The 144,179-nt window shown below is 39.7% G+C and overlaps 2 protein-coding genes across 2 annotated transcripts; both read right to left on the reverse strand.

The window, feature by feature from the left end:
* Positions 1–10,979: 10,979 nt before the first annotated feature.
* ERCC3 (ERCC excision repair 3, TFIIH core complex helicase subunit) lies at positions 10,980–47,496 on the reverse strand. Its single transcript, XM_082658787.1, has 15 exons — positions 47,407–47,496; positions 46,824–47,029; positions 45,913–46,149; positions 44,143–44,192; positions 43,578–43,713; positions 43,237–43,401; positions 42,567–42,771; positions 40,973–41,287; positions 35,713–35,897; positions 32,510–32,712; positions 21,444–21,540; positions 19,982–20,099; positions 15,350–15,468; positions 13,017–13,169; positions 10,980–11,446 (listed from the first exon to the last, which is right to left on the reverse strand). The coding sequence occupies exons 1-15, from the start codon at positions 47,432–47,434 to the stop codon at positions 11,315–11,317; spliced, it is 2,349 nt and encodes a 782-aa protein (XP_082514913.1). The 5' UTR covers positions 47,435–47,496; the 3' UTR covers positions 10,980–11,314.
* An 18,284-nt stretch (positions 47,497–65,780) lies between these two features.
* MAP3K2 (mitogen-activated protein kinase kinase kinase 2) lies at positions 65,781–100,034 on the reverse strand (the record flags this gene model as incomplete). Its single annotated transcript, XM_082659015.1, has 16 exons — positions 99,995–100,034; positions 95,661–95,779; positions 94,946–94,986; positions 93,329–93,428; positions 87,942–88,055; positions 87,682–87,769; positions 84,285–84,415; positions 83,271–83,350; positions 81,918–81,985; positions 81,649–81,741; positions 80,734–80,940; positions 79,153–79,301; positions 78,640–78,771; positions 73,948–74,077; positions 69,304–69,481; positions 65,781–66,006 (listed from the first exon to the last, which is right to left on the reverse strand). The coding sequence occupies exons 1-16, from the start codon at positions 99,999–100,001 to the stop codon at positions 65,781–65,783; spliced, it is 1,863 nt and encodes a 620-aa protein (XP_082515141.1). The 5' UTR covers positions 100,002–100,034.
* Between the last annotated feature and the right edge of the window lie 44,145 nt (positions 100,035–144,179).

Below are 144,179 nucleotides of genomic sequence, written 5' to 3' on the forward strand. Positions count from 1 at the left end.
ATTTCAAGTTTCTTAAATTTACCAAGGCTTGATTTTTGACCCAAGATATGATCTATTCTGAAGAATGTTCCATGAGTACTTGAGAAGAAAGTGTATTCTGTTGTTTTTGGATGGAATGTCCTATAAATACTAATTAAGTTCATCTTGTTTAATTGTCATTTAAAGCTTGTGTTTCCTTATTTGCTTCATGTTGGGTGATAAATATTTACAATTGTTATATCTTCTTCTTGCATTGATCCTTTGGTCATTATGTAGTGTCCTCCTTTGTCCCTTGTAATAGTCTTTATTTTAAAGTCTGTTTTCTGATATGAGAATTGCTACTCCAGCTTTCTTTTGATTTCCATTTGAATGGGATATTTTTCCATCCCCCACTTTCAATCTGTATTTGTCCCTAGGTCTGAAGTGGGTCTCTGTAGACAGCATATATATGGGTCTTGTTTTTGTATCCATTCAGCCAGTCTATGTCTTTTTGGTGGGAGCATTTAATCCATTTACATTTAAGGTAATTATTGATATGTATGTTACTATTACCTTTTTCTTAAATGTTTTGGGGTTGTTTATGTAGGTCTTTTCCTTCTCTTGTGTTTCCTGCCTAGAGAAGTTCCTTTAGCATTTTTTTGTAAAGCTGGTTTGGTGGTGCTGAATTCTCTTAACTTTTGCTTGTCTGTAAAGGTTTTAATTTCTCCTTCAAATCTGAATGAGATCCTTGCTGGGTAGAGAAATCTTAGTTGTAGGTTTTTCCCTTTCATCACTTTAAATATGTCCTGCCACTCCCTTCTGGTTTGCAGAGTTTCTGCTGAAAGATCAGCTGTTAACCTTATGGGGATTCCTTTCTATGTTATTTTTTGTTTTTCCCTTGCTGCTTTTAATATTGTTTCTTTGTATTTAATTTTTGATAGTTTGATTAATATGTGTCTTGGTATGTTTCTCCTTGGATTTATCCTGAGTGGGACTCTCTGCACTTCCTGGACTTGACTATTTCCTTTCCCATGTTAGGGAAGTTTTCAACTATAATCTCTTCAAATATTTTCTCAGTCCCTTTCTTTATCTCTTCTTCTTCTGGGACCCCTATAATTCGAATGTTGGTGCATTTAATGTTGTCCCAGAGGTCTGTGAGACTGGCCTAAATTCTTTTCATTCTTTTTTCTTTATTCTGCTCTGTGATAGTTATTTCCACTATTTTATCTTCCAGGTCACTTCTCCTTTCTTCTAACTCAGTTATTCTAATATTGATTCCGTCTAGAGAATTTTTATTTTGTTGTTCATCATTGTTTGTTTGCTCTTTAGTTCTTCTAGGTCCTTGTTAATTGTTTTATTATTTTCTCCATTCTATTATTTCCAAGATATTTGATCATCTTTACTATCATTACTCTGAATTCTTTTTCAGAAGGACTGCCTATTTCCTCTTCATTTGTTTGGTCTGGTAGGTTTTCACCTTGCTCCTTCATCTGCAGCATACTTTTCTGTCTTCTCATTTTCTTTAACTTACTGTTTTTGGGGGTCTCCTTTTTGCAGGCTGCAGGTTCGTAGTTCCCATTGTTTTGGGTGTCTGCCCCCAGTTGGTGATGTTGGTTCAGTGGCTTGTGTAGGCTTCCTAGTGGAGGGGACTGGTGCCTCTGTTCTGGTGGGTGGGGCAGGATCTTGTCTTTCTGGTGGGCAGGGTCACCTCCTGTGTTGTGTTTTGGGGTGTCTGTGAACTTAGTATGATTTTAGGCAGCCTCTGCTAATGGCTGGGGTTGTGTTCCTGTCTTGCTAGTTTTTTGGCATGGGGCATCCAGCACTGGAGCTTGCTGGCCATTGGGTGGAGCTGGGTCTTAGCACTGAGACAGAGATCTCTGGGAGAGCTCTCACCAATTGATATTATGTGGGGCTGGGAGGTCTCTGGCAGTCCAATGTCCTGAACTCGGCTCTCCCACCTAAGAGACTCAAGTCTGACACCAGGCGGGAGCACCAAGACCCTGTCAGCCACATGGCTCAGAAGAAAAGGGAGGAAAAAATAATAATAATAAATTATTAACATTAAAAAATAATAATTTTTTTAAAAAATGAAGAGAGTAACCAAACCAATAAACAAATCCACCAATGATGACAAGCGCTAAAAACTAAACTAAGGTAAACATATATATCAGAAACAAATCAGTTACAGACAGCAAACTCCAAGTCTACAGTTGCTCCTAAAGTCCACCGCCCCAATTTTGGGATGATATTTTGTCTATTCAGGTATTCCACAGATGCAGGGTACATCAAGTTGACTGTGGGGATTTAATCCGCTACTCCTGTGGCTGCATGGAGAAATTTCCCTTTCTCTTCTTTGTTCGCACAGCTCCCAGGGTTCAGCTTTGGATTTGGACCCGCCTCTGCGTATAGGTCACCCTCAGGCATCTGTTCCCACCCAGATAGAAGGGAGTGGAAGCAGCGGCTGATTAGGGGGCTCTCACTCACTCAGGCTGGGGGGAGGGAGGGGTACGGTAGTCATAATTAGAATGAGGGGCAAGCTTGCAGTGGCAGAAGCCAGCATGATGTTGCAACAGTCTGAGGCGTGCCATGTGTTCTCCCGGTGAAGTTGTCCCTGGATCATGGGACCCTGGCAGTGGCGGGCTGCACAGGCTCCCGTGAGGGGAGGTGTGGATGTGACCTGTGCTTGTACACAGGCTTCTTGGTGGCTGCAGCAGCAGCCTTAGCGTTTCATGCCCGTCTCTGGGGTCCAAGCCAATAGCCGCGGCTCGCACTCGTCTCTGGAGCTCATTTAGGTGGTGCTCTGAATCCCCTCTCCTCGCGCACCGTGAAACGATGGTCTCTTGTCTCTTCGGCAGGTCCAGACTTTTCCCCAGACTCCCTGCCGGCTAGCTGTGCCACACTAGCCCCTTCAGGCTGTATTCACGCCGCCAACCCCAGTCCTGTCCCTGCGCTCTGACCGAAGCCCAAGCCTCAGCTCCCAGCCCCGCCCGCCCCGGCGGGGGAGAAGACAAGCCTCTGAGGCTGGTGAGTGCTGGTTGGCACCGTTCCTCTGTGCAGGAATCTCTCCGCTTTGCCCCCTGCACCCCTATTGCTGCGCTCTACTCCATGGCTCCAAAGCTTCCCCTCTCCGCCACCCACAGTCTCCGCCGCAAAGGGGCTTCTTAGTGTGTGGAAACCTTTCCTCCTTCACAGCTCCCTCCCAGAGGTGCAGGTCCCGTCCCTATTCTTTTGTCTGTTTTTTCTTGTTTCTTTTGCCCTACCCAGGTACGTGGGGAGTTTCTTGCCTTTTGGGAAGTCTGAGGTCTTCTGCCAGCGTTTGGTAGGTGTTCTGTAGGAGTTGTTCCACTTGTAGATATATTTTTGATGTACTTGTGAGGAGGAAGGTGATCTCCACGTCTTACTCCTCCTCCATCTTGAAGGTCCCCCTCCAGTATGTTGTTTTTTGTTCTGTGTTCTTTTATGTGATTGACAGGTGTAGCCACAAGAGGTGACACATGAGAGGCTCAGGAAAACAAATTTATTATGCTCCCAGGTCCTAAAATTGGATGCACAGCATACCGTTCCACGTAGGGCCACATGGGAAAGCCTCAGAGTGGTCAGCACGCAGAAAGCAGGAGCAAGGGAAAAGCCGAAGCTAGAATCTTTATTGGAGTTTCTGTGGGACAGGCAAGGCAGGGCAGAATGAACAGTTTAGAACTCTCTAGTTTGAATAATTTCAGCTGGCTCTACACTGTAAGGGTGGTCCCTAGTTGCCTGGTACCTGGCCCTGGGATGATTAACACGGAGTATATTGCCTCCTGGGGTGTATGGGCCAGATAGAGGAGATATGGCTCTGGACTGTTTAGTCTGTAAATCAAAGACATGCTCCTGGCTGTGCCCTTTGCTGTCTCAAGAATTGGCTAGGCTCACTATTTACAGTAGCCAAGACATGGAAGCAACCTAAATGTCCATCAACAGATGAATGGATAAGGAAGATGTGGTACATACACACACACACACACACACGCACACACACACAGTGGAATACTACTCAGCCACAAAAAAGAATGAAATAATGCCATATGGATGGACCTAGAGATTATCATACTAAGTGAAGTAAGCCAGAAGGAGAAAGACAAATACCATATGACATCAGTTATATGTAGAATCTAAACTATGACACAAATGAACTTACCTATGAAACAGAAACACTCATAGACATAGAGAACAGACTTGTGGTTACCAACAGGGAAAGGGGAGGGATGGATTGGGAGTTTGGGGTTAGCAGATGCAAACTAGTATATATAGAATGGATAAACACAGGTCCTATTATATAGCACAGGGAACTATATTCAACATCCTGTAATAAACCATAATGGAAAAGAATATGGAAAAATGTATATGTAACTGAATCACTTTGCTGTATACCAGAAACTAACAGAGCATTGTAAATTAGCTATACTTCAATTTAAAAAAAACAAAAAACAGAATAGGCTAGTCTCAGCAAGGGGTATCTCTCCCCAACCAGAACAGTTTTTAAGATGTCAAAACATAATATACAGAAAATTATAAACAAAATCAATAGTTTTCAGACTTCCCTGGTGGCACAGAGGTTAAGAATCCACCTGCCAATGCAGGGGTCACGGGTTCGATCCCTGGTCCGGGAAGATCCCACATGCCGTACAGCAACTAAGCCCATGCGCCACAACTACTGAGCTTGCACTCTAGAGCCCACAAGCCACAACTATGGAGCCCGTGTGCTACAACTACTGAAGCCCGTGTGCCTAGAGCCTGTGCTCCGCAACAAGAGAAGCCACCGTAATGAGAAGCACACACACCACAACGAAGAGTAGCCCCTGCTCACAGCAACTAGAGAAGGCCCATGTGCAGCAACGAATACCCAACACAGCCAGAAATAAATAATTTATATATATATATATATATATAAAATGTAGTTTTCATTTTCACTCAATTCAAAAATAGTAATTTCTCTTTGATTTTTTTTTAAAATTTAGAATTGTGTTACTTAGTTTTCAAATATTTGGGTGTTTCCCACAGATCTTTTTTTTTTTTTTTTTTTTGCATTACGCGGGCCTCTCACTGCTGTGGCCTCTCCCGTTGAGGAGCACAGGCTCCGGACGCGCAGGCTCAGCGACCATGGCTCACGGGCCCAGCCACTCCGCAGCACGCGGGATCTTCCCAGACTGGGGCACGAACCCGTGTCCCCTGCATCGGCAGGCGGACTCTCAACCACTGCGCCACCAGGGAAGCCCTCCCACAGATCTTTTACCGATTTTTAATTTACTTCCACTGTGGTCAAAGAACAGAGCTTGTGTGACTTGATTCCTTTTAAATTTATTGGGACTGGTTGTACGGCCCAGAATTGAATCTTAGTAAATGATCTGTACGAACTTGAAAGGAATGTGTATTCTGCGGTTACTGGGTAGTGTTTTATAAATGTCAGTCAGGTGAAGTTGGTTAACAGTGTTGTTTAAGTCTTCTGTATCTTTACTGATTTTTGGTCTATTTATTCTATCAATTATTGAGAAAAAGGCATTAAAATCTCTGAAATGTGAAATTTTCTGTTTCTTCTTTCAGGTGTATCAGTTTTTGCTTCAAGTATTTTAAAGCTGTAATTAGGGACATAAATGTTTAGAATTATTAGCTCCTCTTTATAAAATGATCCTGGTAATATTCTTTGCTCTGAAATCCACTTGGCCCAATATTAATATAGCTACTCCAGCTTTCGTTTGCTTCATGTTAGCATAGTATATATTGTTCCATTCTTTAAACCTATTTGCATCCTAATATTAAATCTTGTAGGCAGCATAATTTTGTTCTTCTTTAAAAAATCTGACAATTTCTGATTTTTAATTGAGGGCGTTTAGACCATTTCCTATTTATTCTCTACTTATCCCATCTGCTCCTTATTTCCTTCTTCCTCTTTTTCTGACTTCTTTAGAATTGAGTATTTTTTATGACTTCATTTTATCTCCTACATTGGTTTATTAACCATAATTCTTATGTTATTTTAGTGGTTGCTTCAGTACTACAGGCGACTTTGAAGTAATGTTATACCACTTTATGTATAACACAAGAACCTTACAACAGTACACATCAACTTCTACCCTCTTGGCTTTTGTACTATTGTTGTTATACATTTTACTTTTACATGTTATAAACTCCACAATGCATTTCCTTTGTTCTAAACAGTTATCTTTATTTTTTTATTGTGGTAAAATATACATAAACATAAAATTTACCATTTTAACCACTTCTAAGTGCACAATTTAGTGGCATTAAGTACATTCACACTGTTGTGCAACTATGACCACTATCTATCTCCAGAAGTTAGAGATCAGTTCTCCTTTAAAAAAATGTAAATAATAGAAAACCTTTTATATTTATCAAGGTAGTTTGTAGTGGTCTTCAATCCTTTGTGTAGATACAAATGTCTAACTAGCATTATATTCCTTTCCTCAAAGGACTTCCTTTAACATGACCTTTAGTGCCCGTCTGCTAGTAATGAATTCTTTCAGCACTCCTATATCTGAAGAATTTCACTTTTACTTTTGAAAGATCTTTTCGCTGGGTATAGAATTCTAAGTTGTTGGTTTTTTTCTTTCAATACTTAAAGATATTTCTCGATAAGTTTTTTTTTGAAATAAGTTTTTTTTTTTTTTTTTGGCTGTGTTGGATCTTCATTTCTGTGCGAGGGCTTTCTCTAGTTGCAGTGAGCGGGGGCCACTCTTCATCGTGGTGCGTGGGCCTCTCACTGTAGCGGCCTCTCTTGTTGCGGACCACAGGCTCCAGACGCACAGGCTCAGTAGCTGTGGCTCACGGGCCCAGTTGCTCCGCGGCATGTGGGATCTTCCCAGACCGGGGCTCGAACCTGTGTCCCCTGCATTGGCAGGCAGATTCTCAATCACTGTGCCACCAGGGAAGCCCTCAATAGTCTTATTGATTGCATAGTTTTTAATAAGAAATCTCATCAAATATTTGGGGGTTTCTGACAGATCTTTCTTTTACTGATTTTAAATCTAATTCCACTGTGGTCACAGAGCATAGTCTGCCGTCTTTATCTGTGTTTCCCTGCACAGAAAGTGTCCTCTCTGGCTCCTTTTTAAAAACAGTTCTGCCCTCACTTTTTCTCTCTCCTTTCACATTTTACTATTTAAGCAGCAAGAAGAAATTCTGCTTGCAACATTCTGCTTGCAAATCTTAGCAAATCTTGCAAATCTAGACCACAAAGTTCATTGGACACATTCTGCTTTCCATATAACTGCAGATGACAGTGCCACTCAATTTTTGGCCACTGTGTAATAGAGATCCCCCTTCCTCCAGTTTCCAATAGCAGCTTCTTCACCTCCTTTTAAGCACTCACTGGCAGTGTTCTCAAAGTCCAGATTTCCACTAATAGTCTGTTGAAGGTAATTTAGGCATTCTCTAACATGTTCCTCAAAATCCAGCCTCTCCCCACTTCTTAGCTCCAAAGCCACTGTCACATTTTTGAGTATTTGTTACAACAGCATCCCACGCTTGGCACCAAAATCTATACTAGTTATCTATTGCTTTGTAATCATGGGCAACCGTGACCACGATCCATCTCCAGAACTTAGCAATCAATTTTCTTTCTTAAAAAAGAGATGTAGGGGCTTCCCTGGTGGCGCAGTGGTTGAGAGTCCGCTTGCCGATGCAGGGGACACGGGTTCGTGCCCTGGTCCGGGAAGATCCCACATGCCGTGGAGCGGCTGGGCCTGTGAGCCATGGCCACTGAGCCTGTGCATCTGGAGCCTGTGCTCCGCAATGGGAGAGGCCACAACAGTGAGAGGCCCGCATACTGCAAAAAAAAAAAGAGATGTAGATAATAAGACATTTTTTAATTTAAAATTTTTTTAAATTTAAAATTTTGTGGCTTAAAATGACAACATTTATTATCTCACAGTTTCTGCGCATCAGGAATCCAGGACCTTAGCTGTGTCCTCTGGTTCACGTCTCTCACAGGATACAATCAAGAGGTAGGTTAGTGCTGTAGTCATCTAACCAATGTAGTCATTGGTTGTAGGCTCAACCAAGAGAGGAACAGTTTCCAAGCTCACTCCTGTGAGTACTGGCAGGATTCAGTCCACCATGGGCCATTGGACTGAGGCTCCCTCCATTCCTCGCCATGTGGGCCTCGCCACTGGTCAGCTTACTTTGTCAGAGCAAGCAAATAAGAAATGTCAGAGAGTATGGAAACAAGCCTTTTCATCATGAGTTGTATTTTCCTGGCTCTTTGCTTGCCTGGTAATTTCTGATTGGATGTCAGACAGTGCAAGTTTTACCTTATTCGTTGCTAGATATTTTTGTGCTGTAATAATTAGCTTTGTCCTGGATTGTAGTAAGTTACTTGGAAATAATTGGATCCTTTCGGGTCTTGCCTTCAAACTTTTGTTAGGACTTATGCAGCATTAGTTTAGGTCTAACTTTCCACAATAGTGAAGCAAAACCTTGCTAAACACTCTACCAGATGCCCCATGAGTTGAGGATTTTCAGTCTGGCTGGTGGGAACAGGAATAGTCCAGGCCCTGGATAAGCTCCCCCTGACCCTTTCATGTGGTTCCTTCCCCAGCCTTGGGATATCTTCTTTACATGCCCTACCAGATGCCCCGTGAGTTGAGGATTTTCAGTCTCGCTGGTGGGAACAGGAATAGTCCAGGCCCTGGATAAGCTCCCCCTGACCCTTTCATGTGGTTCCTTCCCCAGCCTTGGGATATCTTCTTTACATGCATGTGCAGAACAGTGAGTGCTCAGTGGAAGACTCAGGGCCCCTCAGCAAATCTTTGTGCAGCTCTCCTATTTGGTACTTTGTCCTATAAATTCCACCTGCTATGGGGTATAAGGGCTGGTTCAGGGAAAAGGCAGCAGGAAGGGATAACAGGATAGATGGTTACCAGTGAGAGGTTCCCTCACAACTTCCCTCAAGGTGTAAGCAGGCAGGGTTATTGTGTTCCTTTTATTTTAAGTCCATAAACTTTGAAAAGAGTCCAATTCAATAGTCACTGGATACCTACTATATGCCAGGTATTGGGGTACAGATAGAACTCAAACCAACAGGATACAAAAATGTAAACACCAAAAGTGAAAAAAAAAAAAAAAAAAGGACAGCATAAAGGACATAGCACAGTATAGGAAACACTTTTAGGGGTAGGCGCAGGAGTTAGGTTTCCTGGAGATGATACATCTCAACTTACTTTTAGAGAATAAACAGGAATTTGTTACATGGTGTCAAATAAAAAACTTAATCCCGACTTGGCAAGGAGAGACTTTATTTGAAAGGATTGCTTTAGAAAAAAGGGGAGGGCAGCTATTACAACAGGGAGAACACACTGACCATATGATCAGCAAGCATCTCAAGAGTTAAGCAAAAAAGTTTTTCTTTTATAGGGAGGAGGAAACACAGGAGGGGCTAAGGAAGTGGGTCGAATGGGAGTGGCAATGGCAGATGGCAGATCAGACAGTGTTTTACCCTGAGTCCCACCGGACTCAGGAGGGGCTGTAGGCTGAGCGTGGGCCAAAAGTCAGGGGCCTGCAGAAAGGAGAGAATCTTAACCAAGGTTTGGTTAACAAGCATTTTGTTCCAATTTGATCAGCGGGGACAAGCGCTTCAGCTAATCATTCGAAGCAAAGAGTGGGAATCTGGAAGGTCTGTGTCTGGCCTTGTCACTGGTAGACAAGGAGGGCACCCATGAGCCTTATCTCAGACATGGGGAAAGGTGGTTCTTTGTGGTAAGCTGTTTTCCGGAACACAAAAGATGGCGGGGGGTGGGGGCACGGGCGGGTGTGTGGTTCTTTGAAAGTCCCAGTTTTCCAGGATCACAGGGCCTGGGTAAAATTCAACGTTATCTGTAGACATGTTAGAGAACAAGGAAACAGTGAGCAACAAGGAGATACACTAAGTGCCTGGCATTGCTTGAGTATCCCAAGCATGACAGGATGTGAGAACCTGGAAATAATACTGGTTATAATCCAGTCTGTGACATCTGGGTGCCACCCACTGGGGCGAGTGGCCTTAGCACGATGTGCCTGAGCACAGGCCTCAGGTCTGGCTGCTGGGGGCCATTTCCAGGGTTTGCATGGACACAGCGGCTCTCCACGGGTCAGCACCAACTGCTGGGCAGACTGTGAGAGTGCGTTTGTCCCCAGAAGGTCAGCTCAGTGAAGTGCAATTCAGGGAAGGTGGCTTTTGCTCCGAAGCACTCTTGCCAGAATGAATGTGGTCTTCTCCCCGATTGGGCGATGACAGCTGGGATCACTGCTGCCGCGCGGCAGGGGTGGGGAGGACTCCAAGTCGAGTGGCCTTAGTGAGCACAGGCTTCCAACACTCCCCAGGCGCGGGGCTGCCGCCTCCTAGAACGAGCCTCCTCAAAATAACACATTCTTCTTCATGACCTATGCCTGTGCGTGCCTGCCTGTCTTCTATGGACCAATCCTGCCTCGTGTATCTTTTCCTGAACACCTTTTCTTTCATACCAGGAACAGAGAAGAAAAGCCCAGCGACATCTTTCAGAATAGACGAACCAGCCGTTAAAGATCCAAGGGTACTAAACTGCTATCAGAAGAGGAATCCAGCCTCCCAGCCACATCAACAATGTATCTGGGGGGGGTAGAAATAAGAGCTGATTCTCTCAGGGAAGATCAACCATCAGAAGCTGTGTGCACTGTGGCTCCCTGCGAAGGTGATGGCCTTCGGGTGACCCAGAGGACCTACAGCTGTGGTGCCTCCCATGGAACCCACCTGAGCTGCACAGGGAGGGGCCGGGCAGCACTGCAGACTGCTCAAGCTCCTCCATTGCTCTGGAGCACCGTCCCCTGTCAACGCTGCGCACTAACGGGCAAGGCTTCTCGTCTCTCCAGTGCTCCCTGTGGATGGGCCCCGTCTAATTCCTCTGGGCCTGCCACCAAGTGGAGCCCTGATGGAGGTTTGTCATCTAGACATAGCCCATGCCTGTGACAAGGTGTAAGAACAAGGCGTACGATGAAGAGTGGTTAAACATCCCAGTGCTGTTTATTCAGGAGAACAGTAAGATAAATACACCTAAATATTACAAATTTTTATGTACAGGAATGACTACTCCCCAACAAGTTTAAAAAGCAGTCTGAAAAAAACAAAAAATACAGTCCCCCCACTCCCACTTTCAAACCCTGGAATGCCCAGGAAGACAGGATCAAGCTCTTGATGCATCTCCTTCAACACAGTCAACAGATATTGAATCTACATTGGTTTGGCCGATGCTATTGGAAAGAACGCGGATGTGCAAAGAAAATGCTATGTTTAAAATCCCTTTCCAATGCTGGCGCTAGGCACCCAAGTTTCACCTACATGACCCTATGGGCGTCATTTCCTGAAGCGCTTGAAAAGTGGGTGCACGTGCTTAGTGGAAGCCTTGCTCCGTGACGAGTGGTACTCCATGTACACTGTGTCATCGGCCCCAGACATAGAGCTCATCGTGCCGAAGCGCCGAGACACCTGCAGGGCGACCCGGCCCACCATTAGTTTACAAAGCAAAACACCCCCCTCCTATAACATTTATAATCATAATAAGATAAACTTATAAAACTTATAAAAGTTTCATAGATTTTATTATTTTTAAATAACATTTACTGACCACTTAGTATGTCTCAGGCATTGTTCTAAGCAGCTTATACTTATTTACGTGTCTTACCTCATCTAATCCTCACAACCATTATAATCTCCATCTTACAGAAGAGGAAACAGGCACAGAGAAATGAAGTATTTGTCCAAGATCACACAACTCTTAAACAGATGGGACTTGAACCCAGGCAGTCAGCTTCAGATTCCCTGTACCTAGCCATACACCACCCTGCCTCTCTTAATGACAATTTATAAACAAAATTTTAACAGTGAGGGCAGGAGTCCCTCAAAATCTCCTGAGACCCTACCATAAGGCTTTGAATCAACTGGAAATCCTTTCTAGCCCTGGGCCTGAATCTTGGCTCTGTGTCTCACTGGGTGGCCTTGGGAAAATACTGAATGTCTGCACCTCAATGAACTCATCTGCAAAACGGGGATAACCACATCTGCTTGACATGTGTGGTGTGAACAGAAATCACACAAGTCAAGGGTCTGATCCCGAGCCTGGGACATCACTCGGACCAGATTCCAAGCAAGGTATGCAGACAGGCACTGAAGCCACGCCTTGCACAGCCTCACCTTGGGTGACCCACTGTGAGGTGGAATTGACTAGACACCACCTTCAGACACAGAAACAGGAAGTTTCCCTGGGCTCCCATGGAGAGTGCCCAGGAGGAGGCCCAGCCCCCAACCCCCAGGTCTGGGGACAGAAAGGTCTCAGGCTGCGGGGAGGGCAGCACCTCCCTGGTGACACTGCTTCCTTCTTCCCTTGTTCCAGCCATCACTCACTTTCCAGCTCTAACACCAACTTAGTTTCAAAAGCACCTGATGAAACGGTACTTCTCTCCTTGGAAGGGCCTGATAATAAGAATTCCTCATAATGATACTTTCATTAGTTATACCGTATTATATTTGCCTGGCACATAGCAGGCATTCAAGAAGTATGTGCAGAATAACTGAAAAGTTGTGCATTTTCAGAGAACTCTAAATTTTTTGAAGAATGTATGGAAACTACAATATGAGTTGATTCTCAGACCCATTTTACAGCCTGGAAGGCTCAGTTTCATTACTGAGGAGGAAGCCAGGGATAAGGTGACACGCCCAAGGCCAAAAAGGCAGCCCCAGGTCTGTCACGCTCCTTCCAGTAGCCACCCTAGGCAGAGCCTGGGCTCCCACATCCAAATACTAACAAATACTTACGCCAGACTGCTATGTGAACAGAGCAGGAGACCAACCACACCCCCCGTGGGCTCAGACACATAAAACAAGACAGACACACAGCACAGTTAGCAGGGGTGTTTTCGATTATTCTCTTCTCTACAGTCTCCAAGTTCTTAAGAAAATCACACAGGCACATACACACAAAGGACTGTGCAGGCGTATGTGTGTCTAAGATGCTGTCCTTCGGGAGAACTGACATGTGGAGCCTCACCCACTCACTCACCTGGCTGGATTTGGAGCCAAGTTCTCCCGCCACCACCTCCTCCTCAGCATCCAGGTCAGAGGCTGCCAGGACCTTCTGTAAGAGCTGCTGTTGCTCCTCTTTTGTTGAAAACGCCAACTCCTCCTCCTCCATGTTGGCAAGCTTTGTGATCACCTGCAGCACAGAACCCTCTTGTTTTCTCTCCCTGGACCCGATCCTGCCTTCTCCTAGGCTCACCTGGTCTGGTCACTTCCCCCCTCAGGCCCAGCAGAGCAGGTGGATAATAACGGAGAGCTCCTCTTAGGCAGTGCAGAGACCAGCCTCAGAGCCACTGTCAACAAGGAGCTTAACTAATGACTGCAAGGCAGGAGAGGTTCAGGAAATTCTAGAAAACTCTGCTCCCCACACATGGCAGCTAAATGATCACTTACAGAAGATCAACAGGGATCTCGGCAATCTTAAAACAACCATTCTGGTAGTTTTCCCACCTTGCACCAGTTAAACAAAGGACCAAAAACCGAAAGGCACAGCCGGCTGCCCTTCAGGAAGGCCTTCAACCTCAGGGCTTGGCACCCAGGGCTTCCAGCAGGAGGGACACTTACAAATGATAGGATATTAAGAATGGATTTATAAGATTTTTTTTCCAAAAGAGAAAGATAAAAGCATGGTGGAGATTTGGTTTTCATTTCTTTGGAGATAACTTACTACAAGGCCTACCTATCCCTGCAGAAAGCTTGGATTGATTACGTACAGCAGGGTCCCCAACCCCCGGGCTGAGGACCAGTACTGGTCTGCAGCCTGTCAGGAACCGGGCCACACAGCAGGAGGCGAGCGGTGGGAGAGCTAGCAAAGCTTCATCTGACGCTCCCCACGGCTTGCATTACCGCCTGGACCATCCCCCCCCACCCGCCCCATTGCTCACATTACCCCCTCTCCCAACCGGTCTGTGGAAAAATAGTCTTCCATGAAACCAGTCCCTGGCGCCAAAAAGGCTGGGGACCACTGAGTCAGAAAGGGAACTTCTTTTCCTCTCTCTCATTCTTATAATTTTAATTAAAAGAAAATTCCTAGAAGTATCTGGCTGCACCCTTCAGGTGGCCACAGACCTGGAGTACAGATACAGGACACTTCTGCCATGGCCTGATCACCAGGGTCCAGATTCTGGGAACCCTAACCTCGCTGCTCTCAGCAGGCAGCCCTGGAGGTGAGGAAGGCAAAGGCAGCTCCAACCAACACAGACAACCATGTGCTCAGGTACCATGTTGTCGAGCTCACCCATCAAAGAACCCAGAGCACTTCCTGATTTGCTGCTTCTCTTACTCTTACGACTCTCCCGGGAATCAGGAGGTATGTATGCTATTATCAGCTCGAACGTTACACAGACAGATAAAAAGGTCGAAATGAAAATCCTTCGAAAAACTGTCCCAAGTGTCCTGAACTACAGTTCAGCATGAGAAGTCTGAAAAGTGTCACTGCCTCTATCTAAAAGGGGAGGGATCAGACAACCCTGTCCTCTTTTCTAAAGCTAATAAAGGGAACTCTATTAGTTCCCTAATTAGTTCTGCCCTAAACCAATTTGAAAAAGATACAATCTAAAGTATCTGAAAAGGCAGCCTACAGTCTTTCACAAATCAAGAACCTGGGAACTTATATGTTCTGAGATATCCTTTTAATCCCCTGCTTCCAGCACCCTCCACCCACTACCACAAGTAAAAGCCCTTTGGGACACTAAATCCTAACAAAAACTTAGTATTTGTGTCAATAGGAAAGAAAGCAAATGCCTTAGCCAATGAAAGTTTGCCAAAGCTTTAGAATTTCCCAAACTATTATAATACCAGATTTACAGTACATGGATGGCTCTGATGTCTGTGAGGCCCACTGAGGCCCAGGCTTACCAGATGACTAAGGGCAGACTCTCCCAGCTACCTGGAGGGGGGGCACCCCCTGAGAAAGTAACCCCGAGGGGCTCAGACTAACACAGTGATAGCCACAGTTCCTTCATCTTGAGTCCTACTAGGCTAGCACATTTTCCCACCAACATCTAATGTTTTCTCTTCAAGACAACTGTAAAAAGTTAACAAGCTTAGACTCCACAGGCCTCTTGCTTCAGAGGCCCCATTCTTTGACCATTCACTGTGAGAAGCTGGAAACAGGAGGGATCCTGCACAATATTTTTCCTTCAAAGCTCCCCACAATTCATGCAAGGAAAAAGGTACCCTAATGTCCCCTAATGTCCCGTGCCTGCCTGAAATCTGTCCCATGCTCATGCTGACAGCGGCCCCCCACTTCTCATGGAGGGCTGGGTACAAAAAAGCCTCGGTCCTACTCCGACCAGAGACCAAATGCTTACATACCTTAAAGCTATAACCTTGATCTACCAAGAACCTCTGTCGCTTGGTTGAGTAAGCCATTTCCTGTGTGTCCTGGGACACCAGCGAGTAGAAGAAGGCATTGTACTCCTCTGCAACCATCCCTGGAGGAGGGCACATAAAAGGACAATATTAGTTATTAGAACGGCAGGAACTAAGGGTCCAGGGTTCAAAAGCAAGTACTGCAGTGGGAGAGCTCTGCAGTCAGAGGGGCCATTGCCCTGATTCTGCACGAGGACTTCATCAAAATTAAAAACTTTTGTGCTTCAAAGGACACCATCAAGAAAGTGAAAAGACAACCCACAGAATTGGGGAAAACATTTACAAAGCATATATCTGATAAGAGATTTGAATCTAGGGAATATAAAAAACTATTACAACTCAACAATGAAAAGACAAATAAACCAATTATAAAAAGGACAAAGGATCTGAACAGACAGTTCCCCAAAGATTCACGTGTCAATGAGCACATGAAAAAAGCTCAATATCATTAGTCATCAGGGAAATGCAAGTCAAAACCATGACAAAATACTACCTGGCACACACTAGGATGACTAGAATAAAAAAGATGATTACAGTTGTTGTCAAGGATGTGGAGAAACTGAAATGCTGATACACTGTTGGTGAGAATGGAAAATGGCACAACCACTTTGGAAACAGTCTGGCAGTTTATTAAAACGTTAAACATAAAGTTATTACATGACCCAAACATTATTCTAAGAGCCAGAAAGTGGAAACAATCCAAATGTCCATAAATGAATTTTTAAAAGTGGTATGTCCAGGGACTTCTCTGGTGGAGCAGTGGTTAAGAATCCACCTGACAATGCAGGGGTCACAGGTTCGAGCCTTGGTCCAGGAAGATCCCACATGCCGTGGAGCAACTAAGCCCGGGCACCACAACTACTGAGCCTGCGCTCTAGAGCCCGAGAGCCACAACTACTGAAGCCCACACGCCCTAGAGACCATGCTCCACAACAACAGAAACCACTGCAATGACAAGCCCGTGCACCACAATGAAGAGTAGCCCCTGCTCGACGCAACTAGAGAAAACCTACACACAGCAACAAAGACCCAACGCAGCCAAAAAATAAATAAAATTTAAAAAATAATAATCAAAAAAAAGTGGTATGTCTATACAGTGGACTATTATTCAGCAATAAAAAAGAATGAAGTACTAATACATGCTACAATATGGATAACCCTTTTGAAAACATTATGCTAAAACTACTTAAAAAAAAAAAAGGTTCAGAGAGAAAACCCAGTAACAGAATTATCATAGTAACTAGGACAGAAAATACTGTAGCCTATAAAATCTGATCCTGCAGGAAAATCTGAATATTTTTGCTTCACAGTTCAAATGTCAGTAAGTTAAGTATCTGTGTACTGCCCCTGAATTCAACTGTTTCCTTGTCTTACAAGAGTTCAGAGATGCAAAGAAAAGGGCTAAGTATATTATATCAAATATTTTCCTTTTTCTCCCTTTGTTTTATTGAGATAAAATTGACATATAGTTTTATATAAGTTTAAGGTACACAACATAATGATCTGACTTACATATATTGTGAAATGATTACCTCAGTGAGTTTAGTTCACATCCATCATTGTAGTTTTGATTTGCATTTCCCTAATAATTAGTGATGTTTAGCACCTTTTCATGTACCTGTTGGCTATTTGTACATCTTCTTTGGAAAAAATGTCTATTCAGGTCTTTTGCCCAGTTTTTGATTGGATTATTTGTTTTTTTTGCTATTGAGTTGTATAAGGTCTTCATTTATTTTGGATATTAACCCTTTATCAGATATACGATTTGCAAATATTTTCTCCCATTCCATACATTGCCTTTTCATTTTGTCGATCATTCCTTTTGCTGCGAAGAAGCTTTTTAGTTTGATGTAGTCCACTTATTTTTTATTTTGTTGCTTAAGCTTTAGGTGTAATATCCAAAAAAAACACTGCCAAGACCCATGTCAAGGAGCATTTTTCCTCTGTTTTCCTTTAGAAGTTGTATGGTTTCCAGCCTTACATTTAAGTCTTTAATCCATTTTGAGTCAATTTTTGCTAGTGGTGTAAGACAGGGGTAATTTCATCCTTTCACATGTGGATATCCAATTTTCCCAGCACTGCTTATTAAAGAGACTATCTTTTCTCCACTGGGTATTCTTGGCTCTCTTGTCAAATATTAAACCCAAATATTAAACCCATATATGCATGGGTTTAATTTCTGGGCTCTGGATTGTGTTCCACTGGTCTGTAAGTCTGTTTTTATGCCAGTAACATACTCTTTTGATGACCACAGCTTTATTATATAACTTAAAATCAGAAGTGTGACGCCTCCTGCTTTGTTCTTCTTTCTCAGAACTTGCTTTGGCTATTTGGGGTCTTCTGTGGTTCCACAAAAATTTTAGGATTGTTATTTTTACTTCTGTTAAAAATGCCACTGGAGTCTTGATAGGGATTGCATTGAATCTATAGATGGCTTTGGGTAGTATAGATATTTTAACAATATTAATTTTTCCATTCCATAAACAAAGGATACTTTCCATTTATCTTCTTACATTTCTCTCATCAATGTCTTGTAGTTTTCGGTGTAGAGCTCTTTCACCTCCTTGGTTAAATTTATTCCTAAATATTTTATTGTGGATTTTTGTTGTTGTTGTTGTTGTTTTTGGCTGCATGGCATGTGGGACCTTAGTTCCCCGAACAGGGATTGAACCCGTGACCCCTGCAGCTCGGAGTTCTAACCACTAGACTGCCAGGGAAGTCCCCAATATTTTATTGTTTTGGATGCTATTGTAAATGGAATCATTTTATTTCTTTTTTAGATAGTTTGTTGTTAGTGTATAGAAACACTACTGATTTTTGTATGTTAATTTTGAATCCTGAAACTTTACCAAATTCATTGAATAGATCTAACAGTTTTTTGGTAAAGTCTTCAGGATTTTCTATGTATAAAATCATGTCACCTGCAAATAGAGAAAATTTTACTTCTTCTTTTCCAATACTGATGCTTTCTATATCTTTTTCTTACCTAACTGCTTTGGTTAGGACTTCCAGCACAATGATGAATAGGACTGGTGAGACTGGGCACCCTTGTCTTGTTCCTGATCTGAGAGGAAAAGCTTTCAAATCTTTCACTATTAAGTATGAGGTTAGCTGTGGGCTTGTCATATATGGCCTTTATTATGTTGAGGTACTTTCCTCCTATACCTAATTTGTTAAGAGTTTTTATCATGAACAGATGTTGAATTTTGTCAAATGCTTTTTCTGCATCCATTGAAATGATCATATGATCTTGTCTTTAATTCTATTAATGTGATATATCACATTTATTGAGTTGCATATGGTGAACCTTCTTTGCATCCCAGGTATAAATCCCACTTGATCATGGTGAATGATCCTTCTAATATGATGCTGAATTTGGTTTGCTAGTATTTTATTGAGGATTTTTACAACTGTATTCATTGGATATTGGCCTGTCATTTTCTTTTCTGTAGTAAACTTTTCTGGCTTTGGTATCAGGGTAATACTGGCCTTGTAAAATGAGTCAAACAGTATTTAAAAAACAAAATTCCAATCAAATTCAAAGGGATTTTCAAATTAGCTTTGTGTGTGATGAGTAAGGAATAAGTAATGAATCACTTTCATATATGCTAGTCAGATTTATCCAGCAGTCTATTATATTGTTATGTACTCTCATTCCTCATTATTAACAGTCCTGCAAGATAAGGATTGTCACTCCAACTTTGGATGAGAAACCAAAGCTCAGAGGGTCAAATTACTTGCCCAAGGTCACACAGTTGGTCTGGTGCCCAAGTCCATGTTTGCTATTTCCACTAACTTGCCCTGTCTCCATTTCAAACACAATCAATTAGCTGTTTCCTAAACATACTCAAACGCAGTACAATTACAACACCTGCCCACCAATCCTGTCATTTTCAAACATCCTAGCAGTCCAAGTTCTTCCTAAGATTAGTGAATTCCTTGAGGACAGGGCCTGTGTCCTTGTTTTAGGACCTGCCTGGTCTGCTAAGAGGATGCCATCTCTTAGCAGAAACGTCAGTCTCTACTCTGCCCATGATTGGGTTCTGGGCTCCTTTACTGCAGTTAACAAGCAGAGGAAGCATGACTCTTGCTTCCTCATTCACTGAGCTTGTGATGTCCCTGCTGTAAGCTGCCACTCAAGGGACCACTCTTCACAGGTCATGAGCAAGGTATCCACCTTGTGGCTGCCCAAGCTGCTCCTACCAAGCCCTCCCCTTACTCTTAACTCAAGGTTCAAGGGACAGCTGCCAGCTCTTACACTTGCACTGGTGGTCTACGCTCCGCTTTCTCCCTTCTACATCTACACCATCACGCACTGCTTTCCTGGCTCCTCTATCTACCAACACAAACACTCAGCTCAGACTGTGACCTCCAGACAGCTGCCATGGAAAACGTCCACATGCTCAACCCCAGCACATGAGAAATAACAATGGCCAAGGAGATCCTGGTCCTTGCTTTGGGACCCCCGTCCCTCCCCTTCAGGGTCTACCTAGCCCAGGAGCACAGGCTCACCCTCACAAACAGACACCTGACGGAAGTGGTTTGAAAAGAGAGACCGCCTGGAGCAGAAGGTACCTTTTTTTGCTCGGAGCACTCGCCCCAGCCTCTGGGCCTCCTGCCGCCGGGAGCCACCATGAGATGAGATCTGAATGAGAACATTTGCTTCTGGCAGATCAAACGATGTGTCACCCACCTATAGAAATGAACCAGCTGTGAGTTTGGGAAGGTTTTTTGTTTTTTTTTTTTTGCGGTACGCGGGCCTCTCACTGTCTTGGCCTCTCCCGTTGCGGAGCACAGGCTCCGGACACGCAGGCTCAGCGGCCATGGCTCACGGGCCCAGCCGCTCCGCGGCATGTGGGATCTTCCCGGACCGGGGCACGAACCCGTGTCCCCTGCACCAGCAGGCGGACTCTCAACCACTCTGCCACCAGGGAAGCCCTGGGAAGATTTTTATATATGAGTCAAAAAGGGAAAAAAAAAGTCAACTGGCCTCAAATTTAAATAAGCTCTGTAGGTAATTCAGAAAAACAATCACTATCCTCTTCAATCTGTACCAGGGTCCTTCAGATGCACGCAGGCCTCTAAGGACCTAGCATGTTCTCCTAAGAGCTGTCCTATAGAAGCTGTCAAGACCTGACTCCTAACCATCTGTCTCAGCAACAGTCCTGGTGTGGCTGCTAGGGACCCAGAGACAAGAGGGCCCTATCAACAGACTCTCTGTGAGTGATTCTTCTTATTTTTTGCTACAGAAATAGGTCTGCACAAAACCATCCACAATCTTAACTGGAGGCTATTGAGGCCAACAGCAAAGGTCAGACACGTGACCTGGGAGGGGCCACTGCCTGCAGTGGGCTGGATTCTGACTCTGGGTAGCTGCCTTAGCTTGGGGAGGGTGGGGGGAGGGGATCCAACCATCAAGGTTCCCAGACACAGAAAATAAAAGCTTGACCCATCCATGATCACTTTATAGGTAAATCTCGTTTCTTTTGGGCTTTGGGTCTGTTCTAACCTGAATGACTATTCTAAACTGTTGGGCCACCACTTCTAACTGCAAATTAAAACCATCACCAAGCCGAACCTACATGATTCTGCATTGTGTTTATATTCACCACCCATCCCCAAGGCATACCAGGAGCCAGGATAAAAGCTGCCCACGACCCACAGGAATCTCCAAAGCCACAAAGAGAACCTTATGCAAATGCCCACCTTTGCCACAGTAGGTAATGAACTTTTCCCCCTTGTATAAAGAAAATACAACTCAAAATTCCTGTATCCCAAAAAGAGGTGGGAAAAACTTAAGTCAAGCAAAAGGACTTGCTAGATTATATACTCCTTGAGTTAGGAATATAGATTATGTACATTAAAACCGTATATCTGCTTCTTCCACTACCTGACAAGGCAACGTTCCTCTGCCCCCAGACACTGGACACGTGGGAATGAAAACTGACACGTGACGTTCCTTCAACAAATACCAATTCACTGCCCAGAAATCATCGAGTGTCCCCCAGGCCTGGGGGCTGCTGCATGCCACACTGACCTTGGATATGAAGATGGTGTTGATTTTGGGGTTATGCTTGAAATTCTGGAGAATCTGCATCCTTTCTCCCTGGGATGTAGGACCATAGATATAGGGTCTAGAGAAGAACAAAGCTGTGTTAGGAAGACTACAGAATCACTCCTCAATTATCCTGAAAGCATGTCAGAGGGACAGGGAGATCTTGCAAGGTTTCTCTCTTCCAGGAAGCCCTCTGTCATGCAAAAACATCAGGAAGAGAGCCACAAAAGTGAGAGGCTACAGACTCTCCCCACCACCTTTCCAAAACACACACACCCCACCCTTTCCCCTCTGAGCCAAGATGCAGATCACTACTCTCTTCAAGATTCCCTCCTTTACTTTTTTGGTTTTGGCCTGTGCTCCTTCCTGCCTCAGTATCTCTCACACTAAGCTTAGTGTCTAAACAAGGAGAATCCCCTAGATTTCACGAAGCTCAATGGGAGTGGCAAAGAAAACATTGCTATTTGCAAACAAAAGTTTGGAAGGAACTGTTTCCTAATCAAACAATCATTCTCCAAGAAAGGAGAAAAGAGCCCCTTCCAGACTTTTCCCCATGGACCCTCTATAACACTAAGCTCAAACATTTCTCTTGAGTTTCCAGCTCTGTGCCAAAGGGTACAACCCTATCTGACAACCTCACTGGTTATCACCTCTTGGCACCTGGCAAAGCCATTCCTCTGCTTTTCTTGTAATGACGTGGTGTAGCTTCCGAAGGGTCAGCAATAACAGTGATGGTGACGATGACAACGACAAGGACGATGAGGACAGCTAGGAGGCATGCAGGGCCCGCCCACACCAAACATGCAGCTGGGTTCTACCCTGGGAAAAAAACATCCATGCCTGTCGATATTCCTTGGAACTGTGAAAGGTAGGTTTCGTGTTCCCAATTTACACACGAGGAACTGAGGGTCAGGAGTCTAAGGAGGCTGACCCAAGTGGCTGTTCCACCACTGAGGCCACGAGCTATCCCCAGGCAGTGCCCATGGAAGGCTCAGGAAGCACGACTTTTGATACTCCACACGTGCTTCCCAACACTGTGCTACAAACTGGGTACAGGTGTACCCGAGAGAGCAGCCCCCTTGCCTGTGGGGAAGCTGGGCAGGTGCCTGGGACAGCTGGATGCTTCCCTAACCACGGCAAGCCTGGCCTGTGAGAGTGTTCGGGGCACCACGCAAATCTTCTGATTTTCTGTATGTGTCATGCCGTGAAAAAGGTCAGGAAAGTGCACTCTTCAGAACAGTCTGTCTCTTGATACCCAGGTTTTCAGGTGGTTCTTCTCCTCCTCACTCGTCATCAGGAAAAACAACTCAAATAGTGGTGAGCCCTCAGTTTCTGAAGGTTCTCTCATATAGGAAATGAAACAGAAGGGTAACCATCCTTCGGAAAGAGGACCTAACATTTGTTGAACACCTACTAGATGCAGGAATCCTCTGAGGTAGGTGGTGGTAACTCCATGTGACAGTGGAACAAAAGGAGGTTCAGAGAGGTAAAGAACTTTCCCTAGGTCACACAGCTAATAAGAGGAGGAGCTGGGAGTCAAATCCAGCATGTCTGACTCCAAAGTTCATGTTCTACCCACTACCTCACACTATCAAACAACCCTCGGAAGGTGGGTGGTAGGGTAGGATTACAGACAGAAGGACTGACAGAGTACATGCATAAAGAAAAGTGTCAGACCCCAACCCTGACAGCCAGGCATGCCTCCTCCCACCTGGCAGAGAACTGGAAGTTTACTTTCTAGATTCTGAACAGGAAGGTCTACACTTAGGGACCTCAGGCAGAGCTGAGGGCAAAGCAAGATTGAAAGTGAAGAATGACGGGGATTCCCTTTTCCCTCCCCCACCACAGGCTGGTACCTAGGAGACCAGAAGATTCCTCTCTGGAGAAACTTTCCAGCACAAGAGAAAAGACCCAGAGATACTGGAATCTGGCAATCTCTTGACAAACTAGCCAGGTCCTGCATGATCATGCTATGGAGAGGGCTACAGGTCGGCAAACCCACTAAGCTATACACAAAGGCCGATCAGCTTTTTAGCGACTGACGGTTAAATAAGAAACTAGAGCCAAAGACTACCAAAAATCAGAAGAAAATCTCTAAAGATAGAGCTGAAACAATCAAAACACCTGGAGAAAAGAGAGACAGTGTAGGCAACAGAAGAAAGCTTCAAAAGCGTTAACAGCCTCAGATAAGACACTGTACTTATTCAAAAAACAAAACAGCTGGCGATAAAGAACTCTTGGAAATTAACAAAAGCTTCAATAGGGTTGGAAGAAAAAAGGGATAAAAAATGGGAGAAAATGGGAGTTCACTGGAAGTCCAGTGGCTGGGACTTGGCGCTTTCACTACCATGGCCCGGGTTCAATCCCAATCCCGCAAGCCATGCAGCACAGCCAAAAAGAAAGGGAGAAAAAAGAAAAGAAAATTGGAGAAGCTGTCCAGAAGATCTAACATCTGACCAGCAGGAATTCAAAAAAGAAAAGAAAAAACGGAGAAGATGAGTAACAAAGAAAGAACAGAAAGAAATTCTCGGAATTGAAGGCCACGAGTTTCCAGACTGAGAGGGTCTACTGAGTGTCTATCATAATGAAAGAAAAAAAAATCACACTAGTCATATTGTTTTGAAATTTCCAAAATGAAAAAACAGATTCTAAATTCCTGAGAGAAGGAACACAGGACCACCAGAACACATCATCAGACTTGCAAGGAGCTGCATTGGAAGCCCCAAGAAAAGGGCCCTGCCTTTGACATTCTGAGGCCCAGCCAAACTACTGATCAAGTGTGAGACTGAATAATGACATCTCCAAGTGAATTCTTAAAAACTTTTCCTCCACGTACCTTCTCTCAGAAATCTACTAAACGATACACTCCATCAAAACGAGTGACCAAGAAAGAGGACACTTGAGATTCGGCAACAGGGGCTCCAACACAGGGAAGAGGCACAAGGAGTTCACAGGATCATGTCAGAGGGACAGTTAGGCAGCATCTCTAAAGACAACAGTTAGGCAGCATCTCTAATCCTAGAGAGCAAGCAGACCAATGCAGAGTAGGAGGATAAAGTGCTGGTTGAGGCTGGTGGAGGATGAAGTACTGGAAGGGATCCACCAGGGAAAGAAAGTGAAAAGAAATTGAGAGATTACCTGATGGATCTGACCCTTCTGAGAAGGAGTTTATGACTGCATGAAGAGTCTGAAAAGGACTAATTAGTAATTATATAGAAAACCAAGCAGAAGTAATGACAAGGCAATTATTAACTTCAGGAAAAACAAATGTTAACACAAAGGAAAATGTAAGAATGGTACACTGTCTGCCTTGGCTTGAACAATACTTACACAGCCAAAATAATGTAACATTGAACACTAACTTAACCCCAAATACACTGGGAGGATGGAGTGGGGGGAGGGGATGGAGCGGCATATGTAAGACAGCTAAATCCACAACTCCCATGGTAGGAAATTAATAAGCAATTTCTACAATAATCAAGAAATTATTACTTAGAAATATGAAGGTAAATAGAGAAGAGAGTTGAAAGTGGCTATCTCTGGGGAAGAGGAATTGTGAGTAGGAAGACAGGTGCAAGGAACTGCTAGTTTTTGTAAGTCTGTTACTTTAATAAAAAGTAAAATCTTTCCTACATTAATAAAAGGTATGGACCGAAACCTTCAAGATGGCGGAGGAGTAAGGCATGGAGATCACCTTCCTCCCCACAAATACAGCAGAAATACATCTACATGTGGAACAACTCCTACAGATCACCTGCTGAATGCTGGCAGAAGACCTCAGACTTCCCCAAAGGCAAGAAACTCCTCACATACCTGGGTAGGGCAAAAGAAAAAAGAAAAAACAGAAACAAAAGAATAAGGACAGGACCTGCACCAGTGGGAGGGAGCTGTGAAGGAGGAAAAGTTTCCACTCACTAGGAAGCCCCTTCACTGATGGAGACGGGGGTGGGCGGGGGGCAGGTTTCGGAGCCACGGAGGAGAGCACAGCAACAGGAGTTCAGAGGGCAAAGCAGAGATTCCCGCACAGAGGATCAGTGCCGACCAGCACTCACCAGCCTGAGGGGCTTGTCTGCTCACCCGCCGGGGCGGGCAGGGCTGCGAGCTGAGGCTCGGGCTTCAGAGGTCAGACCCCAGTGAAAGGACTGGGGTTGGCTGCGTGAACACAGCCTGAAGGGGGCTACTGTACCACAGCTAGCCGGAAGGGAGTCCAGGAAAAATTCAGGAACTGCCTAAGAAGCAAGAGACCACTGTTTCGGGGTGCACAAGGAGAGGAGATTCAGAGAACCGTGTAACCAAGCTCCAGAGATGGGTGTGAGCCACAGCTATCACTGTGGACACCAGAGACGGGCATGAAACGCTAAGGCTGCTGCAGCCACCAAGAAGTCTGTGTGCCAGCACAGGTCACTGTCCACACCTCCCCTCCCAGGAGCCTGTGCAGCCCGCTACTGCCAGGGTCCCGTGATCCAGTGACAACTTCCCAGGGAGAACGCACGGCACGCCTCAGGCTGGTGTAACGTCATGTCAGCCTCTGCCGCCGCAGGCTCGCCCCACGTCCGTACCCCTCCCTCCCACCGGCCTGAGTGAGCCAGAGTCCCCTAATCAGCTGCTCCTTTAACCCCATCCTGTCTGAGCGGAAAAACGGACGCCCTCAGGCAACCTACATGCAGAGGCGGGGCCAAATCGAAAGCTGAACCCCGGGAGCTGTGCGAACAAAGAAGAGAAAGGGAAATTCCTCTCAGCAGCCTCAGGAGCAGCGGATTAAATCTCCACAATCAACTTGATGTACCCTGCATCTCTGGAATATCTGAATAGACAACGAATCATCCTAAAATTGAGGAGGTGGACTTTGTGTGATTTTCTGTATAGCTTTACTTTTACCATATTTCCTGGGGTTCTCTCTGTCAGTTTTTTTTTAAATAGTTTTTAACATTTGTTACCATTGGTGGATTCGTTTTTTGGTTTGGTTGCTCTCTTCTTTCTTTCTTCCTTTTTTATTACTCTTTAACTTTTTAACAATATTTTTTATTTTTTGCAGTATGCGGGCCTCTCACTGTTGTGGCCTCTCCCGTTGTGGAGCACAGGCTCCGGACGCTCAGGCTCAGCAGCCATGGCTCACAGGCCCAGCCGCTCCGCGGCATGTGGGATCCTCATAGACCGGGGCATGAACCCACGTCCCCTGCATCGGAAGGCAGACTCCCAAACACTGTGCCACCAGGGAAGCCCCATATTTTTTATTTTTTAATAACTTTCTTTTCTTTTTTTCTTTCTTTCTTTTTTTCTCCCTTTCCTTATAAGTTGTGTGGCTGACAGGGTCTTGGTGCTCGGCCTGGTGTCAGGCCTGTGCCTCTGAGGTGGGAGAGCCAAGTTCAGGACACTGAACCACCAGAGACCTCCCGACTCCATGTAATATCAAACAGCGAAAGCTCTGCCAGAGATCTCCATCTCAACGCTAAGACCCAGCTCCACTCAACAACCAGCAAGCTACAGTGCTGGACACCCTATGCCAAACAACTAGCAAGACAGGAACACAGCCCCACTCATTAGCAGAGAGGCTGCCTAAAATCATAATAAGGCTACAGACACCCCAAAACACACCACCAGACGTGGACCTGCCCACCAGAAAGGCAAGATCCAGCCTCATCCACCAGAACACTGGCACCAGTCCCCTCCACCAGGAAGCGTACACAACCCACTGAACCAACCTTAGCCACTGGGGGCAGACACCATAAGCAACAAGAACTACAAACCTGCAGCCTGTGAAAAGGAGACCCCAAACACAGTAAGATAAGCAAAATGAGAAGACAGAAAAACACACAGCAGATGAAGGAGCGAGGTAAAAACCCACCAGACCAAACAAATGAAGAGGAAATAGGCAGTCTACCTGAAAAAGAATACAGAATAATGATAGTAAAGATGATCCAAAATCTTAGAAATAGAATGGAGAAAATACAAGAAACGTTTAAGAAGGACTTAGAAGAACTAAAGAGCAAACAAACAATGATGAAAAACACAATAAATGAAATTAAAAATTCTCTACAAGGAATCAATAGCAGAATAACTGAGGCAGAAGAACGGAAGTGACCTGGAAGATAAAATAGTGGAAATAACTATCGCAGAGCAGAACAAAGAATGGAAATAATTGAGGACAGTCTCAGAGGCCTCTGGGACAACATTAAACACACCAACATTCAAATTATAGGGGTCCCAGAAGAGGAAGAGAAAAAGAAAGGGACTGAGAAAATATTTGAAGAGATTATACTTGAAAAATTCCCTAACATGGAAAGCAAACAGTCATTCAAGTCCAGGAAGCACAGAGAGTCCCATAAAGGATAAATCGATAAATCCAAGAAGAAATACGCCAAGACACATATTAATCAAACTATCAAAAATTAAATACAAAGAAAAAATATTAAAAGCAGCAAGGGAAAAACAAAAAATAACATAGAAAGGAATCCCCATAAGGTTAACAGCTGATCTTTCAGCAGAAACACTGCAAACCAGAAGGGAGTGGCAGGACATATTTAAAGTGATGAAAGGGAAAAAACTACCACCAAGAATACTCTACCCAGCAAGGATCTCATTCAGATTCGAAGGAGAAATTAAAACCTTTAAAGACAAGCAAAAGCTAAGAGAATTCAGCACCACCAAACCAGCTTTACAACAAATGCTAAAGGAACTTTTCTAGGCAGGAAAAACAAGAGAAGGAATAGACCTACTATAACAAACCCAAAACAATTAAGAAAATGGTAATAGGAACATACATATCAATAAATGTAAATGGATTAAATGCTCCCACCAAAAGACACAGACTGGCTGAATGGATACAAAACCAAGACCCATATATATGCTGTCTACAAGAGAACCACTTCAGACCTAGGGACACATACAGAAAGTGAGGGGATGGAAAAAGATATTCTATGAAAATGGAAATCAAAAGAAAGCTAGAGTAGCAATTCTCACATCAGACAAAATAGACTTTAAAATAAAGACTATTACAAGAGACAAAGAAGGACACTATATAATGATCAAGGGATCGATCCAAGAAGAAGATATAACAATTGTAAATATTTATGCACCCAACAAAGGAGCACCTCAATACCTAAGGCAAATACTAACAGCCATAAAAGGGGAAATTGACAGTAACACATTCATATTGGGGACTACAAGCAACTCTATGCCAATAAAATGGACAACCTGGGAGAAATGGACAAATTCTTAGAAATGCACAACCTGCCAAGACTGAATCAGGAAGAAATAGAAAATATGAACAGACCAATCACAAGTACTGAAATTGAAACTGTGATTAAAAATCTTCCAACAAACAAAAGCCCAGGACCAGATGGCTTCACAGGCGAATTTATCAAACATTTAGAGAAGAGCTAACACCTATCCTTCTCAATCTCTTTCAAAATATAGCAGAGGGAGGAACACTCCCAAACTCATTCTACAGGGCCACCATCACCCTGATACCAAAACCAGACAAAGATGCCACAAGAAAGAAAACTACAGGCCAATATCACTGATGAACATAGATGCAAAAATCCTCAATAAAATACTAGCAAACAGAATCCAACAACAAACTAAAAGGATCATACACTATGATCAAGTGGGGTTTATCCCAGGAATGCAAGGATTCTTCAATATCTGCAAATCAATCAATGTGATACACCATATCAACAAACTGAAGGATAAAAACCATTTGATCATCTCAATAGCTGCAGAAAAATATTTTGACAAAATTCAACACCCATTTATGATAAAAACCTTCCAGAAAGCAGGCATATAGGGAACTTACCTCAACATAATAAAGGCCATATATGACAAACCCACAGCCAACATCCTTTTCAATGGTGAAAAACTGAAACCATTTCCTCTAAGATCAGGAGGAAGACAAGGTTGTCCACTCACACCTCTATTATTCAACATAGTCCTGGAAGTTTTAGTCACAGCAATCAGAAAAGAAAAAGAAATAAAAAGAATCCAAGGCAGAAAAGAAGTAAAGCTGTCACTGTTTGCAGATGACATGATACTATAAATAGAGAATCCAAAAGATGCTACCAGAAAACTACTAGAGCTAATCAGTGAATTTGGTAAAGTAGCAGGATACAAAATTAATGCACAGAAATCTCTGGCATTCCTATACACTAATGATGAAAAATCTGTAAGAGAAATTAAGAAAACACTCCCATTTACCATTGCAACAAAAAGAATAAAATACCTAAGAATAAACCTACCTAAGGAGACAAAAGACCTGTATGCAGGAAACTATAAGACACTGATGAAAGAAATTAAAGATGATACAAACAAACAGAGAGATATACCATGTTCTTGGTTTAGAAGAATCAACATTGTGATAATGACTATACGACCCAAAACAATCTACAGATTCAATACAATGCCTATCAAACTACCAACAGCATTTTTTACAGAACTAGAACAAAAAATTGCACAATTTGTATGGAAACACAAAAGACCCCGAATAACAAAAGCAATCTTGAGAAACAAAAACAGACCTGGAGGAATGAGACCCCCTGACTTCAGACTATACTACAAAGCTACAGTAATCAAGACAGTATGGTACTGGCACAAAAAACAGAAAATTAGATCAATGGAACAGGACAGAAAGCCCAGAGATAAACCCAGGCACATATGGTCACCTTACCTTTGATAAAGAAGGCAAGAATATACAATGGAGAAAGAACAATCTCTTCAATAAGTGGTGCTGGGAAAACTGGACAGCTACATTTTTTTTTTTTTTTTTTTGCGGTACGCGGGCCTCTCACTGTTGCGGCCTCCCCCATTGCGGAGCACAGGCTCCGGACGCGCAGGCTCAGCGGCCATGGCTCACGAGCCCAGCCACTCCGCGGCATGTGGGATCTTCCCGGAACGGGGCACGAACCCGTGTCCCCTGCATCGGCAGGCGGACTCTCAACCACTGCGCCACCAGGGAAGCCCTGGACAGCTACATTTAAAAGAATGAAATTAGAACACTCCCTAACACCATATACAAAAATAAAGTCACATTTAGGACTAAAGACCTAAATGTAAGGCCAGACACTATAAAACTCTTAGAGGAAAACATAGGCAGAATACTCTATGACCTAAATCACAGCAAGATATTTTTTGACCCAACTCCTAGAGAAATGGAAATAAAAACAAAAATAAACAAATGGGAGCCAATGAAACTTAAAAACTTTTGCACAGCAAAGGAAAATATAAACAAGATGAAAAGTCAACCCTCAGAATGGGAGAAAATATTTGCAAATGAAGCAACTGACAAAGGATTAAGCTCCAAAATTTACAAGCAGCTCAATATCAGAAAATCAAACAACCCAATCCAAAAATGGGCAGAAGACCTAAATAGACATTTCCCCAAAGAAGATATACAGATTGCCAACAAACACATGAAAGGATGCTCAACATCACTAATCATTAGGGAAATGTAAATCAAAAGTACAATGAGGAATCATCTCACACCAGTCAGAATGGCCATCATCAAAAACTCTACAAACAATAAATGCTGGAGAGGGTGTGGAGAAAAGGGAACCCTCTTGCACTACTGATGGGAATGTAAATTGATACAGCCACTATGGAGAACATTATGGAGGTTCCTTAAAAAACTAAAAATAGAACTACCATACCACCCAGCAATCCCACTACTGGACATATACCCTAAGAAAAACGTAAGTCAAAAAGAGTCATGCACCACGATGTTCACTGCAGCTCTACTTACAATAGCCAGGACATGGAAGCAACCTAAGTGTCCATCGACAGATGAATGGATAAAGAAGATATGGCACAAATATACAATGGAATATTACTCAGCCATAAAAAGAAACGAAATTGAGTTATTTGTAGTGAGGTGGATGGACCTAGAATCTGTCATACAGAGTGAAGTAAGTCAGAAAGAGAAAAACAAATACCGTATGCTAACACATATATATGTTACCTAAAAAAAATGGTTCTGAAGAACCTAGGGGGAGGACAGGAATAAAGACACAGAAATAGAGAATGGACTGAGGACACGGAGTGGGGAAGGGTAACCTGGGACGAAGTGAGAGCTCGTCATGGACATATATACACTACGAAATGTAAAATAGATAGCTAGTGGGAAGCAGCCACATAGCACAGGGAGATCAGCTCGGTGCTTTGTGACCACCTAGAGGGGTGGGATTGGGAGGGAGATGCAAGAGGGAGGAGATATGGGAATATATGTATATGTATATCTGATTCACTTTTTTATACAGCAGAAACTAACACACCATTGTAAAGCAATTATACTCCAATAAAAATGCTTTTAAAAAAAAGGTATGATTTTAGAAATTTCAGCAACTTAATCCTTCTGTGTCTCAGTTTTCTCATCTGTAAAATGAGAATAGTACAATGACCTCATGTGGTGATTAAATCACCGTTTGTGAAGAGAAACTGTTCTGTACCCACCCTTCCCTCTGCACCCCTACCCACCACATAACGAATGAAGGCTTATCTTCTCAGGGGACCTTGCCTTCTGCTCCACTCACAGCACCTGAAGCCCTGCATCACTGTGCACAGAAGCACAGGCCTCTTCCTCCTTTCTTGGCAGGAAATTTTCAACAGCCAGGTTTTAAACACAATATCTGGGTGGGGCTGTAGGCTAAGGAGGACCCTGGTCAGTGTTTCCTAAGAAGTTCTTTCTAGATGCTGGGCCAAACCTTGCCTTCCTGGCCCCTGACCAAATAGAGTGTGATCTCACCTCTGGCCAGAGTACCCACTGAGCCTGAAACTGCAGATGCCAAGCCGTGCCCACCTTTGGAGCCCAGCTCCACATCATCACAACTCTAGCCCCCGCTCCCTCAGCTCAGAGTGACCAGGCCCCCGTTCCCATGCACTCTAACCAATGACTCTGACCACCTGCCCTTTTGTCTCACCTGGTCCCTGGGACCACAGAACTAGACCTTTAGATACTAAGCAGTTCCTGAGAGCTTCGAGAAGAAAACAGGCACCTTCTATACTCTCACATGGAGAAGTTGAACTGGCTTTGGAGGCTGCTCTAACTTTCCAATTCTTACTTGTTCAGTCGAATGGCATATTCCTTCAGAGCAAACACGTTGTCAGCAAAAACAATAATCTTGTCATTCCTCCTTTCATGAAACTTGATCAGAAACTGGCAAGCTCTGAATTTGTTGGGGTTCATGGTGTACAGCAAGATGCGTTTCTTGGTTTTGATTGCCACATACTCCCGGTAAAACTCAGGAGACATCGGGCACCAAACCTGTGATACAATAAGAATCAGGGGTCAGTATGCAAGTTTAAGCATCATACAACTGGGAACTTCAGCAAATTAGCTTTAAAACAAATCAAGACACAACCAATGGTATGTGAATTATATCTCAATAATATTGTAAACACACACACACACACACACACACACCACAAAACAAAACCTAATACCCAGTGTTGAACCAGGATACTCTCACATGTTAATAACAGAGATTTTAAAATGCATCAATATCCAGGGAATTATTCTCACACCAGCTCCAAGTGAAGAAAATCAGATTCCCAGCCAGTGGTGCAAACAATCCCTCCCATTTAGATCACACCTCCACACACAGCACTGCTACAGAGAACTGCACACACACTTGCCAGCTCTGTCTGTTGGGTTAGCCTAGCAATGACACCCCAGGAGTAATGAACACACCAGCACCCAGATCTTGGCTTTTAAATTACATTCTCTGCTAAAAGGGCTCCATGATGAAATGGCTGATTCCAGGGCCAGGGCAGGGAAAGTACCAGATGAGCCAGAAATATCTTACTGTGCCAGAAAGCAAGGAAGTGCTCAAAGTCTGATGGGAACATGTCAAATGGTCATAGAAACTAGCTTGAATGTAGTCCCACTGGTCACATCTGAGACCATTTGAGCATCTAAATAATGACAGTAACATTCCTGAGAGCTTCCTCTCTACTAAGCCCTGTGCTTGGCTGTTGACAAACTAAAGGAAGCTCGGGCAAGTACACTGAAGTGCCATGACTAAAGGTCTCAAGGCTGTGTACAGACCCTCCAGGAGCTTTGCACTGGAACAAGCCATAGCCTACACTGGCAGACTGAGCTTTTGGTTGCAACCAGCGCCACTTCTATGTGATCGCCACAGACCACTTCTTCATGCTGCCACCACTGCAGAATTAGCTGACATGGTTATGTGTCAAACTCTGTGCCGAGCTCAAATCTAAGTTTTGCTGTCGTTACCTTTTCTGATTCTCTCTGGGACATATCCTATTATGACCCCTTTAGAATTTCTAGTTCTTCACAACCAAAGCAATTCTTTTTTCACAGTAAAATCTTTAAAATCATGCATTTCCCAGAATATGAAACACAAGTGGCCAATGAACATATGGAAAGATACTCAACGTCATCAGTAAACAGGAAAACACAAATTAAGACCATAAAAAGATACCATTTCACACTTATTAGGTCTGTAAAAATTAAAAGAAGACATTTCCATATTAGGTGCTGGAGATGTGGAGCTAGCTCACTCACCCTGGACGAGAGTGTTAACTGGTGCAACCACTTTGGGAAACAGAGTTTTCCACATGACTAGTGAAGTGAGCATCCGGAAAGCCCCTGACCCAGCAATGCTACTTCTAGGTGCACCTGCCACAGCAGTGGCCTTCAAACTTGGACCAGTTTATGTCATAAACTAAACATTCCCACACATAAACACAGTCTTAGGAAACAATATATACCTTTAATACATATTATGCATTCTGGTAGATTCTATTCTATCCTGATCATGACGCACCGAAGTGATGTCACCATCTACTACGTGGTCACAGTCCACAGTGTGAACACTGCTTTAGAAAACGTCTGACACAGGAAACAGGTACAAAAAATACATGCAGCAATACTGTCATAACAACAAAAAAACAGCTCCAAATTCAGAGACAGTGTCCGCCTAGGGTTGGGACTAGAAGCAGGGCCTTGCTAATGGGCACAAGGGAACTTTTGGGGATGGGGGAGATTCTCTAAAACTGGATTGGGGGCATAGCTGCACAACTCTTTACATTTACTAAAATCACAAAAGTTATAAATCACACTATTTTCTTACAACAGATGAATGTTATGGAACATAAACGAGACCTCGACAAGGCTGTGGAAAAAAACAACTTAGCAACCCGAACATCTGTCGACGTTAGAAAAGATTTTATTTTTACTTCTGTGTAATATTCCATTAGCTATCAAATTGTGGTATATTTGTCCAATGGAATACTACAGAGAAACTAAAACTAATAAACTACAGCTACATGTATCATTAAAAAAATAATGCATTATGCAAAGAAAAAAATACTAAGCAAAAGACAGAAGTCATACAAGAACACATATAACCCGATTCTATTTGCATATACATAAAGATTTTTTAAAAGGCAAAGCTAAACAATGAACGTTTTGGGAATTATACATAGGAAGTAAAATAATAAAAAAGCAAGATGACAAACCTAAGCTCCAAGACAGCGGTTACCCTGGCAGGGGGAGGGGAGATGCAACTAGAGAGGAACAGGCGCCTCAAAAGTTCTGACAATGCTGTGTAAGGTGGGTGCTGATTACGAAGATGTAACCAAAGGGTAAGGAAGCTTCTCGACAGAGCAAGTCCACCTGCACAGCTTCCTCACACTCACCTTCACCCGAGAGGCTCATGTCTGCCCTCTGAGGACACAGCCCACCCTACTCTAGCCACTGAGTGACAGTCATTTTAAGGTGCCAGAAAGGATTTCTGTTGCTGTTCCTTCTGAGAAGACTTACCTTTCTTTGAACATGTATTTTAAACACATACCTGTGCAGGTATTCATCACAGAATATAGGGAAAATGGGTTCTTAGAAATAAAATAATCAAGGTCACATGTGCCTTCTGGGGGCATCAAAACCAACAGGCTTTGGTACTGGGGGTGGCCTGTGGGTTGCCCACGCAGGACCAGCAAGAATCCCTCCGGGGTGAGGGTGGGCAGGAGTACCCTGAGGTGCTCACTCCCAAAGAGGATGAAACGCCAAGCCAGCCTGGATTAGCCTCCTGACCTGACCACTTCCTGTGTGCTCGTGGACAAGTGATTCTGCTTCACACATCTGTGAAATCGCGGGAGACTGCCCACCCCACGGGGGGCTGAGGGTACTGCACGAGGCAGCAGCACTTTTGCTCAGGTCCTGACCTGTGTATCTGCCCACGAGGAATCGACCTGATCCATTTCCCTCCCCCAGGGACCGTGCCAGGAAGGGGACAGCTACCTCAGCGCACTGGACTTTGGCGATGTAGCCGTTGTTCTGCAGCTCCATCCAGTTGGCTTCATAGAGCTTGGGCCCAATCAGAAAATTTAAGTCGACAATTTTGTCATCTTCCCGGACGAGGGTTGCGGTCAAGCCCAGTTTGCAGTGGGCCTGCACAATGGTGAGCACCCGTCGGAACATCTTGGCTGGGGAAACAATCGGCGCATTCATGCTGTCACTTTTTTAAACGCTCAAAGTACCAAAGACAGCCTCGACCTAATACTGGCCCGGGACACTGCACGGCTGACCCCCGGGCTTCTGGATCACAGGAACCTGGCTCTAGACAAGAATGATTAGGTGGGACTGCTTAATCTCCACTTTTAGACCTGTCCAAAAGAAGGGTGAAAAGGAGAACAAAAGAGGGAGATGACCTGGAGGAAGCCCTAAGCTAGGGAACCCCAGCACTCCCCTCACAACAGCTCGGCTATCAAGAGCACAAACGGCAATCTGAAACATGACCTACACTTAAAATGCCACTGAGCTCTGAATCATGCAAGGAATTGGTTCACCCTGAGGCCTGTACCTCGGTTACCGGGAAGATGGTGGGGTATCTGGAGGACCAGAGGAATGAAAGGAGCTCCACTTCCCACCACCCTCCCAGAAACCAGGAAGAAACAAGGGAGAGATGAAACCCCAGGCACCTCTCCCACCTTAGGAAACATCCCTCTCTACACTCTTCCAATTACATTCATTCTGGTCAACCAGCAACGTCCTTTGCCTTCCTTTCGCTTGAATGTTATCATTCTTTCTGAGGTATCAAATTAAATTAAATAAACATTAAAAGGGTACAAGATATTCATTTTTAAAAACTCAATTTATGGGTTTCCACAGGCTCACCTTTTAAAAATTTTTAACACTATGAAGAAAGGTAAAAATGTTGAAGTCATGCTAATCTTATATCCAATTAAAGGCAAGGTTAGTGATACTTCAGAAACAGACCTGGGAATTCCCTGGCTGTCCAGTGGTAAGGACTCCACGCTTTCACGGCCAAGGGCCGGGGTTCAATCCCTGGTCAGGGAACTGAGATCCACAAGCCACCGTGTTACGGCCAGATTAAATAAAAAAAAAGAAATAGACCTAAAAATCCGAGGGAAAGAAGGGCAGACGTCACCAAAATACAAACCAAAAACATAAGAACAGTAAAATAACAAAGGGCTGTCTAACCCCAGTAAGTGCCCAGGTCTCACGGTTTCACACACTGAAGCCTAACACAGCTTGCACACACCCCTGGAAAACAAACAAACAAAAAACCAGGGTCAGGCTTATGTCCAAGGACTGTGCCGGCTCCAAAAAGGGCAGCCAAGGACCCCAGACCAGGTTCCCCACGTCAGAAGGACATGGCAGCCAAGGCAGTGGAGACCCCAAGCTACTGTGGGCTCCAGGGAGGCAGCATTGGGGCGGCCCGGGGACTGCATCAACACGAGGGGAGCACAACGCGGGGACCCTGCCTGGACACTCTGCAGTCAGAAACAAGCCTTCCCCGAGGCATCGGCCCTGCAAACGAGTCACGTCCCACTGCTACGTTCTCTCACAGCCATAACAGCTGTCACGGGGGAAGAACTCACATACAACGATGTGCATGGCTCCATGAATTTTTACACAGGTACATACCTGTGGAACCACCCAGATGATGGGAGTGTTCTCAGCACCCAGAAGTCTCGCCTCTGACCCCTCTGGTCAACACCAGCACTCTCCCTCAAGGGAACCCCGATCCAACTTTAGTCATCAGAGAGGAGGTCTGCCTCCGGTCTGAAGTTCATGTAAATGGAATCACAGTACGTACTTTGCATGTGTGGCTTGTTTCACCAGACGTTATGTCGCGGTTGTCATTTGACATTTATTTGTGTGATTCTCTGACTGTCTCTCCCACTTTGTCTCCGGTGCCAAGCAGAGTGCCTGGTACTTAATGGGTTCTCAATAAATACTTGTTAAAATAATGAAAGTGGCACAGTGCCTTGCATGCAGGAAACATCTAATATATGCAAGTACTGTAATAAGAATTTCTTATTAATATGACTTAATAGGCCTCCTTTTGGAAGATCTATAAAAGAACACAACAATCTTTATCTTCTGGGATAAATCTCAAAGATTTACCATTCTACCTAGTCCAAGTGATAAATGTTTATGGCAGAATCTCACTCTGATTTGCTAGAATTCCCTATTTAACATCTGCTCTCTGGCCCAGTGAGCACGGCCATAGGGCTTATAAGGCCTGAATGCAAAATCCTTTAGAGCAGTTTGGTTTCACTCTTCTACCTAAACAGAGGCAAATGCTCCAATGAACCAGAGGAGAGACAGACACACCTAGAGAACTGTGTGGGGTACACCTCTATATCCTCATCACCAGATAACCAACCCCAAGCCTGGCTGCCACCCTCTAGACCTGGGGCCCAAGTTAAAGAGGAACACCAACGTATGCTAAATATATCCTCCGGCAGAAGGCCTCAAACATCCCCACGCTTCAAACACAGCCTTCAACTAAACTGCTACAAAGCAATTCCAAAGTCGTTTATAAAAGATGTTTCTCTAGATCACCAATTCCCAATCCAGTCAGACCCAATACCAATCCTCTCCTTAAAGGTTTTTTTTCTCTTGGTTTAGTTTTTAAATATCACACAGTAAACTGCACTTCTTCTGAGGGTGGGTGGGTGAGAGTGGTTCTACACATGTTCACACGTGTGCAGACTCGCGCAGCCACCACCACCATCATACTCGGGAGACGAACCAATCCATGACCCCAAAAGCTGCCTCGTGCTCTCCCTGTCCAGTCATACCCTCCCCGCCCCACCCCGCCACCCACCCACCTGTTCTCCGTCACTACAGTTTTGTCTTTTCAAGAATGTCCTACCAAAGGCATCACACACTCTGTAACCTCTTGGGACTGGCTGATTTCACTCAGCACGAAGCCTCTGAGACTCCTTTCCACGGAGCGTCCCAGCGGTTGAGGGGCCAGCTTGTCCATCCAGCCACTCACTGACAGTCATTTCCCTTGTTTTCTAGATTACGACCAGAGCTGCTCCTATAAACATTCATGCACAGGTTTCTGTGTGAACCTAGGTTTTCATTTCTCTAGAACAGATGCCCAGAGTGGGACTGCTGGGTCTCCATGGTAGTCTTCTAATAAACTGCCAAATCTCCCCAGAGTGCCTGTACATTTTGCACTTCCTCTGGCCACGTATGCCAGTTCCAGCTGATCTGCACTCTTGTCAGTACTTGGTACTGTCAATATTTTTTATTTTAGCCACTCTAATAGGTCTGTAGTGGCATCTCATCGTGGCTTTAACCTGCATTTCCCTGGGGACTAACGCTGCAGAACGTCTTTCAAATGCTTACTGGCGTCTGTATAGTCTCTTGAGTGAAAATCTGTTCATGTCTTTTGCCCGTTCTCTAACATTTCTGCCTTTGCCTGACTGTAACAGCAATCAAATTAACATGTCTACGGCCTAACTCCTGATCTTCTCTCTCCAAACCTGCACCTTCTAGAGTCTTCCCCATCCCAACACCCACTCCACCCTTCTGACGGCTCAGGCCAAAAGCTGACAGTCATCCTTGATTCCTCTTTCTTTCAGAACCACATCTAACCAGCCCACTTAACCTTCACAACATAACCAGAATCAGTTTACCTTTATTCTTACTGGTCCAAGCCTCATGTTGGGATTCCACCAACTAACCTACCTAGCTGCTCTCCACCCTTGCTTCCTGCAGTCTCTTCTCAGCACAGCAGCCAGGGTGATATTTTTATAACTTTAAGTCAGATAATGTCACCCCCAGCTCAAATCCCTCAAATGGCTTCTCACCCAGAGTGCAAGCCAAAGACCTCCTTCAGGTCCTACAGGACTGGCCCCAACGCCTCTCCGACCTCAGCTCTGGCCGCTCTCCTCCACGTTCCCCTCCAGCTGCAGGGCTACAGTACTGTCAGGCCATGCAAGTACTACTTCCCCACCTCAGGACTGCTTCCTTCTACCCGAGAGACCCCGCTCATCCCTACCTGGCCTGCTGTGAACATCTCTCGGTGTTTTCAGACATCCAGAGGTGTTGGAGGAGCTCTCATTACACAGAAAAAAACATAGAAAGGCCATTTTGACAATGTTTTGAATACTCTATGTGAAAATGCCTCTGATTTCATTTACTTCAGAGTAATCTCTAATTTACACTTCGTAATTGATCAGGGCTACCCATTAACTTGTTTTATCAAGAAAGGTTTGCCTGGGTTTCCCTGGTGGCGCAGTGGTTGAGAATCTGCCTGCTAATGCAGGGGACACGGGTTCGAGCCTTGGTCTGGGAGGATCCCACATGCCGCGGAGCAACAAGGCCCGTGAGCCACAACTACTGAGCCTGCGCGTCTGGAGCCTGTGCTCCGCAACAAGAGAGGCCATGATAGTGAGAGGCCCGTGCACCGTGATGAAGAGTGGCCCCCGCCTGCCACAGCTAGAGAAGCCCTCGCACAGAAACCAAGACCCAACACAGCAAAAATAAATTAATTAATTAATAAACTCCTACCCCCAACATCTTCTTTTAAAAAAAAAAAGAAAGGTTTGCCTGGAATGCTATTCAGTAATAAAAGGAACACAGCATTGGTACGTACTACAACGTGGGTAAACTACTGTGTGAAGTGAAAGAAGTCAGATAAAAGAAAATACATATTATGTGATTCTGTGAATATATTTCCAGAAAAGGCATGTCTCTAGAAACAGAAAGCAATTCAGTGACTGCCTGCGGCTAAGGATGAAAACACCGATGGTAAGTGAATATGAGGACGATGTTCTAAAACTGGGTCATGGTGATGGTCGCACCAACTCCATTTTACTAAAAATCCTGAATCGTATACTTACGATGGGTGGATTTTACGGTTTATAAATTATGTCAATATGGCTGTTTAAAAGGACTGCCGGCAATACTTGGACTTCTATAACATATTAAGGAACAATAATTTAGTCCTCAAATAAAACAAATATTGCAAGGACGTTTTTGTGCTCCCAGTCTAGTTTTTGCAGGACCGAAAAGAAAAAAATGGGTTAAGGGTAAGCTGAGGTGCAAAAGTTGAGAGGGAGGATGGAAGAAAATATCATTTTCTAGATGACTACTCTGGGCCAGTGATTAAGGAAGCTGCCAGTGTGTACACCCACCTACCACTAAGCCCCACCCCACCCCACCCACCCATGCTCATGGAAATCAATCTGTCTCTACGATGAGTAGGCATCCCAGCTCTCAGCCTGCTTACCTGGTATGGTGTGTACTTCGTCCAGGATCATGAGGCCCCACTCCTGAGTTTTGAGCCACTCCATCACCCGCTCGGCCTCCCAGGACCTTTTGGTGGTGTGGCCTAGCATGGAGTAGGTGCTGATGGCAATGGAGCAGCCTATGGGCTTGTCCTTGGCGTCGGAGGTAAAGCGGCAGATCTGGCTGTCGTCGATGGTGGACCACATCTTAAACTGGGCTTTCCACTGCTCCACAGACACAGCTGAGTTGCCCAGCACCAGGCAGCGTTTTCTGACTGTGCACGCAGCTGTCACGCCAACCAAGGACTTCCCAGCACCTACGAGAAACCAAAGGGCAATCCTACCCAAGGCCGGGTTGAAATGAGGGACAGGGACAGACAGAAGGACTTGTCAGCCCACCAATCTGGCCAAAATTATGTGTAATAATCCTCACGGCTGACACTGTTGAGGTGCTTACTGCTCCAAAGCTGTTTCCTTCTTTAGAAAAAGGAGGTGCACACACTTCACACACAAACGTGAGAATTAAAAGACACAAGCGCCAGGCCCTATTAAAGCACTGTACATGCATCTCATTTAAATGTTGAAAAACAACATTTGTCAAAATAAACCATAGATAAGAGACACTCCTATTATTGCCATTTTAAACATGGGAAAACTAAAGCTGAGGGGTAAGTCACCCAAGGCCCTGGGACAGCAGTGCTGCTGGGGTACAGTGTGCCCAACACCCAGACTACCTCAGGAGGGACTCAGTAAAAGACGGCTACTATGATGACACAACAAACTGGGCTGAGCACTTGGGAATGCGGTACGTACGCTGCTACTGGCAAAGACAGAGGAAGGTGAAACTCCAGGGGCTTCTGAGTTTACTATCACCTACTGTGTGAAGATCAAGTTTAAAAATCAAGCTATTCCTTGAAACAGCAATTCTTCCTTTACCAGGGGTGTGCATCAAAATAATCCATGAGGCTTTAAAAAAAAAAACAAAAAACTGAAGGTGCCTGCCCCTCCCCTAGAGAGTCTGCCTTCTTGAGTATGGGGTAGGCCACCAGCTGAGCCTACTGTGACCTCTGGCCAAGAACCTAGGCCAGACCTGACACGACTTAGGACAAATGATGTTAGATGGGCGCCAAGGGGGCTGCCACAGCCCCTTCTTGGATGTGCACACTGTAATAAGCAGTCCAGGACCAAACAAAGTTTCTGTGCTAGGGAGCCTCCAAATACACACAACTTACAAGACTGAGTGTGAGGAACTCTAAGCCCAGGATGTAAACTAGCCCTTCCCCACAACACCATCCTTCCTCACTGCCCAAGACTTTATACACTGCTTAGCTGATTGGTTCACTGTCTGAGCTACCCCACCACAATGAGCTCCATGAGGTCAGGAGTGTTGTTCTATCCACCATTACATGCCCAGCGTGGAGGTCAGGGCCCTGCACAGAGCAGGCATGCAAGTATTCGTCAAGTCATGAATCAGGGAGCCATGTGACACTGGCCGTTCCCTGACCAGGTGGGATTTAGAGGAAGGCCCTCAGGGAGAGCGTAAGGCAGATCCGGACAGAGCAGCCTAGCCATCTTCTTCACTCAGGCATCACTCACCACAAGGAAGGACGATGACCCCGGAACGTGCGCGCCCATTCCCAAACATCTTCCGCAAGCTCTTCTCCTGATAAGGTCTAAGGACAGCTGTGGGTTTCAGGTCAATGTTGATGTCAGGGTTGACAGAATCATTCCGGAAGTCGTATTCTGCTAACAGAGGGTACTCCAGGTGGATGCAACGTTTCTGGAGTTCCTCAATCATTTCCTGGAAAGTGAGCATGAAGGTTTTATAATCCTGTTAACTCCAAAGTGTGCTCACAAACAGCACACATTCTAAGGAGCCTAATAATTTAAAGAAAAAAAAAAAAAAAGGTTAGCTAGACTTTTAAATTTCAGATCTTGCTTGATGAGAGCCAGCTTAAAGCACAGACTAAGGGCCCCAAACTAAGGACATGGACAAAATTAAATCCAATCAGCCACCAAAAATGCCCCCCAGGCACTGTTTCTCACATCTCCCCAGGAACTTGTGAACACTGACCCCCCAGCCTGAAAAACAGGACACTCAGATCTAACTCCATCAGGAAGAATGGTGCTGCAGTGCACAGACACCAAAATCTGGGGACAGATGGGGATTCCTTCCTCTCACACAGGCTACAAACAGTCCCTGAAGGGCTGAACCAGCTTCTGACACAGGCTTAGAGAAGCAACCAGGAGGGGTACGTTCACTAACCTGCTTGACTTCAAAAGATACTGTCTGTGTCTCTTCTTCTTCCTCCTCGTCCTTGTCCATTTGCTCATAAAAGTCAAAGAGGTCCGTGGGGATGTCAGATTTACCCTGTGGATCTGTCACCCGGGAAGTGGATGGCCCACCGCTGCCTTCAGCGCTCTTAGCGATCTGAAAGAGAAAGGCAGGATCTGGACTTGCACAGAACATTTAACCCTACTGTTACCGAGCAACAAAGCTGCAAGAAAACAAGGACTACTAGACTGCAAATGCTGGCCTAAAAGCACCTGAGAGAATTAAAGTCCTAAATGCGTCCACCCCCAAGGGTGACCCAGGAGGCCACATACAGCAGATTTGCTTGTGAAAGTCTCTGTGATGAGCTCGGTTGCCTCCCCCTCAGAGTTCCTCAGGCGGCATTCCCGGATCATGGGATCCTGGAGAAGATGCTGGATGACATCAGGGTGAGAACTTTCAACGAAGTACCTGTAAGAAGGGAGAAATGAGGTGCATACTGACCAGTACACCATTTTCAGAAGGTTCCACTGCTCACTCATAAGATGATCTGGAGATAGCGGCCTAAGGCTTCTCTCCACGCTCACCCTCCCCCAACCCTTTGCCAAATCTGAGATATGAGCTACTGGCCATGACATAACACACGAGGGTTGCAGGCAAAGCCCCACTGTGAAGACAGACTAGCAGGGATCTGAACCCCAGCTCCACTGTTCAGGGGAATACAGTGATCAGTGAATGAATTTCCGGTTTTGGCCACATCACTCCACTTTTTCCTTTTAGCCCCTTACTCGGGGGAGTAGGTGTTAGTGCAGAGCAGACAGTCCACAAGTGTTAGCTCCTTGCCACCTGATATGCAGAGGGTGAACGTGCCTTGGATGGGCCTGTCACAGAACCCCTTACCTGTTGTGCTTCAGGACCAGCTTGACTTTCCCATAGCTGACAGTACATAACTGCAAGAAGTGACAACACCATAGAGGCAAAATTAGCAATATGCACCTCACTGAGAACTCGTTCATTACTGGGCACATCTTACTACCTATCAAACCAGTGAAGAGTTCATTTTACTTTAGGAAAATCCAATGTGCAATCCTAAAGCGGGCAGATCTGCCTAAATTGAGCTTTTCTATTAGCTCCTACTTTTTGAGGGCAAAACCTTCCTCTTGCCTGGCTAATTCTGATGCACATCCCTTAATCTAAAAAACGCTGCTTAGAATCTTTCTTTTATTTTCTCTTTCCCTTTCTTCTCCATTCCCAGAGCCCCATCCTAAACCAGGAGTTCATCTCATTGTACCAGTACTACCACAGATCCCAGCACAAAGCTGGTAGTTGCGTGTCCACTACTTGTGAGCTGCGTAAATTAAATGTGAAGCCTCCGGCCTCCTCACCAATGTTCCTACCTCCCCAACCAGACGTAAGCCTCTTGATGGTAGAAAATCCTTCCAGGTTCCCAAAAATCTTTAGGATGGAATGCAGCAGAGATTATACAGTAGCCACGAAAAGTCACAATTCAGATCTCAGGCTGCTGCCGCCTCCACTGCTGCCCTTCTGCATCCACCACTGCACTAACCAACACCCACATTCCCACAGGCAGCTCCCAACCAAGACTGAGAACAGCCAGGGCACTGAAATAGGCTCATTCTACAAGGCGCAAGCCCTTTTCCCAGGGCACCCTTTCACATCAGGAGAAAGGAGAACTCTCTCCAGGGCTCCTGCCAGCTTCTCTAAGATTGGCTTCATTACTGTACTGGATGCCTGTGGCACTCATCTTCTGCTACTTCAGATCTGGGGGTCTGAATCTAATTCCCTGTAGATCAGCCGAGGACAACGGAAGCCACTGTCCATCTCTTTTTAATGGTATTCACTCTCTCTCAGAACAAACCCAAGCAGGTTCAAGTGCTCGTCACATAGAACCCTATCCACTTCAAACTTTGAAGTCCTTTTTGACTTTTCCTCATGGAAGTTGTTGACTAGCGGTCTCGTGCAGGTGTGCAAACTTAGATGGAGTTTATCATCTGTACTAACTTGCTCAGGTTACCATATAGAACACCACAGACTGAGTTGTTTAACAACAGAAACTTATTTCTAGAAGTCCAGGACCATGATGCCAGCCATTTCGTTTCCAGTGAATGCTCTCTTCGTGGCTTCTAGGGGGCTACCTTCTTGCTCTATGTGCACGTTACATCTTCCTTGTACAAATGAAGAGAGAAAGAGAGCACACACGCCTTCTGGTGTGTTTTCTTATAAGGACACTCATCCTGTTGGCCCCACTCTTATAACCACGTTTAACTCTAATGATATCCTTACCCCCAATACAGTCACATTACGGGTTAGGTCCTCAACACACGAATTCTGGAGGGGGCACAATTCAGTCCGTAACACCATTCACTTCGGGCTATACTCCCAAATAACCCAGGCCAGAATGGGCCTGAATTAGTAACCCTGCTGTGTTAGCACCCACTGGCTAAGAGCAGCTCATGGGAAGTCTGCCCTCAGCAAAACACAATGCTGGATCCAGAGGAGTAGCAGCTGGGGTAATCGGTTACTATGCTCCCCACACTGGATCTGAATGGCATTTTCATGACTGCTACAAGTTAACAATGTACAGCACCTGTCCCCACTATCACTACGTTACGAAGGAGGGCAAAAGAGCCAGCCTTAGCCCCCACTTGCCTTAATAAACTGAATAATTCCGTCAGGGACTCCCGTCTTGCTGAGCTTCCTGAGGTACTCAGTGATGTCACTAGTTTGCAGCCCAACGCTGACAGCCGCGTACAGGGAGTAGGCAGTTAGTTTGTACTCGTGCACGTGGGTTGGTCGGCACACCGGCTCTGCAATAGCCACCAGGAAGTCTTGAGCATATCTGTAAACTGGAGAGAAGGCTTCTAGGAAGATGTGGCCATCAGGAGCCTGAGAAACACCAAATGGACACAACAGACAAGGAAACTAATGAGTTGCAGAGACGATGAGACTCTTTCCCACATCACCATCTAGAAAGGATAAGCTGCCCAGAAAGTGATCTAAAGCTAGCCAACACCAGGAATATTTTTGTAAGCACATCTTCAGCCAACTGTGGGTCCCGCTACTTGAATCGGATACAAGGAGTAGAGAGGATAGAAGAAAAGGTTTCCGAAGTTAGTAGCTGCCTCTCACGACTCTTCACAGGAAGAGCCCACCTTACTGGCTATCCTTCTGGCTAGATTTCAAATGAATGGAGAACATTAATTACTTCAAGTTGAGCAAAAAAGCTGCCTAGCAAATATATGTCTCATTAGGTTTTTTTAAATGGGGAATTAAAATGTTACATAATAAATGCCATTTATTCTTTAGATAAAAGTTGTTTCCAAACATGTGGCAGAACTGGAGAGGGAAAGGGGAGCAAAAGGAGGGGTTAGGGAGGAAGGAAGCCCAAGTCTAGCCAGCACATGTGTGCTAGCATATGCTCATTGCTATCTCGGCTGTTTCAAACTGCCTATGAAAATGAAAGCTCGCTGCCAGTGGGCTCTGAAGCAAAGCTCACGATCCCGCGTTCCCATTTGGGCCGCACCCACTCCTGGGCCCGGCCCCGGCTGAGGCGTGCTTACCACCCAGAGGGGCCTGGAGGTGTGGTCGTCCTTCAGCGGCATCTGCAGCCTGTAGTCCTTGGCTCCATACTCATCCACTTTGGTGCTGGACTCATCCACCTGCTTCCCGGCCGCCGAGGGAACCGCTTCCTGAGGGTCATTCCCAGGGGCGTCGTCTTCATCGTCTTCCTCATCCTCGTAGTGCCGCTTCTTGGACTTCTTCTTCTCTGCAGATACGGACACAGAAGTGAGCCCCGCAGGAGCCTTGCGTTCCCCCAGCACCGACTAGCCGCAGGTCGGGGGAACCTGGCTGCAGCCGGACTTCCCCAGCGCCAAGCACCCCTAGCCCAGAGCCACTGCGCGCCGCAGGCGTCCTCTCCCTCAAACGCTGCCCACCCAGCCCGGGGGGCAGGGCTGCCCGGAGGTCAGGGCTGCCCGGAGGTCCGGGGTCGCACCCCCGCCCAGCGGCCTGTCGGGACAGTATGTGACGACGGCGAGCGACTCTGGGGTCGACCGCCGCCGAGAAACCCTGAGCAGCTACCACACAGGATGATAGGGACGGCAGGTGCAGGCAGCCCCGAAACGCGCCTACGCCACGTCTCACCGCGGTCCGCCCGGTCCCTTTTGCCCATGTCGGCGTCCGCAGCAGCCAACCCGTACCGCCGAGGAACCCCGGAGACGGCTCTCTGTGGAACTTCCGGTTCACACCGGAAGTTCTTCCGGCCACCGCACAGGAAGTCCCGCCTCTGGGCGCTCGGGCGAGGCGTCGGTGGTTGAGCCCGCAGCTGAGGGGTCTGCTGACTGTACCCGGGTGCAGGCCCTTTCTCCCCATTTTTTCTCCTAGTCAGTGAAGTATTTTTTCAGTACCTGTTAACGATCGTCCAGGCACTGTTGTTTTAGCCCCTGGGGCAGGATAGTGAACAGAGCGAAGGCGTTGGCCTCTTGGAACAGAGAGACGTGGGTCGTAAACAAATGTGTTAAGCGCTCTAAGGAAGAAATAAAACAGAGCCCAGAATGGCAGGCAGTGCTGTCCCAGAATATCTCGCTGAAGGGGTGTTATTTGAGAAAAAGGTCATGAAAGTGAGATAATGTCCTATGTAAATACCAGGAAGGAGCAGTGTGGGTCTAGGGGCCGGCGGACACAGGTTTGGCGTTTAAGGGGAGCTGAGAGGGGGAGCAGTATGGCTGTAAGAGGTGGGAGACGGTACAGGACGTAGAGAGCAGTGATTCTCAAAATGGGGTCCCCTGGCTGCATCGACATTATATGGAAACTAGTTAAAACTGATCGGAAAGGCACAAACGCAAAATATCTAAGTCATAAAATTTTGCAGGCAGGCGCAACCATCCTGCCCTCCAGAAGACTGTGCTGCTCAACTCTGAGAACAACTAATGTAGAGCTGTGTAGGTCATTGCAAAAACTTTGGATTTTATTATGAAACGAGAAGCTACTGGAGAGGTTTGAGCAGAGAAATGACAATCTGATTTCGTATTAAAGGATCACTCTGCACTGGCTGCTGTGTTGAAGATGGACTTTGCAAGGTCAAGGGCAGCTATTGCAGCGCTCCAGTTGAGAAATAACTGGCTTTATTATTAGGGTGTTGGGGTAAAGGTGATGAACAGTGGTTCCATTCTGAATATATTTTGAAGATAGCACACGATTTGCTGACTAGATATGGAAGGTGAGAGAGAGGAATAAAGGAAAACTGCAATGTTTTTGATCTGAGCAATTGCAAAAATGATGTACCTCAGGGAAGGTACAGGTTTTTGGGTTTTTTTTTAATAAGGGGGACTGAGCAGCACCCAGCCTGCTGCTGGTGAGGGCCAGGACCCCCGCTCAAAGTCTCTGTTAAGGGGTGCTACTGCAAGGTTGGGTAGTGGTCCTCACGTGGAGTTCGTCATCCTGCACGATTTCACCGTTGGCTAAGATCTGCACTGTCCTTCCAGGAAGTATGGGTCCCTGCTGCACTGCACCTTTCCCCAGACCTCGAAACACCTGAAGGAAACAATCTGTGTGGGCGGCTCCCAGAACTCGGCAGCGTCCTCTCCTCGGAAAGTACGGATTTGAACACTGGTTTTGGATGTATTTAATACAAGTGGCTATGTTAGCCTGTCCGAGTGCCATAACAAAACACCACAGACTATGTGACTTGAACAATGAAACTTATTTTCTCACAATTCTGGAGGCTGGAAGTCCAAGTTGAAGGTCCTGCTCTCTTCCTGGCTCACAGACAGCCACCTTCTTGCTATGTCCTCACATGGGGACTGAGGGAACGGCAAGCTCTCTGGTGTCTTTTCTTCACATAAGGGTACCAGCTTTGTCAAATTAGGGCCCCACCCTTATGACCTCATTTAACTTTTATCACCCCCTCACAAGCTCTGTCTTCAAATACAGTCACATTGAGGGTTAAGACTTCAATGTATGAATTTGGGGAAGGATGCAATTCACAGAAGTAGCCTATTACATGATCAAAGGAAGTGTCAAGCAGGCAGTTGGATGGAAGTCTGAAGTTCCATCCAACAAGGGACCTAGAAATATAAGCTTGGGAATTGCCATTATATCTATGGTATTGAATCTATAGAACTGATTGAGGTTACCTAGGTAGGTAAAGAGAACGTCTAGGAACATTTCACAGTGAAGAGGCTGGAAGATGGAGAATTGGGCAACACCAGTTGAAGAACAGTCAGTGAGATAGGAAAATCGGGAATCCTGGAAGTCCTTTCATTCATTTCATTTCAAGGTGGAGGGAGTGATCTACTGTGTTAGATGCTGCTGATCAGCTGAGCACATTGAAGACCAAGACTCAGCCACAAAATTTGCAATGTAGAGATCAGCTCTCAGCTAAATGGCCTTCAGTAAATTGAAGCTTTGTTCCCTGCTCTAAATGAATTTCACTTCCTCAGGTAATGGAGGAACCACACCGTTAAAACTGACTTTTGCATTTTTATATTTTCCCTCTGATTAAAGTAATGCATGCTGTGTGAAAATTTGGAAAACAGAGAAAAGCATGGTGAAGCTTATTTAAATCATACATAACACTACCCCTAGCTATCTATATTTTGGTTTATTTTCTTTCAGGCTTTTTTCCTGTGAGTAGGTATTTTTAATACCAAGAAGATGTCACCTGGACATATAATTTTATATCCTTCTAACATAAGCTTTGTTCACCTCTCACTAAAATGAATGTTTAAGGACTACTTAATTTTCTGTTGTATGGTAATATCATTATTTAGTCAAACCCTAATTTGGGGGCATTGGAATAGTTCCAGGTTATCCCATTGTAAATAGCTCTGCAATGAGTATCATTGGCAATTAATCTCTAACTACATCTTGAATTTTTTTAAGGCAAATTCTAAGAAATAAAAATAATGGCCTTGGGTATTCCCTGGCTTTCTGGTGGTTAGGACTCCACGCTTCCACAGAGCACAGGGTCTATCCCTGGTTGGGGAATTAAGATTCTGCAAGCCGCATGGCACAGCCAAAAAAAAGGAGAGAGAGAAAAGAAATAATGGCCTTAAACATATGGCTTTTGATTAAGCTCTAATTGCCAAACCTGGTTAATGTTACTGAAGGATTTGATGAGGAAGAATGACTAATCTGACCTTTTCATAATTAAGAAGATATTTTGTGAACTGACACTTGACAAGAATACTCAATGGGGAAAGGTTAGTCTCGTTAATAAATTTTGTTGGGAAAACTGGATAAACACATGCTGAAGAATGAAATTGAACCCCTATCTTATACCACTCCCAAAAATTAACTCAAAATGGATTAAAGACTTAAATAAAAGACATGAAACCATATAACTCTTAGAAAAAAACAAGGAAAAGCTCCTTGACATTGGTCTTGGCAACATTTTGGATATGACACCAAAAACACAAGAAACAAAGGCAAAAATAAATAAGTGGGACTATAACAAAGTAAAAATCTGTGCAGCAAAAGGACGACAACAAAATGAAAAGGCAACCTACAGAATGGGAGAAAATATTTGTAAACCATATATCTGATAAGGGGTTAATATCCAAAATATATAAATAACTCATACAACCCAATACAAAAAAAATGTCAATTTAAAAATGGGCAGAGGAACTGTAAAGGCCTTTTTTTCCAAGAAGACCTAAAAATGGCCAAAGGATACATGAAAAGATGTTCAACATCACTAATCATCAAGGAAATGCAAATCAAAAACCTCAGTGAGATATCACCTCACACAGGTCAGAATGGCTTATCAAGAAGACAAAGTGTAAAAAATGCTGGCAAGGATGTGGAGGAAAGGGATTCCTGTGTCCATCAATAAGAAAAAAACAAACAACCCAATCAGAAAATGGGCAGAAGACCTAAATAGACACTTCTCTAAAGAAGACATACAGATGGCCAATAGGCACATGAATAATGCTCAACATCACTAATTATTAGAGAAATATAAATCAAAACTACAGTGAGGTACCACCTCACACCACAGAATGGCCATCACTAAAATGTCTACAAATAACATACCCGGTTGGTCATGCCAGTAGCACATGCTTGTCTCAAAGATTAAACCATGCCTGTCTAAGTATGCATGGCTGCTACAGTGAAACTGTGAATGGCTCATTAAATCAGTTATGGTTCCTTTGGTCACTCGCTCCTCTCCAACAGTAATTTACTGGCACAAAAACCAGAAATACAGATCAATGGAACAGGACAGAAAGTCCAGAGATAAACCCACGCACCTATGGTCACCCAATGTATGACAAAGGAGGCAAGAAAATACAATGGAGAAAAGACAGTCTCTTCAATAAGTGGTGCTGGGCAAACTGGACAGCTACATGTAAAGGAATGAAATTAGAATAATACCTACCAACACACACAAAAATAAACTCAAAATGGATTAAAGATCTAAATGTAAGACCAGATACTATAAAACTCTTAGAGGAAAACATAGGCAGAACACTTTCTGACATAAATTGCAGCAAGATCTTTTTGGATCCACCTCCTAGAGTAATGAAAATAGAAAACAAAAATAAACAAATGGGACCTAATTAAACATAAAAGCCTTTGCACAGCAAAGGAAACCATAAGCAAAATGAAAAGACAACCCATAGAATGGGAGAAAATATTTGCAAATGAAATCAGCCAACAAGGGATTAATCTCCAAAATATACAAACAGCTCATGCAGCTCAATATCAAAAAAAAAACAAATAACCCAATCAAAAAATGGGCAAAAGATCTAAATAGACATTTCTTCAAAGAAGACCTACAGATGGCCGAGAGGCACATGAAAAGATGCTCAACACCACTAATTACTAGAGAAATGCAAATCAAAACTACAATGGGATATCACCTCACACCAGTCAGAATGGCCATCATCAAAAAATCTACAAACAATAAATGCTGGAGAGGGTGTGGAGAAAAGGGAACCCTCTTGCACTGTTGGTGGGAATGTATATTTGTACAACCACTATGGAGGATAGTATGGAGGTTCCTTAAAAACTGAAAAAAGAGCTACTATATCACCCAGCAATCCCACTCCTAAGCATATATTCAGAGAAAACCATAATTCAAAAAGATACATGCACCCCAACGTTCATTGCAGCACTATTTACAATAATCAAGACATGAAAGCAACCTATATGTCCATCAAGAGAGGAATGGATAAAGAAGATGTGGTACATATATACAATGGAATATTACTCAGCCATAAAAAGAATGAAATAATGCCATTTGCAGCAACATGGATGGACCCAGAGATTGTCATACTGAGCGAAATGTCAGACAGAGAAAAATAAATGTCATATGATATTGCTTATATTTGGAATCTAAAAAAGGGTACAAATGAACTTATTTACAAAAAAGATATAGAGGTGCAAATTTAAAAAAAACAAACTTATGGTTACCAGAGGTGAAAGGGGCAGGGGGGGAGGGATAACTGGGAGATTGGGATTGACACATACACACTACTATATGTAAAACAGATAACTAACAAGGACCTACTGTCTAGCACAGGGAACTCTACTCAGTACTCTGTAATGACCTATATGGGAAAAGAATCTAAAAAAGTGGGTATATGTATAACTGATTCACTTTGTTGTACAGTAGGAACAAACACAACGTCATAAATCAACTATACTCCAATAATTTTTTTTTAGAAGTCTACAAATAACAAATGCTGGAGAGGGTGTGGAGAAAAGGGAACCCTCCTACACTGTTGGTGGGAATGTAAATTGATACAGTCACTATGGAGAACAGTATGGAGGTTCCTCAAAAAATTAAAAGTAGAACAACCATATGATCCAGCAATCCCACTTCTGGGTATATATCCAAAGGAAATAAAAACAGGGTCTCAAGGAGATGTCTGCACTCCCATGTTTATTGCAGCATTATTCACTATAGCCAAGGTATGGAAACAACCTCAGTGTGTGTCAATGGATGAATGGATAAAGAATATTCGGTTTAAATATACAATGGAATATTATGCGGCAATGAGAAAGAAGGAAATCCTGCCATTGGTGACAAATCCTGTATGATATTACTCATATGCAGAGTCTAAAAAACTCTGAACTCATAGAAACAGAGAGTAGAGTGGTGGTTACCAGGGGTTGGGGGTGGGAAGAAATGGGGAGATGTTGATCAAAGAGTAAAACTTCCAGTCAGAAGATGAATAAGTTCTGGGGATCTAGTGTACAGGATGGTGATTGTACTTAATAACACTGTATTAAATATTTGTAAGACGGGAACTTCCCTGGTGGTCCAGTGGTTAAGACTTCGCTTTCCAATGCAGGGGATGAGGTGTGTTGGATCCCTGGTCAGGGAGCTAAGATCCCACATGCCTCAGGGCCAAAAAACCAAAAACATAAAACAGAAGCACTGTTGTAACAAATTCAATAAAGACTTTAAAAATGGTCCACATTAAAAAAACAACAACCTGTAATAAATAAATACTTGGAAGTTGCTGAGACTAGATCTTAATCTTCTCATCACAAAAAAAGAAATGGTAATTATGAGATGGATAATGCTACGGTGGTTATCATATTGCAATATGTAAGTGTATCAAGTCAACACTTTGTACATCTGAAACTTACATGCAATGTTTTACGTCAATTATATCTCAATAAAGCTGGGAGGGTGGAAAGTATTTTGTACAAAACAAAAACACCCACATTTATCATAAAAGTTTTTAAATTACAGATAAGTAAAGTAATAACCATCATTTGAGTGACATATATATTCTCTCAATATTTTTTCTAGCTATTTTTAAACAAAAAGTGGGATCAAACTATACATCTTGTGTAACTTGCTTTCTTTCAGTCGATAATACATGATGAAGAGTTCCATTGTACAGATATACTACAATTTTTTTGCTCAATCCCTGCTATGGTTCATTTTATGCGTCAATTGTCTAGGCTATGGTATCCAGTTGTTTGGTCAAACACAGTCTAGATGTTGCTACTAAGGTCTTTTTTTTTTTTTTAGATGCAATGAGCATTTGCAATTAGTAGACTTAACTAAAGCAGAATTTGCTCAATAATGTGGGCAGGTCCCATCCAACCAGTCGAAGGCCTTAAGAGCAAAGAGAAGTTTCCGAAGGAAAAAGGAATTGTGCCTCCAGACTGTGACCCACAAGTTCTGCCTCTCTGAGAACCTTGGCTAGTACAGATTTTGGTAAAGGGAAGTGCTGCAATAAATACCCCAAAATGTGGACGTGTCTTTGAAATCAGGTAATGGGTAGAGGCTAGAATTTTGCAATGCACGATAGAGGAAGCCTATAGTGCCTTGAAGAGATGGGTGGTAGAAACATGGACATTAAAGGTGATTGTGCTGAGTGCTCAGATGGAAATGAGCATTATGTTATTGGAAACTAGAGGAAAGATGATTCTTGTTATAAAGTGGCAGAGAATTTGGCTGAACTGCTTCTGTTGGGTGGAAAGGAGAACTTGTTAAGTGATGAACTTGGATAAGATTTGGATAAGCTGAGAAGATTTGTAAGCAAAGGTTGAAGGTGTGGCCTGGTTTCTCCTTGCTGCTAAGTTTAAATGTGAGACGAAAACGATAAATTGAAGAAGGAATTGTTAAGCAAAAAGGAGCCAGAATTTGAAGATTTGGAAAGTTCTCAGCCTATCCATTTGGCAAATAACTAGAAAGGATGCTCTGAAGAAAACACCAAGGGTGTGGCTGGACAACCATTTGCTAAAGAGATTAGGCTTGTGACTTGTGGATCCAATCAACTAAAACCCTGACCACTTGGAAGGGGACAGAGATGGGACAAAATGAAGAAAGGCTGGTAGACATCAGGTATTCTACAGGCAGGAAAAGGATAGAGCTTTTCGGCTGCAAATGTGTTATCCTTAAAGAAAAGGGAAGAACGATTTGAGGGCAGTTCAGATGCCAGCAGGGCTGCTGTTGCCACCATAGGCCCAGAAGAGACAGGCCAGGGTGCAGGTCCACTGACTCTGGGCCACCTTCTTGGTTCTGAGGGGGCAGTGCAACTACCCCAGTAGGTTCCTTAAGACAGGGCATGGAGCCAGTGAGGATTCTTCTCAAGTCTTAAAATCTAATCAAATGTGCCCTGCTAGATTTCAGACCTGCTTGGGACTTGTGTCCCTTTTTTCCTTCTGACATCTCCCTTCTGGAATGAAAGTGTCTATCCTCTCTGCCTGCCCCACCACTGTGCTTCGGAAGCAGATAACCAGTCTGGTTTCACAGGTTCACAGATGGAAAGGAATTTTGCTCCAGCATGAATCATACCTCTTACCCATAATTGATTTGGATAATTTAGATGATGACATCTGAGTTGATGTGGTTTAGATGAAATACTGGACTTAAGAGTTGACGCTGGAACGATTAAGACTTTGGGGGAAGTTGGGCTGGGGTGGAAGTATTCGGTACCTGGGAAAAATATGAATTTTCAGAGGGCAGACTGTAATCGGTTTGTGTTCCCCACAAAAAGGTATTTTGAAGTCCTAATCTCCAGTAGCTCAGAATGTGGCCTTATTGGGAAATATAGTCTTTACAGAGGTAATCAAGTTACAATGAGGTCAGTAGGGTGGGCCCTGATCCAATATGACTGGTGTCCTTATTTACAAAAAGGGAAACACACAGAGGGAGACCACCACATGAACACAGGAGGTAGAGACAGGAGTTACAGCCACATGCAAGGAATGCCTGGGGCTACCAGAAGCTAGGAAGAGGTAAGGAAGGACTCCCCGACAGGTTTCAGAGGGAGCACAGACGGCCCTGCTGGCACCTTAATTTTGGTCTTACAGCTTCTAGAGCTGAGGCAATACATTTCTGTTACAAGCCACCCCGTTGCAGTACTTTGTTGGACATGTAGAACCTCAATTTTGGGCTTTTATGGATATACTTTAGCGCATCTGCAATCATATTCCTACATACAAAACTGTTGTGTCAGAGGATATACAAGATTGAGACTGTTGACTTGCATAGCTAAGTTGCCCTCTGCAGCGTTCCCCAACCTTTTTGGCACCAGGGAACGGTTTCGTGGATGACAATTTTTCCACGGACAGGGGAGTGGGGCGGGGGGGATGGTTCAGGCGGTAATGCGAGCGACGGGGAGCGACAGGGCGATGAAGCTTCGCTCGCTCACCCGCTGTTCACCTCCTGCTGTGCAACCCAGTTTCTAACAGGCCATGGACCGGTACCGGTCTGTGGCCCAGGGATTGGGGACCCCTGCTCTATATGCGGCATTAACTCAAATGATCTCCAATACTGTGGGAGCATCCATTCCTTACCCTCTGAAAACAGACTTTGTTTTTAATCACCATTGATCTCTGATTTGGGTAATCAAAGTGTCCAGAGAAATATGCCAGAGTGTGTTGGGTAGAACATTATAAACTTGTATCCTGGGAAGATTTAGTTGCAGTGTTTCTAGGTTGGTCTATTACTGGTCTCCTAGGAAGTGATCAGCTCAGGCAAAGGAAAGACAACCGTGAGCGCAATGTGTCCAAGAACAGATCTGGACAAAACAGTCACAGTGGAAATAAATATCAGCTTTATTAACACTCAAAGTGCCATTCATTTATATTCATTCCATAGTCCAGAAGGTTACTTAGAGTAAGCCTTTGCACCACAATCTTTCAAAAAATGAACTAACATGTAAGAAAAAGCAATTTTCATTGTGCTAATTATTGCAGGCCTTCATGCACGATAAATCTAAACAAAGATGGGTGCCAACAATATACAAATTTCCATATAAACAAAGTCATTGATCACTAACAAAATATAAACATGGTTTCTTTCACATTAGATTAAAAAAAAAAAGGCTATTTACCAGCAAGAAAAAAACAAGTACATAAAATCTGTAAAACTCAGAAATTTTATACATTTTTACAAGCACAATTTTGAATGAACACAAAGTCAAAATGTGCATGAAATGTGGCACACACCACACTGGATCTGGCTTCTGGTAGGTTTTTCTAATCATATCGGCTCCTTGTAACATAATAAGCTTAGTGACATTCAACTTCAACAGTGGACTTTATTCCTAACGTAAGTAATTTTACATGGTACCGCATATTAAAAACAAGGTTTTCCTTAAGCACAACAACATTGTCAGATTGGAACTTTAATTCCCAATTCTTTTTCCGCCAGTTACTTAAAATACACAGTACGGTATAAAGACACAATGTATGTTTGGACATTTCTAAACCAATTTATAGTCAATTACAGAGAATCAGAATTTGTCAATATATTGTTTTATGAATGAGGTCTGACCTTGCCCAGTAAGAAAAAAACTGAAAGTTGAAATCTTTGGGGAAGAATAAAGGAAATGTTCAAAAACAACAGTAGGCCAGGCCAACAGCAACTGGAGATATAAAAACCTTTGACATCTCTTCAAATTAATTTAGTTTCTCACATTTTTTCATAGTTCTGAGAATTCAAAGACTGTTTTAGTGGACAGTGTTTTTGCTACTGCTTAAAACCTATTTTTTTCTCTTAATTTGCATTTCATAGAATTCTCAGAGAGAATTCAATGTTGTTCTTTGCAAGAGTATTTTAATTGATAGATATCTAAGTAAATCTGCATCCAATTGTGGAAATACAAATACATTTTGAATGGTTAAAAACAAAACTAAAAAAATATTTTTGATCAGCCAGCTGAAAATATATTCATATAGTAAATAATCTCTCAGAAAGCTTTATATATATTTAATTATTCTAACGAAACAGTACCCTTATAAAACAAGTTCATAAAAATGTAGAAATGAAAATAAGAAATTACTGGGATATATACAAGTACCTACAGACAAAGACATCTCCACACACACATCCCCTGACACAGAGTTACAAGCATACTTTCCACTTAGTCATGGATTTCAGAATACATATAAAATCAGAAAGTGATGTCGAACTCCTGAGTTCTTCAACAAAGATAGAACCATAGATATGTATACTTTGTAAAAGCAAGAAAGTCCATTTAAGTCAGTAATAGCAGTGCAGTTACTGACGGCTACATCTTGAAAGAAGTTTAAACACAGAGACACAGACAGTAGTTCAATGCACGCATTCATGATGCTCATACACCCATCAACAATTATTGGTCAGAGTAGTAAATCAGTGTACAAATTAAACATTTCCAAAATGTGCAAAAAAGTCAACCTTGATAGGAAAAGAACACCTTTGTACATAATTATAAACTGCCCAGCATTCAACTGAGATTAAAAACGTTTACAGAGAGAAACTAATGGATTAAATATAGAGAATTTAATGGCTACATTTAAAAATGTACATTAGGTCAAAGGGTAAATTTACAAATTGATAATCATAGTTTGCAACAATTAAAAGTTTATTCTCAGATTTATCCAAGTTTACTTTTATTTACAATGATATTTGAATAAAAAGAACCATGTGAAATGTAAGAGATGTCAGACATTAAAAGTATTTTTGGTATTAACTCTTTTACAATGTTTCAGAATGCAGGGTAGCAAATTTTAAAACCAACAGCAATAGAAAAAATGTAAACCTTTTACTTACTAATTAAGATTGTATTAAAAACAATTGTTTGTTTTTAAAGTATTCTTATCGTTAGACACTGTAGTTTCACTTGAACAGGGTATATTGCAAGGGTTTGGCCCACTTTTTTTTTTTTTTTGGCCCATAAACCTTTCCAGCTCAGATGTTTCCACTAGTTCTCTCTTCTTATTCCAGGTGGAAAAAATTCTTTGCAAAAAATGAGAACATGACAAATCCATTTTGGAGCCTAAGTATCTAATAGAGTTAGGATGTAATTTTGTTACTTATCTCTCCCCTCCAAGTAATGCTAATGCTAAAGTCACCAATTGTTACTTACATAAATAAGTGAACACAAAAGTGCTTTTCAGTATAGTCACAAACTTTACTGTTCTCAACTGGCATTAAGGGACTCAGAAATCCTACCTGGAGACAAATTCTGCATGTATGCTGGAGAGCAGACTCATCCTTACGTTCCAAAGTGTCTATGGCACAAAAAGTCCATAACCTACTTTTCTTCACAGCTTTCCTGAAATGCCCCTCAAGTCAAACACAAGTTCATAAATGTTAAGACATTAGGAAGAAAGTACGCCACCAACCTGAGGCATCATATGTCAAGGTATATGTATATGCGTTTACGGTCAAGTGACATTAATAAGATTGGCACGTGTACAAACTCAAGCTCATAATGTCTATATAGTTCCATAATAGTTGAAGTAAATTCCTGCATGTCTAAATGCAAACACTGAGCACCTGTCTTTAACTTGAAGGATAGATTGAGATACAAATTCTACTAGTACCTGTTTTATTATTTTTACACTATTAGCTTACAGGTGGGCAGAAGTAACAGTGCTAATCATTTTGGCTGTATGTGCAGAGAATATAAAAGCTTTGGTTTAATGTGATTCTGATAATACAGATTGTAAATACAAACAAGAAGTCATCAGGCATAGGGAATAATAGTACTCACTGATTTAACGCCTTTGCTGTTGTTAACAAAAATATCATTACTGTCAATTAAAATGCCCAATTATGAAAAATATGAAGAATTACATAAGAGACTGTATACAGGCAACAGGTAAAATTTATTCTTTTCTTTACGATAGCTGCGACTCCTCCCTTGACCTTCTGAAATGAAACCATATCTGCTCTCACTATAACCTAGAGAAGGTTCTCTAGACTCCCCTGAGAGCTCACTACCATCTACAGCTCTGAAAGGTGAGTACAGAGAGATGGTTGGCCCCGATACTTTCACACCTATTATGGCATCCTGTCCAGACTGTGGCAGAAGTTAAAGCAAAGCTAAAGACGACTATGAAGTAGGAACAGTGGCTTCACAGCACGCCTTCCCTAGCCAACCAAAACAGAGGTAAAATTTCCTTTTGAACACTTGGTAAGCTAAGGAAGCTTGTTTTGATAATGTCTGGCAGAATTTCTATTCCAAAGAGCTCATGAAGAACTATGCAAAACCAATTACTTTCTACTTAAGAATTATATATAAGCTATTATACACACATACAAATTCAATTTTTATCTACTTTTAGCAACCAAGAGCTTGGAAATTTACAATAAATACCTTTATTAAACAACCGTTTGTACTAGCTACTTGTGGAAAATGTGCTGGCATTCCATCATCAGTAGGTCACACACATTTGAGCTGTTCTTCCAAGAACAGAGACTAATCTAACTGGACATTCACACCTTTCCTTCCTTCCCACCCCTGCACCAACTCCAAACACACACACACACACACACACACACACACACACTCTCACACACACACGCACACACACACACACACACACACACTTCACAGAAAAGTAAGGTGGAGTTTTAGTCAAAATGTTAGTCATAAAGTAAGGATTAGAATTTGCTATCCCTGGATTTCTTGCTCATTGCCCTAAGTCTCATTGCCTTAACATCTGTAAACCATTTAACTGACCTCTTTAGGACAAAAACCACCTTTCTAGTTCTGCTTTGAAAATCATAACTGAACCACGACATACAAAGAATTTGGACAGTGCCAGTGTGATTGAAAATCAAGTAATCAACCGGGAAAACAATTCACTATGTCTCTTTAGAATTACAATACCTCTTTCTATCCTTATCTTAGGAATTTGTGTCTAGTAAAACTGCAATGTGTCTATCACAGAACAATGCTAATGTTTCTCTTCTAACATATTAAAAAAAAAAGAGGTAGAAAAGGGTAGGAGGAAGAAGCAGGCATTAAGAAACGTTTAAGGGCCAATACACAGTCTAAGGCCAAATCAACTCTTGAAGCCTACTGATTTTGGAAAAACCTTCATTTCGGTGGGTAACTTGAATTATTATTGATATAAAACGAAATTAAGGCATACAGAGAAAAAGGCACTACGAAAAATTAACAAATTGCTTTCCGTTGACATTTTAACCAATGTTAAAATTCAAATAAATATGAACAGTGCATTTGTAACTAAGGCCAAACTTCATATAAAACAATAAGATCTCAAGAAATTTTCCTGATCTTAGTATAAATAACACTGTTGACAGAATTCAATTTCTATCAAATGTTTTGGGTATTTTAACAATTTAGACCAAAAGAAAATATTTTTTTCTTTAAAGGAAAAAGCAGGAAAAAATACTCTGTAATGGAATAAATGCCCCCATCACTGGAACTGTTTGAGCAGAGGCTGGGTTTTGTAAGAGGGAGTCCTGAGAGAGAGGCTGCTTGACCTACACGGATCCCTCCAATTTGGGGATACTTTTAATTGCTGTTGTTAATGACATTTTACTTTATAATAGCCAATGGTTACCCAAAATTGCTTTCCCTCACTTCATAAGAAATAACATTTTAAAACATCATTGCTTAACTTTCAGATTCAGGATATGCCATAAAAATAAGTAATTGGGGGCTCCCCTGGTGGCGCAGTGGTTGGGAGTCCGCCTGCCGATGCAGGGGACACAGGTTCGTGCCCCGGTCCGGGAGGATCCTGCATGCCGCGAAGCGGCTGGGCCCGTGACCCATGGCTGCTGGGCCTGCACATCCGGAGCCTGTGCTCCGCAACAGAAGAGGCCACAGCAGTGAGAGGCCCACGTACCGCAAAAAAAAAAAAAAAAAAAAAGGAACTGTTTGCCCATTTTTCCTCCTAGACTGTGACCTCCTTAAGTTAATTTAGTACCATAGTAAGCCACAATACTGAAAAAGCAAATGAAAAGGATTCACCATATTTAAAAAAAAAATCAATAGATTCCTATACTTGGTTGACACCAGGTGATTTTATATCATGCTATTGGTCCCAAATGAAATCAGTGACCAAGAATTCTGCTGTGGGCCAACGAGTTTGCATCTGGCGAACATCTTGGCTTTTGCACCCAAGCTTAGTTGTCCTATAAACTATTCAGATTTGATTTTCTCAGTGATTTCATGTATCTTATAACAACTCCATCTCAGAAATACGACACACCAGACCTGACATATATAAGAACTGAAGTAGCAAAGAAAGCTACTCTAAAGAAATCGTTTCCTCTTTTTAATGTAGCTTCTACTGGGAATAAGATAAAGACTCCTTCAAGTGAAAGCCAATTCAATTTACTATGAAGTAAGTTTTAATTTTTCTTTTATAGTTCAGCCTGTGCATTAACATTTCCATCTCTTATATAAATTATGTAAGGTTGACTGTACCTTTGAAAACTTTCTAAGGCAGTAGTCTTTAACCATTCTTCAGGTTAGAAACATGTTTTGTAAATGAGGAAAATTAAAGATAGTCATACTGAAAATTTCGAAGTCTGTATATTTTTAAATACATTTTAAAGAATTATCATCAAAACTTCCATTAGTCATTATGATATTTCTCAACCCTTTTATTCAATACACTTTGTTTGCAATGTAAAAGATCTTATATTTGGTCCAAGCCTAAATCATGCCATTTTGAATCTCTCAAGGCCTAAGTAGAAAGATATTTCCTGAAAAGCACATATAAGACTGCTAGTGAATCTTCTCCAGCACCAAAAAGTCTGCCACTGTCAAAGCAGAATGCATTTTAAAGGCACAAAGTTAGCAGTCTGGTCATTTTCCAGCCTCAGCAAAGAAACATTACAGTATAGAAGAATCAGTTGTGCATTTAAAAAACAAAATACATTTAGAGTCATCTTAAAAAGTTCAAATTTCATTTGTTGATCCATACAATTATTAGAAAGAAAAAATTGGAGTGTTATTTTAACTGCCCCTGATAGAGGTGGTTCCTTTGAAAATTTTCTTTTTTAAATTTAATTTTGGTCTTTCATACCTCACCCCACTTTAAGCTTTTTTGTTCTAGTAGTTTTTATATATATTAACTTCTACTGTGGTTTTTGGTACCTTTACAACTTGTCTGAAATAAATTCACATCACATTTTTATATAACTCTGTAAACTATTAGTCTACTCTTAAGTCTTTACATAAAGAACAATACTTTTCCATAGCTAGTAATATTTTTCTTATAAAACAAAGGTCTTGTGCAGCAGTGTTAAAGTAGTAGTTTCTTTTCAGGTGATTTTATTTTCTGTAGCATTTCAAAAAGAAAAAGAGACTGAAAATAAAGCAAACAATTTTGCTTTGGGTTTCACAGTCTCCCAAGATTTCTCTTTAAAGAACACCTGTCTCATATTCTGCACTGCTGATTACCCTGACAGACCAAAAATGAGCCAAAAGGAAATCACAACCACACAATACAAAGAAACAAAGGAAAAGCCCACTGGTCCAGATACCATGATCCTGCTCAAGTAGAAGAGATGCCTTCACTCATAAAAGATAAAGAAATTATAATAGATCCACATCCTTGGGGACTATGTTTATAGCACAAGATTTGGCAGTTGATTTCCCAGGGGGAGGAGGCCAGTAATTCATGTTCTTCCTTGCAAGCTGCTTCCTTTCATTATAAGGGTATGTGAGAAGCTTTAACAACTATATTTGTGCTTTGACTTCTTCTCAGACTAGCTAATGGAATTTCAAATATTCCTACAGGGAATGCCAGATAGGACCTTGATACAGTAAAACAAGATCTACTTAACTTCAGAAACAAAGTATTTTAAAAGAGTTCCTAAACGAGCATACCTTTTAGCAGAAAACAAAATACCTGAGTCCCTTATGAATCCCATGAAAGGCATCACAGTTAGGGCCTCCAAGAATACTATTTTCTAGACCTTTAAAAATAAAGTACTTAGCATTTGCTTTAATACGTTGAAAAAAATTGCAAGTGGCCAGATTACCGATATCATTCATGTTTCTCAGTAGCACAAGTCCATTAGAGATAGTGGGAGTTTCCCAGCTGTCTCGTTCCGCTTAATGCCGTTGCTCTTATATTAGAAATACCTGGCAGTTTTAACCTTCCTATAAAGTAGCTGATACTTTGTTTTAATATGCCTTTCTTTTCCCACAATTACGAATTGACTTTTGAGGAAAGAATACACACAGATGACTGAGTTCAACAGGCTCCGTGTTTAAGTTCATTTTGTGTCTAAAATGGAAGTCACTGATTTGGGTGCAATATGCAGCTGGAAGGGAAAGGATTGTTACTGGCTTTTGTTGAGACCTTTCACCCTCGACTTGAAGTAGTGGTATCTTCTCTTGTAAAACCCTCATTATGCATTACATCACTCTCTGAAACTTACTTTTTGCAAGGAACCTGCTTTGTAAATGGCCATTTTCATTTATAACTGGGGCTGGTATGTACATCAGGGTTTCTCAACTTCGACACTTTTAACATTTGGGGCAGGATAATTCTTTGTTGGGGGGCTGGACGTGCTGTTCTTGTATACTTTAGTTTGTTTAGCAGCATCCCTGGCCTCTAACCACTAGATGCCTCTAGCATCCTCCTGGTTGTGACAACCAAAAATGTTTCCAGTCATTGCCAAATGCCAAGCAAAACTATCCTCACCCCAGCTGTGAAAACCACTGTTTTACATGCTAACTGTTTTTTGAGGTGCTTTGGTAGTCTGTGATCCAAAGAACAAGAACAAGGGTTTCATATCATGACACTAGCTTTTAACACATGGATACTGCAGGTTAAACTCTTAGTTCCTAAACAGTGTTATCTATGGGGAATCAGGAGCTAGAAACAGGAAGATATAGTATACATGATTTTGATTATTTCTCCTTCCCCTTGATTTTTGGGACTTTCCCCCTCGGGTAAAGAACACAGTTTAAAACACTAAACAACACTTAGTTCTTCTTTTCATTATTTCTGTTGACCGGCAAATGTGGTCTCTTCTACTGCTCACACGTTTAATTAGAGCAGTCTCCTTTTGTCTTTTAATTTGGATTTGCTTATTGACTTCCCATATCTGTTTTAAAATAAAACAATATCTTTTCTTTTTTTAAGCAGAAAGCTATCCCTCAAGGTTTATAGATTCCAGTAACATGGATCTATTATAGTGTATTTGCTTATTATACTGGTTAGGATTAACAAACATACCTCCTAGAGATTCATATTTGCTATCAAGAGTCCTACTGAGCAAAAAGCTTGGTAGACAGAGGTTAGGATCTAAAGAATACAGATACAAGAAGGAACCTATATTCTTTAAGCTGAGTACCTATCCTAAACTCAAGTTTAGGGCTCAACCCCACAAACAAGAATCTATTTTAAATACTATCACTAAAAACTACAAATTATACATCATTTTCTTCTCCTTGTTTTCCATGTCTCCCCATCACTGCCAGTCTGTCAGTGACACAGGGAAAGACTCTACAATCTTTAGGTATTCCAAATGATCTTTTTGTACTAAAAAGAGTGACTATGTACTAAAGTGCTTTATATCTCTGAACCACATCAGTACATTATAAAAATTTAAAAAAAAAAAGTTTCAAGTTCTTGTAAGGGAAAAAAAGATTAAATATAAAAACTTCAGGATACTATTATTATTAATCAAATTTAACCAAGAATCAAGAGAAACACTTTCCCTCTTGTCTTTGTTTTCTCCCCCATCTCTCTTTTTTATAAAAAAGAAAAGTGCAGTCAGAGAGAAGGTGAATGAATAGATGGGAGCTGGGTAGAGGCACAGGAGAGGTTACTGGCTGCTAGTGATAGTGCACAAACATGTGCCTTAAAAGTTCATCAGCGGAAGGTCTCAGTTTGGCCTCTACAAAGATCCGTTTGAGGAAATCTCGAGTATGGTCTGAGACATGGGGTGGCAGCTTAGGGTTCGTCGGCTGAGTGGCGATTTTAAAGATGGCAGCCATTGCTTCAAATTCTGCCCAAGGAGGCTTTTCCGTTAGCATTTCCACCACAGTACAGCCCACGCTCCTAAGAAGAAATAAAAGAAAGACCTTACACAAACAACATCATCATGAAGTCAGCTAACTAACTACAAGATGAGAAACAGGCGTGAAGTCCATATACATTTAAGTACGACTTGGTTTCAAACGTAAAGTTTCATTAAAAGGCTGTAAAAACTGAGGTCGGCCTCCCGCACGGAGCCTCTGGGGTCGGGGCCGGGGTCGGGGCCAGGGTCGGGGTCGGGGCCGGGCGTGCCTCGGCAGCGGCTCCCTCTCCTCACTTCCGAGTTGCCGAGGCGCTGCCGCCGCCGCAACCCGCCGCCACAACCCGGGCAGCCCCGCGGGGTCCCCGGGCCGCCGCAAAGCGCCAAAAAGACGCAGAGGTGCGCGTGGCTTCGGTGGGCCCGGCCTGAAGCGCGGCCATCACCCGACAGCGGGGACACCTGCCCCCGGCCCCGCGCCCCCTACGGGTACTGGAGGAGAATCCCTCGGCTCCTGTCGTCGGGCGGACACTGAGGGCGCGCATGAAGACAACCTGAGAGAAGAACGCTTCGGGGCAGGAATGAGGCGATTAAGATCGACTGACACGGAGACCTGACAGAAAGGGCTGAAGAAACGGGGTTTTCTGAATTTGAGGAGACATCTTTAAGTGAATTTATGTATTCTTAAGAAATAAGGAAAAATATATCCATACTTGATGTGGTATCATTCCCAAACCTGAAAAATGAGGAAAGTCAGTTTTAAAGATAAATATGCCTGCAGACACTACTGGACCTCCCAACAGGGATTTGTCGGGGGCAGAGGGCAGTTAGAGGGGAAGCATTCTATGTATGCAGTCTTGAAGAAAAATTTATATTTGGATTCTAGACTTCAATGAATTCTGACAGTTGTAGAAACAGATGGGAAACACTCAAATATTCCTCTTGTTGCACCAAAAAGTTAATTTGCGGTACATGAAATGAATATTGTTTTATAACAACTCTTATTAGTGAAATACTTTCTAGTGCATTTTATTGACTCTTCTTAGTTCAACAAACAGTTTAAACACCTATGCAAACTTAAAATGTGCTTTTCTTTCTGAAAGCTGGTACTATTTTGAAAGAGCTTTCTAAATGTAAAGTATTGAGAATTTCAATTTGGGTAAAATGTTTGTATAACTTCCAATATTTGATGTTTGTTAAACTCAACTCTGGGCAATCAAAAATGAATAAAAAATAATGAGGAAATGAATAGGGGCTACCCTCCTTTTCCCAGGATAAGGGGAAAGAAATTTATCATATTTCTTTTTTTTTAACTTCTTCTTTTGAATTGCTTTGAAGGCATGGTTTTTTTGCTTATTACTTTAGGCTTGTAGTTCTCAATCCTGACAATACTTCAAAAATCTTTGCCTGGGCCCCACTCTTGAGAGATTCTCATATAACTGTTCAGATATGGGCTTTGGGTATAGCTAGTTTTTAAGCACCAATCCTCCTCCTTCCCTCCATTCCTCAAATGTGTGGATAGGTTTGAGAACCACTAGACTAACGGTGGTTTTTCCTGTTTAAAGGACATAATCAATTTGGGCTTTGTTTTTATATTGCTCTGTTGATGGCTTTGTTACAACTAAATTACTGTTATTACTATTTCATTGTTAAATAAAGTAAGCAGGGCTTCCCTGGTGGCGCAGTGGTTAAGAATCTGCCTGCCGATGCAGGGGACACGGGTTCAAGCCCCGGTCCGGGAAGATCCCACGTGCCGCGGAGCAACTAAGCCCGTGTGCCACAACTTCTGAGCCCGCACACCACAACTACTGAAGCCCATGCGCGGAGAGCCCATGCTCTGCAACGAGAAGCCACCGCAATCAGAAGCCAGCGTACCACAACAAAGAATAGCCCCCACTCACCGCAACTAGAGAGAGCCTGCGTGCAGCAATGAAGACCCAACACAGCCAAAATTAAATAAATTAAAAAAAATAATAAAGTACTACAGCCTGTGTTTGAGCTAAAAGAAAAAACAAAAACCTGTAGTTTAAACATAAATATCAATGAAAATAAACTAAAATTTAAGCTCTCAAATTTGTTAGGCAAAGAATGTTATTCATTTTATAATTTTTGCTTTATATAATTCTCTAACCTGACATTGAATATAATTGTTTTCTGTCTTTATCTTACAAAGAATACAAACGCTAGAAATTCTTTGTCTTTAGGTGCCTAAAATGTATATCTATCAAAAAAATTTCTCGGGGCTTCCCTGGTGGTGCAGTGGTTGGGAATCTACCTGACATGCAGGGGACATGGGTTCAAGTCCTGGTCTGGGAAGATCCCACATGCCTCGGAGCAACTGGGCCCGTGTGCCAGAGCTGCTGAGCCTGTGCTCTGGAGCCCATGACCCACAACTACTGAGCCGGAATGCTGCAACTGCTGTGGCCTGTGCACCTAGAGCCCATGCTCTGCAGCGGGAGAGGCCACCACGATGAGAAGCCTGCGCACCTCAGCGAAGAGTGGCCCCCACTCGCTGCAACTAGAGAGCCTGTGCGCAGCAGCAAAGACCCAATGCAGCCAAAAATAAATAAATTAAATAAATGTTTTAAAAATTTTCTCAGTGGGAAGTAGGAAATGGCCATTTTATGTTCTAACTTAAAATTATTAAGCAATTAAAGGTTAACTGAATTATAAGACTAATAATAAAGATTAATTATTTTTAAAGTTCTTCAGGGAAATAAAATGAAGATAGGTTTCTAATGCTGAAATTTGCTCAAGATGAAATCCTTCCTGCGACTTCCCTGGTGGTGCAGTGGTTAAGAATCCGCCTGCCAATGCAGGGGAGATGGGTTCGATCCCTGGTCCGGGAAGATCCCACATGCCGTGGACCAACTAAGCCCGTGTACCACAACTACTGAGCCCGTGTGCCACAACTACTGAAGCCCATGTGTCTAGAGCCCGTGTTTCGCAACAAGAAAAGTCACCGGAGTGAGAAGCCCGTGCACCACAATGAAGAGTAGCCCCCGCTCGCCACAGCTAGAGAAAGCCCACGCACAGCAACGAAGATCCAACGCAGCCAAAAATAAATACATTAATTAATTAAAATAAATAATAAAAATAAGTTGTCCTCTGTTTAAAAAAAAAAGAGATCTTTCCTAAAGAATGGAAGACAGGTTCAAAAGCTCTATTTATTTAGTCATTTATTAAGCCTCAAACACACACAGTTAAAATGGTATTAATCCTTGTAATCCTGACATCCTATTTCAAAAGTACAAAAAAATAAATTTACCTTAGTAAATTCCATCCTGGGTGGAAATATGTTAAGAAGGCATGTGCTTTCGGTCAAATCCCCCATCAAAACCTACCAGATATCTGCTTTTCTGCCATAGCCTTCTCCACTAATCACTTCAGGGCTCATCCAGTATGGTGTGCCTGTGACAGACTTCATTCCTGTCCCCGAAAGACAGATGGTTTGAAGCCGTTTGCTGGCCCCAAAATCTCCTAGTTTGACGTTGCCTGTTGAATCTCGCAGAATATTTGCGCCTAAAATAAGAAATATCCTCATTTCATTATTTGTATTGGCAATTTGGAATACAACATAAAAGAACAACGGCAGAAAATTACTTAGCGGACTCCTCAATCTGTCTCCAAAATCAGGCTGCTCTTCACCTTCCGAGCAGTACCTGGCATAATGCCAGTCATACAGTCAGTGTGCATTAAAAACTTATTACATGAACACTGAATATTTAGAGTCACCTGTGTGATTCAAGACCTAAGAAGTTTCTCCCACTGAAAAGGACTGGTGCAAGTGGGAGGCGAGGATCAAAAAGAAGAGAAAGGGGGAAAGGGCTAAGAATGTGAAGTTCAGAGAAGGATGAAGAAAAGCAGTAGCAGGCTCTTGGCCCCAATTTCTCTGTCATAAAGTAAGAAGCCCATGTCTATAGATTATTTCCCTGAGGACCTGGCATCTCCTCAGGAACCTCTTAAGGGACCTTCATAATCAAAATCTTTTCATTCTTCATTCTCAGTTTCTGTACAGTGTATTTTAAATCTAATCTAAGCAAGCTTTGAGGTTTCTGTTTTAAAATTTCATTTACTTCTATAATAAACTTTTAATTTTATTTATTATAAACTGACCTTGATAGCCTGGCTGAGGTGGTGTTTGCAGAGTCCTCCCCTGTAAAGTTACTCTTTCCCCTTTTCCATACTTAGCTCTTTGGAAGAAGTTCACTATGTGTAAAGGAGTGAGAAGTTATGCTACAGGCTTAGTAGTTACCTATAAGGGAATTATTCTGCATGGGAGATTTGTCTCTTCTCTCCCATTTATTTATTCAACCATCCATTTCTATCAGTCTGAACACATGGATATTAATTTTATACTTTGGGTTATAATCCAATGACTTTCTGCTCAAGCTGTTCCAGCTTTGGCCATGGGGAGCTCTCTCTGTTGGCCCCTGTGTTTCTCTGCCATACCTCAATCATTGTGTTCTTGCTTGATTTGATTTCTGGATTGTTTGTTTGTTTCTTAGTATCGTCTTACATTCTGGTACTAGAAGACGCTCCAGGCTCACCTTGTGTATCCCCTGTAACCACTTCTAGAATTAGCCATTTCTCCTTTTACTGAAGAATGGTATCAGAAACCAAGATCTAGGAGCTAGGTTCATTTATTTTTATTCTCTATTTTCCCCCCTTTATCATTCTTTAAACTCAATCTTTTTTCTGGGATTGTAACTCTAGTTTCTTCTTATGTAAATTATTTCTATTCTCATTTTTAGCTTTTTCTATAAACTACCTGTTTTTAAATGAGCTACTTATTTAATTAGCTTATCTAATTTTAGTTTCTAAATTTTACCTCAATTATTTTTAAGTCTTCCTAACCTTAATCATATTTTATACTTTTTAAAAAAGATTCCCTATTTGTCTTTTTTTTTTTTTAATGGTCTCTAAGAAGGAGAGTGAATAGTGGAGAAAATGTGTTATAGACTGGAGAGAATGCAGACTGTCCATCCCCACCATGAACTTCTGTACCTGTCTTTCTGTTCTCCCAGCAAATTTCCCAGTCTAGTTAATTAAGGCTTTGCAAAGCCTCTCTCTGGGGAGGGTTAAGGATCCATTCTCTGCATGCCATAAGCCTAAGTACGCCATGGTACCAGTGATTCTCTAAGACAGCACTGCCTTTTTAACATCTCCCGCTGTCCAATTCTTAAAGAAGGACTCTGTCAAAAAAAGCCACCGTGTCTAAAATATTTAACCTGGGGAAGGACAAGAAACAAGCCAGTTTTTACTGGTTACCAGCTGGGAAGGAACAGTCCCAGGCAGGTCACAGACAGACAGAGCTATCTCCAGGGAGTAATCACCAATGCTGAACCAACGGCCATCCATACAAAGGGCTGAGGAGAAAATGTATAGCCAGGTTCCCAATACAGTTATCTAATTTTTTAAAAACTTACTTTGGATATGTTAAAAGTAAGCTATGAAGGAGAGTTTTCAAACATACACAAAAAGCAGACCGAACCGCATATGAACCCCTCACACTATCTGAATCAAATGAAAGACATCTCGATCCATCAACAGTTCAGTCCATATCTTTAAAAGATAGACTCTTATCACACCTAAGAGAATGTAACGCCTTTAATATTATTAAATGTACATTCAGTGTTTTTTTGTTTTTCTTTAAAAAATCAGAATCCAAATAAGGTCCTTACAGTGAGAATCATTAATACATCTTTTAAGTCTTTTCCTAAAGTTCCCTCCAACCTTTTTTCTTTTCCTTTGCAGTTTATGAAGAGTCTAAGCTGTCTGCCTATAGCTTTCTTATTGTCTAGATTTTGCTGAGTTCATCCCAAGGAGTCATTTAACATGTTCATCTGTTCTATATATTCTATAATTCTCCAATTTGGTAGCTGAATCTAGAGGCTTGATCAGATTCAGGTTCAAAAAAAATTTTTTTTGGCAAAACTGCTTTGTAGATAATGATATAGTCTATGAATAGGAAGTATGTAATGATAGACTGTCTGTGTGAAGTGATGTTAACAGCTATTAATGTTTAGTGCTTATGTCTACTAATCTGTTAGTCATTGTAAAATGGTACTATTCTATCATTCCTGCTTCATTTGTTAGCCAAAATATTTTTATAAAGGTAAGTTTCCTTTCATCCACTATTTAGTCCTCAGTACAGTTCATAAAAGAAAGGTCCAATAAAGAAACCCTATTATGAAATAATGAGTTGGTTCCCTAGCAACAATGATCAATTAATTCTTACCCTAGGTTTCATTATGAACTCATGAGTCTAAACTTAAAAGTAATCAACTAGCTTTCCTTTGCCCTCACCATTTAAAAACTGCTCATTATAAAAATTTAGGAATTACATAAAAAGTAAAAAGTATGCAGGAGAAAAACAACTATCACTCATTCTGCCACTTGGAAATAACCACTGTTAATCATGTAGAGATTGTAAAATTAAAGTATGACCTAGAAGAACGAACTTGAGATCATATTGCTTTATCCAATTTTATACCTTACATTTTTCTTATCAATATATTTCCCCTATAATGTTTTTACATCAGCTTGTTTCCAACCTCCTCATTTTACTGACAAGGTTAGAGGAGGATCCGCTTGTGGGGTAGCTCCCCTCAGTTCCTTTACCTTATCTTATTATCAGGGGTAAAGAGAAACTGGCTTGAATAGAGATTATTCCTAATAGAATAATTCACAATCAAATCATTTTCCTATGTGTTTTTTTTTTAATTGAAGTATACTTGACCTACAACACTATGTTAGTTGCAGGGTGTACAACATTGTGATTCAATATTTCCATACATTACAAAATGGTCACCACCTTATGTGGTTCTTTAAGCTTTAGGGTTTTGAACTTGATAGCTGAGGTCTGCCTAAGCTGGGTAGACCCTGAGGTGAAAGACAGGCTCTTATTTCTTTCAGATTATGAGCCATGTTGTCATCCTCTAAGACTCACTAGTAAGGTCCATTCTTTACATGTGATCTGGCTCAGGCATTGTGCAGCAGATCCTACTCTGTGACCAGACACTGGTTAGGAATGTTCTCTTTAGCCTGAATATGGCCATATTCAGGGTGTGATATACCACAGAAAGGAAGTAAATTCCTGGTAGCTCATAAGAGCCCTTAGAAAGACCAATGAAAAAAAAATTCAATTTATTATTTATAAATGTGTGTTGTGTATTTGTTCATTATTCTCGTCAAATGATTGAATAAAGTGATCTTTATATTCGGGTCACAACCTGGTTTTTACAGAATGAAGCCTCTCAGTGTGCTTTGCAGTACAGAGTTTTATGACTCTCAAACTTACATACCTCCACCACTATTTTGTCTCACTTCATGCAGTTACCTTATGTAACTGATCCATGAAGACAGTTGAGCTTTTGAGTTTTAAAAAGTGAGCTTAACTGAGTTGCAGTTTATCAAAGCTCAGTCTTGGTCTCTCTTCTCATTCTCTCCCTTAGGTAATGAGGTCCATCCCTCAGCTTTAAATATGATCTCAGCATAAAGTACATCATCACCGTAACTAACTTTTGAGTGCTTTCTAGGTACCAAGAACGGTTTTAAGCATGTTATATGCATTAACTCATTTAATCCTTGTAAGAATCCTGTGAGCTGTTCACTATTATCACCCTCCTTAAAAATGAGGAACTGAGGCATAGAGAGATTGTCTCGTCTAAGGTCACACATCTGGTGATGGATAAAGCCTGAATCTGAATCAGGTCAAATTCAGAGCCCCTATTCTTAACCGCTATGTCCGAATGCCTGTACACTATATGTGAAAACATGCCTCATTTTCATGCTCATTTGAACTTTACTGATTCTGTAAGCCCCAACAGGGGAGCTTTCCTCTTGTGGCGACCTGAACAACACAACTAGCTGGAACTGTTTTCCCATGGTACTTTAAAGGTACATGTATTAAATGTTGAATTTCTTAACCACAGCACATGTTTCGTTAAAAGAACTGTGTACTTAAAAAATACCTCATTACTTACCTTTTATATCTCTATGAACAATCATATTACTGTGCAAATAATGGACTCCCTCCAGAATCTGACGGGTGTATTTCCTAGTCACATTCTCAGTAAGAGCTCCATATGCTTTTAGTTGGTCCTTAATTGAACCCTAGGATAAAAGAAAACGAAAGAAAACTATAGTATGGTTTGAAATGAAAACTACTAGTAAATCTTTATTTTTAAAGATGTGTATATGGGTATTTATTATTCTTATCGACTGAATAAAGTGATCTTTGTTTTATTTTTAACATCTTTATTGGAGTATAACTGCTTTACAATATTTTATTTATTTTTTTATTATTATTTTTTTTTTTGCGGTATGTGGGCCTCTCACTGTTGTGGCCTCTCCTGTTGAGGAGCACAGGCTCCGGACACGCAGGCTCAGCGGCCATGGCTCACGGGCTCAGCTGCTCCGCGGCATGTGGGATCTTCCTGGACCGGGGCACGAACCCGGGTCCCCTGCATCGGCAGGCGGACTCTCAACCACTGCGCCACCAGGGAAGTCCTATTTTATTTATTTTTAATTGAAGTTTAGTTGACATACAATGTCATGTTAGTTTCAGGTGTATAACACAGTGATTCGACATTTAAATGCATTACAAAATGATCACCACGATGAGTCTGGTAACCATCTATCTCTGTACAAAGTTATTACAGTATTATTGACTATATTCCTTATGCTGTATATTACATTCCCATGACTTATTTATCTTAAAACTAGACATTTTAATTTGGAGAATCCTAGTTCATGACTGGGAGGCTTTAATTGGACAGCACAGGAATTCTCAGGAAGGACATTATATGCCATTAATTTAACATAAAACTCTACTATATTCCCTGACTAGAATTGTGGAAGGAAGGCTTTAAAACTATTCTTTGACTGATACCCTTGTTTCTATGACTATGCTGGTTCTATCTCCTGTTCCTTGCAACTGTATTTTTTAAAATTCTCCAGTACTTTTATCTTGCATTGTTTTTGCCCTGAATACATTTTTGATTTTCCTACTTGCTCTTCTATATACGTCCTACTTTAATTTTATTTATTTTGTTCTTACTCTGTTTTTAAAACACAGTTTTATTGATACCTGCAAATTTACTTCTCAGGAGAATGAATGGGTATGATTAGAAGATCAGAACACACGTGAGATTTTAAAGTTTTTCTTTTATATACTCACCGTTTTAGTTCAAAACACGAGAAAATTAAAAAGGACTTTCTAATTTTCTTACATGTTTTAGGCAGGACGAGGTGCCATCTCTGAGAATAGGGAATCAATCTGGTGAGACATAGGCACCTGAATTTTGAAAAAGCTTCCCTGCTGATTCCAATGTGTAAATTTGATAAATAATCACGACTTTAAAGGATGGAAATAAAATGCTTCCTGAGGGACAAAATCTTTTAGAGGTAACATAACCAAATGTTCCCGTCTTTCCTTGAATTTTGGTAAACTGTGTACTTTGTCGTATAAAAATAGATCCTTGGATTTTACAGGTTTAGCCACTTGCTGTTTCCACTATTCATGAGCAATCCCTGAAGGGACAGCAAGATGCAATTCTGCTGACCCCAACTTGCAAACACGTGTGGAAAGCCTTAGGCAGTGAGTGAACCCAGACAACCAGTCATACCTATAACTCAATGTGGCTTGTTCTTCAGTCAACTTATTATGTCTCTACTTGCAGTAATGCACAAAATAACAGAGCTAGAACTGAGCTTTCCAAACCATAAGCCCCCAGATACTTGTAGGCTGCAAATGAGTGTCAGACTTACAGATCCTCTGGGCCCTCTGGCAGCTGGGCCAGTGGCCCATGGTGCTAACAGCTCCATCAGTGTAGTCTGTTTACTGCTGTGTAACATGAAAATATTACCTTCTTCAGTGTGAACAACTGGAATAGGCTGGAAAGCACTGTGTCAGATAAAAACAGTGTGTGTGTGTGTGTGTGTGTGTGTAAGAGTAACAGAGAGAAGTCAACTGCTAGGCCAGGTATTGGAAATAAAAGAAAGTTATGGTTCCGGTGTAAAAGTAGTTCTAGATAGACTAAGGAATGGAATGTTATGTCGGGAAAAACTGAAAAATGGAATGACAATTTTGGCAAAGCTTGAATCTAGGGCATAAAGGGGTCCATTATATCAAATTTAATGAAAGAAATTATATAGCATCATTTACAGACTTGGAGATTCAGGAAAGTCTAGGAACATCTACGTCCATCCCATGTATGCCATGGGCTTGCCGTACACATAATTCATTTAGATTGCCAGTGAACTATCATTAATTTAGTAACATGCTTTTCAAATTCAAGGAGTGATAACCTAGACTTTGAAAAGACAGCTGCCTTTACAAAACCTAATGAGAAACATGATCTAACGCCTCTTCCTGAATAGTCCTAGTTTAGTCTTAAGATTGCTAAATATATAAAGATTACCCATATCTCCATTTGCGATGTAAACTGGTTCTAACCAATGAGTCATTTTAATTAATTTTCTCTTCAACAGTCTGGGTCTCTATTCACATTTATTCATAGTTATTTCCTTATTTTTAATTTAAATATTTGTTGCACAAACAGTAATGGGAATCTGAATAAGAGAAAAGTCAATCACAATCCCAACATAATAACATTTTCATTTTTCTAAGTTTCTTCTGTTCTTGTCCAAATACAGATACTTTTAAAATATCATTAATATTAAAAAGCATTTTATATTCTTTTCCTCTAAGTAATTCCTCCAACTTTGCTACATGGGCTTCACAATTTTAATTTTTAATATATACTGTCTTGGATAATGCCATCATAATTTACTTCCACTGGGGGAATTGATATTTCCATGTTTCCATCACAGATAGTACTAAAATAAAGGTTCACAGCTTTCTCCTTCTTTTGGATTACTGCTGTAGACTAAATTTTAAAGAACAATTTACACTGTCAACATAATCTTTGAAAATAAAAAATAGCAATGATGAATAACAGTGGTGTCCCTATAAACAATTATTCATGAAGATAAAAATCAAAGTAAAATTTACTGTTGCTGTTGTAAGACCGAGGATGTGTTAAGACCATTACAATCGGCCTGTATTCACAGCCCTCTCATCTGGGGATTCAACCAACTGCTGACTGAAAATATCTGGAAAAAAAAATTCCAGAAAGTTCCAAAAAGCGAAACTTGAATTTGCTGCACTGGCAACTATTTACATAGCATTTACATTGTAGTTGTAACTATTTACATAGCATTTACAGTGTATTAGTTATTATAAGTAATTAAGAGATGACAAAGTATATGGGAGGATATGCGTAGCTTATATGCAAAAAATACTGCACCATTATATAAAGGACTTGAGCATCTTTGGTTTTTGATAGCCGTGGGAAGTCCTGGAACCAATTCCCTGGGGATACCAAGGGACAACTGTACTATGAGATACTGATCCACAGTTTTATTGATCCATAAGATTAAACTGCAACCTGTACATTCTACATACAATTCTAATAAGCTATTTCCTTAAAGACCCATAAATCAAGCCTTTTTCTAACATATACTGCCTATTATAAGAATGAATGTATTTTTAAGTGAGTAAATATACCACCATCTTGAAAATCATTAGTATTAGAATATACTCTACAAATACTAAAAATAATGAAGAAGGAATGACAGAGTTTTTTGCAAATCACATTTTTCACCTCCCAATGAAATTACTGACTCAGGCAATGACTAACAATCTGTGTTAAAAACATTAGGTGGATGGTTGAAAAGGAACTGGATATTCCTATGTGCCACTGCTGTAAGCCCAGATTACTTTCTCGTCTTCAGGAAAAAAACAAAACTTTACAATGGAAGAATCAGGACGTCAATCACCCTAGTCAAGCAGTTCATCTTAGCATCACTACCAGTAGAACAACCAGAAATTGTATGTCTCCTAATGGGATGCACAGCATCATTTAGGATGCATGCGAATAAATGCTGAATTTGAATATAATTTAGATTTTAGATCTAACTTGGAGTTTACAGGAAATATAGGGATAAACGAACAAACTAAACACCACCATGAGGATGCAAGGGGAGAAATCTATGAGATGAGACTGTCAACAGAACAACTAGTTTGGTCTCTTTCTTTTTTTTTTTCTTAACGTCTTTATTGGAGTATAATTGCTTTACAATGGTGTGTTAGTTTCTGCTTTACAACAAAGTGAATCAGCTATACCTATGTGTATATCCCCATATCTCCTCCCTCTTGCGTCTTCCTCCCACCCTCTCTATCCCACCCCTCGAGGTGGTCACAAAGCACCAATAGTTTGGTCTCTTTGTCAAATCTGTCACCTAAAACTGTTCTAGATTAAAAGAGGAATAAGAGACATAGCAGCAAAATGTAATGTGTGGTCCTGGACTGAGTCCTGGTTTGGATAAACCAGTTATTACAGGTTATTTTTAGGGCATTTAGGGAAATCTGAGTATAGACTGCTATGATGTCTGTAACCTATTTTAGTATACTTTAGTATTTTTAAAAAACAAGTTAAAAAATACAAAGATAGATGAAGAAGACAGAAAATAAAATTATATTACCCAGTTCTCATTTAAAACTCTTCCAAAATGTCCTTAACATTTTATAATCAAAGTTTTGTTGTTTTTCTTTATTCTCAACTAAGACTTTAAACAGAATATCTCTATTTTCAAAGGATGTACTAACTTACCCCTGGCATATATTCCATAAATATGGAAAGTGTTTTTTCTTGGGGATCCCTCAAACAGCCATAATACTGAACAATTCGCTCATGCAGCAAGTTTTTCAACAACTGAATTTCACACTCAAGTGCATTTACTTCCTGAAAGACAGAACTCACTGTTAAGTCTTTACAGCATTGCTAGTAAAAGCAAAAAAATTCTAACTTCATGGACCATCAAGGTGATTTCAATCTGAAATTTTCACTTCCCAAGGAATAAACATTTTAAAGTCTCTAAACAATAATAACTTCTGTAACAGTCCTTGATGGTATGCTAAAGCAACACTAAATCACATTAGGAATATAACTGAGTATTAAAAGAGAAAAATCCATAGTACAAAGTAAACAAACATATCTAGTTATCTATTATTTTTGCAAATAATTTGCATTGAGGAAAAACAAAAAATTCTATTATGTGTTATACTTATTTTAGTAAAAATGCTTCTTATAATGTGACAAAGTAGCTTATGCAGTGATTCTTACCTTGCTGGTCTCAGGGCTATCTGGGTCAAACTGAACTTGCTTAACAGCCAATTCTCTTCCTGTATCAACATCATAACAGAGGTAGACCCTGCCAAAGGCTCCCTGGCCAAGCAGCTTGCCCAATCTCCAGTTGGTTGGAGCACGAGGTGCTAAAAAAGAACATTTTCTTAAAATGGAATAGCCCAATGGCACACAATGGTTAAGGACTACTGCATTATTGATATCCTTAATTGAATATGCTTGGATATTAAGGGAAAATCATGTTCATCCAAATTCATAATGATCATCATCTTTGAAAACTGTAAGAATTCTAAACCCAAACAAGGTTCAGATCCCTATGACTAATTTTTTCCAATGAGATTTTTTTTCACCTGATTATAAACGTAATAGCATCTTTCACTCAATTTAAGATGCCACTGATTATGTAAGATGCACTACTTCTAATCTTTATTGCAGTAATATCTGTAATTAGTTTTTCAACTGCCTACAATGTAGAAAGCTGGAAAGACCATCGCTCTCATTCTAACAAGAGGAAATCTTGAAAGCAGCCAGTGGGGGAAGAAGCACACTATATACAGAGGAATAAAGATAAGAAATACAGCAGACTTCTCCTCAGAAAGTATACAAGCCAGAAGACAATGGAGAAATAACTTTAAAGTGCTGGAAGAAAAAAAAAATTGCCCAGAACTCTATACTCAGAAAAATATATCTTTCAAAAATAAAGCAGAAATATGAGTTTTTCAAACAAACAAAAGCTGAAAGAATTTATTACCAGTAGACTCGTACTACAAGAAAAGGTTAAAAACAATTCTTCGGGCAAAAGGAATTTGATACCTGACAGAATCTTGGATCTACATAAAGATCTACAGAAATAAACTGGAGGTATATTTAAAAGACATTCTTCTCCTATTTTTAATCACTTTAAAATATAGTTGTCTAAGGCAAAAATAGCAGCAATGTAGTGCGAGTCGCAGATGTGAAAGTAAAATATGACAACACTAGCACAAAAGAGAGGAATTCAGAGTATAAAAATATTGTTGCAATAAATATCTTTGAGCATGAATCTTTTATACATTGCTTACATGATAAAGTTCAAATACTTTACAATCCGGCCTTAGTTACCATTCTAATTCTACTTCCACTGTTTCAAGTAAGATACCCTCTACTTCAGCCAAAGATGAACTATTCCCCATTTTCAGAAAATATCATGGCCTCTTGCACATGTCACCTCCTTAACTGGTGAATTCCTATGCACATCACTATCCCCACTAGATTACATCTTAGAGGCCATATTTGAAATCTCAGAGCTAAGCACTCAATAAGGATATGTGGAATGAATGAATGAATGACTAATTGGTAACAATTTTCCTAATAAAAGCAAAGGACAGAATCATTTAAAGTAATAGCAGTAATACCATGCTTATACCTGACATTACAACCACCTTTAGAAATACCGTTTTTACCTCTTTTGAGATTCTGGTCTCCCTGTGAAGGCTGGCTTGGCATTTATTCTATTTTAATACTATAAAATTCTGCAGAGGCTCTGCTGCACATTTCACTATGCCAATTTCTATTACTCACAGCGGCTGGGTGGGCTGATGTCCATTACAGTCAAAGTAGGATTGTCTATGTCACTTCCCCTTCTTCTTATTCGACTCTCATCATACTCTGGGGTAAAGATACTGCTTCCACTACTAGTGCTTAAGGAGTGGTCTGTAGGACTGAAACTCACAGGAGACCGGAAGCTGGTCCCCTGGGTCCTTCTAGCTCTTGGAAAAGTTTTACGACCTACAGAGTGAAAACAGAATTACCTTGCAACTTTTATTAATATATTATAATTAAAAGTATTTAAAATTTGTAACGTAAGAGAAATTTGTTCTGTGACTAGGCTAAGAAACTAAAACAGCAATTATATGATTATATGTTTTAAACTTAAAAAGAATAGTATTTTTTAAGAGTGCAAAGAAATATCTTTGTTAACACTGAATCATGAAGTAAAAAATAAAAATACAAAGAAAAGTGAAAGCAGAAAAGAAAAGTGGGGGAAAAAGAAACAGAATCTGAATATAAATTCAAATAACCTCTTATGTTAACACACACACATTCATAAAAGCATAGAACTCCCTCAGTTTTGTATAAAAAGGAGAAAAAATATATTTATTCTTATTTCCAATAATGATTTAAAATACAAAATAAAAATTGCAAAGTTTATAGGCAGCAATTTTTTTTCCTTAAGAGGACAATGCAAGTATGCATTTCAACATCAAGGAATAATTTTCTAATTAATACCATTTTTAACTACTCCTTTCTTTTTTCTAAGGCAAAGATAAGTATTATGAGGTAAGTTGGCATAAAGCTGTTATTGTAGTTTTAATTATGATCCAATATCTTTAAAAAAAGTTTTAAGCAGAAAACTAAGTGATATAGGAAGAAGTTTTTTTTATTGTTTCTGAGATTTTTAACAAACTGTTGTGTTCTTTGATCTAATAAACTTACCATCATTATAGTCTTGATGATGATATGAAACATGATACCTTCTTGGATATGTTCCTCCTTTTCCAAATTTCTCAAAGATAGGGTTATCATAGTCTATTAAGACACACAAGAAAGTTGTATACAAGTTATACAAAAGTCAAATATTTCCAATGATGAAAAACACATTTACTCATTTTTATTTGATTATTTTAAAAAGTTCCCTTGCCCTCCCAGCCAAAAGATTATTCAATGACATAACATTTAAACATTTAGAATGTGAACAGTCTAACCTGAAAATTCCTGATGATTATCTGGGTAGCTCTGGGCCCTAGGCATTCGTGATTTTGGATAGCTCTCTCTAAAAGTAGAAAAAGTCTTGTTATTTTAAGACAAAATATTTAAGGCATTAAAAAAAATCTTTATGCAATACCAATATCTATCTGTATGTATGTGCATATATACATACATACATATATAAAACAACATATATTTTATGTATACATACATATATACACACACACATATATATATACACACATATATGCTCTCTCTGAAACATTAACTGAGAAAGGGGGAACTTCTTTTCAAACACTTATTTGGTACATGCACCGCAAAAAGCCTGGCTTTTAAAATTAACCCACAGAGTACAGTGGTAAGAATGATATATTTTGGAATTACAGATGCATGGAAACACCTGTGTTTCAATCCTAGCTCTGCCACTTAAACTAGCTATTGTAACCTTGGCAAATCACCTTTCTGAGACTATTTCTGCATTTATAACAAGGAGATAATAATGTCTAACTCATCAATTTTATACTTATCTACCTCAGGACACTGTCTTTCAAATATTAAGTACTCAATATACAGCTTTCACAACACAATTTCCCTGAATTTCTTAAATGTTTTAAATATCTATCTTGAGATAGACATGGGCACAGACAAAGGTTTCATGTATATGGGTAACAAAAAATTAAACGTAAAGTTCCATACAATATTAGTCATACTTTCCAAATTTGCTTTCATAGAGCAATTCCAGAGATTAAATAGGTCATGATCTTAATAAAGATATTGACTTTGCATGCTACAGGTGAACACTGTCCGACTGAGACCAAGAGAGAGGGAGCACTTGTAACCAAAAATTCACAGATACAACTTGTCCCAGCTTATATTCCTGAACAGCTGTCTCACAAAAGTACTTAAACTTTAATTGACCAAAATACTGGGACATAACTACCAAGAATATATGTTATTTATAATTTGGTGCCAGAATGAACGTAATCCTGAACAGGTGCAACAACTCAAGAATCTCCAAAACAAAACCTATTATGAAAAATTTGACAGCAGTTTCACCAACACAGGTTTAAAAGTAAACGTACATAAATTCTAAGTTTGCCTTTAGTTTCAAACACAATTTAGCAAGAAACTCAGAATATTATAATCAGATATCATTTTAACTAAAAAAGATACTGAGCCCATGAAGTTAAGAAATTTGTCCAAACTGAAAAAATCAATTTGCCGTAAGTATAGATGAGTATCAACTACATTCCTCTGAATGTAACACAGAAGAGTTGATACTTCGACATGTTATATATATGCATATTTACCCACATATATTAAAAAACAAAAACTACAATCAACATTACCCATCCAGAGGGCTATCAAGTGATGGACAACTTCCTGAGCCAGAATTTTCAGGGCTGCTTAAAGATAATGGGTCCAGCATCTAGAAAAATAAATGGGTCCACCTTGAGTCTGCATGATATAACCAGAAGTTACTGTTTTTTAAAAACAGCTTTATTGAGATATAATTCATGTATCATAAAATTCACCCACTTAAAGCATACAGTGCAGTTCAGTAGTTAATACTGAGAATGTATAACCCTCACCATAATCTCAGAACACTTTCAGTACCCAAAAAAGAAAATCCATATCCAACAGCAGTCATCCCCAGAGTTATTCATTTTTAAATGTTTTAAAAGTAGTTGTCCTTGTAGGTAGGCTACAACTTCAAAATTTCCTAACAGAAAAATAGGAATTTTCTATTTCTTTCTCTCTGGATTATTATCTAAATAATTAAAAGCTAAAACACTTCACATAATTTTGTTTACTGAAAACTGAACAAAGGCACCACCCAAATTGAAACAAATGACACCATGACTGCTACATTATTAGAAAATGTAAACTCCTGTAATAATATAAGCAGCCAATTTAATGTTAAGAAAACAATAGCAAATCCATGAAAATACTTCAATACCACAAAACTTTAAAAAACATTTTTAAATGTTTTAGAAAGTAGACAAACCTCAGCTTCACAAAGTTAAATATTTACAGTTTTACTGTGTCTTTCAAATGTTAATTTAAAAAAATCCGAATGTTAATCCCAGGATTATAAACAAATGCATTCATTCACTTATGGATGAGCAACATGAGAAAATCAGCCTTATTCCACCTTTCTTTATACATGAATGCACACAGACACATGTAAATTAGTGGGGTTTTTCCTATATTTCCACTATTTTGTTCGCTTATAAAGGAAGATATGGGATTGGAGAAGAGGTAAAACAAATACCCCCTCCTCCATATATCTGCCAAACCACACTATGCCCTGACAACATCCCTTTAAATGAAATTAAAAACCACATCCAAATTTTGCTTACTTGGTCCATGCTCTCTGGAATGAACTCTCCTTCACTGTTGATACTGGTAAATGACCCATTCCGGGCAACCTGGTGTAATTCATCTGGAATGTATCCAGGGGGAGGGGAGCTTCTATCTCTACTAGTGGGACCTCAAAGGAGAAAAATTATATGATTTTATAAATTCCAGCAGGGAACCAATTCTTGTTTTAATTAAATATACACTCAAAATTTCTGGACTATAATACGAATGCTTTTAGCAACTGAAATCTAGTTTTTATTAAAGCTTATCAGAGCACTCTTGTCTGTAAAACTTCAAATGTTTTTATTCCTTCCTAAACTCCCACCTACTGTAATCATTAACCTTATTGTAATATTCACATATATTTATTAGGTGGTATGTTCTTCTGACTGCTGACAACTGCATTATGAGTATTGTATTGATAATAAAGATTTTTAGATAAATGCCACTGCTTCTGCACTTCCAAAGGTCACCTGTATCCTGGTATATGTTACCCTTTAATGTAATTTATGGACGGCATCATGATGTAGTGGAAAGAATATGGGCTTTACAGTCTAACCTCAATTTAAATCTCAGTTCCAGTTATTTACCAGCTCTGCGTCTTTGGGAAAGTTATCCAATCGCCATGAACCTGTTTCCTCATCTGTAAACATGGGACTAAATCTCTCCTTTGCAAGGGTGTTGTGATGGCAAAATTATTCATAATGAACATATGCTGTGCACATCTGTCTACATGATGTTCTTTCCATTGCCGCTCTTTAATCTTTAGAAACCTAAAGTGAGGTTACTTCTTAGTCATTTGGTCAACATTAGAATGTTTCCAATTTGGAATCCTGGACTTTATTCTTGGGTACTTAAAATTAGGCTTTTGGTGGCAAGCCATATTCCTGGAATTTAAATGTATTCATACTTTAGAAAATTAGAGAATCTAATACAGTTCGTCTAATTATGCTATGTTTATTAACATAGTTTTCTCAGCTTTCCTCCTTATTTTTTGAAATTAAACTATAAAAACGATATGATGAAATCATGTGAGCATTTGAGTTCTGGTCAGATTTAAAGCAAAAAAGGCTTTTGCCTCATGTAAGGGGTCACTGTAAATACGTGTCGGCATTTGTTAGTGAAGAGATAGGGAGAAAGAGAACAAAATGATTATCAAGAGATATGCATGAAAAAGATAATTTTTCTACACGGGACTCCAAAATTATTAGAAACTATTGAGTCAGTGGTTGATGTGGGCTTTGTAACAATTATGATCACAATGTCCCTAATATTTTTATTTCTTCCATACGCCCCTATTTATAAACGAAGATAAATATACTCATTATTTGAAGCAGACAAGGAAGAAAAAAAGCTTAGAAAATTTCTTCATCTTCTTACTTGATAACCCATTTTTTTGAACCTTTGTTATTAATAGGTATACCAATGCACTCTTGGTCAAAACCTCCACACCAGCATATACTCCCATCCCAAAGTAAGTTCTTCCTCTATCTTTTGTAAAAATAATTGAAGGAGATAATGATCAATAAATAAGCAAAAAAGATAATGGTCATATCTATCAAAGCCATTTCAAGTTTAAAGAGGTGCCAAGAAAAGACTAGTAAATTTTATACTTTACAATTTCCAGTTTCTTCTTATGCTGGCACTGAAGTCAAACAAGAATATTTATTAGTAGAATAAGAGTGAGACATTCAGTACAGTTTTAAATCAAAATGAATTTAAAATGTCAATTTAACTAATGTATTTAGCTTGTTCTGTCTAATGCAACTAAGGTGAATTAGCAATTTTTTACTTTAAAATGATAGGTACTATAATGATAAGAAAAAGGATAAAGAAATGTATGATTAATAATAGTCATGCTTTCTAGTTTGAAAAGCAAAATGTTTAAAAGTGTTCTCTCAGGGACTTCCCTGGTGGTGCAGTGGTTAAGAATCCGCTTGCCAATGCAGGGGACACAGGTTTGAGCCTGGGTCTGGGAAGATCCCACATGCCGCAGAGCAACTAAGCCCATGCACCACAACTACTGGGCCTGCGCTCTAGAGCCCGTGTGCCACAACTACTGAGCCCTTGCACCACAACTACTGAAGCCCGTGCACCTAGAGCCCCCTGCTCTGCAACAAGAGAAGCCACCACGATGAGAAGCCCAGGCACCACCAGGAAGAGTAGCCCCCACTCACCGCACCTAGAGAAAGCCCATGCGCAGCAATGAAGACCCAATGCAGCCAAAAATAAATAAATTTATTAAAAAGAAAAAAAAGTGTTCTCTCAATTGACTGCTACAACAATCCCATGATTTAAAGATGAGGACAATGTTACTGGTCTCAGGTTAATTATAGAGCTGGAATTTGAATTCAGGTACCCCTAATGTTCTTTCATCAAAAATTTAAATTATATCAAAATACATCCAAATGAAGACAAGCAATTTTTATTTTACTTGTATATTATCTCTGCTGTTCATACTTCCAACACTTCTGAAACCCAAAGTAAGACAAAAGACAGACACTTAGAAGGAAGTAGTCATAAAAAAGCTTTTGGGTACCAAAACAGAAGATGAATAACAGATTTTCTGGTTGGTTCACATGCTAATTTAATCTTTTCTTTCATTACTAACAATCCTCTTCTATCACCAGTCTTAGATTCCCTTCCTGCTTCCTCCCTATTCATCTGTTTTATGTCTCCTACTTCCCCCTTTAAATCCATCCCTCACATATGTTTTCATGCTATCTTTAATACCCATTTTCGAGCAATGAAATGTTTTTATCATATAAAAATGTAGATTATCAATGTTTTATACAAATTGAAGAAGATGCACGGAACTGGGGAGTTCAGAGCACCTCTGCCCAGCCTATGCCTCTCTAATAGGCCTCCTTAAAAAAAAAAAAAAAAAAGCACACAGGATCCATTTTTCTTTTTACCATAAACATAAGTGTATTTTTAATGACTAATAAAGTAATTATAAAACATAATCTGGAAATTCTTAGCAATCTTTATTTTGGTAGCATTCTTGGCAATAACTAAAACTTAGAGAAAAGTTTATGAACTTAGTCCATCCATTAATTTTAATATGTTAGAATTACTTCTTTTAATTTTTTTCCCTTCAGCTTATTTGTACAATTAAAACGCTCTTGAGGTTTCCTTATAACTTGTTAAACATCAAAATACCCTGGGTATCTTAAGAAAGAAAATATTTAAACTGGAGACTGCTAATCGTGTAATACTTGACATTAACTTTTCAAGGGACATCAGATACCAGAACATAGTTAACTGAACTAAATTACAGAGTACAGAGATAGGCTGCTATTTATCAGGATTATGTTTAGATGTTGCCCTACCTTAAAGGATGGAGATGAAACCAAGAAATCACCCATTTCATGATTTCGACGCTAGCTTTCTTACCTACTATAGAAAGTCTTTTTTTCCTCTCTGCTCCAAATACTGTGTTATCCAAATCTTCTAGTGATGGCAATGGCTCTAAATTAGTAGCCTACGAAGAAAAAAAGAAGATTCATGCTATTCTTCCCCTTTAGGGCTTTAATCAGAATCCTTTCCCCTACCAAATATAACCCAGGCATTCTAGGTAACTATGTTTCATATATTGACTTTTACAAGCATAAATCCTATAATCCTCACTGAAAAAACAAAATCCCAACTCATACCTGTGTACTTCCATTTATTACAAGTAATATTTTGAGGCTCTTCATATGAATACTACGATCCAGCAGTTCCACAGCTTTGTCCAAGTCATCTTGGGTGGTTAATGGAATCACCAACTAAACAAAAGGGAACATAGGAATTGTGCAGCCATCTCACCAGGTCAAGTCCTCCCAGGAGCATCTCCATTACTATGGAATTATAAATCTCAAAATACCTTGCTCTTTGATTTGTCAGTATAATGAAATTCTGAATGAATACACGTTATCTAGATTGTTTTGCTCTTCCCATCCTACCATCACTAAAATCATAAAATGAATACAGATTAATAATTTTTTTCTTTACTGAACATTAAATTCTTCTAGAAAACACATTTAAAGATTAAAGATCAGTTTTCTAGGATATTTCCATAATATTATTAAACTTAAGTTATAATATCTTCACCTCAAAACAGCATTAAGGAACATACACAAAAATGTAAAATAAAAGTACTCTCTTTTATCTGCATTGATGAAAGTTTTACTTTTTTTATAGCAACCACAGATTCTCGTCCTCAACCGGTATGCTTACCAACATACAAAATACAATGAGCATGCCGTGGAGGGGTGCCGTGGAGGGGTGCCACCAGTAATGTACCTGCAATCTACAGCCGACCTGGCACTCTCATCTCTGACTTGACCACTACAGTCTAAAACAGGTAAGCTAAATGAGTGAGCCATCCTACAGTAACCCCTGAATGCTGAAATTTGCTTTCATTAGTCCTCTCATGGATCAGATGTTATAAGGGACAAAAGCACCTGAACAGCCTGTGAGGAAAAAGCATGATTCATACTACTAAACAAAATACTTCTTTTTTTAAAAATGTAAACTTAGGGGCTTCCCTGGTGGCATAGTGGTTGAGCGTCCGCCTGCTGATGCGGGGGACGTGGGTTCGTACCCCGGTCCGGGAGGATCCCACGTGCCGCAGAGCGGCTGGGCCCGTGAGCCATAGCCGCTGGGCCTGCGCGTCCGGAGCCTGTGCCCCGCAACAGGAGAGGCCGCAGCGGTGAGAGGCCCGCGTACCACAAAAAAAAAAAAAAAAAAGTAAACTTAGTAGCTTAAGATGACTTTGTCAATAATCTTCAAAGTACATTCCGTTTCACGGAAAGGACAGAATAAAAACAAGTGAACATATTCCATACTTGTGAGCCGGCACTAACTAACACAGTATATAAGCCAATCAAACGTAAAGGCATAGTTAGTTAAGGGTCCTCTACAGTACAAATACCTTGCGGGTAAGGACTCCCCCCCTAAGCCAGCAATGAACACAGAGCACATCAAAAACCAAATACTTGGTAAATATTGTTTAATAAAGATCATAGGGTAAAAGCTTCATCTGCACCCAAACCCACTAGCTGACATGGTGTGCATTCATTCTCCATAGATTTCTTTATGAAAACTATTCCTTGTTTTAAGAAAGGCTGCCAGACACAAATACAAAGCAGAACTAATGTGAATTACATCATACAATCTGCTTACATTTACTTACTCTGTACTTGAAATTATACTCCCGATTTCTGTTCATATAGCTAGTTTTATACTGTCACAATTTAGCTACTATCAGGCCTTTTTTTCTCTGTGAGAATTTTTTTCTAATAAAAAAAAGAATATTAACTGGTATCATAGAACAAGTCTGATCTACTTAATTAAATTCCTTTCATTTTCCTATCAATCATGAGCCGTATTGGTACACCTTGTTCCCATCTTTAATAGTTTGTAAATTATATTTTAAGCACTAGAAAACATTTTAAAGCAATGAAGAGGATTGTTCTGCCAACTTTTCATTTAGGGGGAAACCTGAATGCTTACTTTAGCTACACATTATTTATAATTGGAGTGTTTACTTCTCCAAGATACTGCTGCTTTGGAAGGAAAAGACACTAATTTAAATCACAGTAACAAAGTATGAGCATAAATGATTCCGCTCTTCTTTAGCTTACGAAAGTGAAATCTGGACATTCTGGAGTACCTGGAGTGGCAGCCTGGACTACTGTCTATATCGCTGATGTAATCCCTCATATGTGCTGAGATCACTTATTACAAATTTTAAAACAAGGACTAAAAGTCACGAACAAGTCCCACCCTACCTAAATTATACTAAATAAGTCACCCAATATTTCCCTGCTTGGTAAATTCATTTTGGCCTCATTCATAAAATCTATTTGCCTCTGGCTTATTACTGATAAATCCAGTTGTATGTTAATAAAAATCATTTCTGGAAAGGAAACTAAAAATTAAGTCCAAAACCCCGTTAAATAGAACCTAAGTTTGAAATAAGTTAATTATCTTCCTAACTTTACATAGCGAAACATGGAAACTGCCCATAAAAAGGCTTGTCCTCCTCTACCTATCTAAAATGGAAAAGGTCTTAGAAAACCCACTTACTTTTGCCTGCATTTATCTCCTCTGACAATACACACAAACCCGACACTTTATTAGATAAAGAGTAGCCTAACTCACAGATCCAACCAATCCCAGCTTAAATTTGCTTGTTTCAATTCTGGCAAACCAGAAGTTTATAGTCTTTTAGAACAGAGGATTTTATATCACACGACAAAAAAATATAGAACTGGAAAAACAAGCAGTCTAAATGAGTTTTTAGCTTGTCTACAAGTCCACGAAACTAATACCCCTTGTTAAGTCTTTCCCTAGTGCCCCCAATGTCCAAGGACATGCCCTGGGCTTGTCATGACGTGAATCAGGACATGGCTAACTTACAGAATCACAGATTCTCACAGAAACTCAGAGTTGCAAGACAATTTTAAACAATGTAATGTTACCCCAATGCCTCCTCCACCACATTTCTGCCAAGAGGCCACCCAGCATAATGGCAAAACCACTCTCAGAAATCCTTTAGAAAGCATGAGAAAAAGAAAATTTTCCAATTTTTAGACAATGGGAGAGGGTTCCTAAAACTACAGATCAATTAGCTTGATGTCAATCCTCAAGAAAGCCCTAGAAAAAATTATACGCAGGCACCCCTTGTTTTAGTGTGCGTCACTTTACTGCACTTCAGATACCGTGTTTTTTACAAATTGAAGGTCTGTGGCACCCCTGCCGCAAGTCTACTGGCACCATTTCTCCAACAGCATTTACTCCCCTTATGTCTCTGTGTCACATTTTGGTAATTCTTCCAAATATTTCAAACTTTTTCATTATTATTATAATTGTTATGGTGATCTATGATCAGTGATCTTTGATGTTACTATTACAAAAAGATTACAGTTTGCTGAAGGCTAAGATGATGGTTAGAATTTTTTAGCAATAAAAGTATCATTAAGATTTTCTTTTAGACATAATGCTATTGCACATTTAAAAGACTATATTATAATGTAAGCATAACTTTTATATGCACTGGGAAACCAAACAATTCATGTGACTAGTTGCATTGCAATAGTCACTTTATTGTAGTGGTCTGGAACTGAACCTGCAGTATCTCCAAGGTATGCCTATAAACAAATTGGGAGAACTCAGAAAGGAAACAGCAATTTTAGGAGCTCAGACAGGTACAATATGAACAAATCATGTCAAACTAACTTCATTTTTCTTGACAGAACTACTAAGCTCACAGATCAAGACAATATTGTAGTCAATGTATCTTGGCATTTGAAAGTTTTCCATGATACAATTTTAGACCAAACAAAACCAAAACAAAGATATAACTGGGTTCCTCAGAATCATAACATGAGATAAAGATTCAAGTATGTTTATAAAAGATACTAGGAAACACTGATCGGGGAACGGGGAAGACAGGGGAGAGAAGGAGCCTCATAAAGGGTATCCTATCCAGCTAGTTACCACCGTGGGTAAGTGGGGCCCATCCATCCCCACCTCCCACCACATCCTTGAGCCTCATATCGCCAATCCCAATTCCCCACCGCCATATGTACTTCAGCTTACACCCTTCAGCCATACCTCTGAAAAGCCCTCAGCGTCTCAGGGGCTGGCAGATGGAAATCAGGCCAGCACAAACAGAAACAAGTATCATGATAGGGCCAGGCAACAAGAGGTGTTCATGGCTAACTGAAAACCCAAAAAAGTATTTGAAAAATAACATTTTAAGGTATTACCACAGTATAATACTCATCACTTTGTTCAGAAATATTATTTGGATATGGATTTTTACTTTATCAAAATATTTTCCACTTTCAGCTATAAGTGGTTTCTATAGACAAGCTACATTAGCATGTTCTTTTGTTTTAAAATAACAATAATTCATTTGAAAATCTAATATTTCAAATATTTTTATTAGCACAATGCTTTAACATTTGCAAAGTACTTTCACATTTTCTCAAATTAATTTTTACTGAACTTTCCACTGTCACTCCATTCCCACTGACACTTTTTCTGCTCCTGACACACAAGTCTTTTCCATCTTAGGATCTCTGTGTGCTCTGCTCTCAAGCTGCTCTCTCTGTCAGGAATGTTGTTCCCCTCAAACTCTTTGCAGGGTTGGCTTTTCATACTTCAAATCTCAACAATTAAATATTACCACCTCATTCAGCTCTTCCTTAGTACTACCTAAATAGGACACCTACTGCCCTTGCCTTTATCCTTTATCATAACACTTTATGCATTTCCTTCAAAGAATTTCACATATTTAAACAAATCAATTATTAACTGTCTGCTTCTACCACAAATCTATAAACTCCATGAGGGGCTGTAATTCATAAATCATAGCCATCATGCCTGGCAAATTCAACACTATTTTTCGACAGGGAACAATAACAAATTAACCAATTAACTAAACTGTCCCTAAAATTTTTTAAGTCTCAAGATCTTGATCTGAGATCACAGGACTTGAAAGAAATCTCAGAGATTTGCAATCCACATTTTACAGAAGGTTCAAAAGGGATTCCCCAGAACACAGAGCTCCTGAATGCCACAGTGAGCCCTTAAGATTACACGTACTGACCCCCAACATAAACATGATGATCTAATCACGTCCTTAAAAACATGAAAGTAATCCTTTAAGCTTTAACTAAACTGTCCAACTACCAAAGCTCTGTTGACTCTGTAGACAAGTATACAGTATGAAAAGAAAAGAGTTCATCAATAAAGAACAAAGAGTAAAAATAAAACACAAATAAGCAGCAAACCTCTAAGTAATACATATATTTCCTCCTTTAATAGATTCTCAATTATTTGCACAGTAGCACCTTTCAATATCCTCCACAATGAAAAAACTCATTTTAATAAGTTAAAATTTACTTCTGTTATCTTATTCCTCTCTAAAATACCATATCCTTAATCAAGCCCCAAATAAAAGCACAACCATCCTAAAACAATCTCTTAAATAAACACACTGTTTTCCAAAATAAGAACTATTGAAAGTTAAACTGTACATGTTTACCTCATTATTGGTATAATGTAGGTCCATAGACTGTCCAAAGGCAATTTTAGCTTTAGACCTCAGATCTTCCAGTTTAACTGGTCTGGGAAACTGAAGGATTCTATATAGACAGAATTTTTATATATTTTATTTTCTTAGGCATAGTTAAATAACTTACTTGCAACAGTTATCGCTTGGATAGAGAAATATAAAATTAAGTTAAAATGTAAACATTCACTTAAACACTACAATGGCGCATTTTTGATCAAGTGCACCAATATTTCAACACAAAGTTCAAGAACTCTGAAGTTTGTTCTATCTTAATAAAAATTATAAAAAGGAAATTCTCTAAATGTTCTGTACTTTATAATTTGTGCTGCAAGTGTTATATGAACATAAAAGAGCAATGTAAAATGTTCATTGAGGAAAGTGATTAAACTTAATTATGTGACATCCATACGATGAAATGCATCATAACTGTTAAAAAGAATAAAGCTGTTCTCCAGGGATCCAAATTTTGATTCCTATACCCTTATCAACTCAACATTTCTGAGCACATATATATATCGTGTAAGCACATCTCCCCCAGATAAATATCTTTAAAGAGTTAAAAATTTTTAATTCTAGAATTCTTTTCGTATTTCACAAAGGATTGACTTGTGTTGCCCCTGGGGACCATACACCTAAGCTTGGAGACTACTCTACTAGACCGTAGGTTTTGTAACAGGAGGGATCATGTCTATTTCACTTACTTTATTCCCTTCATAGCCTAGCATATAGTAAGTACTCAATAAACAGTGCTCAATGAATAAAAAAAAAAACTGAGAAAATATCCATAAAGAATTGTAAATAGGAAAAAAGTAGATTGGACAATACATGTATGGTATATCTGGTATGTCCCCCCCCCTCTTTTTTTTAAACATCTCCGTGTAAATCATTTTTACATCTTCAGGTTGTATGATTTATGAGCCTTTTAAAATTTCTTAAAATGGATAGATCTTTCATTAAATTAATTTAATGAGACACTAATAATAGAAATAAAATCCCATCTTCTCTAACTCCTATTAGGTCTTGTTTAGCAATTCTGTTGTCAACCACCACTACTATGACTTCCACCATTCCACTGAGATACAGATACCCAGTTGAAGGCTAGGCTTCCACCTCCGCTAAGTAATTTGTAGTCACCATTCCAACTCACTTTCCTCAATGTTATTAATTAAATACAGGTCATATGATTAAAGTCTCTTGAGAATAATCAAAATTGTGACTTTAAGTCCACGCATCTAAATTCTATATAGTATCTGAAGGGACGATGCAATTATAATAAGGAGAAATACATTTAATTTCCACTGAGTAAAAATTTTAAAAAATAGTAATATTTAAAACTGCATTATGCAATGACCTTATTTATTTCCTAGTACTGCAAAGTAAAAACATTAATCATTTCTGATGTTTAGCCTGAATTTTGACAGGTTCTATCTTAAGTCCAAGTACACATTACAGTTACCAAGGACTATTCCATTCTCAATTTGTAAGCCATGAACCTTCATTAAAATCTAAAAACAACCTCTAATGGTCTTAACTAGGACATGCATTTGATTATATCAATAAACCTACATATAATGTTTCCTTCCTTACCTTTTTTCTCCTCTGTGTTCAAATTTGACTCGGACATCATTCTGTAATGAAATAATAAATCACTTCAGAGATCAGATAAAATTTCCAGAATTTCTAAATCACTTTTTTTTTTCTTAGTCACTCATTTAAAATAGAGCAGAGGGGGAAGGAGGTTTCATTTTCAGTGTCAACTCCAATCAATTGATAGTGTCTACCAAAGAGCTGAGCTGAGAATTAGGCTGCTGAATCTGGGCTCAACAGGAAGGAGCACCAAGATCTATTAGTGATGGCATCATGGGTCTGCGACATTTGTTAATTCTGTTAGAGGGCAATATAGAATACTATATTTCCACTTTTTTATGTTAGACATCCCAAACAAATTTAATATGATACTCCAATAAAAATTAATTTAAAAAGAATCAAAATGATCTTCATCTGTAAATATACAGAATAATAGACTATTTTAAATAAAAACCATTGCTCGTGTTACATGCCTTAAGAATTGGATGAAATATCAACTCTAGAGAGAAGTTACCACATTAAATGAAACTACCATTTAAAAAAACAAAACAAAACAGACACCCTACGGAAAAATGTATGCAAATAACAAAATACTTGATTAGAAAGTGTAAAAGCTAATCACTTTAAACAAACCCTCTATACAATTAGGATATTCAAAGAAAGTAATTCATAGAATAACAACATATATTTATTAAAATATTATTGAGACAAATACCTGCTTTTTTGGTGATAAGGATTTTGCTTTTCTGGTTTCCTGTAAGGATAATGCTGGTCGACTGGCCTTATGAAGAACAGCCAAATCTTGCATGATTGACTTCAAAGCTTGCTGATCATCTGGTATTTTTAAAATAACATATACACAGAATTGTAATTTCAATATGTATTTATCATAGACACCAATACAAAAATTTATAGTAAAATTTAATGCAAAAATACATTAATTTAATGCAAAAAATGCACTTAGAACATCTTCAATGCCTACACTCCTGCTATTTTGGTGAAATAAAAATTTAGTTATTTAAAAACTGAAGACAAGTAACATTAAAACTGCACTAGACTCAAGCACTTGCATCTTACTCGCATAGGTGTTCACACGAGACATTTATAAGGCAAGTAAAGTCATACTGATGCTTCTAATGATGTAACATCCTAGCATATGAGTCAAAACAGCCCTGTTATAACAAATTCTTTTCTACGACACCTAAACAAAACATCAACAAGACATCTAAAATCTTAATTAAAACAAGTGGGGAAAAAATAAACAACTTTCTATAAATACCATCATTATTTAACATTTATGTTCAAAGTATGGAATGCCTTTTAGAGTTTTTCTCTTTCATCAATACTTCAAGTCAGAAACAAAGAAACGCTTTATCAGTGGATGAAGACCCATACTGATACTTGGAAGTGTTTTTTTTTTTTAACTTCTTCACCATAAGGTTCAACAAGACTACATTTAACAGACAAACTATTTAATGGTCTCAGCCACTAACAACTTAAAAGGTAACAATGCAAGAAAAAAGTAATGAATCCATAAAACTGAATGAAAGGATCATGAACCATGAACTTTTACTCTCTTCCAAACACATCAAAGATTCCTAAGACTATAAGCATGAGCCTCCTAGTAATGTCAACTATACGACCTCTGGAAAACTTCAGAGACAATTTAATTGATTTTCACTAGTAAATCAACTCTACTAATGATAATCACCAATTGGTAAATAAAGGAACTGAGGGACTTTACAGCTTACATTTTAAAATGTAACCATTTTGGTGAAGAATAATTTATGTTCCAGAGCAGTAGTTAAAACATGCTTTATCCTGTAAAGGGAGATCATTAAAAAGAATGTGGCAAGTCAATGGCTTCATCAGTCTTTCAAACACACAAATAGCTGACTTCTCTAACATGTTAATTTTTTATAACACTCAATATATTCTGTTCTACAGTAAAAAAAAAACTTGCATATTAAAATTAAAATAATGGCTCCAAAGGTTTTGTTAATAAATTCCAGGTCTGGAGAAAATTTTAATCCTTCACAAAGTATTCTTTGTAAAATAAAATTTCTACATAATATTAGCTTAGCCAAACGGTAACTGAGCCAGATGGGTATAATGTAATAACAACAGGTGTATTGTATATGGGTCCAAGCCAGATTATGTCATTTATTGATAAAAATAAATCCTCCCTTAGAAAAAGAATAAGTTGAAAATGATCTGAACTGGAATAAAATTATCTGATGTAACCTTCTTAAGAAAAGTAAGACCCTTAATTCTATACTGGGGAAAGGAAAACTCTTAAACATATCTATGTTTTATTTTCTTCATTAAACACTTGAATTTAGGCATTTTCACAATATTTAATGTTTAACATTACATGTTTAATATTATAACACCAAAATAAATAAATGCCTGGGAAGGCTTTGGCTTAAATCTCTTATCACATTTACATATACTAACTTCCGTGTTTAAAAAAATGAATACCGTTTTCTACAGTACATGTAAAAAAGTAAAGAGAGCCATTTGAATAAAAGTAACTTCTCAGGGAGATAACATACAACTGAAGAGTTACTTAATTGAATTCCTTCTTTTTCTGGAATGAAGGAGAATCAGATGGCAAATTAGTACCCAGTAGGTAACTTACTTTTGATAAGATGTAAGCTAACAAATCCCCAAAGGATCGAGCAAAGTGGTGAACATACACTACAAGCACTGTTCTAACTATTCCTAGACTGTTTTACTCTATTAAGAATCTCTATGGTGGTTACAGGTACTAGGAAAATTAGACAGGTTATAAACGTCATAGGATCATGAGTTGATCCAAATGGCAGAGAGGATGCTTGAAGGATCCCAGAGCCTGACCAACAGTCACACAGGAGAAGCAGTGTATTTCTGACAAACGTTAAAAGGACAGTGAGTTGAGCAGAAAACCGGAAAATACTTGGGAAATAATTTCAAATAAAAAATTTATCAGCAATGTTTAACTTGATATCTTATATTCTTATTTTACTTTAAAACTACAGGAGAAAATCTTCAATCAAAAATTCAAATATCTGTGACACACTTTTAAATATTCACAGTTTCTTGTGACTAGCTTTGTACATGTTTTTAAGCAATGACTGTTCTTTGCATACTATAAGTATCATTTGAGAAGTATGGTGTAATTCAATTTAATATAAAGTTCAGACTGCAAGTGAGAGCAACAAAAATGAAAAGTTGGTATGAATTCAGTAAAAGGATATCCAATTTGGAATTGGAGGCGAAGGTGACAAAAGTGGAGAATTTGGACCACATGATGGCACTGCACTCATGGTTAAAAAAGGAGAAAGTAGGGCTTCCCTGGTAGCACAGTGGTTAAGAATCTGCCTGCCAATGCAGGGGACATGGGTTCGAGCCCTGGTCTGGGAAGATCCCACATGCTGCGGAGCAACTAAGCCCACGTGCCACAACTACTGAGCCTGTGCTCTAGAGCCGGCGAGTCACAACTACTGAGCCCACGAGCCTAGAGCCCATGCTCCACAAAAGAAGCCAGCGCACCACAACGAAGAGTAGCCCCCACGTGCCGCAACTAGAGAAAGTCTGCGTGCAGCAATGAAGACCCAACGCGGCCAAAAATAAAAAATTTTAAATAAATAAATAAAAGAGACTGTAGAAGAGAAATTTAGAAAGTAGGAAGGTGGAGGTTTATTTTACACACTTACCACGAGTAGACACACTGAAAGTGTGCTAGCCCTCCCACTAAAGAACACAGACAAATTAAAGTTCCTTGGCCTAAATGCCATGTATATACATATACAAGTGACTAATATATTTTTTTAAATTAATTAATTTATTTTTGGCTGCGTTGCGTCTTCGTTACTGCACACAGGCTTTCTCTAGTTGCAGCGAGCGGGGGCTACTCTTCGTTGTGGTGCACAGACTTCTCATTGCAGTGGCTTCTCTTGTTGCAGAGCACTGGGCCTAGAACGTATGGTCTTCAGGAGTTGTGGCTCACGGGCTCAGTAGTTGTGGCCTGTGGGCTCTAGAGCGCAGGCTCAGTAGTTGTGGCGCACCGGCTTAGTTGCTTTGCAGCATGTGGGATCTTCCCGGCCCAGGGCTTGAACCCATGTCCCCTGCATTGGCAGGTGGATTCTTAACCACTGCGCCACCAGGGAAGCCCCAGCAGACAGATTCTTAACCACTGCACCAACCAGGGAAATCCGAGTGACCAATATTGATACATTTGTTAAGCAAGTGGTAGGAAAAGTGTGACAAAGACAAACATTGGCAAATACATGTCAGCACTAAGATACCGTTATAAGATACTGGTCTAAGTTTAAAACCTTAGCTTCCAACTACCCAGTCCATTTTTCCCCATTTAAGATAGGACAGGCCAGTTGCTCCATTTCTTTCTAGTGTTTCACTGTCCAATCCCTGCCTCACATTGGAATGCTCAACCCCAAGGAGAAAAGAGAAGAAAAGAAAGAAAAGAGAGTAAAGAAGAAAACAAAATGATATAGAAACTGAACACCCACAATCCATTCCCATACTTTAGCCTCTCTTTCCATTAATATTATGACACCATAGGAAATTCACAAGAGTTGTAAAACATATCCTCTTCAAGCACCAATGATTTACTGCTCTATTCTTTTATAAAGTTTCATGATTTATTATTTTTATGCAGCTATTTTCTTTAGCCTATCTATATTATTACACTGTTGAGTAATTATAACAATTCATTCTTCAACATTTATTCAATTTTTAAAAGTCAGGTTTCTTTACCAAGTATTCTCTCTGGCCATCAGGTTCTAAGAAAATCACAATCCATCTCAACAGTTTATTTTGAATGTCCATACTATGTCCTGCATAAACTGGTTATCCCAAAACTGTAGAAGTCAACACAAAAAGTGCTTTAATTGAAAATCTATTAAGTAAATAAATGTAAAATATTACATAAATCTACTTAATCATAAAATTTCTTCATAAAAAGCTTATCATACACACAGAGAAAAAGTTGTCCCTCCCATTTTATCCTTTAATTATAGATGAGAAATGCTTTTAGTTGGAACTCACCCATCATGGCAACCAGCTTGACTATTTGAAAATTAGGGAAATGGTTCTCTCATCAGCATTCTCTATTGCCTAAGAACATAAAAAGATGAACACGTTAATAAGACGAAGAAAGAGAAGAGGTAGCCACAAAAAGAAAAAAGTCAGTATAAATAACACTAATGTGAATGTACAATATTAATACTTTACACATTTTGCTGGGGAGAAGTGCCTTCTTTTTTCCAGATATTCAATTATTGAGAAGGAACTGAAAATTATTATTATTTTCAATTAAATTTACCTAAGTACTTTTCACGTTCCTATCTATCTAAGCTAAAGCAAAACAAAACAAAACGATTTTTGAGAGTCAAAACACTTAAGAGATAATCTAATAAACTCAAGTTCCGGGACTTCCCTGTTGATCCAGTGGATAAGAATCCACCTTCCAATGCAGGGGACGTGGGTTTGATCCCTGGTAGGGGAACTAGGATGCCACATGCAGCGGGGCAACTAAGCTGGCATGCCACAACTACTGAGCCCACGTGCTCTGGAGCCCACGCATCACAACTACAGAGAAGCTCGCGCACCGCAACTAAGACCCGATGCAGCCAAAAATAAATAAATAAATAAAAATTAAACAAAAACTGAAGTTCCCACAGGGCAATGGCAGATATAAAGATTGAGTGGCAAATGTCATATTTAGAGACATCAACAAAATAGTAAAGGCCTACAAATCTCCATAAAAGAAAATATTATCACAATCAACAAAGAGGAATTAACCGAAAGTTTGCAGCAATCTGGGCAGCATTTAGGAGTCACAGTAAAAAGAGAGAACCTTGTGGCATTCTGACCTTCCCTATTCCTATCTTCCTGCCCCTTATTCCCAGCTCCAAAGTAGCAATCTAAACCAACAGCCCACAGTCACCATGAAAATGAGCAGCCTGGCAGCAACTGGAAAGGGCAGAATGGAACTGGAATGCCTTCAAAGTCTGATTCCAAAAAAACTGTCATTATTTGACCTATCTAATGGTTGGCTGATAGACCCCATTTGAAAGGCTGCCTTTATTTAACCTGACTCAAAGCTTTTCCATTGCAAAGAACTTAGAGTGTTTGCTGAAATCAATCAGGGACAACATATGTCAACTGTCTGAGGAAGGGGAAAATAGTTGGGCAAACAATAGGTTAAGAAAAAAATTTTTTAGAAAAGCTGAGAAATGAGATGTCAACAGGGAACTCTGAAATGAGAAATGAGATGTCAACAGGGAACTCTGAAAAATGAGATGTCAACAGGGAACTTAGAAAAGCTGAGAAATGAGATGTCAACAGGGAACAGACTCCTGGGACTCTAGAAGGTACACAAATGCCCAAGGCTGTTGCTTTACTCAAGAAAGGCCTAAGAAGGCCCTCGGCTTTCACCTCTGGCTAACTCTGAGGCTCTGTGTAGCAGTAAGTAAAGGATAAGGTGGAGTTGTAAATGCCTGGGAGAATGTTAAAGGCCAGCCCCAACACACACAGAAAACCACTCAAAAAAGACTTCGAGACTTATCTGTTCCAAGTATCTAAGGAAATCTCTGTCTAATCATTAGATGACAGCTAAACTAAGAGCAGTCTTCACTGACCATATATGACAAAGAACACAGACTTTAAAAAGTGAGTTCTGAAATGTCACTAAACAAACAAATAAGAAGAATAAACAAAAAACACTGGGGAGGGGACTTCCCTGGTGGTCCAGTGGTTAAGACTCCATGTTCCGAATGCAGGGGACATAGGTTTAATCCCTGGTCAGGGAACTAAGATCCGGCATGCTGTGTGGCACAGCCAAAAAACAAACAAACAAAAAACCACTGGGGAGGGAGAAGAATCTGATTTCCAGAGGTGGCCCATTATGGTATTTTAAATGTCCAGTTTTCAAGAAAAAAATGAGACATACAAAGATAATAGTCCATACACAGAGAAAAAGCAATCAACAGAAACTGACCCTGAGAAAGCCTAAATGTCAGACTAACTAGACACATACAAAAATTCCTGATTCCCAGATGAAAAGCCAGTGTTCAGCATAAACTATATTGTTCGTATAAGCAGCTGAGGCACAATAAGCCATTCTTATCAGTTAGGCAGCTGGGAACTCTCCTGAAATCCAAGTTCTCAGATGCCAGCCAATGATAAGCAATTCATTCCAAAGATAAGCAGTGAGGCTATGTGAACTCTTTTCTATACAAAGAGCAGAAGGAAATTAATAGACAAGTTTAAAGAAACTGCATAAAGCAATAATTATAAGCGTGTTGTTGGGTGTACAATATATAGATATAATTTGTACAACAATATACACAAATTTCCCTTTGTATAGTACAAAGGAAAGAGGAGGGATGGAGTTAAAAGGGAAATTTTGTATGCCACTCAAATTAAGTGGCATTAACTCAAACTACATTGTTTTAAGTTGAGATGTTAATTTTAATCCCCAGGTCAATGACTGAACAATACATTTTTTAAAATGGCAAAAGAAATGAGAGAATTAAAATAGCACACAACAAAATATCTATTTAACACAAAGAAGGCAGTAATGGAGGAATGAGAAACAACAACAACAAAAAAAGATACAAAACACATAGAACACAAAAATAAAATGACAGATGTAATCTTACCTTATGTGTAATTATATTAAATATAAGAGGAATGAACAAACCAGTTAAAAGGCAGAGATTAGCAGACTAGGTTAAAAAACAAGATCTAACTATATGCTGTCTACATCAGACACATTATAGATTCAGGCACAAAACAGGTTGAAAGTTAAAGACTGTAAAAAGATATACCATGCAAACAGTAGCCAAAGGAGACCTAGCTATATTAATAGCAGACAAAATAGAATATATTATACACGAGCACTGAATATGAAACTGTGACTAAAAATCTTCCAACAAACAAAAGCCCAGGACCAAATGGCTTCACAGGCAAATTCTATCAAACATTTAGAGAAGAGCTAACACCTGTCTTTCTCAAACTCTTCCAAAATTTGGCAGAGGGAGGAACACTCCCAACCTCATTCTACAGGGCCACCATCACCCTGATACCAAAACCAGACAGAGGTGTCACAAAGAAAGAAAACTACAGGCCAATATGACTGATAAATATAGATGCAAAAATCCTCAACAGAATACTAGCAAACACAATCCAACGGCACATTAAAAGGATCACACACCCTGATTAAGTAGGGTTTATCCCAGGAAGGCAAGGATTCTTCAATATACGCAAATCAATCAATGTGATACACCATATTAGCAAACTGAAGGAGAAAAACCATATGATCATCAAAATTGATACAGAAAAACCTTTTGACAAAATTCAACACCCATTTATGATAAAAACCCTCCAGAAAGTAGGCATAGAGAAAACTTACCTCAACATATAAAAGGCCATATATGACAAACCCACAGCCGATATTGTTCTCAAGGGTGAAAAACTGAAACCATTTCCTCTAAGATCAGGAACAAGACAAGGCTGCCCACTCTCACCATTATTATTCAACATAAGTCTTGGAAATTTTAGCCACAGCAATCAGAGAGAAAAAGAAATAAAAGGAATCCAAATCGGAAAAGAAGTAGAACTGTCACTGTTTGCAGATGACACGATACTATACATAGAGAATCCTAAAGATGCTACCAGAAAACTACTAGAGCTAATCAATGAATTTGGTAAAGTAGCAGGATACAAAATTAATGCACAGAAATCTCTGGCATTCCTATATACTAATGATGAAAAATCTGAAAGAGAAATTAAGGAAACACTCCCACTTACCATTGCAACAAAAAGAATAAAATACCTAGGGATAAACCTACCTAAGGAGACAAAAGACCTGTATGCAGAAAACTATAAGACACTGATGAAAGATACTAAAGATGATACAAACAGGTGGAGAGATATACCATGTTCTTGGATTGGAAGAATCAACATTGTGAAAATGACTATACCTCTCAAAACAATCTACACATTCAGTGCAATCCCTATCAAACTACCACCGGCATTTTTCACAGAACTAGAACAAAAAATTGCACAATTTGTATGGAAACACAAAAGACCCCGAATAACAAAAGCATTCCTGAGAAAGAAAAACAGAGCTGGAGGAATCAGGCTCCCTGACTTCAGACTATACTACAAAGCTACAGTTATCAAGACGGTATGGTACTGGCACAAAAACAGAAAGATAGATCAATGGAACAGGATAGAAAGCCCAGAGATAAACTCACACACATATGGTCACCTTATCTTTGATAAAGGAGGTAAGAATATACAATGGAGAAAAGACAGCCTCTTCAATAAGTGGTGCTGGGAAAACTGGACAGCTACATGTAAAAGAAAAAAATGGAACACTCCCTAACACCATACACAAAAATAAACTCAAAATGGATTAAAGACCTAAATGTAAGGCCAGACACTATCAAACTCTTAGAGGAAAACATAGGAAGAACACTCTATGACATAAATCACAGCGAGATTCTTTTTGACCCACCTCCTAGAGAAAGGGAAATAAAAACAAAAATAAACAAATGGGACCTAATGAAACTTGAAAGCTTTTGCACAGCAAAGGAAACCATAAACAAGATGAAAAGACAACCCTCAGAATGGGAGAAAATATTTGCAAATGAAGCAACTGACAAAGGATCAATCTCCAAAATATACAAGCAGCTCATGCAGCTCAATATCAAAAAAAACGGACAACAATCCAAAAATGGCCAGAAGACCTAAACAGACATTTCTCCAAAGAAGATATACAGATTGCCAACAAACACATGAAAGGATGCTCAACATCACTAATCATTAGAGAAATGCAAATCAAAACTACAATGAGGTTTCATCTCACACCAGTCAGAATGGCCATCATCAAAAAGTCTACAAACGGGGCTTCCCTGGTGGCACAGTGGTTGAGAATCTGCCTGCCAATGCAGGGGACATGGGGTAGAGCCCTGGTCTGGGAAGATCCCACATGCCACGGAGCAACTGGGCCCGTGAGCCACAACTACTGAGCCTGCGCGTCTGGAGCCTGTGCTCCGCAACAAGAGAGGCCGCGATAGTGAGAGGCCCACAGATCGTGATGAAGAGTGGCCCTCGCTTGCCGCAACTACAGAAAGCCCTCGCACAGAAACGAAGACCCAACACAGCCAAAAATAAATTAAAAAAAAAAAAGTCTACAAACAATAAATGCTGGAGAGGGTGTGGAGAAAAGGGAACCCTCTTGCACTGTTGGTGGGAATGTAAATTGATACAGCCACTACAGAGAACAGTATGGAGGTTCCTTAAAAAACTAAAAATAGAACTACCATACAACCCAGTAATCCCACTACTGGGCATATACCCTGAGAAAACCATAGTTCAAAAAGAGTCATGTACCACAGTATTCACTGCAGCACTATTTACAATAGCCAGGACATTGAAGCAACCTAAGTGTCCATCGACAGATGAATGGATAAAGAAGATATGGAACATATATACAATGGAATATTACTCAGCCATAAAAAGAAACGAAATTGAGTTATTTGTAGTGAGGTGGACGGACCTAGAGTCTGTCATACCGAGTAAGTCAGAAAGGGAAAAACAAATACCGTATGCTAACACATACATATGGAATCTTAAATTAAAAAAATGGTTCTGAAGAACCTACAGGCAGAACAGGAATAAAGACGCAGATGTGGAGAGTGGACTTGAGGACACAGGGATGGGGAGGGGTGAGCTGGGACAAGGTGAGAGAGTGGCATGGACATACATACACTACCAAATGTAGAATGGATGGCTGGTGGGAAGCAGCTGCATAGAACAGTGAGATCAGCTTGGTGCTCTGTGACCACCTAGAGAGGTGGGATAGGGACGGTGGGAGGGAGACACAAGAGGAAGGGGATATGCGGTATGTGTATATGTATGGCTGATTCACTTTGTTATACAGCAGAAGCTAATGCACCATTGTAGAGCAATTATATTCCAATAAAGATGTTGGGAAAAAAAGGAAAGCATCATTACGATGTGAGAGCCACCATCATCCATTTTAAAAGTACAAGACAAGCTCTTTAACAATCAGACATTTTACATCATTCCTTTTACTCCTTGAAATTATATTTCCATTTCACTTCCCCCACAGAATTTTATCCTGATGTTATACATTGATATTTTTATGCTTGACAGTCTTTTTTTTTTTTTAACATCTTTACTGGGGTATAATTGCTTTACAATGGTGTGTTAGTTTCTGCTTTATAACAAAGTGAATCAGTCATACATAAACATATGTTCCCATATGTCTTCCCTCTTGCGTCTCCCTCCCTCCCACCCTCCCTATCCCACCCCTCCAGGCTGTCACAAAGCACCAAGCCAATATCCCTGTGCCATGCGGCTGCTTCCCACTAGCTATCTACCTTACTACGTTTGGTAGTGTGTATATGTCCATGACTCTCTCTCGCCCTGTCACAGCTCACCCTTCCCCCTCCCCATATCCTCAAGTCCGTTCTCTAGGAGGTCTGCGTCTTTATTCCTGCCTTACCCCTAGGTTCTTCATGACATTTTTTTCCTTAAATTCCATATATATGTGTTAGCATACGGTATTTGTCTTTTTCTTTCTGACTTACTTCACTCTGTATGACAGACTCTAGGTCTATCCACCTCATTACAAATAGCTCAATTTCGTTTCTTTTTATGGCTGAGTAATATTCCATTGTATATATATGCCACATCTTCTTTATCCATTCATCCGATGATGGGCACTTAGGTTGTTTCCATCTCCGGGCTATTGTAAATAGAGCTGCAATGAACATTTTGGTACATGACTCTTTTTGAATTTTGGTTTTCTCAGGGTATATGCCCAGTAGTGGGATTGCTCGGTCATATGGTAGTTCTATTTGTAGTTTTTTAAGGAACCTCCATACTGTTCTCCATAGTGGCTGAACCAATTCACATTCCCACCAGCAGTGCAAGAGTGTTCCCTTTTCTCCACACCCTCTCCAGCATTTACTGTTTCTAGATTTTTTGATGATGGCCATTCTGACTGGTGTGAGATGATATCTCATTGTAGTTTTGATTTGCATTTCTCTAATGATTAATGATGTTGAGCATTCTTTCATGTGTTTGTTGGCAGTCTGTATATCTTCTTTGGAGAAATGTCTATTTAGGTCTTCTGCCCATGTTTGCTTTGGGTTGTTTGTTTTTTTGTTATTGAGCTGCATGAGCTGCTTGTAAATTTTGGAGATTAATCCTTTGTCAGTTGCTTCATTTGCAAATATTTTTCCCATTCTGAGGCTTGTCTTTTGGTCTTGTTTATGGTTTCCTTTGCTGTGCAAAAGCTTTCAAGTTTCATTAGGTCCCATTTGTTTATTTTTGTTTTTATTTCCATTACTCTAGGAGGTGGGTCAGAAAGGATCTTGCTGTGATTTATGTCATAGAGTGTTCTTCCTATGTTTTCCTCTAAGAGTTTGATAGTTTCTGGCCTTACATTTAGGTCTTTAATCCATTTTGAGTTTATTTTTGTGTATGGTGTTAGGGAGTGTTCCATTTTTTTCTTTTACATGTAGCTGTCCAGTTTTCCCAGCACCACTTATTGAAGAGGCTGTCCTTTCTCCACTGTACATTCCTGCCACCTTTATCAAAGATAAGGTGTCCATATGTGCGTGGGTTTATCTCTGGGCTTTCTATCCTGTTCCATTGATCTATCTTTCTGTTTTTGTGCCAGTACCATACCATCTTGATAACTGTAGCTTTGTAGTATAGTCTGAAGTCAGGGAGCCTGATTCCTCCAGCGCTGTTTTTCTTTCTCAGGAATGCTTTTGTTATTCGGGGTCTTTTGTGTTTCCATACAAATTGTGCAATTTTTTGTTCTAGTTCTGTGAAAAATGCCAGTGGTAGTTTGATAGAGATTGCACTGAATGTGTAGATTGTTTTGAGAGGTATAGTCATTTTCACAATGTTGATTCTTCCAATCCAAGAACATGGTATATCTCTCCATCTATTTGTATCATCTTTAATTTCTTTCATCAGTGTCTTATAATTTTCTGCATACAGGTCTTTTGTCTCCTTAGGTAGGTTTATTCCTAGATATTTTATTCTTTTTGTTGCAATGGTAAATGGGAGTGTTTTCTTGATTTCACTTTTTAGATTTTTCATCATTAGTATATAGGAATGCCAGAGATTTCTGTGCATTAATTTTGTATCCTACCACTTTACCAAATTCATTGATTAGCTCTAGTAGTTTTCTGGTAGCATCTTTAGGGTTCTCTATGTATAGGATCATGTCATCTGCAAACAGTGACAGCTTTACTTCTTCCTTTCCAATTTGGATTCCTTTTATTTCCTTTTCTTCTCTGATTGCTGTGGCTAAAACTTCCAAAACTATGTTGAATAAGAGTGGTGAGAGTGGGCAACCTTGTCTTGTTCCTGATCTTAGTGGAAATGCTTTCAGTTTTTCACCATTGAGGATGATGTTTGCTGTGGGCTTGTCATATATGGCCTTTATTATGTTGAGCTTGACAGTCTTTTATTGATCAGTCTCTCATATATCACAGCAACAAAACATGTATGCAAATTTGTTTAAAATTTGTTTCCTATAACCGTAAATAATAAATAATTATTAAATATAAAAAAGAATATATTACAAAATCATTATTAGTGGCAAAGTAGGACATTTATAGTGAAAAAATTGCCAACTTATCAACAAGATATAGTAATTATGAACATGTATAAACAACAGACTCTCAAAATGCATGGGAAAAAAAAAGATAGACTTGAAATAAACAATTCAAATATAACAGAGATTTCAATGCCTCATTTTCAATACTGGATAAAACAAGTAAACAGAAAATCAATGAAAAAGTGAAGACTTAAATAATGCTATAATATGCTATACAGATAAAATAATGCTATATAGATATAGAGCACTATATCTATAGAACACTGAACCCCAAAACAGAAAAATACACGCTTTTCTCAAATACATGTGCAACATTTTCCAGGACAGACCACTTGTTAGGCAATAAAACTTATCTCAGCAAGTATAAATAGATTTAAGAAATATGATGTATGTTCCCTGACAACAATGCAATGAAATGAGAAACTGATAATAGAAAGAAATTTGGGGAATTTACAAATATGTGAAAATTAAATAACACATTCCTAAAGAACCAATGGAACAAAAAAGAAGTCACATGGAAAACTAGAAAATGCTTTGAGAAGAATGAAAATAAAAACAAAACATACTGAAAATTATTGGATACACCTAAAGTACAACTTAAAGATAAATTTATAACTGTTGGGAACTCCCTGGCAGTCCAGTGGTTAGGGCTCAGCACTTTCACTGCCATGGACTGGGTTCAATCCCTGGTGGGGGAACTAAGATCTTGCAAGCCATGCAGCATGGCCCCCTCCAAAAAAAAGAGAGAGAGAGAAATTTGTAACAGTTAGTGTTTATATTAAAAAAAAAAAGATCTCAAATCAATAAACTAAACTTCTACCTTAAAACACCAAAAAAGGACGAGCATGTTAAACCCAAAGCAAGTAGAAGGAAAGAAACAATAAGAATTAGAAGTAGAAACAAACCAAAAAAATTAAAACACAATAGAAATTTTTTCAATCAATGAAACAATGGTTCTTTGAAAAGATCAATAAAATTGACAAAATTTTAGCTAAATTAACCAAGGAAAAAAAGAGGGAAGATACAAATATCTAAACTCAGGAATTAAAGGAGAATTACTACCAATCTTACAGAAATAAAAAGGATAAGGGAATACTATGAAGAACTGTATATCAATGGATTAGATCACCTGGATGAAATAAAGAGATTGAATTAGAAATTTTAAAACTTTTCACAAATAAGAAGTCCTAAGCCAGGTAGATGGCTTCAAACATTTAAGAAAGAATTACCACCAATTATTAAAAAAAAAAAATACTGAACCTAGTATTACTCTGATAACCAAACCAGACAAACACGTTACAAGAGAAAACTACAGATTGATAACTTTGTGAATACAGATAAATCCTCAACAAAATACTAGCAAATCTAATCCAGAACGTTAAAAAAGGGGACTCTAGGGCTTCCCTGGTGGTGCAGTGGTTGAGAGTCCGCCTGCCGATGCAGGGGACATGGGTTCGTGCCCCGGTCCGGGAAGATCCCACATGCCGCGTAACGGCTATGCCCGTGAGCCATGGCTGCTGAGCCTGCGCGTCTGGAGCCTATGCTCCACAACGGGAGAGGCCACAACGGTGAGAGGCCCGCGTACCGCAAAAAAAAAAAAGGGGGGGGACTCTACACCATGAACGTGTAGGATATATCCCACAAAAGCAAGGTAGGTTCAGCATACAAAAATCAATGTAATAAACCACACTGATAGAATAAAAGAAAGATACATGATCATCTCAACAGACAACGAAAATGCAAGTGCCAAAATCCAACTGCCTACTCAAAAGACTAGGAAGAAAAGGAAATTTCCTCCAGCTGATAAAGGGGATCCATGAAAAACCCACAGCTAACATCATACTTAATGATGAAAAACTGCATATGTGCCCCCTAAGATCAGGGACAAGCAAGGATGTCCAGTCTTGCCACTCATATTTAATATTGTACTGGAGGTCCTAGTCAGAATATGAGGCAAGAAAATGAAATCAAAGGAATCCAGACTGGATAAGAAGCAAAACTATCCCTATTTGCAGCTGACAATCTTGTATACAGAAAATCTAAGAAGTTCACAAAAACAATATTAGAGCTAATGAATGAGTTCAGCACAGTTGCAGGATACAAGATCAACACTGAAAAATCAGTTGTATTTCTATACACTAGCACTGAACAATACAGAAATAAAATTTAGAAATAAATTCCATTTATAACAGCATCAAAAGAATAACAAAGTCTTGTACACTGGAAACTATAAAACATTATTGAAAGAAACTGAAACAGATCTAAATATACGGAAAGACATCCCATGTTCATGGATTGGAACAAAATATTTTGTAGGTGACAAAACTCTCAAAGTGATCTACAGACTCATTATAAAACTGAAACTAACACACCACTGTAAAGCATTTATACTCTAAAAAAAAAAAGTGATCTACAGATTCAATGCAATCTCTATCAAAATCCTCTATCAAAATTCCAATGGCCTTTCTTTGCAGAAATGGAAAAGCTGATCTTTAAATTCATATGGAGCTACAAGAGACCCTGAAGAGCCAAAACAATATTGAAAAAGAAAAATAAAGTTGGAGGACTCACACTTCCTGATTTTAAAAATGACTACAAAATTATAGCAATCAAAACAGTGGGGGTACTGACATAAGGAGAGAAACTGGTGGAATAGAATTGAGAGTCCAGAAATAAACCCGAACATCTACAGTCAAATGATTTTTGACAAGGGTGCCAAGACAATGGGGGAAAAAACAGTCTTCAATAACAGGTGCTGGACAACTGGATATCCACATGCCAAAGCATGAAGTTGGACCCCTACCTCAAATAATATGTAAAAATTAATTCAAAATGGATCAAAGACTAAATGGAAAAGCTAAATCTATAAAACTCTTAGAAGGGAACAGAGGTATAAACATCATTTTCTACCTACCACCCTTAGTTTTTGAATGCAGAACTTACCTAAAGTGAACAAATTTTAAATATACATTTTACATATGCACTTACCCACATAACCACCAAACAGATAAAAATATAGACATTTCCGGGACCCATAAAGGCTCCTTTGTACCCATTCCCAGTCACCCTTTCCCCACAAGGGTAACCATCATCTTGACATTTATTGCCATAGATTAGTTTTGCCTTTTAAAATTTCATGTTAGTCGAATCATACAAGACAAACTTTGTATTTTTTTTTCTTTTTTTTGGCCACACTGTGCAGCTTGCAGGATCTTAGTTCCCCAACCAGCGACTGAACCCATGACCCTGGCAGTGAAAGCATGGAGTCCCAACCAATGGGCCACCAGGGAATTCCCTGTATTTATTTTCACTTAATATCTTATGTCTCTGAAATTCTTCCACATTATCTATATGAGTATTTTGTTCACTTTCCTTGCTGTGTAATATTCCATTATAAGCCTATACCTCAACTAATTTACCCATTCTACTACTGATGGACATGAAGGTTGTTTCCAGTTACTGGCTATTACAAATAAAACTTCTATGAACCTCTTTGAACATGCTTTTTTGTAAACATAAACACATATTTCTGTTGGATATATACCCAAGGAGGGAACTGCTAGATCTCTAAGACATGCATATAGTTAGCTTTAGCAGTTCTGGCCGAACATTTCTTCAAAGTGATTGTGTTAAATATATATACTCTCACCAGCAATGTAAGAGAGTTCCAGTTCTTCCACATCCTCAGCAACACTATTAGTCATTCTGGTGGTTATGTAATATCTCACTATAGTTTTAATTTACATTTATCTGATGATTAATGATGTTGAGTACCATTTTCATTGGTTTACTGGCCACTTTGATATCCTCTTTTGTAAAATGACTGCTTACGTATTTTGCACATTTTAAAACTTTAGATACAAGAATTTTGTTGGATATGTTCATTATGGTGTCTTCTCCTTACACTCTGTTTATGATATCTTCACTCTAACAAATTTAATGGAGTCAGTAAGTATACAGTGGAGAATTTGGGCAAGTCCTTGATGAGGTGATCAAAATTAACATCACATATAAAGGATGGATGAACATCCTGTGTCTCTAGGTGTGATACTCTGAGAAGGACACAATGTAAACTAAGCAGTTTTCTGAGAATGTATAACCTAAATACAATTCATAAAGAAACTTTAGACAAATAAAAAATAAGAAACATTGTACTTAAACAAAAAGGGAGACTGCATTCCTCAGAAATGCCAGTGAGATAGAAGTCAAAGAACGGCTATGGAAATGTTGCAGATTCAAGGAGAGTAAAGAGACATGGCAACTTCATCCATCCTGACCCTAGACTGGATCCTGTACTAGAGGGAAACAGTGCTATAAAGACCATTATTAGGTCAACTGACAAAACTGGAATACGCACAGTTACTATTTATTCAGAAAGGCTACATTCCAGTTACTGCTGTCTCTGCTATCCTTTTTCCTTTTATTCCCAACATCAGAGCCTTTATTATTTGCGTAGTAAATGATAAAAATGCGCATGTGTGTTTTGGTGGTTATTAACTGGCATGAAAGATATTAGAAATGAGTTTTCATTCATGAAACTGGTGGGGTTCAAATAAGTAGGCTGGCTAAAATACCAAAGAAACACTCCTCTACTCTTGTATGAACAACGTATAAGAGCCCATATTCTTTACTCTCTAAAATTTTTAGAATGTTTTTATTGAATTATAGTTGATTTACAACGCTAGTTTCTGGTGTACAGCAAAGGGATTCAGTTACACACACACACACACACACACACACACACACATATATATATACACATATTCTTTTTCATATTCTTTTGGTTTATTACAGGATACTGAATATAGTTTATTATGGTTCCCTGTGCTATACAGAACCTTTCTTAAAATCTATTTTATATAGATTAGCTTGAATCTGCTAATCCCAAACTCCTAATTTATCCCTCCCCACCCCCTTTCCCCTTTAGTAACCACAAGTTTGTTTTCTATGACTGTGAGCCTGTTTCTGTTTCGTAAGTACATTCGTTTGTGTCATATTTTAGATTCCACATATAAGTAATATCACATGATATTTGTCTTTCTCTGCCTAACTTACTTCACTTAATATGATAATCTCTAGGTCCATCCATGTTGCTGCAAATGGCATTATTTCACTTTTTTATGGCTAAGTAGTAGTCCAGTGTGTATATGTACCACATCTTCTTTATCCATTCATCTGTCAATGGACATTTAGGTTGTTTCCATGTCTTGGCTATTGTAAGTAGTGCTGCTATGAACACTAGGGTGCATGCATCTTTTTGTCCCAATATATGTCCAGGAATGGGATTGCTGGATCATATGGCAATTCTATTTTTAGTTTTTTAAGGAACTTCATACTGTTTTCCATAGTGGCTGCACCAATTTACATTCCCACCAACAGTGTAGGAGGATTCCCTTTTCTCCACACCCTCTCTAGCATTTGTTATTTGTAGACTTTTTAACGATGGCCATTCTGACCGGTGTGAGGTGGTACCTCATTGTAGTTTTTATTTGCATTTCTCTAATAATTAGCAATTTGAGCATCTTTTTATGTGCCTGTTGGCCATCTGTACATCTTCTTTGGAGAAATGTCTATTTAGGTCTTCTGCCCACTTTCTGATTGGGTTGTTTCTTTTTTTGTTATTGAGCTGTATGAGCTGTTTGTATAGTCTGGAAATTAAGCACTAGTAGGTCACATCATTTGCAAATATTTTCTCCCAGTCCATAGGTTGTCTTTTCATTCTGTTTATGGTTTCCTTTGCTGTGCAAAAGCTTATAAGTTTGATTAGGTCACATATGTTTATTTTTGCTTTTATTTCTATTGCCTTGGGAGACTGACCTAAACATTGGTATGATTTATGTCAGACAATGTTTTGCCTGTGTTCTCTTATAGGAGTTTCATTGTGTTATGTCTTATATTTAAGTCTTTAAGCCATCTTGAGTTTATTTTTGTGTGTGGTGTGAGGGTGTGTTCTAACTTCATTGATTTACATACGGCTGTCCAGTTTTCCCAACACCACTTGCTGAACAGACTGTCTTTTTCCCACTGTATATTCTTGTCTCCTTTGTCGAAGATTAACTGACCATAGGTGTGTTGGTTTATTTCTGTAAAAGCTTATATTCTTAAAGATAGTGCCAAGGTCAGTCATTCATTTTGAGGATTCTGATTATTTGATGCCACCAATAAGATTAACCAACTGCTGCCTCTACAATTTTGTTCCATCTATATATCAAGTGAATCTTTCATGCAAGGTATGGCTGAAGTACCTTAAGGATAGAAAGTTGGGAAGTTAACATGTTTACAAAGCAAATGGCACTTACTATTTTTGAAGTTGCTTGCTAATAAATGTTGGCGAAATAAAAGTCTATTATATTTGGCAGAATTTAGTCTAAGGTTTACTTTCATTATAAGCCAATAGATTACAAGGAAGCAGCTGATCTTCACTTAACTTCATTGATTGGTAGCTACTTTTATTTACCTAAAAGAACACAATAATTGTGCATAACCAATTTGACTTTGTTCAATTCACAACACCCAACTTAGGGCCTCTGCACTTGCTTTTTCTACATCTAAGAGTCTTTCCCCAAGTCCTTAAATGGCTGCTCATGTCTACTGACCATCCAATATGAGACATTTCTCCCACTCACTCAATTATTTTTTTTACATCATCCTATTTTTGCTTCTTTATAGAACTTATCATGATACAAAAATACTTTTAATTTAGTTAATTTACTTATTTATTGTATCTCCACCCCCAATGGCACACAAGAGCCTTAAGAACAGAGACTTTATTGATATGGTTGATTACTGATTCTCCTATGCACAGGACAGTGCCTGGCTCATAGAAGGCGCTGAGCATTTTAGAATGAAAGACAGAAAGCAAAAAAGTGGGAGGTGGGGGATAAGAGAAGAGAGAAGTTAGCTTGCAAAGATAAAAAACTAAATCTAAAAGAACAGGGAAAAAATAATAATAAAAAAAACAGGGGAAAAAAGGTCTACACAAATACTCACACTATAAGAAAATGAGCAAGACATTAGTAAGACAGTTTTGCACTCCACTCAAAAAGCCCATGGACCAATAAAGAGGAAAAGACACTGCTGTAGTGTCATGCATGTTAACAGAGATATGTCACTAAAATATAGGTAAGAAAAGCCCAACTGTGTGACAGTATTTTGCCATACTGTACTACAACTAATTATTTAAAGTGCATTTCATTATAATTAAGCACACCCTCATCCGCAAGCAGATCATGAATTCACTAAGATCAAACCAAATGTTATGTAACTCTTTATCCTCACTAACAAACGACAGTCAAAACTGGTACTCAATCTAAATTTGTTAAACTGTTCTAACAAGATTTTAATGATTTTCACGTTTATAGGAAACTAATGATTAGAAGACTGTCCTGATATGAATAACTTGCAAGTTAAATGAGATCTATGAAAGTGGTGTACGAGAAGCTGACAGTAAATTGAGAGCATCTCATGACATTTCAGCCTATTAAGATTCAGTCGAAGCAAAGATGACCTATATTCTATGTACCATGTAAAAAAGTTTTTTAAAATTTTGATTGTATGTGGCTTTATTTTCCAAAATACATCCTTTGTCCTGGAATCATTCTCATTCCAGGATCTAATCAAAATACACTTAAAACAAAGTAACCTATTTCTGAAACTCAATAATTCAAACAACTTTCTAAAGCACTAAACCCACAAAAGTATATGCTAAAAATGAAAACTATAATTTATATTGAAATATCATTAACATTCTATAATCTTCTGAAGCTTTCCAAACAAAATAATTTACACTGACCACATTTCATGTCACTCACAACCTATCTAAGGTCTTTATCTAAAATCATTTAGGCTTAGACTAGGGAAAAGCCTTTATATCACAGCGTTCCTCACTGTCCAAAACCTCAATTATAAGCATTGACTTCAACAAGGTGGCATGCTGAAAACTTATATTCATGTTCTTGTGTAATGTCCTCCTGCTAAGCACAACTGGACCTAGTGACTCTCTTTTCAACAAAAAGAACAGGAAAAAAAATGATGAGATGTCATCTCTGAAATTAGGTTACAAGAAGACTGACTTCTATCTTGCTCTCTCTCAGTAGCACCCTCTGAAGAAAGCCAGACAACATTCTGCAAGCTGCCCTATGGAAAGGCTCACATGGCAAAGAAATAATATCTCGCCCAACATCCAACAGGGACTTAAGCCTGCCAACAGCCAACTGAATGAGGAAGCAGGTCACACGCCAGGTGAGCCTTAAAATGACTACAGCATGGCCAAAAAACTCACTGCAGCCTTGTAAGGAATCCAGAGCCAAAAGTATCCAGATAAGCTGTGCTGCGATTCCTGCTCCACATAAACTGTGAGAGACCAAATGCTTGCTGTTTTAAACCCCTGAGTTTTGAGGAAACTTCTTATGCAGAATAGATAATTGACAAAGAGAAAAAAATTAACTTTTTATATCTATGTAAATGTTGATTGATATTTCCAGACAAAAATAAAATACTAACTAAACAGAGATGTATGAGCTATAAAGTGATGCCATTCTGCCTATACATATATACTTACATACTTTAAATCTTTAAAGTATATTTAAAATATTTACACTTCTATTTAATATGTTATTACTTAAGTTTCATAAAATGGAGAGGACATTTTTGATGCATAGTGTCTTTCCGTCAAAACTGAATGGATTCACTGCAGCATTATTTACAGGAGTAAAAAGTGGAACCAACCCAAATGTCCATCACCTGAGGAACTGATAAGAAAAATGTGATCTATCTATACAGTAGACTATTACTAGACAATATAAGGAAATAAGATACTCAGGAGTGACATCAGCAACATGATGGACTATGAAGCTCCAAGCCCTTATTCCCCCACAGAACATTTAAAATCAGCCAGAAGCTGGTGAAATAGGAGCGCTGGAAAACAATTAAACGACTACAACAACCAAGTAAATATCTAATCAAGTAAAAGCTACATTCAAAATAGAAACAAATTTGGTGGCATTTTTATTTGACCTTGCTCCACCCCCTCCCTACACAGTCTTGGTCTGGAGCAAACAGCCTGGTTCCCAAATCCCTCCCCCAAACTAGAGGGAACAAAGCAAATTTGTTTGCAGTGTTCTAAGCTGCTGGGAGCTGCCTGAAGGACTGACTGCTCTCTGTTGTACCTAACTCAGAACTCAGATGGAAAAGACGCCAGTACTATGTGGGTAAACTACAGGGGGCCTACAGACCTGCAAATGCTTGAAACAAGAGATTATGATACATACAACAGATCATCTAGGACCCTGAGGAGAAGATTCAAGGGGAAGATTCTTTGGAAATTTAAGACCTTTAAAAGCAGTTGTGGGGACTTCCTTGGCAGTCCAGTGGTTAAGAGTCTGCACTTCCACTGCAGGGGGCGCAGGTTCAATCCCTGGTCAGGGAACTAAGACCGCACATGTGGTGTGGCCAAAATAAATAATTTTTTTTTTTAAAAAGGAGTGTCAGATATAGCAGAAAGGTCAGAGTTTGGGGTACAAGATGCGGACAGTGGGACCCCATTAACCTCCAACAGAGGTTAATGGTAGAGAGACTAGGATCAGCATTAAAAAAAAAAAAAAAAGCAGTTGTGGATATGGGGGAACTGAAGAAGTCACATGGAGATTTAGCAAAAGGTATGCCCAGAAAAGGCCTGAGAAGACAAAAAGCCTTCACACTGGGCTGATCCTAAGCCCCAAGCACACTCGGCTTATTAGTGAAAGACTGGTCTGACAGACACAGAACAAGTCTGCAAAGGCAGGGAGAAGTGATCGTTTTTTCAAATGATTAATTTTCAACAAAAAATGACAAAGCATACCAAAAAAAAAGGAGAACGTGGCCCATTCAAAGGAAGAAAAATAAGTGGCAAAACCAGCTCTAGAGAAGCATAGTTAATGAACTTACTGGGTAAAGACTTTAAAACAACTGTCCTAAATATGTTTAAAAAGCTAAAAGAGGGCTTCCCTGGTGGTGCAGTGGTTGGGGGTCCGCCTGCCAATGTGGGGGACGCGGGTTCGTGCCCCGGTCCGGGAGGATCCCGCGTGCCGCGGAGCGGCTGGGCCCATGGGCTGTGGCCACTGGGCCTGTGCTCCACGGCAGGAGGGGCCACAGCGGTGAGGGGCCCATATATCACAAAAAAAAAAAGCTAAAAGAAAACACAAAGAAACAAGGAAAACAATATATAAACAAAATTACATTATCAACAAAAAGAAATTACAAAAGGGAACCAAACAGAAATTCCAGAGCTGAAGAATAAAATAAAGGGGTTCAACAGTAGACTTGAGTAAAAAGACAAATCAGCAAAATTAAATATAGAACATTTGAAATTATCAAGGCTGAAGAATAGAAAAATATAATAAAGAAAAGTGAACAGAGCCTAAGGAACTTATGGGACACCATCAAGCAGACCAATATATCAATATAAACATTATAAGAGTCTGAGAAGAAGAGAGAGTGAAAGGGGCAGAGAGATTACCTGAAGAAGTAATGGCCAAAAACTTGCCAAATATGACAGAAGACATGAATTTACAAATCCAAGGAGTTCAATAAATTCCAAGTAGGACAAACCCAGGCAGATCTACAGCAAGACACAATATAATCAAACTGCTGAAAGAGAGAGAATCTTGAAAGCAGCTAGAGAATCTTGAAAGTAGCTAGAGAAAATGCACTCATTATGTAGATCCTCAAAAAGATTATCAGTAGAAACTGTGGAGGCCACAAGGCTGTGGGATAATACATTAAAAGTGCTAAAAGAAAAAAAATGCCAAAGAAGAATTCTGTATCTACCAAGAGCTAAGGAAGTTCATTACTATTAGTACTGCCCTACAAGAAATGCTATGGAATTTCTTCATGTTCAAATGAAGAAACACCAGACAGTAACTCTAAGATATATAAAGATAAAGACTCCCGTAAAGGTAAATACATGGGCAAATATAAAAACCGGCATTACTGCAATATTGGTCTGTAACTTCACTTTTTATGTTCTACAGGATATAAAAGACAAATGCACAAAAATAATTTTAAATCTACGTTAATGGGAACACAATGCATAAAAATGTAATTTGTGACACTAACAATAAACAGGGATGAACAGAGCTATAGAGAAATAGAGTTTTCGTATGTGATTGAAGTTAAGTTGATTTCAATTCAAAACAAACTGTTATAACTTTAGGATGTTACATGTAACCTCATGGTAACCACACACACACACACACACACACACACACACACACACACACACACACACACACACACACACACACACCCCCAACAGAAGAGAATATAGATTAAAAAAAAAAGGTGAGAAAAATCAAACTGCGTCACTACAGAAAAATCAACTAAACACAAAGACAGGCAGAGATGGAGGAAATGAGGGACAAAAAAATACCAAAAAAACACATAAAATGCCTTCTCTATCAGTAATTACTTTACCTGTAAAGTAATTAAGCATTCCAATCAACAGGCACAGATTGGCAGAACGAATTTAAAAAGCATGATGCTCCTGTATGTTGTCTACAAGAGACTCACTTTAGATCTAACTACACAATAGGTTTAATGTGAAAGGACAGAAAAAGATATTCCATGCAAATAGAAACAGAAGAAAACCAGAGTGGCTATACGAGTATCAAACAGAATAGACTGTAAGTCAAAAATTGTTACAAGAGGGCTTCCCTGGTGGCGCAGTGGTTGAGAGTCCACCTGCCGATGCAGGGGACACGGGTTCATGCCCCGGTCTGGGAAGATTCTACATGCGGCGGAGCGGCTGGGCCCGTGAGCCATGGCCGCTGAGCCTGCGCGTCCAGAGCCTGTGCTCCGCAACGGGAGAGGCCACAACAGTGAGAGGCCCGCGTATCACAAAAAAAAAAAAAAAAAAATTGTTAGAAGAGACAAAAAAGAACATTAAACACTAACAAAAGGGTCAATTGATGAAAAAAATATAACAATGATAAACATCAGAGCTCCAAAATATATAAAGCAAACGATAGACTTGAAGAAAAAAATAGACATACTTAAACAATAACAACAGTTCACTCAATACCCCACTTTCAATAATGGATAGAACAACCACACAGATCAAGAAGCAAACAGAAGACTTAAACAACACTAAGAGCAATTAGACCTAACAGATATATACAGAACACTCCACCCCCAAAACAGAATATATATTCTTCTCAACTCCACATGGAATATTCTCTAGGATAGATCATATGTTAGGCCACAAAAAAGTCTTAAAAATTTAGTAAGATTGAACTCAAAATAATTTTTCCAAGCACAATGAATGAAACTAGAAATCAACAGCAGAAGGAAAACTGGAAAAGTCACAAATATGTAGAAATTAAACAGCAAACTCTTAATCAGCCAAAGAAGCCAAAGGAGAAATCATAAGGTAAATTAGAAAATATCCAGAAAAAAGTGAAAATAAAAACACAACATACCAACACTTTTGGGATGCAGTAAAAGCAATGCTAAGGGAGAAATTTATAGCTGTAAACGCACACATTAAAAAAAAAAGATTTCAAGGGAATTCCCTGGTGGCGCAGTGGTTAAGAATCCTCCTGCCAATGCAGGGGACATGGGTTCCATCCCTGGTCCGGGAAGATCCTACATGCCACGGAACAACTAAGCCCGTGCACCAAAACTACTGAGCCTGTGCTCTAGAGCCCACGAGCCACAACTACTGAGCCTGCGTGCTGCAACTACTGAAGCCCATGCACCTAGAGCCCGTGCTCCGCAACAAGAGAAGCCACCGCAGTGAGAAGCCCGTAGACTGCAACGAAGAGGAGCCCCTGCTCGCCGAGCAACAAAGACCCAACACAGCCAAAAATTAAATAAATAAATAAATTTTAAAAAAAATAAAAAAGATTTCAAATCAATGACCTAACTCTACATCCTGAGGAACTAGAAAAAGAACAAACTAAACCTAAAGCTAGCAAAAGGAAAGAAATAATAAAGATCAGAGCAGAGAGAAGCAAAATAGAGAAGAGACAAACAACAGAGAAAAATCAATAAAACCAAGAGTTGATTCTCCGAAAAGATCAACAAAATGGACAAACCTTTAGCTAGACTAAGAAAAAAGAAAAGGTTCGAATAACTAGAATCAAAAATGAAAGAGGGAACATTACAGAAATAAAAAGGATCAGGGAATTCCCTGGCAGTCCAGTGGTTAGGACTCCATGCTTGCACTGCAGGGGGTGCAAGGGTTTGATCCTTGGTTAGGGAACTAAGATCCCACATGCCATGTGGCATTGCCAAAAAAAACCAAAAAACCCTCCAAACAAGAGAAGCCCAGGGACTTCCCTGGTGGCACAGTGGTTAAGAATCTGCCTGCCAATGCAGGGGACACAGGTTTGAGCCCTGGTCCGGGAAGATCCCACATGCCGTGGAGCAACTAAGCCCATACGCCACAACTACTGAGCCTGCACTCTAGAGCCTGCGCTCTAGATCCTGTGAGCCACAACTACTGAGTTCATGCGCCGCAACTACTGAAGTCTGCATGCTGAGAGCCTGTGCTCCGCAACAAGAGAAGCCACCGCAATGAGAAGCCCATGCACTGCAATGAAGAGCAGCCCCCACTCGCCACAACTAGAGGAAGCCCACGCACAGCAATGAAGACCCAACGTAGCCAAAAATAAAATAAATAGATAAATTCATAAAAAAAAGGAAAGCCCAGATCCAGATGGAACGAACACTTCCTAACTCAATGGATGAGGCCAATATTACCCTGATACCAAAACCAGACAAAGTCATTACAGGAAAACTATAGACCAATTATCTCTTATGAATACTGATGCAAAAATCCTCAACAAAGTACTAGGAAACCAAACTAAGCAACATATTAAAAGGAGTATTCATCACAACCAAGTGGAATGGATTATTAAAAGGCAGGATGGTTCAACACATGAAAAGTCAATGTAATGTATCATATCAGTGGAAGGAAGGGGGCAAAATACACAATCATCTCAACTGATGCAGAAAAAGCATTTAACAAAATTCAATACTCTTTCATGATAAAAACACTCAGCAAACTAGCAACAGAAGGAAACTTCCTAAACATAATAAAGATCATATAAGAAAAACCTATACTCAACATCATACTCAATTGTGAAAGACTGAAAGCATTTCCCCTTAGCTTTTCCTGGTTCACATTAGGAACAAGACACAGATGCCCACTTTGCCACTTTTATTCAACATAGCATTGGAAGTTGTAGTAAGAGCAATTAGGCATGAAAAGAAACAGCCTTCCAAATCGGAATGAAATAAGTAAAATGATCTCTGTTTGAAGGTGACATGATCTTTTATGTAGAAATACCTAAAGACTGTACACACACACACACACACACACAAACACACACATACACACAGAGTGCTGGAGCTAATAAATTCAACAACACTGCAGGATACAAGATCAACACACAAAAATCAGTTACATTTCTATACACTATGAACGATCTGAAAATGAAATTAAGAAAATTCCATTTACAAGATCATCAAAAAGAATAAAATACTTAGAAATTAACTTAACCAAGGCAGTGAAAGACATACAACGAAAACTACCGAATGCTGCTGAAATAAATTAAAAAGATATAAATAGGGCTTCCCTGGTGGCACAGTGGTTGAGAGTCCACCTGCCGATGCAGGGGACACGGGTTCATGCCCCGGTCCGGGAAGATCCCACATGCCGCGGAACGGCTAGGTCTGTGAGCCATGGCCGCTGAGCCTGCACGTCCAGAGGCTGCGCGTCCGGAGCCTGTGCTCCACAATGGGAGAGGCCACAACAGTGAGAGGCCCATGTACCGCCAAAAAAAAAAAAAAAAAAAAGACATAAATAAATGGAAACACATCCCATGTTCATGGATGAGTAAACTTAATACTAAGAAGTCAATACTATCCAAAGTGATCTACATATTCAATGCAATCCTTATCAAAATCCCAATGATTTTTTTTTTTTTTGCGGAAATAGAAAAACCCATCCAAAAGTTCATAAGGAATCTCAAAGGATGCCAAATAGCCAAAACAATCCTGAAAAAGAACAAAATAGGAGGACTCACACTTCCTGATTTCAAAACGCACTACCAAGTTACAGTAATTAAAACAACACGTGGTGCTGGCATAAAGACCAATGCAATAGAGTCCAGAATTAAACCCTTGTATATTTGGTCAAATAACTTTTGACAAGGGTGCCAAGACTATGTAACAGGGAAAGAACAGTTTTTAAAACATTTAGTGATGGGAAAACTAGACATTCACATGCAAAAAAAAAAAAAAAGTAGCCTTACTTTACACCAAATACAGAAGTTACCTTAAAATGGATCATAAACCTAAATGTAAGAGCTAAAACTATAAAACTCTTAGAAGAAAATATAGAGGGAAAGCTTCATTTTTGCAACAATGTCTTGGATGTGACACCAAAAGCACAGTCAACAAAAGAAAAAACAGATAAACTGAAGTTCATCAAAATTTAAAACATCTCATGGATGAACCTGGAGGACACTATGTTAAGTGAAACAATCCAGTCATAGAAAAACAAATAATGCATGATTCCACTTATATGAGGTATCTAAAATAGTCAAATTCATAGAAGCAGAGAATAAAATAGTTGTGGGGTTGGGGGACCAGCAGGTGGTGAAAATGGGGCATTGTTATTCAATGTGCATAAAGTTTCAGTTATTCTGATGACTAAGTTCTAGAGATTTGCTGTACAATGCCTGAAATTAATATGGTACTGTGCACCTAAAATTTTGTTAAAAAGGTAAATATGTTAAGTGCTCTTACCACCACCAAAGAAAAGCGGGTGAGGGGGACACAAGGAATTTGGGGGAGGTATTGGATATGTCTATTACTCTGATAGTGGTGATGGTATCATGGGTGTTCATATATGTCCAAACTCATAAAATTGTACACATTAAATATGTGCAGTTATATTTTGTTATCAATTACACCTCAATATAACTGTTTAAAAAATTTTAAACTTCTGTGCCTCAAAGGACACAATCAGCTGGGTGAAAAGGTAATACATGGAATGTGAGAAAATATTTGCAAACCATTTATCTGATGAGGTTAACGTCCAAATATATAAAGAACTTTTACAATTCAACAACAAAAAACAAATAACATGATTAAAAAGTGGGCAAAGGACTTGAATAGACATTTCTTCAAAGAAGATATACAAATGGCCAATAAGAATATGAAAAGATGCTCAATATCACTAATCATTAGGGAAACTAATGCAAATCAAAACCACAATGAAATACCATCTCACACCCCTTACAATGGTTACTATCAAGAAAAAAGAAAATAATAAATGTTGGCAGAGATGTGGAGAAATTGGAACTCTTGTGTACTGTTGGTGGGAATGTAAAATGGTGCAGTCACTATGGAAAACAGTATGGCGGTTCCTCAAAAAATTAAAAACTAAGTTACCATATGATCCAGCAATTCCACTTCTGGGTATATACCCAAAAGAACTGAAAGCAGGGACTCAAACAGGTTTTTGTACTTCCATTTTCATAGGAGCATTATTTACAATAGCCAAAATGTTAAAGCAACCCAAGCGCTCACTGACAGATGAATGGATAAACAAAACATGGTGTATATGTATACAATGAAGTATTATTCAGCCTTAAAAAGGAAGTAGATTTTGACATATGCTACAACATGGATACACTTTAAGGACATTTTACTAAGTGAAATAAGCCAGCCAACAAAAATACAAATACTGTATGATTCTACTTATTTGAGGTACCTATTCAAATTCATACAGACATAAAGTAGAAAGGTGGTTGTCAGGGGCTGGGGTCAGAAGAAAAGGAGTTTTTGTTTAATGGGTCTTGAGTTTCAGTTTTGCAAGATGAAAAGAGTTCTAGAAAAGGATGGTGGTGATGGATGTACAACAATGCTAATATATTTAACGCCACTGCACTGTACACTTAAAAAAATAGTGAAGACAGTAAATTTTAGGTTATTTTTATTTTACTACAATTTTAAAAATACCAAAGAAACACCCCAAAACACTTACTTCTTGCAAAATCCCAACAAGGCTCAAATCTAAACTTAATGATCCTGCACTGTGCTTTCCTTCAAATGCAACCTTTTTTTTTTTTTTTTTTTTTTTTTGGCTGTATTGGATCTTTGTTGCTGCATGCAGGCTTTCTCTAGTTGTGGCGAGCGAGGGATACTCTTCATTGGAATGCGTGGGCTTCTCATTGTGGTAGCTTCTCTTGTTGTGGAGCATGGGCTCCAGGCGCGCAGGCTTCAGTAGTTGTGGCACACGGGCTCAGTAGTTGTGGTGCATGGGCTTAGTTGCTCCTCGGCATGTGGGATCTTCCTGGACCAAGGCTCAAACTTGTGTCCCCTGCATTGGTAGGCAGATTCTTAACCACCGCACCACCAGGGAAGTCCCGCAACCATTTACTTTTAAAATGTAGGGTTTTATTTTGTATTTTAAATGATCTACTAACATTGTAAATACCTCCATTTCATATGCTTTGAGGACTACCATTCACTCATGTCTTAAAAAAAAAAAATTATTAAGCGTCCACTCACTATATGCCACATATACTATAGTAAACAAAGTCCCTGTACTCTTGGGGCTTACACTTTAATGAGGAAGACATACAAGTGAATACAAAGTGCCAATGAAGAAAACAAACTCAGTGAATGAGTAAACAGGTAAGCACTCTAAAAACTGAGAAGGTATCAGTCTGAAGAAGAGTCAGTGGGAAAACTCTCAAGGCTAAAGAATAGCACACACAAATGCCCAAAAAGCTTAGCATGCTCCAGGAACTGTAGGAAGGACTGTGTGGTCAGTACTTTACAAAGCAAAGGGGGAGTGGCAAGAAATAAAATGAAAATGTAAGCTATAGCCACTACCAAGAAAGTTCATAAAGGAGTTTGACTATCATATATAATACAGCAGAAAGTCAGTCAGTGGTTTTAAGCAAAGATAAGATATGATTTGATTTGGGGTTTTTTGTTTGTTTGGTTGCATTTGTTTTTGTTTTGTTTTTAAATATCACATTGGGGGACCTCCCTGGTGGTCCAGTGGTTAAGACTCCATGCTCCCAATGCAGGGGGCCCAGGTTCGATCCCTGGTCAGGGAACTACATCCCACATGCCACAACTAAAGATCCCGCATGTCGCAAGGAAGATCTCGCATGTAGCAACAAAATATCCCGCGTGCCACAACTAAAGACCCCGTGCAGCCAAATAAATATAAATAAATAAATATTAAAAATAAATAAATATCACATTGGCTGCTGAATAAATGTAACAGCCAAAATGTGTATCACTCATAGAATGGATACACTATAAATTCAGGAACTGAATGTTATTTAGTTGGTTCATTTGCATTACTACAGATACATGTAACAAAACATGGATATTTATTCATATTGAGCAAACAATGCTTGAAGTTAAAAACACATGTTGAGCAAAAAAGCAAACAAAAAAGAATGCTTACAGTGTGCTTTCATTTGCAAAAGAGGGGAGGAATGACTTTAAGTGCAGATATATAACAGGTACTACCTCAGCCAGGTGACCAAGGTCAACATCACAGTGATAAATCAAGTTTATATTCAACCTTTAATATGATGTTATCAAATATGATGAAAATGGCACTTTACCTTTGTGGTCTTCCTCCAAGAACTCATAAACTAAGTAATATGAGAAAGTATCAGTCAAAATGAAATTTGAGAGACAGTCTATGAAATATCTAGTCAATATTCTTCAAATCTGTCAAGGTCATTAAAAACAAGGAATGTTTGAGAAACTACCACAACCCAGAGGAATTAAGGCATTATAAAAACCAAATGTAATCTGGCCTCCTAGATGGGATCCTGGAATGGAGAAAGGACAACAAAATCTGAATAAAATATGAGATTAATAATGATATATCAATATTGATTCCTTACTTGTGACAAATGTATCATAATAACATAAGATGTTAACAATATGGAAACTGGGTGCAGAATACAAGAACCCTCTGAACCATCTAAAAGTTTCCTGTAAATCTAAAGCATTCCCAAACTCAAAAAATTATTTAAAGAATGAACTGTAAGAGAAACAGAAGCAGCAAAAACAGTTATAAGGTTACTTAAGGTCCAGAAGGAGATGATGGTATATTAAAGTGTTTAGAATAATATGGCAGCAGGTAAGATGGAGAAAAAAGAAAAAAGGATTCATGGTATATTTTGAAGACAAAATAAAAAGAGCTTGGACTTCCAGTTAATGCGGAATAAAAAGGTCAGCAAATCCTCTTCTCCAAAAGTAAGAATAAAACTGGACAAATTGCCAAAAATAACTATTTCAGGGATTTGGAAACTGCCAAAAGATAAACAACAAATTGAGAAGTATTTATTCAGGGAAAACTACCAGAACTTCAGGTAAAGCAGTGGGAGTCAGGAGATTCCCAACACTAGCCCAGTTTGGCCTACATAAGAACTTTCAACAGGGCAGAGTTGGCCCTGAAATTCAGCAACTCTTGCTAAAGGGCTTGACTTGATCTGGTGTGAAAGATGAAGAGTCACGCTAAGTGACACTGTCAATAAAAGGAAAAAACAGGGTAAAAATGAACAGGGAAAACCAGTAGCTCTGCTAGGAGAAGGAGGAAAGGGTCCCAGCTGGGGGCAAAGTCAGACCAGTCAAAAATTTAATGGGAAGATCTTGAAAATGAGAGAGCCACAGAAGTGCTGGATGAACTGTACAAATCACTGGCTGACTAGGAAACTATGGGCATATGTAGACAGAGGAAACCCAAGAGGGCCAGGTACAAAGTAAAAAGTAAGGTCCACTTGGCTATTGCCTTAAATTTGCACTCTCCAATTCACACACATCCACCAGAAGATGGCTGAAGCCTTACAGGCTTGAAGTATTTGAGTGTAACCTCTGTTCTATCACTGACTGACCACTAAGTTATGCAGTCACAGGGCAACCCTTAGGAAGTTTGGCTTTAAAAATACAAACAGAGGGCTTCCCTGGTGGTGCAGTGGTTGAGAATCTGCCTGCCAATGCAGGGGACATGGGTTTGAGCCCTGGTCTGGGAAGATCCCACATGCCGCGAAGCAACTAGGCCCGTGAGCCACAACTACTGAGCCTGCCTGTCTGGAGCTTGTGCTCCGCGACAAGAGAGGCCGCGACAGTGAGAGGCCCGCGCACCGCGATGAAGAGTGGCCCCCGCTCGCTGCAACTAGAGAAAGCCCACGCACAGAAACGAAGACCCAACACAGTCAAAAATAAATAAATAAATAAAAATACAAACAGAGAAACAAACAAAAATAACTAAGCAAATACAATAACAGCCAAACAAGAATGGGGAACAATGTATTCCATGGATTAAGTAGAAGCAACTTGGTTTAAAAAAAAAAAATCCCAATCCAGAGATCCTACAATGTATTATCTAATATGTCTAGTTCTCAAAAAAAAAAAAAAAAGTGAAGCAAGCAAAGAAAGAGAAGAGTGGGACCCATACTTAATATATATATATATATGGAAAAAAGCTATCAGTAGAAATGGACCCTGGGTAGGCTAAAATGTTGGAATTAGCAAAGACTTCAAGGCAGCTATTATAAATATATTTAAAAGAATTAAAGGAAAATCTGGTGAAAATTATTCCATAAATAAGAAACATCAATAAATAGAAACTATAAAAAAGAACTGAAATAGAAATTCTAGAGGTGAAAAATACCATATCCAAATGTAAAGTGTATCAGATGGACTCAACAGTAAATCTGAGATGGCAGAAGAAAGAATTAAACTCCACAAAGAGATCAATAGTAGTCATCTAATCTGAAGAACAGAGAGAAAAAAGACTGAAGGAAAATTAACAAAGTCTCAGAGACCTGTGAGACATTAAGCAGACGAACACATTTTAATGCATGTCCCACAAGGAAAGAAGAAAAAAGTAGACAGAAAAAAATATCTGAAGAAGCAATGGCCGAAAAGTTCCCAAATTTCTTGAAAAACAGGAATCTACAGATCCAAGAAGCTCAATAAACTCTAAACACAATAAATATCAAGAAATCAACACCTAAAATTTTTTTAAAGTCATTTGAAAAATCTTAAAAAAAAGATTCACACCTAGACACACATTGTAATTAAACTACAGAAAGCCAAACATAAAGAACATCTTAAAAGCTGAAAGAAAATAACTCATTTTGCTAGAGAGGAAAAATACAACTACTAACTTCTGTCATAAATAACTGAGTCAGAAAAAGGTGGAATGGCATGTGTAACAACAAAAATAAAACAAGAACACAAATATCAAGCAAGAATCTCATATTCAGCAAGACTATGGTTCAAAATGGAAGGTGAAATAAAGACATTCCTAGACAAACAAAAACTGAGAGAATTCACTGCAAGAAGAACTGCTTTATAAGAATAAGGGGGGACTTCCCTGGTGGTCCAGTGGTAAAGAATCCACCTTCCAATGCAGGGGACGCAAGTTTCATCCCTGATTGGGGAACTAAGATCCCACATGCTGCAGGGCAACTAAGCCCGCGCGCCACAACTACTGAGTTCGCACACCTCAACAAGAGAGCCCGCATGCTACAAGCTACAGAGAGCCCACGCGCTCTGGAGCTCAAGCACCACTAGAGAGAGAAAATCTGCCCGCCACAACTACAGACAAGCCCGCGTGCCACAACGAAGAGCCCACGCCATAACGAAAGATCCCACACACCTCAACGAAGACCCCGTATACTGCAACTAAGACCTGAGGCAGCCAAAAAAAAAAAAAAGGCAATAAATTTAAAAAAAGGAAAGAAATACTAAGGTGAGTTCTTCAGACTGAGAAGTGACATCAGATGAGGTAACTCAAATCCAACAGACAAAATGAAGCACACTAGAAAGAAATATGAGAGTAAGTTTGAGGATTATTAAAATGTTTTCTTTTTTCTTCTCTTAAGCTCCTTAAAAAACATATGATTGTAATTAAGCTAATTCACACATACATGTGCGTGTGCACACACACACACACACACACACACACACACAGAGACCATTCCACCCATTAATGGCAGATTACACATTCTTTTCAAGCACCCACGGAACATTCACCAAGGTAGACCTGGGCCATATCCTGGGCCACAAAATAAATTTCAACATATTTAAAAGAATTAAAATCATATAAACTATGTTCTCTGACCACAGTGGAAGCAATCCAGAAAGTAATAACAGAAAGACAACAAGAAAATCTTCAAACATTTGGAAGTGAAACAACATACCTAAAGAATAATCTGCAGCTAAAAGAGAAAGTCTCAACAAATTTTTAAGTATATAGAACTAAACGGAAATACAACATGTAAAACACAGGCAAAGAAGTGGTGAGAGGAAAAATTATAGCACCATGCTGGGCTGCTATTACACCTGCCTCTGCCCACCCAACAACTGCTCCATCTAATGTCTTTGGGGGTCTTGCAAATATGGAAAGGGGTAAGGCAAGAATGAATCCTGTGGTGTGGAATTGGGATTGAAGGTATCATCATAAGTCACAGTTTTGAAATATGTAAAAAAACAGATATAGATGTACACAAACACACACATTTGTACCTATATATGTTTTTTTGTCTTTTTTTAATATAAATTTATTTATTTATTTTTGGCTGTGTTGGGTCTTTGTTTCTGTGCGAGGGCTTTCTGTAGTTGCGGCAAGCGGGGGCCACTCTTCATTGCGGTGCACGGGCCTCTCACTATCGAGGCCTCTCTTGTTGCAGAGCACAGGCTCCAGACGCGCAGGCTCAGTAGTTGTGGCTCACGGGCCCAGTTGCTCCGCAGCATGTGGGATCTTCCCAGACCAGGGCTCAAACCCGTGTCCCCTGTATTGGCAAGCAGGTTCTCAACCACTGCGCCACCAGGGAAGCCCCCCTATATATGTTTTAAAGCTTTGTCTATGGAGACCTGGAAGCAGTGACATCCTACTCACAATGAGTACACCTGCTAAATGTTGGTTTCTAAATACCAATCTCCACTAAGAGGAATGAAGGATCCTTGAAAATACGGATTATTTCCATGTATGAATCAGGTGCAAAGGAAGCCTAGAACATCTTACTGTGCCAGGAAGAAAGGATGCAAAGAATCGTGGGACATGTCAAAAGGACACAGGAACGACCTTGAAGGGGCTCCCACTAGCCAAATATGGGACAATTTGGGCTTCAAAATAAATAATGATCGATTACAACCCACTGAACAAAAAAGGAATCCATGAGTCCACAGACACATCATTAAAAAATGAATCAATAAATGGGAGAAGAAGAAGACTTTCCTTTATTCTGACATTCAAAGCATGGGTTATTGAATGTAGACTTATAAATTATAATAATAAAATTATAAGATCATTATTTGGCAGTCATCAGTAGTAATAATTCAGCCAAGAAAAATCAATAAATGCTAAAACTAGTGGGTGAAGTGATGAGGAATGAGATACTTAGTCTCAAAATATCTTTCCCCCCAATGTTTATTAATTATAAAGGAAAAAAGTACCTTTTTTTAGTAGAAATCTGGCAGAAAGCTTAGTTAAGTAATCAATTAACATCACCAGTAATGGGCAAATTAAAATCATTTACACCTGATGGGATGCATTGAGAAGACTATCACATCACCTCTGTGATGTTCCTGCCAAAAATATATAACCTAAACTGAATCATAGGGGAAGCATCAGACAAACCTCAACTGAGGAATATTTTAAGAGTCAACTACTCTATAAATTTCAAAACTATCAAGATCATGAAAGTCAAGGAAACATTGAAGAATTGTTCCAGACAGAAAAACACTAAATACAAAATATGATCCTAGATTGAATTGTGTTGCTAAAAAGGACATTACTGAGACCACTGGCAAAACCTGAATGGGTTCTGTGGATTAGATGATACTATTCTATCAATGATAACTTCATGATTTTGATGGCTGTATTCCAGATATGTAAGAAAATGCCCTTGCTGATAGCAATTACAAACTAAAGTCTTCTGGAGTGATGGAGCCTCATGCTGGCAACTTAGTCTCAAATGATTAGAAAAGAAACTTCTTTACAACCATTTCTGCAACTTTTGAAAATTTCTAAAGAAAAAATTTTAAACAAACAAAGCTGGGAAAATATAAACATTACTGTTCCTCCCCAGTCTTCACTATCTCATCAAAAAAGCGTCTCTATTTTTCCAGCTGTTCAAGACAAAAATTTGGGGATAGCCCTGATTCCTTTCATTTTTTCATTCTACATTCCAACCTGTCAGCAAATCCTGTTAGCTTTTCCTTAAATATATATCTCCACCACTACCATTCCATTCCAAGGCATGATCATCTCTTGTGTGGGTTACTGCAATACCTTCCCATCTAACCAGCCTGTTTTCACTCCAAACCCTCATACAGTAACGAGAGTGATCTTTTTTTTTTTAAGTCAGTGGATAAATAAACTGTGACACATTCAAGCAACAGAATATTCAGTGCTAAAAGAAATGAGCTCTCAAGCCATGAAAAAGACATGGAGGAACCTTAAATGCAATATTATAACTGAAAAAAGCCAATCTGAAAGGGCTATATACTATATGACTCCAACCATATGACATTCTGGATAAGGCAAAATTATGGAGACAGTAAAAAGATCTGTGGCTGCCAGTGGCAGCCAGGGAGGGAGGGAGGAAGGGATGAATAGGTGGACCACAGAAGATTTTTAGGCCACAGAAGATTCTGTAGGGTATTATAATAATAGTAGATATATGTCATTATAAATTTGTCAGGACTCATTCAATAAATAACACAAAGAGTGAACCCCAATGTAAACTATGGACTTCAATGAATAAGAATGTATTGGGACTTCCCAGGTGGTCCAGTGGTTAAGACTCCACAATGCAGGGGGCCCGGGTTCGATCCCTGGTCAGGGAACTAGAACCCGCATGCCGCAACTAAAGATCCCGCATATGTTGCAACTAAGACCCGGCACAGCCAAATATAAACAAACAAATAAATATTTTTTTAAAAAGAATACATCAATACAGGCTCATCAAATGTAACAAATGTATCAATATCACACTAATGCAAAATGTTAATAATAGGGAAAACTGGGAGGGGTGAGGAGGTAAATGGGAACTCTGTACTTTACGGTCAATTTTTCTGTAAACCTAAAACTGCTCAAAAAAAAAAAAAGTAAAATTCCTTCCTTTTCACAGTCGGCAAGGGGCGGGGGGAAATACAATGAGATTCCAAAAGAATGGCCATATGAAGTGTTGGCAAGGATGCTGTGCAACAAAAACATCCACATTGCTGGTAAGGATGTCAAACAGTACAACCACCTTATGAAACAGTCTGGCAAAATCTTACAACCCATCCATTTCACTCCTACATACTTACTCAAGAAAAATGAAAGCGTATGTCCACACAAATACTTGTACACAAATGCTCATAGCAGCGTTATGTGTAATAGCCCCAAACTGGAAACTCAAACGTCCATCACCAGGTGCGTAGTTAATTTATGGTGACAAAAAGCAGATCATTGGTTGCCTAAGGACAATGGAAAGAGGCAAGACAGTGATGGGACTAGAAAAGGGCATGAAGAAGCTGCTGGGGGTGGGGGATATGTTCACTATCTTGATGGGGTGATGGTTTTACAGGTGTGTGTGTCCAATTTTAGCAAATCACATATTTTAAATATGTAGTCTGTCAATCATCTCAATCCAGCTGCAAACTTTATTCTATAACGCTACTAGCACTGCGACTCTGACCACTGACTTTCAGCCAATTTATAAGCTACACAAGTCTCACTACCTTACAGACACCCCTTGCTTTTGATTTTTAAAAAATTACGCAGACTGGTGGCCCCTTTATTTGCCAGACTACAAATGAATTCTGACTCTAAAAAAATAAAGTCTGCCATCATTTGTCAGACACATTCCAATTTAAGGTATTCAAAAATTCGGAAGACAATTTCAAAGGAGTACTTCCCCAGTAATATTGGTCACTTCCAGTTAGGAAGAACTGGGTAGCTGGGGGGTGAGAGTTGCACTGTGTATCTTTTCATAGTTTCTGAACTTTGTACCATATTATCTACTCAAAACCATATAAAGATCAAATTTAAAGAGAACTTTAAGCGTTCCCAAAACATCTTAAGTACTGATATAATAACAACAATATGTAGCCTCCTAGAATGATTTAAGAAAATACTTACCTAGATGCAATAAATCTGGTTAATCCTTAATAACTTAATAGCGCTAGCTCTAATGTAATTTCAAACTGGTTGAATGATCACCCTCATGTGCAGGCAATCATTTGTAAACAGGCCTGCACATCCTCAGAAAGGCAAAGAAAAATCTAATGTCCATCTAGTGGTCCCTGTTGTCATGATAATCATCATATTTAGGATGTTTTTGCTTCCTTTCTGTTATCAAGTTCTAAAAGACTTTTTAGTTAATAAAATGTTTTATTATTTCTTGAACTGACATTTCAAAAGGACATGTAGTTTATCTGGCAAATCAAATTTGAGTTTTCACATTTCCTTGGGAAGCAGAGTATTGTAGTAGAATGTTTTAGATTCACACAGGGACTTGCATTCATAACTCTTGCCATTCTGAATACAATCAGAGTATTCATGGTCTTGTTTATAAAATGAAGATATCAGAGGTCATATTCCAGGTTTGCTTTAAGCACTGAATAAGATGATACGTATAGCACCTAACACAAATACCTAACATAGAGATTCTAACTTAATAGATGTCGGTTGCCTTCTCTTCCACCAAACAACTCAGAGCTAAAGGCAGGTTAAATTCTAAAAAGCAAATTCTAATTTTTCTCCTTTTTTAAGTATAACACAGTAACAAAATATTTGTGATCTGTAACATTATGTCATACTCACCTGCATTTTAACATTCAACAGGTCATGCTCCCTATAAAAATAAAAATAGCAAGCATAGTGGTTAGGAGCTCAGACTGTGGAGCCAAACTGCCTGGGTTTGAAATCTGCATCTGCCACTCACTAGTTGTGTAATCTTAGGCAAATGACTCAATCTCTCTTTGCCTTAATTTTCTTACCTGTAACAGGAAGATTTATATAGGTATAATCATCACCAGATTGCCATGGAAATTAAACAAGTTAATGTTTGTAAAGTGCTTAGAATGGGCCTAGCATATGGTAGTAATTATGTAAATGTTTGTTAAAATTAAGTTGATATATTAAGGGTTTTTTTTTCTCTTTCTTAGTTCTTAAATCATACTAAGAATGTTGGGGAATTTATTTTAAATGTCTACAAACCTTAATTATTTCCTACATTTTATTAAATGGATCTTAAAGGAGAATGGGGTAGCTCTTCAGTCAATACTCTTTTGGGCCTTTTAAAAACTTTCGGGACTTCCCTGGTGGTGCAGTGGTTAAGAATCTGCCTGCAATGCAGGGGACAAGGGTTCAAGCCCTGGTCCGGGAAGATCCTACATGCCGCAGAGCAACTAAGTCCGGGCGCCACAACTACTGAGCCTGCACTCTAGAGCCTGCGCCCACAACTACTGAGCCTGCGTGCCACAACTACTGAAACCCGTGCACCTAGAACCTGTGCTCCGCAACAAGAGAAGCCACCTCAATGAGAAGCCCACGCATCGCAACGAAGAGTAGGCCCCGCTCGCGGCAACCAGAGAAAGCCCGCAGGCAGCAACGAAGACCCAACGCAGCCAAAAAAAAAAAAAAAACATCTCTCAAATCACTGTAGGCTAATGTAGATGTATTTGTACCCTGACTGGCATTCCCTGATATTTCTATCATGCACTAGAGAGGAAAAAACTCAACATTAGTTTACCAAAAATGTCACAAAATTCCCTGACAATAATGATAATGATGGCTCTCAAAGCCCATTTCCTCATCTATAAAATGGGGACAGTAACTGTACCTACTTCATTATTATAAGGCTTAAATGAAATATCTGTAAAGCACTTAGAACAATACCAAAGCATAGCGAACACTCAAAAAAATAATAATAAGTTTATTAAGTTCAGCTTTGGAACCCACACAACCTTATTCAGAATCCACTCTTGCATGCTACATTATATTGCCTCTCATTTGTCCACCAGCACTTAGCCCCTGCCTACTGTGTACCAATATGCTCCCCTCACTCATCTCCTGGATTTAAAAAATGACAAAACACCAAATTCTAAAATACTGATGTCTTTTTAAAATTCTAAAATCTATCCAAAGCTTAAAAAATAAGCAAATACGCATACCTATACTGGTATAATAAAATCACGGCCAGGGTCATCTTCAAAATAGGATTACGTTGAGCACACTCATTTTGCTGGTAGCAGTCGGACACTTTCTATTGCTTATATAAAACAAAACTGCCAAATAATATGAAACATAGTACTTCTCAGTCAGAACTTGAATTCAATATATATTGCCAGAACCTCAAACTCCAACATAAAACCCCAAAGCTAGCCAGTTTTCATCAAATCAATTCCCATAATCCCTTTCATTTCATGCTTTGTAAAAAAGTTATGTGTACCGGGCTGTGTCCTCATGATACAGTAAGCTCCTGGAGGGCAAGAAACATTACTTACAAATCTTTCTATCTCCTGAAGCACCTAAAAGCACTTTGTAAATAGCTAGGCCATTAACAAATACCTTAAACCTCAAATTTGAATCTCTTTACTACCACAACATAACACAGCACACACCTGTTTCAGTCAATCCAATTTACCTGCCTTCCCCAAAGGACTTGATAGATCCTACTTACTGGGCCTTAGCTTCTGTTCATCTCCTGAATGCCTATTTCCCCCTCCTCTTTAGGAATTCTTACTCCTAACATTCATCTCAAAACAACTTATTCATGAAACCTTTTCCAATTAACTTAATTGCCACTCTGAGCACTTTGCCCCCTATTTCCCCGATTTCTGGGCATGATCTCCTACATATCCAATTTGAAAACTCTAAAATTTTTGTCCACTGTGGCTTTTGCCATGTTTTCATTAGGCTAAGCTGACATTTAGGTATCCTTCATTCCTGTAAGATCAAAAGTATTACGGCTATCATTATTTAATTAAATACAGCTTCAGTATTTCAATATTAGATTACTACCTATACTTTTGTACTTAATTTTATTTCTATATTTTATATTATCTGTGATATTCCCATGGTACTTTGTATTTGCACATATGTACAGTAAACTGTTAAGTCCCAGGCTGCTAAGGACAGTCCCGGTTTATTTTTTAACATCTTTATTGGAGTATAATTGCTTTACAATAGTGTGTTAGTTTCTGCTTTATAACAAAGTGAATCAAATATACATATACATATATCCCCAAATCTCCTCCCTCTTGAGTCTCCCTCCCACCCTCCCTATCCCACCCCTCTAGGTGGTCACAAAGCACCGAGCTGATCTCCCTGTGCTATGTGGCTGCTTCCCACTAGCTATCTATTTTAGGTTTGGTAGTGTATATATGTCCATGCCACTCTCTTCATCTCAGCATACTCTTCCCCCTCCCCATGTCCTCAAGTCCATTCTCTATATCTGCGTCCTTATTCCTGTTCTTTCCCTAGTTCTTCAGTAGCTTTCTTTTTTTTTTTTTTTAAGATTCTATATGTGTTAGCATACAGTATTTGTTTTTCTCTTTCTGACTTACTTCCCTCTGTATGACAGACTCTAGGTCCATTCACCTCACTACAAATAACTCAATTTCGTTTCTTTTTATGGCTAAGTAATATTCCATGATATATACGTGCCACATCTTCTATATCCATTCATCTGTCGATGGACACTTAGGTTGCTTCCACGTCCTGGCTATTGTAAATAGAGCTGCAATGAACACTGTGGTACATGACTCTTTTTGAATTACGGTTTTCTCAGGGTATATGCCCAGTAGTGGGAATGCTGGGTCGTATGGTAGTTCTATTTTTAATTTTTTAAGGAACCTCCATACTATTCTCCATAGTGGCTGTATCAATTTACATTCCTACCAACAGTGCAAGAGGGTTCCCTTTTCTCCACATCCTCTCCGTCATTTATTGTTTGTAGATTTCTTGACAACATCCATTCTGACTGGTGTGAGGTGAAACCTCATTGTAGTTGTGATTTGCATATCTCTAATGATTAGTGATGTTGAGCATCCTTTCATGTGTTTGTTGGCAATCTGTTATCTTTTTTAGAGAAATGTCTACTTAGGTCTTCTACCCATTTTTGGATTGGATTGTTTGTTTCTTTCATATTGACTGCATGACCTGATTGTAAAGTTTGGAGATTAATGCTTTGTCAGTTGCTTCATTTGCAAATATTTTCTCCCATTCTGAGGATTGTCTTTTTGACTTGCTTATTTTTTCCTTTGCTGTGCAAAAGCTTTTAAGTTTCATTAGGTCCCACTTGTTTATTTTTGGTTTTATTTCTATTTCTCTACAAGGTGAGTCAAAAAGGATCTTGCTGTGATTTATGTCATAGAGTGTTCTGCCCAGGTTTTCCTCTAAGACTTTTATAGTGTCTGGCCTTACATTTAGGTCTTTAATCCATTTTGAGTTTATTTTTATGTATGGTGTTAGGCAGTGTTCTAACTTCATTCTTTTACATGTAGCTGTCCAGTTTTCCTAGCACCACTTATTGAACAGACTGTCTTTTCTCCAATGTATATTCTTGCCTCCTTTATCAAAAATAACATGACCACATGTGCGTGGGTTTATCTCTGGGCTTTCTATCCTGCTCCATTGATTTATATTTCTGTTTTTGTGCCAGTACCATACTGTCTTGATTACTGCAGCTTTGTAGTATAGTCTGAAGTCAGGGAGCCTGATTCCTCTAGCTCCGTTTTTCTTTCTCAAGATCGCTTTGGCTATTCAGGGTCTTTTGTGTTTCCATACAAACTGTGCAATTTTTTGTTCTAGTTCTGTGAAAAATGCCATTGGTAGTTTGATAGGGATTGCACTGAATGTATAGATGTTTTGAGAGGTATAGTCATTTTCACAATGTTGATTCTTCCAATCCAAGAACATGGTGTATCTCTCCATCTGTTTGTATCATCCTTAATTTCTTTCATCAGTGTCTTACAGTTTTCTGCATACAGGTCTTTTGTCTCCTTAGGTAGGTTTATTCCTAGGTATTTTATTCTTTTTGTTGCCACGGTAAATGGGAGTGTTTCCTTAATTTCTCTCTCAGATTTTTCATCATTAGTGTATAGGAATGCAAGAGATTTCTGTGCATTAATTTTGTATCCTGCTACTTTACCAAATTGATTAATTACCTCTAGTAGTGTTCTGGTAGCATCTTTAGGATTCTCTATGTATAGTATCATGTCATCTGCAAACAGTGACAGCTTTACTTCTTCTTTTCCAATTTGGATTCTTTTTATTTCTTTTTCTTCTCTGATCGCCATGGGTAAAACTTCTAAAACTACGTAGACTAATAATGGTGAGAGTGGACAACCTTGTCTTTTTCCTGATCTTAGAGAAAATGGTTTCAGTTTTTCACCACTGAGAACAATGTTGGCTGTGGGTCATGTATGGCCTTTATGATGTTGAGGTAAGTTCCCTCTATGCCTACTTTCTGGAGGGTTTTACCATAAATGGGTGTTGAATTTTGTCAAAAGCTTTTTCTGCATCTATCGAAATGATCATACGGTTTTTCTCCTTCAATTTGTTAATATGGTGTATCACATAGATTGATTTGCATATACTCAAGAATCCTTGCATTCCTGGGATAAACCCCACTTGATCATGGTGTATGATCCTTTTAATGCACTGTGCGATTCTGTTTGCTAGTATTTTCTTGAGGATTTTTTGCATCTATGTTCATCAGTGATGTTGGCCTGTAGTTTTCTTTCTTTGTGACATCTCTGTCTGGTTTTGGTATCAGGGTGATGGTGGCCTCGTAGAATGAGTTTGGGAGTGTTCCTCCCTCTGCTATATTTTGGAAGAGTTTGAGAAGGATAAGTTAGCTCTTCTCTAAATGTTTGATAGAATTCACCTGTGAAGCCATCTGGTCCTGGGCTTTTGTTTGTTGGAAGATTTTTAATCACAGTTTCAATTTCAGTGCTTGTGATTGGTCTGTTCATGTTTTCTATTTCTTCCTGGTTCAGTCTCAGAAGGTTGTGCTTTTCTAAGAATTTGTCCATTTCTTCCAACCATTTTATTGGCATATAGTCGCTTGTATTAATCTCTCATGATCCTTTGTATTTCTGCAGTGTCAGTTGTTACTTCTCCTTTTTCATTTCTAATTCTATTGATTTGAGTGTTCTCCCTTTTTTTCTTGATGAGTCTGGCTAATGGTTTATCAATTTTGTTTATCTTCTCAAAGAACCAGCGTTTAGTTTTACCGATCTTTGGTATTGTTTCCTTCATTTTTTTTTCATTTATTTCTGATCTGACCTTTATGATTTCTTTCCTTCTGCTAACTTTGGCGTTTTTTTGTTCTTCTTTCCCTAATTGCTTTAGGTGTAAGTTTAGGTGGTCTGAGATGTTTCTTGTTTCTTGAGGTAGGACGGTATTGCTATAAACTTCCCTCTTGGAACTGCCTTTGCTCCATCCCATAGGTTTTGGGTCATCGTGTTTTGTCATTTGTTTCTAGGTATTTTTTGATTTCCTCTTTGATTTCTTCAGTGATCTCTTGGTTATTTAGTAATGTATTGTTTAGCCTCCATGTGTTTGTATTTTTTATTTTCCTGTAATTAATATCTAGCCTCATAATGTTGTGGTCGGAAAATATACTTGATATAATTTCAATTTTCTTAAATTTACCAAGGATTGATTTGTGTCCCAAGATATGATCTATCCTGGAGAATGTTCCATGAACACTTGAGAAGAAAGTGTGTTCTGTGGTTTTTGGATGGAATGTCCTATAAATATCAATTAAGTCCATTTTGTTTAATGTATCATTTAAAGCTTGTGTTTCCTTATTTATTTTCATTTTGGATGATCTGTCCATTGGTGAAAGTGGGGTGTCAAAGTCTCCTACTATGATTCTGTTACCCTTTGTGGCTGTTACCATTTGCCTTATGTATTGAGGTACTCCTATGCTGTGTGCATAAATATTTACAACTGTTATATCTTCTTCTTGGATTGATCCCTTGATCATTATGTAGTGTCCTTGTCTCTTGTAATAGTCTTTATTTTAAAGTCTATTTTATCTGATATGAGAATTGCTACTCCAGATTTCTTTTGATTTCCATTTGCAGGGAATATCTTTTTCCATCCCCTCACTTTCAGTCTATATATGTCCCTTGGTCTGAAGTGGGTCTCTTGTAGACAACATATATATGGGTCTTTTTTTTGTATCCATTCAGCCACTCTGTGTCTTTTGGTTGAAGCATTTAATCCATTTACATTTAAGGTAGTTATCGATACGTATTACCATTTTCTTTATTGTTTTGGCTTTGTTATTATAGGCCTTTTCCTTCTCTTGTGCTTCCTGCCTCGAGAAGTTCCTTTAGCATTTGTTGTAAAGCTGGTTTGGTGGTACTGAATTCTCGCAGCTTTTGCCTGTCTGTAAAGGTTTTAATTTCTCCATCGAATCTGAATGAGATCCTTGCTGGGTAGAGTAATCTTGGTTGTAGGATTTTTTCCCTTTCATCACTTTAAATATGTCCTGCCACTCCCTTCTGGCTTGCAGGGTTTCTGCTGAAAGATCAGCTGCTAACCTCACGGGGATTCCCTTGTATGTTATTTTTTGTTTCTCCCTTGCTGCTTTTAATATTTAATCTTTGTATTTAATTTTTGATAGGTTGATTAATATGTGTCTTGGCTTATTTCTCCTTGGATTTATCTTGTATGGGACTCTCTGCACTTCCTGGACTTGAATGACTGTTTCCTTTCCCATATTAGGGAAGTTTTCAACTATAATCTCTTCAAATATTTTCTTAGTCCCTTTCTTTTCCTCTTTTTCTACTGGGCCCAGTAGAATGTTGGTGCATTTATTGTTGTCCCAGAGGTCTCTGAGACTGTCCTCAATTCTTTCCATTCTTTTTTCTTTATTCTGTTCTGCGGTAGTTATTTCCACTATTTTATCTTACGGGTCACTTATGCATTCTTCTGCCTCAGTTATTCTGCTATTGATTCCATCTAGAGAATTTTTAATTTCATTTCTTGTGTTGTTCATAATTGTTTGTTTGCTCTTTTGTTCTTCTAGGTCCTTGTTAAATGTTTCTTATATTTTCTCCATTCTAGTTCCAAGATTTTGGATCATCCTTACTATCATTATTCTGAATTCTTTTCCAGGTAGACTGCCTATCTCCTCTTCATTTGTTAGGTCTGGTGGGTTTTTACCTTGCTCCTTCATCTGCTGGGTGTTTTTCTGTCTTCTCATTTTGCTTATCTTACTGTGTTTGGGGTCTCCTTTTCACAGGCTGCAGGTTTGTAGTTCTTGTTGCTTATGGTGTCTGCCCCCAGTGGCTAAGGTTGGTTCAGTGGGTTGTGTAGGCTTCCTGGTGGAGGAGACTGGTGCCTGTGTTCTGGTGGGTGAGGCTGGATCTTGTCTTTATGGTGGGCAGGACCGTGTCCAGGGTGTGTTTTGGGGTGTCCGTGACCTTATTATGATTTTAGGCAGCCTCTCTGCTAATGAGTGGGGCTGTGTTCCTGTCTTGCTAGTTGTTTGGTGTAGGGTGTCCATCACTGTAGTTGCTGGTCGTTGAGTGGACCTGGGTCTTAGCGTTGAGATGGAGATCTCTGAAAGAGCTTTTGCTGTTTGATATTATGTGGAGCCAGGAGGTCTCTGGTGGACCAATGTCCTGAACTTGGCTCTCCCACCTCAGAGGTACAGGCCTGATACCCAGCCAGAGCACCAAGACTCTGTCAGCCACACGGCTCAGAGGAAAAGGGAGTGAGGGAGGGAGAGAGAAGAAAAAAAGCAAGAGAAGGAGAGAAGGAGAGAAAGAGAGAAAGAAAAGAAGGAAGAACAGGAAGGAAGGAAGGAGGGGAAGGAAGGAAGGAGGGAAAGGAAGGAAGGAAGGAAGAGAAAGAAAGAAAGAAAAAGAAAGAAGAGAGAAAGAAGAGAAAAAAGGAAGGAAGAAAGAAGAAGAGAGAGAAAGAAAAAAAGAAAGGAAGGAAGAGAAAGAAAAGAAAGAAAGAGAAAACAAAAGAAAGAAAGGAAGAAAGAAAGAAAGAAAGAAAGAGGAAGGAAGGAAGGAAGAAAAGAAAGTTATTAAAATAAAAAAATTATAAAAATAAGCAAAGTAAAAGTAATTTTAAAAAAAGAAAAAGATAAGAAAGAAGAGAGCAACCAAACCAAAAAACAAATCCACCAATGATAACAATCACTAAAAAACTATACTTCAAAAGAAAAAAAAAAAAACCAACACGGACAGACAGAACCCTAGGACAAATGGTAAAAGCAAAGCTACACAGATAAAATCACACAAAGTCCACCAACTCAATTTTCGGATGATCTGTTGTCTATTCAGGTATTCCAGAGATGCAGAATTCATCAAGTTTATTGTGGAGATTTAATCCACTGCTCCTGAGGCTCCTGGAAGAGATTTCCCTTTCTCTTCTTTGTTCACATAGCTCCTGGGGTTCAGCTTTGGATTTGGCCCCGCCTGTGCATGTAGGTCACCTGAGGGCATCTGTTCTTTGCTCAAACAGGACGGCGTTAAAGTGTGGCAGAG

Source organism: Grampus griseus (genome assembly GCF_964374135.1).
Source record: "Grampus griseus genome assembly, chromosome: 7".
Classification (NCBI taxonomy): Eukaryota; Metazoa; Chordata; class Mammalia; order Artiodactyla; family Delphinidae; genus Grampus; species Grampus griseus.

Coding starts and splice junctions, on each gene's coding strand:
- ERCC3 (XM_082658787.1), bottom strand. CDS start 47,434: ATGGGCAAAAGGGACCGGGCGGACCGCG. Junction 15,469..19,981: donor AGTGCTCCGAGCAAAAAAAG/GTACCTTCTGCT, acceptor GCCCTCCTCCAG/GGATGGTTGCAGAGGAGTAC. Junction 13,170..15,349: donor ATCAAGGTTATAGCTTTAAG/GTATGTAAGCAT, acceptor TCTGTGCTGCAG/GTGATCACAAAGCTTGCCAA.